The sequence below is a fragment of the Anguilla anguilla genome, chromosome 9 (genome assembly GCF_013347855.1).
Source record: "Anguilla anguilla isolate fAngAng1 chromosome 9, fAngAng1.pri, whole genome shotgun sequence".
Classification (NCBI taxonomy): domain Eukaryota; kingdom Metazoa; phylum Chordata; class Actinopteri; order Anguilliformes; family Anguillidae; genus Anguilla; species Anguilla anguilla.
The window spans coordinates 46002608-46120960 of NC_049209.1; the positions used below are offsets into that span (position 1 = coordinate 46002608).

The following is a 118353-nucleotide window of genomic DNA, read 5'->3' on the forward strand; positions in this document are numbered from 1 at the left end:
TGAAAAATCCAGTCTTCGAGGGCCACAGTATCTTCAGGATTTTGTCCTTTGCTATCACTTGCTAATATTGGGCTTGGAGACAAATTAAGCACACAAATTAAAATCATCAACTATGTATGACACTTTCATTATTTTAGAAACACAAAACTTCTCACAGTCACTCATAAGAGACTCCTGAGTTGCTTGTCCATTTAAGGCTGCTTGAGTGGTATAGCGATGCATGGTTTGTCCTGAGCAGTCATAATGTCTGAACAAATGCCAGTGAGTGATTTCTAAAAATATCATACATTTTTGCATGTTTTAACATTCTGCATCCATACACATTCCTTGTTTGAAAAACTTGATTCTGTTGTCATTGGTGTTTGGTTGCATATTACATGTTGCGTTTTATAAATTAGGCATTTTTGTAAATATCCACGCGATTTGCTATTTTAATGTGAAATTATAAAGGGCTCTCCCAACATGTGTCATTATACTGCTGAATATGTCCAAGCCATTGTCTGCCTGCTTTGACCTTCTCACACACCTGAATGCAAGTTTATATCGGTCTTTTTAAATATTGACCAAAAGATGGTGCCATATAACAACAAAATAGCCTATTGATGTTTTGTGAAGAACAATGGAGTAGTGATTTGAAAAACAAAAAACCTGTGAGCACAAACAGAGAAGTTACACTTAAAATAGCAGACCTACCCTTTTACATCACATATTTTACTTACCTTGCTGTCAGCTAATGAACATAAAATTTTCAGTGTTAAGTTGTTTCTATCAAATGGATCTGTTTGATGTATATGAATCAAAGAGAGATGAAATGTACTTAATCAGAATAAAATGTACTTTATTAGAATTGATTTAACACTGTGTTTTAAAACCAAGCATCTTGGTGTCTGTTTTTGTCAAACAGATTCACTGTGAAATTGCAGTGAAACATGTTACTTAACTAGTGATTTTCTTTACAAATGATTCTTAATATAGTCTGTAGGATTTTACAGCTGTCTAAAGGGTTAAAACAACAACAATCCAAGCATTAGAAATTTTATTTTCTAACCATTTAATTGCTGTTTGATCTGTACTGGCCACTTTCGCTGTCTGATGTCAGATGCATTTACATTCTCTGAATAGACCCATCTCCATGTGTGTGGCAGATTCACTTTTCATGCCACTCTGTCCTACCTCCAAATCTGAGTGACTCAGTGGTGTTTCTAAAGAGCCTGCTGACTCTGGTGCGTATCAGCTTCATTCTGAGTCCATACACAATGGGGTTGAACAGAGGGGGAACCACCAGGAACTCTACAGCCATGAAGTTGCGCAAACTGAGAGGAAGGACTTTAGAGTTGTGTCTGCTGTACATGTGGTCAAAGAGTGTTGCGGCAAGAACACTAGCCAAGGTTACTAGGTGTGGCACGCAGGTCTCCATAAACTTGACCCTCCCCTCACTAGATCGCAGACAAACACTTACTATATGCCCGTAGGTATACAGTGTGAGTAATACATGTAAGACATGCACAGAAACAATGACTATCCCCCACATACTATTGAGGGTGGTCGGGACACATGACAGTTTCATTATGAACCCACTGTCACAGTACAGTTTGTCAATGTGAGACCTGCACAGGGGAAGCCTCTGTATTAAAATAATACTGACCAGTGCCTCAGTCATTGGAAGAAGCCAAGCATATAGCAACAGTCCTCTTACCATTAGGGGGGTCATGATTGTGTGGAATTCTAATGGCCTGCAAATTGCCACATACCTGTCATATGACATCACAGTTAACAGCGGTATCTCACACATGACAAAAGTGTAGATTACAAAAATCTGTGCCACACAGCCGCTGTACGAGATGACATGAACATCCGAAAGAATGTCCAGTAGGATTTTGGGGTAGAACCCAGCAGTGCCCCATAGTCCATTAATGCACAAATTGCACAGGAAGATATACATGGGCTCATGCAAGTCCCTCTCCAAGTATATTATCACGATCAGGGTTACATTTAGTATGATAATCAGTAGGTAAATAAAGAGAGTCAAGGAAAAGTAAATGTATCTGTATGTTCTTGCTTCTTGCAATCCTGAGAGTGTCAATACATCAGATGAGTTCTCCATTTTTCCTCCTGTTGTCACACTTCTTTTTGAAAAATGCTCTGAAATTAGAAAATATTAATGTAAGACATTAATTCAAAATATGAAACCAAGTACATTGTAAATCACAACATGCACTTGCAAACTATATTTCTGTATAATCGCTTTTTTTCAGGCAGCATTTCCAGCAGTGAAAACTAACATTTGTTTTGGCATGTAATTAAAAAAAATTTCAAATACTGAAGTGAAATTTCTGTTCACCTGGAAAATTAACCCATACTGTAGATGCTTGGAGAGGATATTTCCAGAATTCGCCTCTGACATAGGTCAACTGTCCTAAGTGTGTGAGTGTTACTACTGATGATCGTCAAAGTTTTGTATTTTCAAAAGTGGGCAGCAAAAAATAAATAGGCAAAATCTTTTCTTTTTAAATACATACTTTCTGGCAAATTTCAGAATTTCTTTCATATATCTGCATCTTTGACTATTGGGGAAGTGCAATTTAATGAAAGAACTACGCATAAAAAGACCTATAACTTCTAGCCAGATCATTCAAGACTGATGTAAACACCCTCAAATGAAAGCACACTGTCTGCATTTTATGGTCATATTCAATTCTTTTATTTTAAATCCAATGTGTGGGAGTACAGAGCCAAAACATGAAAAATGAGCCACTGTCCTAATACTTTCACATTTAAATGTTTATGGCCAATAGGTTGCATTGAATGATTTAAAAAATATATATATTTATCAAAAAATGGATCTGGACGATGGCAGCCAGCTAGCCACATACGGATGGTCCCCTTTTAAAATAAACAGTAACTAATGAATGTCATCTATTATTAATCGATTTTGGATTAAAGCAATTGAGTATTTGAGGCAAATGTCAACTAGCTACCAACAATACAAAAATCTGCTTCCCGTAGATTTATAGTGAGCTAGTAAAATCAGCTATCTGCTCTGCTGGCTTATCAAGTTACACTTAGAAACACAATAAAGCATCAAAGGCAATAGCTTGCACTAATTTGGAAATATTCTCATTTTCTCAAGCAAACATTTTTTCTTTTCACAATTAGAAAATTGTTTCAGCAAATGCTTAGTATGATTAGATGAGTTAAATACACAAGTTATTTATTTTCTGCATAAACTCTAGGTAAATATCAATTGAAAAAACCCCTGAAAATACACTTCTCTGCACATATTGTAATGTACAGCAATGAATAGTTAGCATGGTTCAAAAATAATTAACTGTATACATATGAGTAATTTCATACTTAATACATAATGTTACCTTTTCAAAAGACCCAGCCATTCACAATCTGTTCTCTGGAAGTGAACACCAGCACCAACCACAGCAAAGTTTTATTCTTTTCCGTGAGGGGAGAATAATCATGGGATTAAAAAAAAAAGAAAAACACTCTACAGAGCCACACACTGTTAGGTGCCTAATGAGCTTCAACTGCTTCAGAGATTATACTGGTCCTACAGTTTACATTTAAAACAAACATTCCCTACTGGTTTCATGGGTTGTTTCTCAGCTCTGAAGTATAGATATTAATGATAGGAAACAATGGAGAACCACCGCACATTCCTAATTAGGATTGTCAAATTTTAGACAAATCATTCTATATTTCAGATTAAGCATTCTGGTGACTGATGCTTGAATGGAACAGTTGAATGATCATTGTAACATAGTCCCTTTATGGAAAGCTTCTGCTTTAAAAATTACATACCAGTAAACACATTGAGGGCAAATTTATACCATAGTTTATTTACAGTTGAGATGAAGAACTTTGCTTAAGTTCCTGACCAAAAGCAGTAGCCAGCCTAAGACTTTAACTGGCCACTTATGGAAACTAGCAACTGAGTTACATGTTCAGTTCTCTAATCAATATACAAAATGGTCCCACGGGCTTTATATAGTTATTTGGGATTATTAGGACAGGTGGCAAAATACTGGTTTTATGTTTTCGTTGAATTAAAATCCCTTGCAGAATCCCTTATTCAGAGTGTCCTCCAAAAAGGAATATCTAAGTGTTGGTCTACTAAATTGTATTATTGTCATATCAGCAAGAAGGGACAGAAGGCTCATTTTTAAACAAGTTTAGTTAGCTGAACAAACCAACAATTCATTTTAGGGACTAAGAGCCACTACACAGCTGACATATCTTCACCCAGCTATGTCTATAAAATTGCTGCCTCAAAAGCAAATACAAGAACAGACAAATAAGACAGTTAAAAAGGGCCAGGGGAGACAGTCACGTAACGGGTAAGGAGGACTCAAACGCAGAGTAAAAATGACACAAACTCAAAAAGGGAAAATTAAGACTTTACTTACACGACAAGGAACAAAAAAAAAAAAAAAAAAAACAGGAAATCAAAAAGGCCACGCAGGGCACTTCCAAAAAAACAAAACGGAAAACTCAAAATTCAAAACACACAGCAGAACACGGGCAGGACAGAAAATACGCAGGAACGAACAGGCAGAAACACACAGGCGGAAACACAGTCAGAAACACACAAGCAGGTCAAAACACGGGCAGGCAGAAACACACATAAAATGCATTCAGAAACACACAAGCAGGTCAAAACACGGGCAGGCAGAAACACACAAGCAGGTCAAAACACGAGCAGGCAGAAACACATATGAAACGCATTCAGAAACACAAGGAGCCAGCACCCGAGTCAGGGAGACAAAGGACTTAAATAGACTCAAAACCAACAAGGCACAGGAGGGCACCATTAACAATCAAACCAATACAGGGTGGGAACAAGGAAACACAAGCAGAAACAATAATTAAATAATTGAAAGCAATAATACAATTAACGAACAGGGGAACGAGCAGGACACAAAACAGAAGTGCCGACATCTGGCGGCCCAACAGGGGAAAACAAAAACAGAAACACAGAACCATGACAGAGACATGGTGCAATCTGAAGAGATGTGCTGCCATATGACACAGCCAATGGGCTGTATCATGATATGCAATGTTTCTGCTCTGGGTGGCAGTGTAGTACAATGGTAGGGGAACTGAGCTTGTAATAGTGCGTTTGCAGTTTATTTACTTGGCAGGGCTCTGTTGTTAAACTTTGAACAAAGAATTAAGCTGGTGTTGCTTCTGTAAATAATCAACTCTGTAAATTTCATTTCGTATGCCAAATAAAATGTGAGAAGCTCTGTGACAGTGTGTCTGCTACTGTAACTGTTTGACATTTAAGCTAAATCTGCAGTTTTATTTAAACATCTGCTTCAGGTGAAGGCATAAGCAGGAGGTTTATAACATTTTTTCAGTAAAATATTTAGTCATTCCTCCATTCGTCAGTCCTACCATACATGCTGTAAGCCTGCTGCTGCCTCATAACAAAAAACCCACAAAATATCTTTCACAGAAACAAACTATTTTAATGTCACATGGTCCATTTTGTATATTCTTATTTAGGAATCCCTGTAAATGTTTGTGTCCAAGAAATTTTAGGTCACATCCAACACACTGAGTGACCAAAAGCAGGGATTGAAAAACACTTTGAGGGCCACAGTATCTTCAGGATTTTGTCCTTTGCTATCACTGGCTAATATTGGCCTTGGAGACAAATTAAGCACACAAATTAAAATCATCAACTATGTATGACACTTTCATTATATTAGAAACACAAAATGTCTCACAGTCACTCATAAGAGACTCCTGAGTTGCTTGTCCATTTAAGGCTGCTTGAGTGGTATAGTAATGCATGGTTTGTCCTGAGCAGTCATAATGTCTGAACAAATGCCAGTGAGTGATTTCTAAAAATATCATACATTTTTGCATGTTTTAACATTCTGCATCCGTACACATTCCTTGTTTGAAAAACACAATTCTGTTGTCGGTGTTTGGTTGCTTATTGCATGTTGCGTTTTATAAATTAGGAATTTTTGGAAATATCCACGCAATTTGCTATTTTAATGTGAAATTATAAAGGGCTCTCCCAACATGTGTCATTATACTGCTGAATATGTCCAAGCCATTGTCTGCCTGCTTTGACCTTCTCACACACCTGTATGCAAGTTTATATCGGTCTTTTTAAATATTGACCAAAAGATGGCGCCATATAATAACAAAATAGCCTATTGATGTTTTGTGAAGAACAATGGAGTAGTGATTTTAAAAACAAAAAAAGTGTGAGCACACACAGATAAGATAAACTTTAAATAGCAGACCTACCCTTTTACATCACATATTTTACTTACCTTGCTGTCACCTAATGAACATAATAAAATTTTCAGTGTTAAGTTATTTCTATCAAATGGATCTGTTTGATGTATATGAATCAAAAAGAGATTAAATGTACTTGATCAGAATAAAATGTACTTTATTAGAATTGATTTAACACTGTGTTTTAAAACCAAGCATCTTGGTGACTGTTTTTGTCACACAGATTCACTGTGAAATTGCAGTGAAACATGTTACTTAACTAGTGATTTTCTTTACAAATGATTCTTTATATAGTCTGTAAGATTTTACAGCTGTCTAAAGGGTTAAAACAACAATAATCCAAGCATTAGAAATTTTATTTTCTAACCATTTAATTGCTGTTTGATCTGTACTGGCCACTTTCACTGTCTGATGTCAGATGTATTTACATTCTCTGAATAGGCCCAACCCCGTGTGTGGCAGATTCACTTTTCTTGCCACTCTGTCTTACCTCCTAATCAGTGTTCCTCAGTGGTGTTTCTAAAGAGCTTGCTGACTCTGGTGCGTATCTGCTTCATTCTGAGTCCATACACAATGGGGTTGAACAGAGGGGGAACCACCAGGAACTCTACAGCCATGAAGTTGCGCAAACTGAGAGGAAGGACTTTAGAGTTGTGTCTGCTGTACATGTTGTCAAAGAGTGTTGCGGCAAGAAAACTGGCCATGGTTACTAGGTGTGGCACGCAGGTCTCCATAAACTTGACCCTCCCCTCACTAGATCGCAGACAAACTCTTACTATATGCACGTAAGTGTACAGTATCAGTAATACATGTAAGACATGCACAGACAGAATGACTATCGCCCACATACTGTTGAGGGTGGTGGGGACACACGAGAGTTTCATTATGAACCCATTGTCACAGTACAGCTTGTCAATGTGAGACCTGCACAGAGGAAGCCTCAGTGTTAAATAAACAGCAACCAGTGCCTCAGTCATTGGAAGAAGCCAGGCATATAGTAACAGTCTTCTTACCATTAGAGGGGTCATAATTGCGTGAAATTCTAATGGCTTGCAAATTGCCACATACCTGTCATATGACATCACAGCTAACAACGGTATTTCCCACATGACAAAAGTGTAGATTACAAATGTCTGTGCCAAACAAGCACTGAACGTAATGACATGAACGTCCGACAGAATGTCCAGTAGGATTTTGGGGTAGAACCCAGCAGTGCCCCATAGTCCATTAATGCACAAATTGCACAGGAAGATATACATGGGCTCATGCAAGTCCCTCTCCAAGCAGATTATCAAGATCAGGGTTAAGTTAAATACGATAATCAGTAGGTAAATAAAGAGAGTCAAGGAAAAGTAAATGTATCTGTATGTTCTTGCTTCTTGCAATCCAGAGAGTGTCAAAACAGCAGATGAGTTCTCCATTTTTCTTCCAGTTATCTCACACTTCTTGTTGAAAAATGCTCTGAAAGTAGAAAATATTAATTAAAAATTAATGCAAAACATGAAACCAAGGAAATTGTAAAGCACAACATACGCTTGCCAACTATATTTCTGTATAATTAATTTTTTTTCAGGCAGCATCTCCAACAGTAAAAATGAACATTCATTCTTGCATATAATTTAAAATTTATAATTTACTGTTGGACAATTACCTTTTAATTTCAAATGCAGAAGTGACATTTTTGAACACCTGGAAAATTAAACCATAGGTGTTATCTCCAGAATCTGCCACCGACAAAGTTCTACTGTCCTAAGTGCCAAAATGTAAAACACACTTCCCTGTAAGTAGCATATGGTACAGCAATTATTACTTAGCATGCTTCTAAGAAGTAATTTAAAGATATACACATACCTAATTTTCTACTTAATAAATGTTACCTTTTCAAAAGACCCAGCCATTCACAATCTGTACAGCAAGTGAACACCATCGCCAACTGCACCGAAGTTATATTCTTCACCGTAAGGGGAGAATAATCATGGGATTCAAAAAAAAAAAAAAAAAAAAGAACTCTACAGAGACACGCACTGTTATTTGTCTAATGAGCTGTCTAATTGCTTCAAAGATTATACTGGTAAAACCATTAAAACCATTTCTAACTGGTTTCATGTGCAGTTCTTCACAGCTCTGAAGTAGTGGTATTAATAATATGAAACAGAACAGTAGGAGCACCTCACATTCCTAATCTGGCTTTTGCCAAAATTTTACATCATTCTACAATTCAGATTAAGCAGTCTGTTGACTAATACATAAAGGAAACAGTTTAATGAGCATTGTAGTCTGCATTAAAAATCACATAGGCTTAAGGGCCTGACCAACTGTGGCCAACCTTGAACTTGAACATGTTCAATTCTATAATTTTTATTTAAAAAAATTTCCCATGGGCAATATATAATTATTTAGGATCATTAGGACAGGTGAGAAAATGTTGATTTTCTAGTTTTATTGAATTAAAATCCCTTTGTAGACTCCCTCATTCAAAGTGTCCTCCAAAAAAGAGAATGTCAGTGTTGCTCTGAGAAGTTTTATTATTATAATCATTTTATTATTATTTACACTCTAACTTCATAGTCCTAATTTAATGACTCATAATTCACGGATTATACTGAATGCAATGGTTAGCGTGGCTGCAGCGGGATTGTCGGATATGCCTTGTCTTTATTTGTATTTGTTTTGGGAAACTACGTTGTGTTGTTTCCTGTATCATATTATAGCTAGATAGTTCCTCTCCGTGCTCAGAACCATTCGGCCCTGCAGTGGAAAAGGGGCTATAATGTCCAGTTCCTTCACGGATTCAGTCCTCAAAGACAGGTCCAGTTCCTCCACGGATTCGGTCCCCACTTTAAGTCCACCCTCAGAGAGCAAAGCACGCCCCGCTTAAGCGGATCACTGCTGTCGTTGGCTAATGGCTACTACAGACGACAGAGCCCAATCGTGAAAATGATTGATAAAGAGGAGTAACTGCAGCTTCAGCGAATGGCAAGCTCCCAATTTGACTTACTGAGAGCTGAATGAAAGGAACAAGTCTGTGAATAGTGTCAGTTCCTTTTGTTCACCAAAAAGATTTGTTCTGAAGGCACGAATTGTTCACGAACGACACACCACGCTACTAGTATACAAGGTAGGCCATAAAACGTCAGATTGAATTACTGCAGTTGACTACTGTTAGGCTACTGTTAACCAAAACACTATGTAGCCAGCTATATAGCCACGTTTGTTTCATTCATATAGCTGGCTGGCTACGCAGCTTCATTAAACCAACAGCATGGCTGGCTAACCTGCTTACTTCAGCTCAGTTCAGTTAAAATGAAATATGAAACTAGTGTTTCCTTTACGCTCTTTGCTAGCGTTATGGAGTGTAGCTAGCTAGCCGGCACTGGCATGTGGCATCAATAACGGACTGAACGGCTGACTAGTCACCTACTTAACTACTTACTATCTAGCTATTCTATTTGGATGTTTACAACAGCACACTAGCTAGAAACCTTCTGTGCTGTTAACTTAGCTATAATTAAAGCTAAAAATACCAAACAATAGCTAGCTGGCCAGTGACCTTAACTAAAGTTAAAAGTTAACTTTACAGTAAACCATTTGTACAAACCTATCCAGATATGTTGCCCCATGAATGTACTGGATGTTTGTGGGTCACTTAGTAAGTTTAGCCGAATAAGTACAACAGTATAATTTATTTTACAATGTTAAATAAAAAATAATATCTGATTATACATAATAAAAATAATACACAATTTTCTAAATATAATAATAATAATAATAATAATAATAATAATAATAATAACCAACCAATATTGTTTGTTGTAACTTGGCCTCAATTTGATATCAATTCTTTTAACAGTAGACCTAGATTTTGCAAGTTTTCATTAATGTCTTATAGACAGTGCTTTGCATGATGGGGGAGTAACTTTTTTGCACGCTGAAAACATGTTTTTGTTGAGAATTTTTTTTTGGTGTGCACTCCGTGCAATGGCTGATTGATTGTCTTAACAATAGTAAACCAAACTGTACAGAAAGGAAACAACAAAGCAAACGCCCATGCCCTCAAGAAGGGCCGCGGTGGTGGTTGATAAAGGACTTTCCGGAAGCTTCACGGTGGCAGTTGGTGAGAGGCCCAGCAGTGGTGCGTGGGGAGGATTTTCTGGAAGCTTCGCGTTGGCAGTTGGTGAGAGGCCCTCTGGGAGGCCCAGCAGTGGTGGGCGGGGAGGACTTTAGAGACCTGCTAAGCTTTGACAAAATGACTGGAGACCAGGGAAATTGGGTTTGGCTGTGGCTGGGCCCTTCTGCTTCTTGGTCTGAGAGTTAGACCTTTCACAGAACTCAGCAATTAAGCAATGGCTGACAGCTGTGATTATTTGGCAACGAGCCACAGCTTCCCCCATGCGTGTGAGTGCAGCTCACAGAGAATCTTTGTGTATTCCTTACATCAGGAAATGTGTGCAATTTTTTGATGGCAGAATGCCAAATCTAAATCCTTGCAAATCACATTCAGTTAAACATGGCATTCAGCTAAGTACATGCTAATAAACAAATTGGTTTTCATTAAAAAAACAAAAATTATTCAGCTTTGTACAGAAAAAGTGAAATTATAATTAGAATCAAATTAGCCAGCTTTGTTGAGTTAGCTGGACAACATGGCTCTAAAAGTATTATTAGATTATAAAGCTTGGTAGGATGTGCTGAGTTACAGAATGGAATACGCAGTAAAATGTCCAATGCCTGCAATGGTAGGCAGGGAAGGCCAAGACACCAGGAGCAGTTGGGGACCTCTGGAGACCCAGGAACCTGGGGTCCTCCTCTTCTAGGTCTGAGAGTTAGGCCTTTTACAGAACTCAACAATTAGACAGTGGGTAGCAGGCTGTGATTAATGGCCGTGCTGTCACCATTTCTGCGAGTGGGGCTGACGCTGCCCAGGGTCCTGCAGGTCTGTGAATGCTGAAGGTACATTACATTACAGGCATTTAGCGACTTTAATTAACACAGGTTTTACGTAGCATTTACATCACATCCATTTATACAGAAGCATTGCGCAGAAGCAATTCCAGTAATGTCCTACCTGGGATTCGAACCTGTGACCTTTAGGTTACAAGACCAGCTCCTTCACCATTACACTACACTGCCGCCGGTACATGACAAGATAAACGTGGTGGAGAAGCTCCAGTACCACCCTTCCTTGAGCTACAACAGTGAAACGCAACTAGAAGAGAGTAAACATACAAACATCATATACAAACAGATTGTACAGTGTACAATACATTATCTCTTTCTTCTATGCAGTCTACAGTCTTTAATTTTTGGTTCCTTACATTTCTTAAAAACTCTTTTACGTACCTCGGTCAGTTTCAGCCCGTATATAATGGGATTTAAAAGAGGAGGAATTATTAGAAACTCCAGCTGCAGGAAGTCACGTAAACTTTGTGGGAAATCCCTTGATCCATAGCGACTGAACAATGTGTCAAAAAGAATAGCCACCGTAAAGTTTATTAATGAAAGTAAATGTGGTAAACAGGTCTTCATAAATATTTTCTTGTTTTCCTGTGATTTTATGCATGCATTGATCAATTTCATATAAGAAAACAAAATAAAAACAGCATGAGCTATTAATGAAAGTATTAAAATATATCCAAACACATTATTAATTGTAGTTGGTACACAAGACAGTTTCACAACTGACCAGTTGTCACAGTAGGATTTATCAATGTGGGACCCACACAATTCCAACCTCCTTGTTAACGTAATTGCAGTGATCACAGTAGTCAAGGTAAACAACCACGAAGATAAAATTAATCTGCCAGTATTTGTTGGTGTCATTATGGCGTGATAGTTCAATGGTTTGCATATTGCAACAAACCTGTCATACGCCATTATCATTAAAGTTGCAAATTCACACATTACATAACCATAGATTACAAATATTTGCAGTACACAACCATTGTATGAGATAAGATAATTGTCATTAATCAAATCAGACAGGAATTTAGGGTAGAAACCAGCTGTCCCATACAAACCATTGAAGCACAGGTTACACAGGAAGATGTACATGGGCTCATGCAGTGCTCTCTCTAGAATAATTGTCACAATCAGAGTCAGATTAAATAAAATAATTAAAAAATAGACAAATAAAATAAAAACAAAGTATATATATTTGTTTGCTTTTGATTCCTTAAGGCTAGAAAGTGTGAAAATCATATTGATAGAAATGTTGTCCATACGGTGAATAAAACCTGTGGGGGAAAAGCAGTTTTTTAAAAAAGAAAACATTTTTTGCGCCTATTCTGTCATTAAAAGTGGCATAAAATAAACAGTTGACTACATTTTATTTGCATCTTAGCAGATAGGGATCTATGAAATCATATTTCACAAGATGATGGATACTCAAAGAACAAATTTCTGCAGTTTCTCTTTTTAATTTTTACTGAAGTGCCTAAACCCTCAAACCCTCTTAATTTGGAGGCATCACTTTGGTCTGTTATAAATAGAGTTATAAATACAGCAGCACGTAGAATGTTTGAACAGACAATCAGAAGTTGCATTGAACTGTTAATAGTCCAAACAAATAGATCTGTCCTTACCTGTTTCGCCTGTAGAGAGAAATCCTGAAGTCCAAAGCAAACTGCTGATCACAGTTGGAGTTTTATCTCTTTTCTGTGTGATGTAATATGCCACGTTCCATTTTCTCTCCTATGATAATTCAAACCCTGGGAATAAATTAACGCTACAAATTTTCCGGAGGTTTCTTACAGTCCTAAATAACTTTTCATTAAGTCAGATTTTTTTGCCAGCTAACAGTGTCATGGCCGTATGCCCTGTTAATTGCCTTCTAATTTAGACTAATTGAACAACTGATTCTAAAATAGTGACTGGAAGATGTTATATTACTTCAAGCAGCAGTCAAATAAAGTATCCACTTGTGTTTTTGGAATTGTTGGAACCCTCCTGTTTGTCCCCAAGCCATGTGTTATAATGGACTGTCTAACATGAGAGAAAGGTCTGGCAAAGGTGTGTGTCTGTGTGTGTGTGTATATATGAGAATGTGAAGAAAAAGAAAACCAAATTATGGTCAAAGCAGCTTCCACAAACCAAGCTAACACTGCTGCCCATGTTATATACATCACAGCTAGCAGTTCTTGGACAAGGCATTTTACGGTCATCTAAGCTAAGCCAACAAAAAAATTTATAGAAACTATAAATTTATAAAATTTACTAACTTGAACAACATCAGCAACAATAAAGATATTTACAAGTGTACAAAATAGAAAAATGTATAGTTTATTCAACTTTAAAAGATAACAGCAAACGTTTATTTATGCACATGAATGGCAGCACTGTGTGACTTTTTTGAATAACAAATACAAGCAGACAAGCAAAGACTGGGCAGAAATGCATACAGACACAGATTGCCAGTGCATCATAGTAAAAACATAACTTAACTTAACATAACATAACATAACATAATGACGAGAACAGGCCATTCGGCCCTACATGCTCGCCATTGTAATGACCGAATACAGTTGATTTAAGGTGAAAATCCTGCATAGTATGCCTTTAAACACTAGTGATTTGTGAATAAGGCCTTAATTATGCTGAATGTAAGTACGTGCTTTCCAGTGGAGGTAAGCAGTGTAGGCAGACAGTTTTCCCAAACTCTATGCGTACATAGCCACCTCCGATTTGCATGGAGGGGCAAAATCAATAACCACATGGGGGCAGAGTGTCTACAACAGACAGTGGGAAACAAGAAAAATAAATTCAATCCAATTCACCGCGTTGTACTTGCAATTCCGTATGATGTTAGATGAAATACACGTGCTTTGAACTGAGCATCGTTCTATTTAACTTGCACATGCGCAGCCACCCTCCACTCATTTTGTCTATGCAGTCCACTGGGTGAGCTGTGGTTGAGCTGGAGGCTGTCATCGCAGCCACCCGGCTGACCAGAGGAGGCACCATTTCCTGATGCGGCTGCAGAAGCCATACAAAATGAAGCCTAGACTCAGTTTAAAAGAGAGCCACCAATTCACATGCTAAAAGACTTTATTACAGTGCAACTTTTTATTTCACAATGCCTCAAATTACCGTAATATTCTGTCCTAAAGAAATACAATACTGTAATTTATAATATAGGCACTGTTATGTACAAAGGAAATCTTTGTAATGGTGTTGATCAGAATAACTCAGTTATCCATAAATGGATACTATGCATAAGTTATGAATGAATGGATACTATAAAAAATCTTCTATAAAATCTTCCTGTAGTGTAATGTTATCCCCCTCCGTGCTACTGCAGTCATACACAGATGTGATTTAATTAAATATCTAGCTCTATTGCATTTGAAAAAATACAGGCATGATTCTTGTGCATAAATCAGTAAAATAATGTAATCTAATATCTTTATTTACATAAAGGGTTTTCTTGAATCACAGGGGCACCAATTAGTGAGTTTTATTTCAAGTGAATAATAAATTAGGGGGAATCTACCGGCAGTGTGCTTTAGTATTTTGTGCATACGAGTGCTTTATTTGAATATTTTTATTTTTGGCTACTTTACTCTACTTTTACTTCACTGAAACTTTAAAGAAAATATGTAGCACAATTTTCACCATGATAGTTTCCCTGAGTATCATCGTATATTCCATACTTTGGGAAATCTGTGCAATCCTTCCAAATAAGAGCACAATCGACTGCCAAGTAAGTGTACTCAAAGATAGCTCAACACCATGATTACTGTAATTGCCCACTGGCCTGATTTAAAATAAATGTTTGGATGGGTCTGTAATACCAGGGATTATCCATCTAACTTGTAGGAGCATGTTGAGATAACCATGCTTTCTTTTTATGAATTATCTAAGTTTTCACAGCAAGCTGCTTAATTGTTAGCTATTGCGTTGGGAGGGCCAAGACACCTGGTTAGCTTTGGCAGGCAGTGGCTGGGGATTGTGAGATTGTACTGTGTACCGCACATTATCTTTTTTTGGTATGCAGAGAATCTTTAATTTTAGGTTCCTTATATTGTCTAAAAACTCTTTTACGTATCTCGGTCAGTTTCAGCCCATATATAATGGGATTTGAAAGAGGAGTAATTATTACAAATTCCAGCTGCAGGAAGTCACGTAAACCTTTTGGGAAATTCCTAGACTCATATCGACTGAACATTACGTCAAAAAGAATAGCTATTGTAAAGTTGATTAACGAAAGCAAATGTGGCACACATGTCTGCATAAATTTGTTCTTATTCTCTTTTGATTTTCTGCATGCATTGATCAACCTTATGTAAGAATACACAACAAATAGTCCCTGTGCTATTGCTGAAAGGATCACAAAAAACCCATAAACATTATTAATTATTGTTGTTGGTGCACAAGTCAACTTCACAATTGACCAGTTGTCACAGTAGAGTTTATCAATGTGGGATCCACATAATTGCATTCTGCTTGTTAACATAATCCCACCAAATACAGTTAGAAAAGGAAACGACCATGAAAACAAGATCAATCTCCCAATAGTCTGAGACGTCATTTTCATGTGGTACTCCAACGGTTTGCATATTGCTACAAACCTGTCATAGGCCATCATCATTAATGTTGAATACTCACACATTCCATAACTGTAGATTATAAATATTTGTAGCAGACAGCCATTGTATGAGATGAAATTAACGTCATTAATTAAATCTGACAGGAATTTAGGGTAGAAACCAGCTGACCCATACAGTCCATTAAAGCACAGGTTACACAGGAAGATGTACATGGGCTCATGCAGTGCTCTCTCTAGAATAATTGTCACAATCACAATCAAATTAAATAAAATAATTGACAAATAAGCAATTAAAATTAAAACAAAGTATGTGTATTTGTTTGCTTTTAATTCTTTAAAGCCAGAAAGGGTGAACACCATATTGAGAGATATGTTGTCCATATGGTGAATAAAACCTGTGGAGGAAAAGCAGTTGTTGATATAAAGTTTTCTTCAGCATTCTCTTTCCTCAACATTAGCTCAAAATAAGAAGTTGAACATGTTTCTATGTCATTTTAATGACATTTTTAGATTATTTTTCCAGATAAGCACATCCATCCATGATCTATACCCGCTTATCCTGGTCAGGGTCGCGGGGGGCGCTGGAGCCTATCCCAGCATGCATTGGGCGAGAGGCAGGAATACACCCTGGACAGGCCGCCAATCTATCACAGGGCACACACACACACCATTCACTCACACACTCATACCTATGGGCAATTTAGAGTCTCCAATGAGCCTACCTGCACGTCTTTGGACTGTGGGAGGAAACCGGAGTACCTGGAGGAAACCCACACGGACACGGGGAGAACATGCAAACTCCGTACAGAAAGGCCCCAAGCCGAGATTCGAACTGATGACTGATGATGAGATGAGATTCGAACTGATGAGCACATCATTCGCAAAATGTTCACAATAATAAAGTGTAACTTAAATCGACAGTTGTTTCTCTCAGCATAATAGTTTCCTTTAATTATTAATTTATCATCCGCCAATAAAAATATGTTCGATTTCAAAAACGAACAACAAACCTAGAAGAGACTGGGACTGCAATTTTCTTTATGAATGATTCCTCTATTACCTGTTTGTCTGTTGAGAGATGAAGATGTCCCAGGTATTATCCTGAAGTCCAAAGCAGACGTCTGATCACAGGACTGCTTAGCTGCAGTTTTATCTATTTTTTGCATGATGTAATACACCATGTTCCATTCTCTGTCCTGTGACAATATGAACACTGGGAATTAACTACAGTAATAGTGCTGCACTGCTAATTATCCAGAGATTCCAAAGAGTTATTGATCACTTTTTACTAAGTTTTATTATTATTATTATTATTTTTTGCCTGTGGCAAAAATAAATGAGCCACAGGCAAAATTTATTGAAAATTTGACATCTAATTTAGACCGACTGAACAACAGATCTGAAAATAAAGAAAAGAAGTCATTGGAAAATATATTGTTTCAAGCACCAGAAAAATAAAGAATCTGCTTATCATTTTAGAATTGTTAGGACCCTCCCTTTAGACCCCAAGGTGTGTGGTGTTATGGCCTGACGGTGAAGCAGTCCTGAACAACTGCCATTTAACAACACGGAGGGTGACCAGAACAGTGGAAGCAGAGGACAGTGACGATAACCCAGGAGGCAAAGCGTGAAGTAGGAAGTGGTCTTCTCCTGGTGTGGGGAGATGTACAGAGGGGTGAAAAACCTGAATAAACCTGTGGAGAAACATAATGAATGCAGATGCAGGTGATTTGACTGTTGATGACATGCATACAGCCCCACGTCCTTCTCTGGCATCCTGTGTGTGTGGTATAGCCTATAGGGTTGGAGGGAGATGCCAGTATTCGTATTTGTATCTGTATTTGTTCAGCAAACAAAATTATTTGCATTTGGATAAAACTGAAGTGTTTCTCCCCTGTCTGTGTTAGGCTCTGGATAACACAGCTGCAAATCTGCTCAATAGCAGCTAAGGGCTAAGGACATTTGATACTAGTCACCCTTATAATGGCATATGGTTATGATGCACTAACCCTGTCTTTTTTAAAATTTGGCCTAGGCATTCATACCTGTTCAGAAGGAGCTCAAGGCCCAAAACACGAGATTCCTCACCACACTCTGAAATTGTAGTAACGGAAAACGATTCCTGAAAAAAGATCTCAGTGGAACGCCGCAAGTTTGAATACAGAGTTTATTTAGAAACGGTGTTGGGAGAACTCAAAGAGCACCATCAAAGAAAAGAAGGGTGCAGTGTGTGCTTTCTCATGGGAGCATGGGAGTTCACAACATATGCTATATATTCATACAACAGCTTCTAATGTTTTCATAATCACATGAATTTGAACACACCCTCTTCTTGCGGCTGAACTACATTTCTATTGGCTGGTTTAATGCCGGGGGGGGGGGGGGCGGCGGTGGTGCAGTGGGTAGCACTGTCGCCTCACAGCAAGAAGTTTGAATCCCGGCCTGGGCCTTTCTGTGTGGAGATTTCTCTGTTCTGTCCGTGTGGGTTTCCTCAGCTTGCTCCGCTTTCCTCCCAGTCATGACATGCATGGTAGGCCAATTGGAGATTTCCCACAGGTTACAGTGTGTGAGCCCTGGGATGGATTGGTGGCCTGTCCAGGGTGCAACAGGCCTGTCCTGCCTCTCACCCAATGCACACTGGGGTAAGCTCCAGCACCCCCCCGCAACCCTGCCCAGGATAAGCGGGTATAGATAATGGATAGATGATTTGTACAATAAGAAATCACATAGGGTTCCCATATTGAGGATACATTGAACCATATTTTTTACAGTACTTTGCAGATATCCAAGCAATGCCTTTCTATCCAAATTATTTTACAAATATAAGGGTAAAATATGAATCACATGGAGACTACAAATTCACATTCACAAATTCACATAAAGCAGTGAGTTTCTCCTTTTCATTTAGAGTCTGTCACTTTCACATTTATAAACACTCTGAGGGCTCTTTTACGAACCTCCGTCAGTTTTAATCCATAAATAATAGGATTGAGAACAGGTGGGATTACCAGAAATTCTAAGGTCAGGATGTTGTATAGATCCTGTGAGAAATCTCTTGATCCATATCGACTGTACATTGTATCAAAAAGTAAAGCAAATGTGAAATTAACTAAGGAAAGTAAATGTGGCACACAGGTTTGCTTAAACTTGTTTTTGCTCTCTGCACATTTTCTACAACTAGAAATCAATGTGCAATAGGAATAAATTATGAAAAGTACCATCAAGACATAAATTACGGTACAAATGAGTCCATAACTTTTATGAGTGTCAGTGGATTTACATGACAGCTTCATTATAAGCAAGTTGTCGCAATAAAATTTATCAATGTGGGATCCACATAATGACATAGTATTTGTAATCAGTAGAGCTCCACCATAAGAGAAAGCAGGGAAAATCCAGGAAAATAGAAGCAATTTTACAATAAGGGTATTTGTCATGATTGAGTGATAGTTTAAAGGCCTGCATATAGCAATGTACCTGTCATAAGCCATGACCGTTAATGTTGCAAGTTCACACAAAGCAGAGGAATAAATCACAAAAGCTTGCAAGAAGCATGCACTGTATGAAATCTCAAAAGAATCTGAAAATAAATCAAATAGGAATTTAGGGTAGAAACCAGCTGTTCCATACAATCCGTTAATACATAGATTACACAGAAAGATATACATGGGTTTATGGAGAGTTTTTTCTAGGAGGATAATAACTATCAGCATAAAATTTACTATGATAATCAAAACGTAGAGAATAAGCGATAAAGCAAAAAAAATATGTTTAAGAGCCACCGAAGCTTTGGGTTTTGAGAGAGAAAACATTTTGTAATAGGATATATTTTCCATCAGTTTCTTTCAAAAGCTGAAGAGAAAAACTATATAAATAATTGCATTCTTTCTTAAAATTACGTATTTAAAGATGTGCAAATCATGCTTTGTAAATGTTTTTACTCCTTAATTTGCAGAATGGTAAAAAGTACAGAACAGATTCTCAGTGCTTATGGGGCCAATAGCCTCATAGTTTTAAATATAAGGATTTTTTTTTTGTCTTCAAATGCTGTCCTTTTGTCATTGAGTGTTTTCAATGTCACAAGTCCGGTTATCTGTGTTGTTACCTGTTCCTACAGTACGTGGGCTGTGATTCCATGCTGGAAGAAAAGCAGCTCTGTCCTGCACTCCAGAAGTCACACTGAACGACTGCTTACTATCTGTGGGTTTTAATACGCTACCCAGTCATTAACTGTGATATCCCTGAAGACCACAGGACAACTAAAGTGCAATTAACGACATCAGCTGGTCCCCAGGGATTTATGCCATTTTTTTCATTGTTTGGATTCAAGTAGAATTTCTTTCATATTTGACACAAGGTTAAAGGGGTATGCAATGCTAAACAAGTGCCAATAACACCAAAATCCAAAATCAAAATGAGTGCCATGGCCACAGACAAAGCAGTGATGATAATTGTTGTGTTTATATTATGTACGCAGGCGCAACGATTCATTTGACAGATGTCTTTACCAAAGGTGATGCACCGATATTTTGAACGTTTAAATGCAGGTTAAGGTAAACAGACGGTCAATGAAACAAACAACATCCAAATGGCTAGGCCTGTAGCTTGCTTAATCCTACACATTGCAACACAAAAGACCAAAAAGAACACAAAAAAAGGCAAGGTTTCGTATCTCAGCTCACATGGTTGCAGCTATACTTATCAATTATCGAAAAGCAGCTAAACTTATCAGTTATCACTGTCCTCATTATTAATTGTTGTATCAGAGGAGGTTTAGAAACCCTCGAAATATAACAGCTACAACCAAAAACTGCACAACGTTTAACGATACCAGCTAGCTAATACCAACATAACAATAAAATCCACTTGTTTCAGCCTTGACACTTGCTCTCTTTATACTCTCAAAAGCTGCAGGGGACAATGTGCAGTCAATACCCCCTTCCCCAATCTACAACACCAAGATTATGCAAAATGCATTATCCCTGACATTGCTATAATGTGGGGATCATAACAAAAAACAAAAAAGAAAAACAATAACCATCCATCCATCCATTATCTATACCCGCTTATTCCTGGTCAGGGTCGTGGGGGGTGCTGGAGCCTCTCCCAGGGTGCATTGGGCAAGAGCTATTATCAATTTCTTATCAATAGTATCTTCTCAACACACCCTCACCGTACTTATAGTTTTGGCCCATTTCACCAGCCCTTTTCGGATAAGATTGGGGACCCCTGCCATAAAGCCTCACCAATTTATTTGTGGGCCCACTGTGGCCCCCCATAAAAAATAAAAATAAAGACCCCTAGAGGGGTGTGAGGGTGTGTGTGGTCAAAACACCTCGAGCTAGGGAAAATGTAGTTATCAGAGGGGCAGATTACTGTTTTGGAGTACAGCAAAGCAGAGCACTAGAAGGATGTTTTCACCGAGGCTCTGGATTCCATTCCTGCTTTGTTAGCTTTAGTCTGGGCGTGTGGAAAGGGGGCGTGGTCAGCTGTTTGGTGGTGTGGCTTTGTATTTATGCATGGTACAGTGGAATTTTATCAGATTTAAGTAGTCAGAAAATTCTTCCACCAGGATCCTGACCTTAACACCGAGGCAACCCAGCAATGATACCAGTTCTTGACACGGGGGGATCATGAGAAAAAAATTTAATTAGTGGAAGATGTTGCAGTGGTAACATATTCTCATATAGTTCTTACAATTTAACTTTAAACCAATTATTGTAAAATAAACAAATGTGGTATATTTTATATCCTTAAAAGAAAGGTATGGTAAACTTATAATTGAAAACAGAGGGCATGGAATCCATGAAGTACTGTGTATGCCATGTTGTCATCTACATTCCATCTCTCACAGATCAGTCATGCCAATGCAGTTCATGCAGGCAAAGTGGCCAACTGTAAATATGCTGTGAATCTGACATGTGAAACATACATCCATTATATAATTCAATTCTGAAGTCAAAGTTAATTCTTTTAATCCAAGGTTCAATAAATTTGACCTTCAAATAGTTTTTAAATTTAATTTGTTCAGCAATTGCATATATAAAACAGGTTGACAACCATGATCAGCTTGTTTCTCCCTTCTCTGTGTTAGACTCTTGATAACACAGCTAAGGACTAAGGACATTTGAAACCAGCCACTCCAATAATGGCATGTACTTATGAAGCACTGGCCCTTTCCTTTTTAAACCTCAGCCTAGGCATTCATACCTGTCCAGAAGGAGCTCAGGGCCCTAAACACAAGATTCCTCATCAGACTCTGAAATCGTAGTGAAGGAAAACAATTTCCTTAAAATGATATCAGTTCTACTCCTCGAGTTATGGTATATTTAGATGAAAGCGTCTGCCAAGTAAATGCAATGCAATGTAATGTATATTTAAAAATAGCGTTGGGAGAACTCACAGAGCACCATCAAAGCAGTTTCTCAGGGAAGGTTTAATAGGGTTGTGTCCTGTCACATAAGCATTCATTTAGCATATAAGTCCTTATGTAAGACTTTTATTGATTATGTTCAAACAACAGCTACTAACAGTGTCATAATCATAAGATTGTGATTACATTCTCTTGCTGTGGCTGAACTCTTATTACATTTCTCTGGCTTCGTTTAATACCCTTTACCTTTTTATGACAAGCAACAGGTGCCTATAGCTATGCTGAGCTGAGGGACACAGAACACACTCGCTATATGAAGACAAAATGTTTTCTAGGTTTTGCAGGTAGCTTACATATATTCCATCAACAGGTCCCCTCACTCTTATTATTACTGTACCGGATGTTGTTTTTGTGTCTTCTGACTGAAAATAATAAAAATATTATTTAAAAAAAACACCTTGGCACCTTCAGCTGGCAGCTGCTGCTTGAGTTTATATGGGTCAGAGTTCATCCCGTTCCCCAACTTTGAGCAAGGATCTGGGCCGGAAACACGACTCTCCCTGCATAAACAGTATCAAGTGGTATTTTTCTTTAGAGGAAGGACATTATGCCCGATGAGAAATTAAGAACGAATCCACATAAACAGGTAAACGCAACACCCCTGCACTGAAATTCTTCCACAACAGTACTATATAGATCATGGAGCAGGATAAAGTCTTGCGTAGCTGAAGTTGCATTACTAAAATGCCAACATTATGTTCCCTTCACCTGTGAAATTACACTGTATGTCAGTAGTGCATGGGCAATAAATCAAGTGCCTTAACCAATGTACTGAAACCACAGCAAGGTTCCCATCAGGTGTTTTATATTGAACAGAGCGCACAATGAACAATAGTATTACAGTACTTTACAGATTACTTTACAAGCAATGCGTTTCTGTCCAAGTTATTTCACAAATGTCACACAGGGTGAAATACAAATCAAATGCAGACTACGAATTCACATTAGGCACATAAAGCGATGAGTTACTCCTTTTTATTTACGCAAGTCTCACTTTCACATTTATAAACACTCTGAGGGCTCTTTTACGAACCTCCGTCAGTTTTAATCCATAAATAATAGGATTGAGAACAGGTGGGATTACCAGAAATTCTAAGGTCAGGAAGTTGTATAGATCCTGTGAGAAATCTCTTGATCCATATCGACTGTACATTGTATCAAAAAGTAAAGCAAATGTGAAATTAACTAAGGAAAGCAAATGTGGCACACAGGTTTGCATAAATTTGCTTTTGCCCTCTGCGCTCTTCATACAACTAGAAATCAACTTGAAGTAGGAAAAAATTATGAAAAGTACCATCAAAAAATACATTATGATAATTGTGGTTCCATAAATATTATTATTGATAGTAGGTTTACATGACAGCTTCACGATAGACCAGTTATCACAATAAAGTTTATCAATGTGGGATCTACATATTGGCATACTATTTGTCATCAATAGTGCTCCAACCATAGATAAAACAGGGAAAAGCCAAGAAAATAGCAGCAATTTTACAATAAGTGTATTTGTCATGATCGAGTGATAGTTTAAAGGCCTGCATATAGCAATATATCTGTCGTAAGCCATAACCGTTAATGTTGCAAATTCACACATAGTAAAGGAATAAATCACAAAAGCTTGCAAAGTACATAAACTGTATGAAATCTCAAAAGAATCAGAAAATAAATCACATAGGAATTTAGGGTAGAATCCAGCTGTTCCATACAGTCCGTTAATACATAGATTACACAGAAAGATATACATGGGTTCATGGAGAGTTTTTTCTAGGAGGATAATAACTATCAGTGTCAAATTGAATGTAATGATCAAAAGATAGAGAATAAGCGAGACAGCAAAATAAATATGTTTAACAGACGCTGAAGTTTTTGGTTTCGAGAGAGTGAATATTGTGTAATAGGATATATTTTCCATAGATTATCTGGTTTCTTTCAAAAGCTAAACAGAAAACAGTATAAATAATTACATTCACATGAGCGAAACTTCTTTCTTGAAATTATGTGTTACAGGTCCATGATGGGCAAATCATGATGAGCAAATGTTCTCTCCCAAATTTTGTCTCCCAAATTTGCAGAATGGTGAAAAAGTACAGATGCTCTGTGCTTATGGGGCCAATAGCCTCATAGTTTTAAAGATAAGGATTTTTTTTGTCTTCAAATGCTGTCCTTTTGTCATTGAGTGTTTTCAATGTCACAGGTCCGGTTATCTGTGTTGTTACCTGTTCCTACAGTACGTGGGCTGTGATTCCATGCTGGAAGAAAAGCAGCTCTGTCCTGCACTCCAGAAGTCACACTGAACGACTGCTTACAGTTTGTGGGTTTTAATATGCTATCCAGTCATTAACTATGATGTCCCTGAAGACCAAAGGACCTCTGAAGTAAGGTTAATGACCTCTTCTAGTCCCCAGACATTAAACCATTTTTGTTGGATTCAACAGTTTGGCTTCGGATAATCAAGCATGAGACATGCTGAAAGGCTCTCCTCTAATACGACTAAAAAATAAAATTTGCTAGTTACCATTAGCCCAATGTTTGTCTTCGTCAAACATGGAAGAATAAATAATAGGTTGTACAAATGTAAATAACACACCAAGGAGGCCCCGTGCTTCCTCAAAAGACAACCTTAAAAGCACTGGGCATGCTCCAAGTAATCGCAGTTCACCAATCAAAGTGCAGCACTTAAGTAACATGAAGGAAGCAGTCTTGTGCTGTCCAAATGTCATCCTACTGTAAAATATGGCAGTGGATCTTTGTTATGGGATTGTTTGGCATGCACAGAAGCTTAGGTGTTTGTTAAGGTCAGTTCAATTCAGTTTTACAGTGTATAGTTTTAAAGTAATCAGCAATCTCACCAGCAATCTCAACATATGAAAACATGGATTCATAACTATAATAATTGATATTCGCTCATATTCCCTGATATATCTTATACATTTTCATATACATATATGCTATGTCCATATTCCTCAGCATGTAATATTCCTTATATGTAGTATTTCAATTTACGTATTTTTGTAATCAATGGACAATGAACTTATCATGAAAATATTATTTTTCTTCTTATTTTTCTTCCTGGTTCACTGTTCTGAGCAACTGTAAGTCTTTTGCATGGTCTCAGAATTCTTCTGCGGAGCTCAGTAAGTTTTAATCCATAAATAATAGGGTTGAAAAGGGGTGGGATTATTAACAATTCCAAAGACATGAAATCGCGTAGACTCTGTGGGGTATCCTTTGATCCATATCGACTGTACATTGTGTCAAAAAGCACAGATATTGAAAAAATTGTTATGGTAAGTAAATGTGGTACACAGGTCTGCATGAACTTCAGCTTGTCTTCTCTAGAATTTCTACATGCAGTGATCAATTTCTTATATGAATAAAGGATAAAAATGGCATGTGCCATGAATGAAAGTATTACAATGAATCCAATTGCATTATTCAGTGTGGTAGGAAAACAAGAAAGCCGCACAATAGACCAGTTGTCACAGTACAGTTTGTCTATGTGAGACCCACATAAAGGCAACACTCTTGTCAAAGCGATCATAAGAACGGAACAAAACAAAGGATGCAGCCAGCAAAATATTAGCAACGTAACAACAGCCTGGGTCGTCATTATAGAGTGATATTCTAATGGCCGACATATGGCTACAGTCCTGTCATATGCCATCGCTGTCAGTGTGGTAAAATCACACATAACGCTGGAATAAATCACAAATACTTGAAGTAGACATCCACTATATGGAATGTCACGTGAGTCACTGATTATGTCAAGCAGGAATTTTGGATAGAAACCTGAGGTTCCATATATTCCATTGATACACAAATTGCACAGGAAAATGTACATGGGCTCGTGAAGTGTCTTTTCATGAAGAACAGTGATAGCAAGACTAAGATTGAAAAATAACACCATAAAATATGCCAGAAGAGCCAGTGAAAAATATATATATTTGCTTTCCTTTGTTAAATTAAGTCCAGAAAGAGTGAATGTAGTGATGTTTGATGAAAAAGCCATTGCATGCAGTCTGTCACAAGTTGAGCCTGAAAAAAAAAAAAAAAAAAAAAAAAACGATTTCAGCTTATCCAAAGGCAAGGTGTCTGTCCCATTTCTGGGATTATGAAAGTTAGCAAATATTAACAATACATGGCAAATAGTGGTGTGACAAATTACTTGTGTGAAGTGCAAACCCCATATATGCCAAACAATTTATCTATAAATCCTAAATGCCATTAAATTCTTCTATTAAAACATTTTAGCCACAGTTTATACTGTATCATTGCATCAAGATACGTATGGGCCATAAAGATCCAAGAACATGAAAACTAGTCTATATACAGTATGTGGCTTTCTTTGGTAGAATTTAAACATCTACAAACTCTACTGACACTCTCGGTCAGAGAGCCTCTTTAATCCTCTCTACTTGTTCAACACTAACAAGTTTTCAAGAGAAGTACCTTTTTTCTTGCAATTATATGTGTCCTTTTCTTCTTTTCCTGACTCTTGCTGACTGACTTCGGGCTACTGCTGAAAAGGTCTCTCTCTCGCAGTGTAAGGCGGGACTTAGAGTTTTAAAGTATCGTTATTCACGCTGAACGCTACTGAATGATAGCGCAACTTGAAATACATCTCCCATGACGCAGGCGATTGTCCATCTGAGAAGACAAATCATGTTGAAGTTGAGTCCTGAAGATTTAACATTAATAATGTTAAACCAAACAACTTGTTGCATGCTTGCAATATAGGAATATTCTGAGTACAGTTTTAAATGCAAATGCGACAATATTATGGCACAGTACAGCCCTGCAATTAATATAGCCTGGTAATGTTCATAGAGAGTGCAAAATTATTTCCTGGATGGAATTGATTTTCCCATTTGTAGAAATGTTTTTCAAATTTGAAATAGCTTGAAAATTTGGAAATGTAGTACACCACAAACAAAACTTTTTAAATAAAGCTTAGAAACTTCACAACATTCTCATGGAAACACAGTACAACTCAACAACATAGATATTGCTTTACCTTCCACGTGCTCTTCATGTGTCAATACTGTGTAAGCAGACTATTTCTGACTGTTGAACATTCATATTTAAGCTTTGAAACAATGGGAGGAGCTTGTCTGCTTTCAAGGTATCATGTGATTTATTACCATATTCCACAACTGCTGTGGTAATAGGTTCCTTGGCACATTCCTAGCAACCAGTGTGTTGTGTGAGACCCCGTTGAGGATTAAGTAGTAATATCTGTGAATAACAGGGTTAAAAAATCAGCCTAATATTTATCCTTTAGACAATTCAGACATTGTATTCTTATGTGAGTAAATAAAATAACAAATGTGTATGTCCGGGTGGCACAGTGGTGCAGCGGGTAGCACTGTTGCCTCACAACAAGAATGTTGTGGTTTGAATATTGGCTGAGGGCCCTTCTGTGTGGAGTTTGTATGTTCTCCCCCGTGTCTGCGTGGGTTTCCTCGCACAGTCCAAAGACATGCAGGAAGGCCAATTGGAGACTCTAAATTGCCTATAGGTGTGAGTGTGTGAGTGCGATAGACTGGCAGCCTGTCCAGGATGTATTCCTGCCTCTCACCCAATGCATGCTGGGATAGGCTCCCCCACGACCCTGCTCAGGATAAGCAGGTATAGATAATGGGTGGATGTGTATGTCCTCATTTTTTTAGCTTATGCTTCACAAATTAACTCAATTTTATAATTACTCCAAGGTAGAAAAAGTGTTATGAATATGTTTATGAAATGACAAATTCTAACACAAATTAAATTAAAAAAATAAAAATAAATAAATTAATTAATTAATTTCTACTAATTGGAGGTTTCGAATCCCCGGTTCCATCTACTTCCCTCCCTTGCAGGACGCCCCCACCTTCCTGTTCACGGAGAGACACCACACACATACGAGTTACCCCAACCCACCAATCTTAGGCAAGACAACTGCAGGAATTCCCCACACTCATGCGCAGTCACACTGCACACACTGATCTGCACGCTGGTTCCCCCCGCCTTATCTCGTTTTGGGGTGGGGGGTGGGGGTTCTCTGTCCCTCTCAGTCATCTAGGGCAGTCTGGGAAGGCTCCCAGGCATGCACGCTCAAGAGCAATGATTAATTTGCCGGATGCCTTAATCTAATGCATGCACAGATATTTTGAACATTGGAATGCACTATACTGTAAGTACAAACACATGAGTATGACCTCTGACCTCAAGTCTCCAGGAACTACATCATGCCACTGCTCCACAATCAATGTGAATGGATAAAGCATTTGCACCCACACGCAAGGGCCATGCAGCAGGGTAGCACAATAAGATTACGCACAATTTGTTTTTGCTGGCGTGAAAGTAGTCTTGTATATACGCTTCTCTGCATTCTCAAGAGGTTTCAGATAATCAAGCATGAGGCCAGCTAAAATACTTCCCTGTAATACTACTGAAAAATAAAATTTGCTTGTTATCATAAACCATATTTTTGTGTTTGTCAAACATGGAAGAATAAATAATAGGTTGTGTAAATAACACACCATGTGCTTCCTTAAAAGACATCCTTATAACCACTGGCCATGTTCCAAGAAGTTGCATTTCACCACTCATAGTACAGCACTTAAGCGACATGAAGGAAGCAGTCTTGTGCTGTACAAATATCATCCTCGTGTAAAACATGGCGGTGGATCATTGATGTTATGGGATTGTTTGGCATGTGCAAATCCTGGGGTATTTGTTAAGGTCAGTTGAATGAAGTACTGGACCATGAAATTTTGGCCAAAAACAAACTGACCATGAAATTACTGTTTTGCAATGGCCAGCTCAGTCTCCAGACTTGAACTTGATCGCAAATTATATTTATAATCCCCCTTTTGATCACTAACGTCATAAAATTCTAGACAAGACCATTCAGCAATGTTACCCTTGGGTGCAGAAAGTGTTGAAAACATTTTACAAAATACATTTTATCTAGTAAAAACTATGAATATACTGCTTTGATCTCAAGTTTATTAATTGATTGTCAATATAAAGAGTATCTACCCGTGACTATTAATGATAATGAACTTTACTCCATTTGAAATTTCCCAGTATATTTGTATGAAATCCATACTATCAATATTATGTCATTCTTGAATAATTTTTTAATGTATATAGCCACTCTCATTCATACAGTTGCATGCTTGTATTTCAGAATGTATTTTAAAAATGTGCTGTTTTACAGTATATAGTTTTCCAAGTAATCAGTAATCTCACCAGCAATCTCGACATATGAAAACATTGATTCATAACTATAATAATTGATATTCGCTCATATTCCCTGACATATCTTATACATTTTCACATGGTATGACCATATTCCTTAGCATATAATATTGCTCAGCATGTAATATATCAATTTATGCATATTTGTAATCAATGAACAAATGAACTTATCATGAAAATATTATTTTTCTTCTTATTCTTCTTCTGGGTTCACTGTTCTGAGCAGCTGTAAGTCTTTTGCATGGTCTCGGGATTCTTCTGCGAAGCTCGGTAAGTTTTAATCCATAAATAATAGGGTTGAAAAGGGGTGGGATTATTAACAATTCCAAAGACATGAAATCGCGTAGACTCTGTGGGGTATCCTTTGATCCATATCGACTGTACATTGTGTCAAAAAGCACAGATATTGAAAAATTTATTATGGTAACTAAATGTGGTACACAGGTCTGCATAAACTTCAGCTTGTCCTCTTTAGAATTTCTACATGCCGTGATCAATTTCTTATATGAATAAAGGATAAAAATGGCATGTGCCATGAATGAAAGTACTGAAAGGAATCCAATCACTTGATGTAGTGTGGTGACAGGAACACAAGAAAGCCGCACAATAGACCAGTTGTCACAGTACAGTTTGTCTATGTGAGACCCACATAAAGACAACAAACTTGTCAAAGTGATCATAAGAACGGAACAAAACAAAGGATGCAGCCAGCAAAATATTAGCAACGTAACAACAGCCTGGGTCGTCATTATAGAGTGATATTCTAATGGCTGACATATGGCCACAGTCCTGTCATATGCCATCGCTGTCAGTGTGGTAAAATCACACATAACGCTGGAATAAATCACAAATACTTGAAGTAGACATCCACTATATGGAATGTCACGTGAGTCACTGATTATGTCAAGCAGGAATTTTGGGTAGAAACCTGAGGTTCCATATATTCCATTGATACACAAATTGCACAGGAAAATGTACATGGGCTCGTGAAGTGTCTTTTCATGAAGAACAGTGATAGCAAGACTAAGATTGAAAAATAACACCATAAAATATGCCAAAAGAGCCAGTGAAAAATATATATATTTGCTTTCCTTTGTTAAAATAAGTCCAGAAAGAGTGAATGTAGTGATGTTTGATGAAAAAGCCATTGCATGCAGTCTGTCACAAGTTGAGCCTGAAAAAAAAAAAAAAAACCGATTTCAGCTTATCCAAAGGCAAGATGTCTGTCCCATTTCTGGGATTATGAAAGTTAGCAAATATTAACAATACATGGCAAATAGTGGTGTGACAAATTACTTGTGTGAAGTGCAAACAACATATATGCCTAACAATTTATCTATAAATCCTAAATGCCATTAAATTCTTCTATTAAAACATTTTAGCCACAGTTTATACTGTATCATTGCATCAAGATACGTATGGGCCATCAAGATCAAAGAACATGAAAACTAGTCTATATACAGTATGTGGCTTTCTTTGGTAGAATTTAAACATATACAAACTCTGCTGACACTCTCGGGCAGAGAGCCTCTTTAATCCTCTCTACTTGTTCAACACTAACAAGTTTTCAAGAGAAGGAGCTTTTTTCTTGCAATTATATGTGTCCTTTTCTTCTTTTCCTGACTCTTGCTGACTGACTTCGGGCTACTGCTGAAAAGATCTCTCTCTCGCAGTGTAAGGCGGGACTTAGAGTTTTAAAGTATCGTTATTCACGCCGAACGCTACTGAATGATAGCGCAACTTGAAATACATCTCCCATGATGCAGGCAATTGTCCATCTGAGAAGACAAAGCATGTTGAAGTTGAGTCCTGTAGATTTAACATTAGTAATGTTAAACCAAACAACTTGTTGCATGCGTGCAATATAGGAATATTCTGAGTACAGTTTTAAATGCAAATGCGACAATATTATGGCACAGTACAGCCCTGCAATTAATATAGCCTGGTAATGCTCATAGAGAGTGCAAAATTATTTCCTGGATGGAATTGATTTTCCCATTTGTAGAAATGTTTTTCAAATTTGAAATAGCTTGAAAATTTGGAAATGTAGTACACCACAAACAAAACTTTTTAAATTAAGCTTAGAAACTTCACAAAATTCTCATGGAAACACAGTACAACTCAACAACATAGATATTGCTTTACCTTCCACATGCTCTTCATGTGTCAATACTGTGTAAGCAGACTATTTCTGACTTTTGAACATTCATATTTAAGCTTTAAAACAATGGGAGGAGCTTGTCTGCTTTCAAGGTATCATGTGATTTATTACCATATTCCACAACTGCTGTGGTAATAGGTTCCTTGGCACATTCCTAGCGGCCAGTGTGTTGTGTGAGACCCCGTTGAGGATTAAGTAGTAATATCTGTGAATAACAGGGTTAAAAAATCAGCCTAATATTTATCCTTTAGACAATTCAGACATTGTATTTGTATGTGAGTAAATAAAATAACAAATGTGTATGTCTGGGTGGCACAGTGGTGCAGTGGGTAGCACTGTTGCCTCACAACAAGAATGTTGTGGGTTTGAATATTGGCTTAGGGCCCTTCTGTGTGGAGTTTGTATGTTCTCCCCCGTGTCTGCGTGGGTTTCCTCCCACAGTCCAAAGACATGCAGGAAGGCCAATTGGAGACTCTAAATTGCCTATAGGTGTGAGTGTGTGAGTGCGATAGATTGGCAGCCTGTCCAGGATGTATTCCTGCCTCTCACCCAATGCATGCTGGGATAGGCTCCCCCACGACCCTGCTCAGGATAAGCAGGTATAGATAATGGGTGGATGTGTATGTCCTCATTTTTTTAGCTTATGCTTCACAAATTAACTCAATTTTATAATTACTCCAAGGTAGAAAAAGTGTTATGAAAATGTTTATGAAATGACAAATTCTAACACAAATTAAAATTTTTTAAAATCAATTAATTAATTAATTTCTACTAAATGGAGGTTTCGAATCCCCGGTTCCATCTACTTCCCTCCCTTGCAGGACGCCCCCACCTTCCTGTTCACGGAGAGACACCACACATACGAGTTACCCCAACCCACCAATCTTAGGCAAGACAACTGCAGGAATTCCCCACACTCATGCGCAGTCACACTGCACACACTGATCTGCACGCTGGTTCCCCCCGCCTTATCTCGTTTTGGGGTGGGGGGTGGGGGTTCTCTGTCCCTCTCAGTCATCTAGGGCAGTCTGGGAAGGCTCCCAGGCATGCACGCTCAAGAGCAATGATTAATTTGCCGGATGCCTTAATCTAATGCATGCACAGATATTTTGAACATTGGAATGCACTATACTGTAAGTACAAACACATGAGTATGACCTCTGACCTCAAGTCTCCAGGAACTACATCATGCCACTGCTCCACAATCAATGTGAATGGATAAAGCATTTGCACCCACACGCAAGGGCCATGCAGCAGGGTAGCACAATAAGATTACGCACAATTTGTTTTTGCTGGCGCGAAAGTAGTCTTGTATATACGCTTCTCTGCATTCTCAAGAGGTTTCAGATAATCAAGCATGAGGCCAGCTAAAATACTTCCCTGTAATACTACTGAAAAATAAAATTAGGTTGTTATCATAAACCATATTTTTGTGTTTGTCAAACATGGAAGAATAAATAATAGGTTGTGTAAATAACACACCATGTGCTTCCTTAAAAGACATCCTTATAACCACTGGCCATGTTCCAAGAAGTTGCATTTCACCACTCATAGTACAGCACTTGAGTGACATGAAGGAAGCAGTCTTGTGCTGTACAAACATCATCCTCGTGTAAAACATGGCGGTGGATCATTGATGTTATGGGATTGTTTGGCATGTGCAAATCCTGGGGTATTTGTTAAGGTCAGTTGAATGAAGTACTGGACCATGAAATTTTGGCCAAAAACAAACTGACCATGAAATTACTGTTTTGCAATGGCCAGCTCAGTCTCCAGACTTGAACTTGATCGCAAATTATATTTATAATCCCCCTTTTGATCACTAACGTCATAAAATTCTAGACAAGACCATTCAGCAATGTTACCCTTGGGTGCAGAAAGTGTTGAAAACATTTTACAAAAGACATTTTATCTAGTAAAAACTATGAATATACTGCTTTGATCTCAAGTTTATTAATTGATTGTCAATATAAAGAGTATCTACTCGTGACTATTAATGATAATGAACTTTACTCCATTTGAAATTTCCCAGTATATTTGTATGAAATCCATACTATCAATATTATGTCATTCATGAACAAGTTTGTAATGTATATAGCCACTCTCATTCATACAGTTGCATGCTTGTATTTCAGGATGTATTTTTAAAATGTGCTGTTTTACAGTATATAGTTTTCCAAGTAATCAGTAATCTCACCAGCAATCTCGACATATGAAAACATTGATTCATAACTATAATAATTGATATTTGCTCATATTCCCTGACATATCTTATACATTTTCACATGGTATGACCATATTCCTTAGCATATAATATTGCTCAGCATGTAATGTATCAATTTATGCATATCTGCAATCAATGAACAAATGAACTTATGATGAAAATATTATTTTTCTTCTTATTCTTCTTCTGGGTTCACTGTTCTGAGCAGCTGTAAGTCTTTTGCATGGTCTCGGGATTCTTCTGCGAAGCTCAGTAAGTTTTAATCCATAAATAATAGGGTTGAAAAGGGGTGGGATTATTAACAATTCCAAAGACATGAAATCGCGTAGACTCTGTGGGGTATCCTTTGATCCATATCGACTGTACATTGTGTCAAAAAGCACAGATATTGAAAAAATTGTTATGGTAACTAAATGTGGTACACAGGTCTGCATAAACTTCAGCTTGTCCTCTTTAGAATTTCTACATGCCGTGATCAATTTCTTATATGAATAAAGGATAAAAATGGCATGTGCCATGAATGAAAGTACTACAAGGAATCCAAGCACTTGATGTAGTGTGCTGGCAGGAACACAAGAAAGCCGCACAATAGACCAGTTGTCACAGTACAGTTTGTCTATGTGAGACCCACATAAAGACAACAAACTTGTCAAAGTGATCATAAGAACTGAACAAAACAAAGGATGCAGCCAGCAAAATATTAGCAACGTAACAACAGCCTGGGTCGTCATTATAGAGTGATATTCTAATGGCTGACATATGGCCACAGTCCTGTCATATGCCATTGCTGTCAGTGTGGTAAAATCACACATAACGCTGGAATAAATCACAAATACTTGAAGTAGACATCCACTATATGGAATGTCACGTGAGTCACTGATTATGTCAAGCAGGAATTTTGGGTAGAAACCTGAGGTTCCATATATTCCATTGATACACAAATTACACAGGAAAATGTACATGGGCTCATGAAGTGTCTTTTCATGGATAACAGTAATAGCAAGACTAAGATTGAAAAATAACACCATAAAATATGCCAGAAGAGCCATTGAAAAAAATATGTATTTGCTATCCTTCGTTAAATTAAGTCCAGAAAGAGTAAATGTAGTGATGTTTGATGAAAAAGCCATTGTGTACAGTCTGTCCCAAGTCGAGCCTGCAAAAACATGAAAACAATTTCAGCTTATCCAAAGGCAAGATGTCTGTCCCATTTCTTGGATTATGAAAGTTAGCAAATATTAACAATACATGGCAAATAGTGGTGTGATAAATTACTTGTGTGAAGTGCAAACAACATATGTGCCAAACAATTTATCTACAAGCCACAGTTTATACTGTATCATTGCATCAAGATACCTATGGGCAATCAAGATCCAAGCGTATAGGCTATTTAGTGTATGTGGCCCTCTTTGGTAGAATTTAAACATCCGCAACCTCTGCTGACAACTCTTCAATCCTCTGCACTTGTTCAACATTAACAATTTTTCAAGCAAAGTATCATTTTTTTCTGGAAATTATATCTGTCCCTCAATGAACAAATAAATTAAAAGACCATTTTAGGCCAATAATCCTTTTGAGCTGATGCATTTTAACAATCATTATGATCATAGTGTAAAGATTCATTCAATTCATTCAAATGTTCAATTACAAAAAATAATGAACTTAATGTCAAAACGTATCTCGGCTGAAACTATTTTTTTTAAAAAGATGGCCATTTTTTCAGTTTGATACAATAAAAAAGGGACAATATCAGTTAGTCTACACCGGGTAGACACTAAATTTTCTTGTCTCTTGCTCACTGACTTCGGGCTACTGCTGAAAAGGTCTCTCTCTCGCAGTGTAAGGCGGGAATTAGAGTTTTAAAGTATCGTTATTCCCGCCTAACGCTACTGAATGATAGCGCCACTTGAAATACATCTCCCATGATGCAGGAAATTGTCCATCTGAGAAGACAAAGCATGTTGAAGTTGAGTCCTGTAGATTTAACATTAGTAATGTTAAACCAAACAACTTGTTGCATGCGTGCAATATAGGAATATTCTGAGTACAGTTTTAAATGCAAATGCGACAATTTTATGGCACAGTACAGCCCTGCAATTAATATAGCCTGGTAATGCTCATAGAGAGTGCAAAATTATTTCCTGGATGGAATTGATTTTCCCATTTGTAGAAATGTTTTTCAAATTTGAAATAGCTTGAAAATTTGGAAATGTAGTACACCACAAACAAAACTTTTTAAATTAAGCTTAGAAACTTCACAAAATTCTCATGGAAACACAGTACAACTCAACAACATAGATATTGCTTTACCTTCCACATGCTCTTCATGTGTCAATACTGTGTAAGCAGACTATTTCTGACTGTTGAACATTCATATTTAAGCTTTAAAACAATGGGAGGAGCTTGTCTGCTTTCAAGGTATCATGTGATTTATTACCATATTCCACAACTGCTGTGGTAATAGGTTCCTTGGCACATTCCTAGCGGCCATTGTGTTGTGTGAGACCCCGTTGAGGATTAAGTAGTAATATCTGTGAATAACAGGGTTAAAAAATCAGCCTAATATTTATCCTTTAGACAATTCAGACATTGTATTTGTATGTGAGTAAATAAAATAACAAATGTGTATGTCTGGGTGGCACAGTGGTGCAGTGGGTAGCACTGTTGCCTCACAACAAGAATGTTGTGGGTTTGAATATTGGCTGAGGGCCCTTCTGTGTGGAGTTTGTATATTCTCCCCCGTGTCTGCGTGGGTTTCCTCGCACAGTCCAAAGACATGCAGGAAGGCCAATTGGAGACTCTAAATTGCCTATAGGTGTGAGTGTGTGAGTGCGATAGATTGGCAGCCTGTCCAGGATGTATTCCTGCCTCTCACCCAATGCATGCTGGGATAGGCTCCCCCACGACCCTGCTCAGGATAAGCAGGTATAGATAATGGGTGGATGTGTATGTCCTCATTTTTTTAGCTTATGCTTCACAAATTAACTCAATTTTATAATTACTCCAAGGTAGAAAAAGTGTTATGAATATGTTTATGAAATGACAAATTCTAACACAAATTTAAATTTTTTAAAATTAATTAATTAATTAATTTCTACTAAATGAAGGTTTCGAATCCCCGGTTCCATCTACTTCCCTCCCTTGCAGGACGCCCCCACCTTCCTGTTCACGGAGAGACACCACACATGTACGAGTTACCCCAACCCACCAATCTTAGGCAAGACAACTGCAGGAATTCCCCACACTCATGCTCAGTCACACTGCACACACTGATCTGCACACTGGTTCCCCCCGCCTTATCTTGTTTTGGGGTGGGGGGTGGGGGTTCTCTGTCCCTCTCAGTCATCTAGGGCAGTCTGGGAAGGCTCCCAGGCATGCACGCTCAAGAGCAATGATTAATTTGCCGGATGCCTTAATCTAATGCATGCACAGATATTTTGAACATTGGAATGCACTATACTGTAAGTACAAACACATGAGTATGACCTCTGACCTCAAGCCTCCAGGAACTACATCATGCCTCTGCTCCACAATCAATGTGAATGGATAAAGCATTTGCACCCACACGCAAGGGCCATGCAGCAGGGTAGCACAATAAGATTACGCACAATTTGTTTTTGCTGGCGTGAAAGTAGTCTCGTATATACGCTTCTCTGCATTCTCAAGAGGTTTCAGATAATCAAGCATGAGGCCAGCTAAAATACTTCCCTGTAATACTACTGAAAAATAAAATTTGCTTGTTATCATAAACCATATTTTTGTGTTTGTTAAACATGGAAGAATAAATAATAGGTTGTGTAAATAACACACCATGTGCTTCCTTAAAAGACATCCTTATAACCACTGGCCATGTTCCAAGAAGTTGCATTTCACCACTCATAGTACAGCACTTAAGCGACATGAAGGAAGCAGTCTTGTGCTGTACAAACATCATCCTCGTGTAAAATATGGCGGTGGATCATTGATGTTATGGGATTGTTTGGCATGTGCAAATCCTGGGGTATTTGTTAAGGTCAGTTGAATGAAGTACTGGACCATGAAATTTTGGCCAAAAACAAACTGACCATGAAATTACTGTTTTGCAATGGCCAGCTCAGTCTCCAGACTTGAACTTGATCGCAAATTATATTTATAATCCCCCTTTTGATCACTAACATCATAAAATTCTAGACAAGACCATTCAGCAATGTTACCCTTGGGTGCAGAAAGTGTTGAAAACATTTTACAAAAGACATTTTTTCTAGTAAAAACTATGAATATACTGCTTTGATCTCAAGTTTATTAATTGATTGTCAATATAAAGAGTATCTACCCGTGACTATTAATGATAATGAACTTTACTCCATTTGAAATTTACCAGTATATTTGTATGAAATCCATACTATCAATATTATGTCATTCATGAATAAGTTTGTAATGTACATAGCCACTCTCATTCATACAGTTGCATGCTTGTATTTCAGAATGTATTTTTAAAATGTGCTGTTTTACAGTATATAGTTTTCCAAGTAATCAGTAATCTCACCAGCAATCTCGACATATGAAAACATTGATTCATAACTATAATAATTGATATTTGCTCATATTCCCTGACATATCTTATACATTTTCACATGGTATGACCATATTCCTTAGCATATAGTATTGCTCAGCATGTAATGTATCAATTTATGCATATCTGCAATCAATGAACAAATGAACTTATGATGAAAATATTATTTTTCTTCTTATTCTTCTTCTGGGTTCACTGTTCTGAGCAGCTGTAAGTCTTTTGTATGGTCTCGGGATTCTTCTGCGAAGCTCAGTAAGTTTTAATCCATAAATAATAGGGTTGAAAAGGGGTGGGATTATTAACAATTCCAAAGACATGAAATCGCGTAGACTCTGTGGGGTATCCTTTGATCCATATCGACTGTACATTGTGTCAAAAAGCACAGATATTGAAAAAATTGTTATGGTAACTAAATGTGGTACACAGGTCTGCATAAACTTCAGCTTGTCCTCTTTAGAATTTCTACATGCCGTGATCAATTTCTTATATGAATAAAGGATAAAAATGGCATGTGCCATGAATGAAAGTACTACAAGGAATCCAAGCACTTGATGTAGTGTGGTGGCAGGAACACAAGAAAGCCGCACAATAGACCAATTGTCACAGTACAGTTTGTCTATGTGAGACCCACATAAAGACAACAAACTTGTCAAAGTGATCATAAGAACTGAACAAAACAAAGGATGCAGCCAGCAAAATATTAGCAACGTAACAACAGCCTGGGTCGTCATTATAGAGTGATATTCTAATGGCTGACATATGGCCACAGTCCTGTCATATGCCATTGCTGTCAGTGTGGTAAAATCACACGTAACGCTGGAATAAATCACAAATACTTGAAGTAGACATCCACTATATGGAATGTCACGTGAGTCACTGATTATGTCAAGCAGGAATTTTGGGTAGAAACCTGAGGTTCCATATATTCCATTGATACACAAATTACACAGGAAAATGTACATGGGCTCATGAAGTGTCTTTTCATGGATAACAGTAATAGCAAGACTAAGATTTAAAAATAACACCATAAAATATGCCAGAAGAGCCATTGAAAAAAATATGTATTTGCTATCCTTCGTTAAATTAAGTCCAGAAAGAGTAAATGTAGTGATGTTTGATGAAAAAGCCATTGTGTACAGTCCGTCCCAAGTTGAGCCTGCAAAAACATGAAAACAATTTCAGCTTATCCAAAGGCAAGATGTCTGTCCCATTTCTGGGATTATGAAAGTTAGCAAATATTAACAATACATGGCAAATAGTGGTGTGATAAATTACTTGTGTGAAGTGCAAACAACATATGTGCCAAACAATTTATCTACAAGCCACAGTTTATACTGTATCATTGCATCAAGATACCTATGGGCAATCAAGATCCAAGCGTATAGGCTATTTAGTGTATGTGGCCCTCTTTGGTAGAATTTAAACATCCGCAACCTCTGCTGACAACTCTTCAATCCTCTGCACTTGTTCAACATTAACAATTTTTCAAGCAAAGTATCATTTTTTTCTGTAAATTATATCTGTCCCTCAATGAACAAATAAATTAAAAGACCATTTTAGGCCAATAATCCTTTCGAGCTGGTGCATTTTAACAATCATTATGATCATAGTGTAAAGATTCATTCAATTCATTCAAATGTTCAATTACAAAAAATAATGAACTTAATGTCAAAACGTATCTCGGCTGAAACTATTTTTTTTTTTAAAAGATGGCCATTTTTTCAGTTTGATACAATAAAAAAGGGACAATATCAGTTAGTCTACACCGGGTAGACACTAAATTTTCTTGTCTCTTGCTCACTGACTTCGGGCTACTGCTGAAAAGGTCTCTCTCTCGCAGTGTAAGGCGGGAATTAGAGTTTTAAAGTATCGTTATTCCCGCTACTGAATGATAGCGCCACTTGAAATACATCTCCCATGATGCAGGCAATTGTCCATCTGAGAAGACAAAGCATGCTGAAGTTGAGTCCTGTAGATTTAACATTAGTAATGTTAAACCAAACAACTTGTTGCATGCGTGCAATATAGGAATATTCTGAGTACAGTTTTAAATGCAAATGCGACAATATTATGGCACAGTACAGCCCTGCAATTAATATAGCCTGGTAATGCTCATAGAGAGTGCAAAATTATTTCCTGGATGGAACTGATTTCCCATTTGTACAAATGTTTTTCAGATTTGAAATAGCTTGAAAATTTGGAAATGTAGTACACCACAAACAAAACTTTTTAAATTAAGCCTAGAAACTTCACAACATTCTCATAGAAACACAGTACAACTCAACAACATAGATATTTCTTTACCTTCCACATGCTCTTCATGTGTCAATACTGTGTAAGCAGACTATTTCTGACTGTTGATATTTCATATTTAAGCTTTGAAACAGTGGGAGGAGCTTATCTGTTTTCAAGGTATCATGTGATTTATTACCATATTCCACAACTGCTGTGGCAATAGGTTCTTAGGCACATTCCTGGCAGCCAGTGTGTTGTCTGAGACCCCGTTGAGGGTTAGGTAGTGATATCTTTGAATAACGTGGTTAAAAAAATACGCCTAATATTTTGCCTTTAGACAATTTGGACTTTGGATTTGGAGGGGGGGGGGGGTCTGCTCTGTCCCTCTCAGTAATCTAGGGCAGCCTGGGAAAGCTTGCACGCATGGATGCTCAACACCACTTTCACACCAGAAATACACACGAATAACACAAAGAAACGTAGGATTGGCCCGCCGTGCCATCCCAAAGTAAAGCTAAATCAAAACAGAACCCCTGCCTCCAAAGATCTTGTCACTTCTCGCCAAGGCTCTTCCAAGCAACCTCCCAGCCATGCTGAGGACTTGAACACCACCCCTCGCCCCCCCCTTAGACAGGCGCCACTTGGAGCTACCCTAGTTCTGGACCATCTCACCCCATGATGCCATCACTGTTGTTTCCGCTGACTGGTCCCGTACTGGCACTGCCCACTCCTACCTAGAAGAACAAGTCAGTGACTACATGCAGATAGGGGTACATGTCACTGAGACACCCCCGAGTGAGGTTGTCCACGGCCACCACCTCCAACAGGTAGAAGGTGGAAAAGGGGGGGACAAGGGAGGCCCTTACCTCCAGGCTGGTCTTAACCGCCATGCATTGGTCACAATCCGCCCTCTACTTCCACACATCTGCACCCATCTCTGCCCAGTAAATCTCTGCTGCCACATGCCATGTGCTTCCATCCAGGTCACCAACACCTACCACGTCAGACCATTCTCGACCGGATCTTGCACCTGACGGTAAAGGACCCTCCTTTGAATCCAGAATCTCTCCCACTCTCTCCAACACCGACCCTCCTCTGCTGGTGCTCCGCTACGGTCCACTCCTCACACCACAGCTGACCAACCAAAGTCCTCAGGTGGACATCCTACTACTGCAGAAACTCACAGTCCCTACTCGCCTTTGGCTACCGTGTCATCTTCCCCATGAAACCCCATTCTCCTGCAACCCCATCCTCCTCTGGCAAACATGTCAACAGGTCAGCAATGGCACTGTGATCCCCTGGCTGATACGTAACCTCCACATCATAGCTCGCTAGCTGGGACACCCCCCGCTGCTCCTGAGCCCTCAGCCATTCTGTAGTTATAGGTATCAGGGGGTTGTGGTCCGTAAAGCCTCATAAATAATCAGATAAGCCTTGAACATAATCTTGTGCATAAACTGGCTGACATACTGGTCACCTGTCGGCGCCCTGAGCCGACCAGAGGAGGATGGGTTTCCCCCTTGAGCCTGGTTCCTTCCAAGGTTTCTCCCCATCTGCCACAGGGAGTTTTTCCTTGCCACTGTTGCCTTAGGCTTGCTCCTGTGGGGGTTTAGGCTAGGGTTGTCTGTACAGCGTATTGCGACAACTGTTGTAAAATACGCTATACAAATAAAATTTGATTGATTGATTGATTGAAGCTCTCAGTCATGGCCCACTTCAGCACCAGCAGCTCAAGCTTGAAGGTGCTGTTCCGGACCTTCTGCTCTTCTGGGTGCAGGCTCTGGCTGGCATAGACCATTGCCTTCTCTCACCTTTCCTGGACCTGCAGCGGACTCTTCTTACTGGCATGGAGGGGAAGACAGAAATCTGCACAAGCACTGAGGCAGTGAGCAGGGCTGCCTTCAACTCCTTGAAGGCCCAAAGACATGCAGATGTCTACCTCACCTTCTTCACTTGAACAGCATAGGTGGCAATTTAGCTAGTTACAGATAAGCTATATAATGACACCTAGCATACCGCGTTGCCATAATTTAAACCGTGTGCTAAATACATCAGCTAACTAAACCTTTCTAGATACGTCAGCTGCTCAGTTACATTACATTTGTTTGGTGTTGTGGAACCAAGTTGGGACCGGTGAAGTAACACACTGATCAGCACTTTCATATTGAAAAGGTTTTATTATGATGCGCAAAGGGAGACTCGCAATGGTGCCTCGACATGTGAAGGTTTAAGTATGTTGGTCAGAGGTGTGGTAATTGCCAAGCGTGAACGTTCCCAGGAAGGAATATACATTGCACCAAGACTTCCCGGGACGCCCATTTGGCCTGCTGCCAGTGACACTCCTTTGATCTACGGCTATTGTATATCCTTACAAAAAATGATTGAACTCTCTGTGTGGCCATCTGTCTCTAACAGTGGGAAGCAGTTGTAGAGTGTGTGTGTGTGTGAATGCGTATTGAGAATGAAGTTAAAACCCAAACTTAATCAGACTAAAAAATCAATGAGGGTTATAATAGATCTAACCTTAATTGTTCAAAACATCGCTTGCCATCGCTGAAAAGCTGAACCGATGTTAACTCGAGTCTTGTCTCTTGCTCAGTTCAATCCCTTTTCGATCATAATCTTTTCTTCGACAGTCTTTTTTAAATTGTTTTTCAAAAATCAGCATACACTGTCGCAGTCAAAGGCGAAACTGGTCATTTTGGCGGATTTTTCTCTGCCATTCTTGTTTTGTTTTCTTGGCAACTAGCTAGCGATAGTACTATTTCTGCGTTATCCTTGCTCTGATAACGCTGTAGACTTGCAACATGATTGACAAGCTGAGAGCTGTCATACTTGGCCTCCTTGGAGAGAGCTGTCCTGATTGGTTGTTAAGATTCAGGCATGGTGAAATTTAGACTGGCTGATTTCAGAGCCTGGGACGGTCAGGGAGACCAGATTTTTTTCTTAGAGCTTATAATTTAATGATGTCAGAACTGTCAGAATGTGAAGGAAATTTTACCAAACATGAACAAAGGTGTTCTAAAAAAAACTTGCATACAGCACCTTTAAACAAGGAAAGTGTTTCAGGGAAAGTGTTAGCTATGTGAAACACAATATATGTATAAGGCTACCACTATTATTTTACAGTACTTTAAGGCTGTAAATACATGCAACACTAGTATCTAAGGCAATAATAATAATGTTTGTGTGAGCTTGACATGTGGACTGTAGTATGAAAAGAAGCAGGGGCTTAACATAATGTTTCAGAAGATAATTTGTCTTCTCCCTCTCTCTTATAACTTACTAGGCATTTTTTATTTATTTGGGGCACTATGGACAGACTTTCAGTATGTTTTATGTTATTACTCTGTGGCCTCTCTTCGCAAATGAGGAAAAAAACACGTAAAACTCTAGGGCACACAAGTACCTCCCATAGTTTTGAAGCCTATATATTAACCGTGAGCGGTCAGAAATATTGTGCTCATACAGAACTGAGGGACATGTGAAAGGTAATTCAATACTGCTTCCGTTGTTTAGGACGGTGCTCTTAGGAGATCAAGTTACGTTTCTTCACTGGTCTTGGAATGCAGTTTGTCAGGTTGCTCATATAACTGGGGTGGATGCACTCATATATTGCAGGTGCTCTGGATAAGAATTTCTTCTAAATGGAAGTAATGTAATTAAGTCCATAAGCCAAACGTCATAATATACCTCATATATATATATACATATATACGTCACAAAATAGTAACGGTAGTACAAAACTTAGTTCAGAGATATTTCACTTCGGTATAACATAAGTAATTCTGTGGAGCCTAACACATTGTACTTACATAGCATTTGCCTCCCCTGCTGGCCGTCAACGTTAACAGAATCGCTTTTCCTCACAGTTGTCAGGCTCCCTATTCATTCATTTTCGGGACAACCGGACAGTGAACTTCGGCAGAGCTATCAGGGACTGTGAGAACACACGTCGCTGTTTAGGCTCAAATTTTCGCTGTCAGAAATGGACTTGCGTCCGTAGCAACGGTAACCGGAAACAAAGTATCCCTACATTCGGTTTTGGTCGCCATCTTGTGAAATAGGCCTATGTTCACAAACTGCAAAATGTATAATAAGACTCGGACATCTCGTTTCAAGTTATAACAATAGAATTCAGTGATTCGGCACCCAGCCCCCTCGATCACAACCGCGATGCCCACAAATGCCCCCCAGTTCACACATCTATTCCAACTGTTTTGGTTCTTTTGACAGTTTGTATTTGCAATATAAATATCGACAGTTAGCTGAGCTGAGGTTACCTGAAGCTAACGGCTCAAACAGACAACAACATAAACATAAACAACATAAACACATCGTTGAAACAATTTTATCCGTTGATATGAACACTGTATGCATTTTATTTATGAGACAATGGACTCTTTGATTGAATTAAAATTTGAGTACTCTTTCTTTTTTATGTTTTCTTGTTTTATTTATTTTGTGCTAATGTCATAGAGTAGACAGGGATGCATGCAATATCTTTTTAACGTAAGTATTGCAATTATAGGGACAGGGGATATAGGGATTTGTGGGAAGATCCTCCCTTTCCAGTGCCGGTGCCACATTGTTTTCCAAAATTTAGCCTGTTTTATTTTGTATACTTGACCGCAAGGTTATTATCATTAATGAAAACTGCAATTAAAACAAAATCAATGCATCATACTTTTAGTGAAACCTTTAGTGAAAGAAATTGCATATGTATACATAAATCATTCCAAAAAATATGTTAAATATTTGTGTTTATCTATCTTGTGCCCTTTTCTCACTGGTTTCAGCACTGATTTTCATGATGCTTAACATATTAAATTATTATCTTGTTGGAATAGGATGAAGTTAATAAATGAATATGAAATTTAAAAAGCCTAATAAAGTGTTAAAAGTGTTAAAAGCAATGATTAAGACTACCACAGAGCACAGGACTGAGCCTCTTGAGTACTGACTAAAGGGACTTAATTATACCATTCTCATTACGGAAGCCATTAATGGCCTTTAGTTTATTATTGCATCATATCACCAGAGAATGAGGAGTGTTATCTGGGGCAAATTTGTGGGCAGTTTCTGAGTGGCCTAATGACCGAGACAAACATGTTTATTGCTACAAACGGACATCACACAAGGGACACTGCTGCACTGGGGCTTGTGTCTCTACAAAGGCACCTGCCAATTGTAAGTTAGGAAACTTACATGGCTTTAACCTTTTGAAGAATAGGTTTTTGGACTGTGTTTTTTAAATTAAATTTTCCCCCCAAAATTCTAAGTCAGTGTTATAGAACTATGAGTGTGTGAGTGAGTGGTGTGTGTGCCCTGCAATAGATCGACGGCCTGTCCCGGGTTTATTCCTTCCTCTCGCCCAATGCATGCTGGGATAGGCTCCAGCACCCTCCATGACCCTACCCAGGATAAGCGAGTATATATAACGAATGAATGGATGTTCTAGAACTCCATTGCTTTCAATTACCAGTAGTGATTGTTACATCAGCATTACCATATTCAGTTAACATTCCAATTACATATTTGTGATCTTACACCTTAAAGAGTTAATAGTACACAGTGCCCTCCAAAATGATACACACTCTTTATAGAGATGAGCAAAAAAGGCAACAACGCAAGTAATGAGTTGTAGTAGGGGAGAGCGAGGCAAAATTTAACACAGACATATTAGGTAGATGCGGTGAGCTTGAACAACGTATTTCAGGTTAAGCAAGCAGTCTAACTGCTGGTCCCCTCTCCAATGAAGGGCGGGAGAGTTAAATATTTATTTCTGGCCATATTGCCTGTCTGTTTCAGTTATATGCAAGTGAATTTTTTTCCCGGAAGTGCTTTTCAGCTACCATATTGTGTGTGTATGTCAAGGAATCCAAATGTATGTAATTGTAAACAGTCGTTTAGTGACTAACAAATCACATAGTTTAGATATAACTTACTAGCTTGCTGGGATTGCTAGCCAGGCACTCCACTTGCAAGGTTAAACTGAATGGGGTTGTTAGCCTGTTGTCAGTAGGCTATTAATTAACCATGAGTGGATTTGTTCAACTCAGACTGGATCTTCGTACATTTATTTGACTCAAATTTAACTTTAGGCAACATGGTGACATGACACAGACTGATAAAGCCATTTGGACAGACGTTAGACGGGAACCGGAGATTGATTTTCACCGACATAGGTAGGCCACGAAAAACATATAAATTGTCAGCAAGGTGAGGATTAATTGAAATATGCTAAATTTTCCAAACCCAGCAGTCTAAACCGTTAACACCCTTGTTTGACATCTGTCACTACCAAACAGAAGTGCATCAACAGTTAAAACACCCCTTATCTAACATGCAAAATATACAAATTTGATTTAATTCGGTAATTATTATCAAAGACATCAATTAATTAAATTGCCGAATTTGTTGATAGGCAGAGCAAAAAAATTTCTGTACTCAAAAGGGCACGTTTGCTGTCTCAGGGCAGGGGGGCATATGTTTAAACACATGTTGGTGTGCATCTGTTCACCTGCCTACCTCCTATGGCTTCCTGTTTCACTGAGGTATAAACATGTGGTAACACAAATGTAAAATGCCATCCACTGTGATGGACTGACAAACTGCCCAGGGTGTATTCCTGCCTCTCGCCTGATACCTGCTAGAATGTGATACTGAAATATAGCTCAGTATTTGTATTGTTCATTTTAGACATTTTAGTCTTTTTTGTTCATCTGTAACACCAGCGTAGTATACATTTTAGCAACAGAATACAGAGAGAATACAGAATAGAAAATTTCTTGCATCATCATCATCTTCAAACATAGCAAAATGTGCCTAGTTTGCCATAAATAACAAATAACTTGGGAGCCTAAAAGCAATGTTTATAAACCTTTATTCAGTGTCTGTTACGCAACGCTGTTAGGAAAGATCCTGCTTTTTAAAGCTTTTCTTATTTTTGTCATCCTGAGTCCATACATGATTGGGTTGAGAAGTTGAGGACATGTCAAAAAGTACACCGTAAAACCATTACGAACGTCTTGGGGAATATATTTCATGTCAAATCGATTTTGGACAATTTCATAAAAGCAGGAAACTGCAAAGTTCAGGAGTGATATTACTTGGGGAACGCATGTGTTTAAAGCTTTGGTCCGAGCTTCCTTGGGTGATTTATAACAGATTCTTAGAATTTTTGCATAGGAATATAAAATGAGGATCAAAGGGAGAGCTATACTCAGGAATGTGGTGAAAAGACCATAAATGTTGTTTACAATTGTGTCTATGCAAGAAAGTTTGACCAAAGAATAGTTGCCACAACACAATTTGTCTATGAAATTCCCACACAACGGTAACCTTAATTGAATGGACAGAGTAATTGTAAATTTGAAAAATGAAAAGACCCAAATGAACACAACTAATGAGGATACTTTGCAAGAACTCATCCTGCTGCTGTAATGTAGTGGATGACAGATGGACAAATACCTGTCATAAGCCATAACAGCAAAATTACACAATTCTATAGATCCATATGTGTGCAAGCAAAACACCTGCAAAACACAAAAAGCTCTGGAAATTTCATGAGTGTCTGATAAAATATGTAATAATAGCATAGGAAACAAGGCAGTGCTTCCATACAATTCATTGATAAATAAATTGCCTATAATCACATACATGGGTTCATGTAGGCTCCTATCCACAAATATCAAGGAAATAAGAGTAACGTTTGCAAAAATAATTGTGAGATTCAGAAGAAGCACAAAGCTGAAATAAAAATATTTCATTTTTCCAAGATCCCCATAGGCTGCCAAAACGAAGAAGGTGACCTCAGATGAGTTCTCCATGGTCTTCAGTGTTCAAACACAGTCAGTTCTGTGTGAGGGAAGCATATAGTTTATACGTTTTTGGAAAACAAAAAAAAAATCGATGTTACAGAGCAGCATTGTGTGTTTGCATGTGCATGTGTGAGTGCAAGGCATGTTCAGGCATGTAAGAACTGAGCTTTGTGTTTGATTACTTAGTATATATCTAGAAAGAAGGAAATATGAAGTTATCAAGCACAAGCAGTCTGCATTTCATTTTTGTTGTCATAAAGGAGGTATTTTAAGGGGGCCAGGGAGTAGTGCCATGGAGATGAATTGGCTTATTTACTCACACACACCAATTTCACCCCAATTCAGCAGATATGCGTTGGTGCTAGACTGCGCACCTATGCACCATACTGTACATCAGGTCCTGTAATTGGATGTGCTGTGTGTTAAGTGTCAGTGGTTTAGGGATTTAACCCTTGTACATGACAATCTCAGGTGATGGAACATAATATTGGTCTGAGGCGACCTGGTTCCACCTGTGGTAGATTCCGGATAGTCTTGCTGCTACCCATGGCAGCACTCAGAGGTTGTAAGATTTTCCACACACAGAAGTTTTAAGACTTGACCTACCATAGAACGTGGACTGTTAGGACTTGTACCAGACGAGAGTTTTGTGTCAATGAGATGCAAATTTACATACCACAGTGTCCAGGATGTTGTCAAACTTCAGAAGAAATACATTGGCTTACCTGGGTCCTTTAACAGCTAAGCTGGGATCACAGTTTCTTGTGGGGCGGCAGACATTCTGGTTACAAAAAGAAAAGTTTAGACACGGTTTAAATCACAATTGTTTACTGCATCACAGCATCAATAGCTTGATCGCAAGCTAAATACCGGAAAACGGACATGCACAAACACAACCTTTAGCAGGACTAAGTCAATGCAACATAAAATAATTGAAACGTAAAATTCCTAACACAACACAAGACATACCAGCTCAGCATGGTGAATTGTTCTGATAAAAAAAAATCAGGTAATTTTGTACAGAAATGACTGTGGCTGGCAGGAGACTGTTAACAGGTCTCCACAAATGTTTTTGTTGGGTTCCCTTAAATACCATTCTGGGAGAACCTCCCACTTTCATCTTCTGCTTTCCCAAATAAGGTCTGGCCAGAATGACACTGTAACTTTTTAACACCCTTCCACCACCCAGATACCCCTCTCCTGCAGGGACAGAGTTGCTGTGTTGTATAGAGCAGTTACCTACACCTCCAGGCACTGGAGCAGAACTCATTAAATTAAATAATCAACTCGACCAGATATACCCCATGATATCATTCCAAATATACAAACATACATTTATATATATATATATATATATATATATATATATATATGGAATGATATCATGGGGTATATCTGGTCGAGCTGATTATTTAATTTAATGATTATTTAATTCAATTATTTTAAGTGCCCTCTAACAATATCTTAGCTTTTTTATAGCCCTGTAGCAACTAATAATGTAATAAACTACCAATAGTGTAATAACTCCCAATAATGTAATCCATTTCAAATTTTTTATGTAATAAAAACTAATAATGTAATAAGTAGTAGTAGTGTACTTTATTGATCCCCTTTATTGATTGGCATGAGGGGGACCTACCCAATATTAGGTAGCTGGTTTTAATGTTGTGGCTGATCGGTGTATATATATATAGACAGGCGACAGATTAAAGGAAAAACCTGAATAAATGAGTGAGGATACATAACGAATGCAGATGCTTCTATACTGGTGTACTACTGCATATACAATTAAGCAATTAATATCCTATCACGCTCTGTGGCATGTATAAAAATGCTGACCAGGCCCAGTTACCTCAAGACAGCTTCAATGCACCTTGGCATGGATTCTATGAGTCTCTGGAACTCTACTGGTGGATGGAAGACCATTCTTCCAAAAGATATTCCCTCATTTGATGGTTTGGTGATGGTGGAGGAGAGCGCTGTTTAACACGTTGGTTCAAAATCTCCCAAAGATGTTCAATTGGGTTGAGCTCTGCTGACTGTGAAGGCCATAGCATGTGATTAACATCATTTTCATACTCATCAAACCTTTCAGTGACCCCTCGTGCTCTGTGGATGGGGGCATTGTCATCCTGGAAGAGACCACTCCCATACCGAAATACACGTTTCACTCAGAGTAACTTTGTATTGATTTGTAGTGACCCTTCCCTCTAAGAGGACAGGTGAACCCAAACCATGCCAAGAAAATCCCCCCCACAGCATAACAAACCCACCAGACCCTCTCATTGTAGGTGTCAAGCATCCAGGCCTGTACCGCTATCTTGGTGTATGCCACACATGCAAACGCCCACTTGTGTGAGAATATGGTGAAGGATGACTCATCTGACCATTCATCTGACCAAATTTATTAAAAATAAAAAACTAATATATCACATTTACATAAGTATTCAGACCCTTTGCTATGACACTCAAAATTGAGCTTAGGTGCATCCTGTTTCCATTGATTATACTTGAGATGTTTCTAGAACTTGATTGGAGCCCACTGTGGAAAATTCAATTAATTGGACATGATTTGAAAAGGCACACACCTGTCTATATAAGGTCCCACAGTTGACAGTGCACGTCAGAGCAAAAACCAAGCCATGAAGTCGAAGGAATGGTCCATAGGCCTCAGAGACAGGATTGTGTCGAGGTACAGATCTGGGGAAGGGTACAAAAACATTTCTGCAGCATTGAATGTCCTGAAGAACACAGTGGCCTCCATCATTCTTAAATGGAAGAAGCTTGGAACCACCAGGACTTTTACTAGAGCTGGCTACCCAGCCAAACTGAAGAACTGGGGGAGAAGGGCCTTGGTCAGGGAGGTGGCCAAGAAACGGATGGCCACTCTGATAGAGATCCAGTTTAAAAAAATTATGCACTTTCAAAAATTTATAAAAACCTGTTTTCACTTTGTCATTATGGGGTATTGTGTGTAGATTGAGAATATGTGTTAAGAATTTGTATTGCTCCATCCCTATGTGTTAAAAATATGTATTGCTCCATCCCTATGTGTTAAGAACTTGCTTTGCTGCTGGATCTGGTTTGTGTGTACCCTTCTAGGGGGGTTTGGCTGCTGGCCTCCCGGCCTTATCCATGCGGGCTGCGTGGTTGGCGGGAGAGCTCCAGAACAGAGCCATACCGCCAAACATAACTGTATTGCCTTTATTGTCAATAAAGTTCGACTTTGATGACAGTGGTCCTGACAGAACTCATTATACTCTACAGCCGATGAGTCCCTAGTGTTCTCCTTGCAAAGGGAGGCTCTGAACAGGGACTGAAACAGGGGTGTGAATATTTATGGCACTTATTATTTTGTGGAATAAATGCATAATTTAAAAAAAGTATTATTTTGCTTGATTCCATTAAATCATAATTCAAATTGCATATTTTCCACATGTGAGGACTGAAATATAGCTTGGTATTTGTATTAGTCATTTTAGACATTTTATTCTTTATAGGTCATTTTTATCAAGAGTATTATACACACTGGCATAAATTTGAATGCACTTCAGGAATAAATTGATAAGCCTGCCCTCTGTTTTCCAAGAAAACCCTCCCTATTATGTACTTCTAGTATTGGGACTTAAGTCCCCAAACAATAAATAAATATTAAGTAAATGAACAATGAATCATCAAAAAATAGATGACATGAGTAAGAATATATCTCTCTATACTCGATTTGTTCCTATTCTGAAAAAAAAAACCAAAGCAAAACAATGTACTGACCACACAGAGAAGTTGCATCATAAATCTTGAAACATGGGAAAATGTGTCTAGTTTGTTTCAAATAACATATGACTTGGAAGCCTGAAAAATAATGTTTATAAACCTTTATTTTGTTTCAATTACTCAGTGCTGTTAGGAAAGAACCTTTTTTTAAAAGCTTTCCTTATTTTTGTCAGCCTGACTCCATACATGACTGGATTAAGAATTTGAGGACAAGCAAATAAGTACACCATACAAACGTTACGAATAAGTTGGGGAACATATGTCAAGTCAAACTGGGTTTCCACCATTTCAAAAAAACCAGAAACCGAGAAGTACAGGAGTGATATTACTTGGGGACTGCAAGTGTTTAAAGCTTTGACCTGAGCCTCTTTGGGTGATTTATAAGAGATTCTTACAATGTTTACATAGGAAAATAAAATGGGGATCAAAGGGACAGCAACACTCAAAACTAAACTGAAAACTCCTAAAATGTTATTTAGAAATATGTTTTGGCAAGAAAGTCTGACCAAAGCATAGTTGGCACAATACAGTTTGTCTATGATATTCCCACACAATGGTAACTGTAATCGTAAGGACATAGGAATTACAAATTTGAAGAATGAAAAAGACCATGTGAACACAATTAATGAGTACATTTTGCAAGAATTCATCCTGCTGCTGTAATGTAATGGATGGCAGATGGACAAATACCTGTCATAAGCCATAACAGCTAAATTATACATTTCTGTTGTCCCATATGCGTGCAAGAAAAAACTCTGCACGTTACAGTAAGCTATGGCAATTTCATGAGTGTCTGCTAAAATATGTAATAACAGCACAGAAAAGAAGGTAGTGCTTCCATGCAATTCATTCATAAATAAACTACACAGAAACACGTACATGGGCTCATGTAGGCTCCTATCTACATATATCAAAGAGATAAGCATAATGTTTGCTAAACAAATTGTGATATACAAAAGAAGTAAACAGCTAAAATACAAATATTTAATTTGTCCATGATCCCCATAAGCTGCCAAAATGAAGAAAGTGACTTCAGTTGTGTTCCCCATCGTCTTCAGTGCTCAATCACAGTGTGTTCTGTAGGAGGGAGCCGTGCACAGTAATTTATACATTTTTGGAAAACACAGGAATAATATTGAATTTACGGAACATTATTTTGTGTGTGTGTGTGTGTGTCGCATGTGTGCATGCAAGGCACTTGCAGATGTGTAAGAACTGAGCTTTGTGTCCGATTACTTACTACAAATATCTAGAAAGAAGAAAATATGAAGCTATCATACGGAAACACAGTTCACATATAATGTGTATTTTCATAAAGGAATTATTTGGGGGGGGGGGGGGGGGGGGGTGAGGTGTGTGTGCAGGGAAGCCCTTAGTCCAAGCACATCATAATCACAAGTCATGGGACATGACACTGGCCTTTACCTTGGAGGTCTGGGGACTTGGATCCAGATGGTCTTGACACTTGTTGCAACCTAAGTTTGTGCTCAGTGGTTGTCGGACTTGTTGCAAGGCATCGCAGAACCCAGAAGTCTTAAAATTTGTACCTGCCATGGAGCACAATTTCTTAGCACTTGTAGCGGACCAGAGTTGTGCCACGAGACGTCATTTACACACCACAGTGTCCGGGACACCGTCACACTTCTGAACATATGCAGTTCCTCTATTGGGTTCTTTCACAGCTAAGCTAGGACCACAGTTTCTCATGGGGCTGCTGACATTCTGGATTCAAAAAGAGCGGTTTAGACACAGATAAATCACACTGATTTACTGAATTGAAGCACCGATAGATTGACAGCTAGCACTGTAAAGGAAAACGGGCATGCGCAAACACAACATTAAGCAAGAATTAAATCAATGCAACGTGCTATGTAAATAAGTCAGTGCAAAACAAATCTAATTCCTAATATAGCACAAAACATACCAGGTGAGCATCCGGAATGGTTCTGATGAAAAATAAACAGGTATTTCTGCACAGAGATGACATGGTTGCCAGGAGACTTAAGCAGTTCTCCTTAAATGCTTCCTTTAAATACCATCTTGCAAGAACCTCCCACTTCCACTCATTGGGCAATTTTCTGTTTGCTCAAATGACGTCTGGTGAGAATGACGCTGCAACACCCTTCCACCACCCAGATTCTCCCCTCCTACTGGGGCAGCGTTGAAGTGTTGTATATTGCAATTATTGAGCGGGGGGGGAGGAGGGGGTTCTCTTGGTAAAATCCTTCTTACATTACATTATGTCCTGTTGCCATTCCATTTTAAATTCATACCGCTAGTTCCGTGATAGGGGATGAATAACATAATTACTAAAATAACGTTATTTACCATAGAAAACATTGGATCGTGTGGCCCCCCCTCGTGGTCGTGTGGCCCCCCCTAGCGGTTGTGGCCCTAAACAACCGCATAGAGCATTTATGCCATGGGCTGGCCCTGCTTTGAGGCACCGGAAAGATGGCAGAACTGATGACATGGAATAAGAGACTATGACCAAACTTACCCCATGATTTCATGTCATTCCACATCTTAATCCATACATATCCTCAGCATATACAATATGTGTACTTATAAATTGATAATCAAGTGAATTGCATTAACAATGTACTTTTACTTATTAAATGAAAATGGAAACATCATAATTTTAAATTAAATGGTCACCCAAAGCATGGGGATTCAAGTCTGAAGCCTGACTCAATTAAGAATCTGAAATGCGTGTAACAGTGTTAGAACACTGGCCTAAATAAAAATGTCTTTGTTAGAGAAGTCCTCTGAGTTAGCTAGCATGTTACTGTATTATACTTTTTGCACCACTTATTGTTAACAGTTGAGGTCCATGATTACTATAAATATACAGTGGTTTAGGGTTTTATTTGACGCATTTGCCTCTACGCCAGAGGTGCAGCTAGCCAGAGGGAAGGATGTGTGGGGTTCTGACAGTAGGGGACAACAGAGTGTAATTTTTTCCTCACAAGGTCAATTTCCATCACTCTGCATTGAGAAATTGTAGTTGACATCACACCGTGATGCAGTTTGGGGTGACTCGCTATCTTAAGAGGAATGATTAGCTCTGATATAGCATGATATAGCATTGGTATTGGTAAAAATAAAGCCCCAGCTAATATTGGGCTGGTATCAGCTAGCATACTTTAGGATAGTGAATCTGCCATTCAGATATTTTATGGATTTGGTAAATTTTTGTCACATTATAACAGTCTATGTAAAACCTGTGTAAGACCTTAAATAGGGAGGTCAAACCCGTTTTGGAGATTTTTCAGAAAACACATTTTGGCAGTTCATTTTTCATGTATAATGTCATAAATGCTACAGTATAATCAAATAACAACATACAAATTGCTAGTTTGACAACATTGACAGACTCTCCCCACATCCTAAGTAAAACTAAAATGGATGACATTAGCCAATAGACTTTTCTCAAAACGATCTCACTATTGTTAAGCTTCACAGTCTGACCACAACGTTCTATGAATTATGAGGAATAGGGAATTAAAATGTGAAAACTTGTTCCTGGTTATGGTTATACACTTTGTACATCGCTCTGGATAAGAGCGTCTGCCAAATGCCTGTAATGTAATGTAATGAAAACGAAAACAGTTTACATGTTGGATCTTTAATCTGATTGGTTATTGCACCATGTTCCCTGTCTTTCCGGTCACTCTGTCCCTATGTTTTCTACATTTGATTGCTCTGTGAGATGGTTGTTTGGCCTCAGCTGGCAGCTTCATTGAACAGTACTCTCCAAACATCAGTTTCATCTGCAACACAGAAGAGATGACTCCGGGATACTGGCCTTATGAAGGTCCTGAAGAACACAGTGGCCTCCGTCATTCTTAAATGGAAGAAGTTTGGAACCACCAGGACTTCTACTAAAGCTGGCTACCCAGCCAAACTGAAGAACTGGGGGAGAAGGGCCTTGGTCAGGGAGGTGGCCAAGAAATGGATGGCCACTCTGACAGAGCTCCAGTTTAAAAAAATTATACATTTTCAAAAATTTCTAAAAACCAATTTTAATCAATTTTAGAATAAGGCTGTAATGTAATAAAATGTGGAAAAAGTGAAGGGGTCTGAATACTTTCCGAAGGCGGTGTATGTACACAGGAGCATCGTAGTGGGGGGGAAAAGTGGGACTGACTACCCAAAGCCCGAATGGGGGGAGGGCTCTTGAAGGGCCTGGAATGATACATGAGAGACATGGATCAAGACAGGAAGGGGGCCCACAGAGATTGCTTATTTATAGGGCCCAGAAGGGCCCAGCTACACCCCTGTATATGTATATATGTGTATATATATATATATATATATATATATTACATTACATTACATTCATTTGGCAGACGCTTTTATCCAAAGCGACGTACAAAAAAGTGCATTTTCATGATCGTAGACAACTGCTGAACACGGGTTCAGTAAGGTACAATATATATATATATATATGGGATGCGACAAGGTAGCACAGAGATTGAACTCAATAGCCATTTAGACACACGACTTGAACTCCATTGCAAATTTGTGGCCCAAATTCAAGGGGGCAGTCCACAAGTGTAGACCTGAAGCATCTTGACATCTTGAAAGATTCCGTACAGAGAGACAAAACTCCCTCTCCAAGTGTTCAACAATATGGAGCATTGCGTAGTTCTGGCAGGCCACGAGAGTCAAGCGCTCCGGCTGAATCAGCTGATGGCTCAGCTGAGTGATGTTCGCCTATCACAGTACATTCACTAACGGGGCGGTCTACTTAAACAGCCTCCCTCTACTCATGCGGCTGCTCCTCCTGCATGCAAGCTGCTGAATGTTGCTTCGTAAATCCCCTCCACCACCCCAGCTCCATCCCTATGTGTTAAGAATTTGTATTGCTCCATTCCTATGTGTTAAGAATTTGTATTGCTCCATCCCTATGTGTTAAGAATTTGTATTGCTCCATCCCTATGTGTTAAGAACTTGCTTTGCTGCTGGATCTGTTCTGTGTGTACCCCTCTAGGGGGGTTTGGCTGCTGGCCTCCCGGCCTTATCCACACGGGCTGCGTGGTTGGCGGGAGAGCTCCAGAACAGAGCCATACCGCCAAACATAGCTGTATTGCCTTTATTGTCAATAAAGTTCTACTTTGATGACAGTGGTCCTGACAGAACTCATTATACTCTACAGCCGATGAGTCCCTAGTGTTCTCCTTGCAAACGGAGGCTGTGAACAGGGACTGAAACAGGGGTGTGAATATTTATGGCACTTATTATTTTGTGGAATAAATGCATAATTTAAAAAAAGTATTATTTTGCTTGATTCCATTAAATCATAATTCAAATTGCATATTTTCCACATGTGAGGACTGAAATATAGCTTGGTATTTGTATTAGTCATTTTAGACATTTTATTCTTTATAGGTCATTTTTATCAAGAGTATTATACACACTGGCATACATTTGAATGCACTTCAGGAATAAATTGATAAGCCTGCCCTCTGTTTTCCAAGAAAACCCTCCCTATTATGTATTTCTAATATTGGGACTTAAGTCTCCAAACAAAAATAAATATTAAGTAAATAAACAATGAATCATCAAAAAATAGATGACATGAGTAAGAATATATCTCTCTATACTCGATTTGTTCCTGTTCTGAAAAAAAAAACCAAAGCAAAACAATGTACTGACCACACAGAGAAGTTCTTGCATCATCGATCTTGAAACATGGGAAAATGTGTCTAGTTTGTTTCAAATAACATATGACTTGGAAGCCTGAAAAATAATGTTTATAAACCTTTATTTTGTTTCAATTACTCAGTGCTGTTAGGAAAGAACCTTTTTTTAAAAGCTTTCCTTATTTTTGTCAGCCTGACTCCATACATGACTGGATTAAGAATTTGAGGACAAGCAAATAAGCACACCACAAAAACGTTACGAATAAGTTGGGGAACATATGTCAAGTCAAACTGGGTTTCCACCATTTCAAAGAAAGCAGAAACCGAGAAGTACAGAAATGATATTACTTGGGGAGTGCAAGTGTTTAAAGCTTTGACCTGAGCCTCTTTGGGTGATTTATAAGAGATTCTTACAATGTTTACATAGGAAAATAAAATGGGGATCAAAGGGACAGCAACACTCAAAACTAAACTGAAAACTCCATAAATGTTATTTAGAGATATTTTTTGGCAAGAAAGTCTGACCAAAGAATAGTTGGCACAATACAGTTTGTCTATGATATTCCCACACAATGATAACTGTAATTGTAAGGACATAGGAATTACAAATTTGAAGAATGAAAAAGACCATGTGAACACAATTAATGAGTACATTTTGCAAGAATTCATCCTGCTGCTGTAATGTAATGGATGGCAGATGGACAAATACCTGTCATAAGCCATAACAGCTAAATTATACATTTCTGTTGTCCCATATGCGTGCAAGAAAAAACTCTGCACGTTACAGTAAGCTCTGGCAATTTCATGAGTGTCTGCTAAAATATGTAGTAACAGCACAGAAAAGAAGGTAGTGCTTCCATGCAATTCATTCATAAATAAACTACACAGAAACACGTACATGGGCTCATGTAGGCTCCTATCTACATATATCAAAGAGATAAGAATAATGTTTGCAAAAAGAATTGTGATATACAAAAGAAGTATACAGCAAAAATAAAAATATTTCATTTTTCCAAGATCCCCATAGGCTGCCAAAATGAAGTAAGTGACTTCAGATGTGTTCCCCATCGTCTTCAGTGCTCAATCACAGTGTGTTCTGTAGGAGGGAGCCGTGCACAGTAATTTATACATTTTTGGAAAACACAGGAATAATATTGAATTTACGGAACATTATTTTGTGTGTGTGTTTGTGTGTGTAGCATGTGTGCATGCAAGGCACTTGCAGATGTGTAAGAACTGAGCTTTGTGTCCGATTACTTACTACAAATATCTGGAAAGAAGAAAATATGAAGCTATCATACAGAAACACAGTTCACATATAATGTGTATTTTCATAAAGGAATTATTTGGGGGGTGGGGGGGTGAGGTGTGTGTGCAGGGAAGCCCTTAGTCCAAGCACATCATAATCACAAGTCATGGGACATGACACTGGCCTTTACCTTGGAGGTCTGGGGACTTGGATCCAGATGGTCTTGACACTTGTTGCAACCTAAGTTTGTGCTCAGTGGTTGTCGGACTTGTTGCAAGGCATCGCAGAACCCAGAAGTCTTAAAATTTGTACCTGCCATGGAGCACAATTTCTTAGCACTTGTAGCGGACCAGAGTTGTGCCACGAGACGTCATTTACACACCACAGTGTCCGGGACACCGTCACACTTCTGAACATATGCAGTTCCTCTATTGGGTTCTTTCACAGCTAAGCTAGGACCACAGTTTCTCATGGGGCTGCTGACATTCTGGATTCAAAAAGAGCGGTTTAGACACAGATAAATCACACTGATTTACTGAATTGAAGCACCGATAGATTGACAGCTAGCACTGTAAAGGAAAACGGGCATGCGCAAACACAACATTAAGCAAGAATTAAATCAATGCAACGTGCTATGTAAATAAGTCAGTGCAAAACAAATCTAATTCCTAATATAGCACAAAACATACCAGGTGAGCATCCGGAATGGTTCTGATGAAAAATAAACAGGTATTTCTGCACAGAGATGACATGGTTGCCAGGAGACTTAAGCAGTTCTCCCCAAATGCTTCCTTTAAATACCATCTTGCAAGAACCTCCCACTTCCACTCATTGGGCAATTTTCTGTTTGCTCAAATGACGTCTGGTGAGAATGACGCTGCAACACCCTTCCACCACCCAGATTCTCCCCTCCTACTGGGGCAGCGTTGAAGTGTTGTATATTGCAATTATTGAGCGGGGGGGAGGAGGGGGTTCTCTTGGTAAAATCCTTCTTACATTACATTATGTCCTGTTGCCATTCCATTTTAAATTCATACCGCTAGTTCCGTGATAGGGGATGAATAACATAATTACTAAAATAACGTTATTTACCATAGAAAACATTGGATCGTGTGGCCCCCCCTCATGGTCGTGTGGCCCCCCCTAGCGGTTGTGGCCCTAAACAACCGCATAGAGCATTTATGCCATGGGCTGGCCCTGCTTTGAGGCACCGGAAAGATGGCAGAACTGATGACATGGAATAAGAGACTATGACCAAACTTACCCCATGATTTCATGTCGTTCCACATCTTAATCCATACATATCCTCAGCATATACAATATGTGTACTTATAAATTGATAATCAAGTGAATTGCATTAACAATGTACTTTTACTTATTAAATGAAAATGGAAACATCATAATTTTAAATTAAATGGTCACCCAAAGCATGGGGATTCAAGTCTGAAGCCTGACTCAATTAAGAATCTGAAATGCGTGTAACAGTGTTAGAACACTGGCCTAAATAAAAATGTCTTTGTTAGAGAAGTCCTCTGAGTTAGCTAGCATGTTACTGTATTATACTTTTTGCACCACTTATTGTTAACAGTTGAGGTCCATGATTACTATAAATATACAGTGGTTTAGGGTTTTATTTGACACATTTGCCTCTACGCCAGAGGTGCAGCTAGCCAGAGGGAAGGACGTGTGGGGTTCTGACAGTAGGGGACAACAGAGTGTAATTTTTTCCTCACAAGGTCAATTTCCATCACTCTGCATTGAGAAATTGTAGTTGACATCACACCGTGATGCAGTTTGGGGTGACTCGCTATCTTAAGAGGAATGATTAGCTCTGATATAGCATGATATAGCATTGGTATTGGTAAAAAATAAAGCCCCAGCTAATATTGGGCTGGTATCAGCTAGCATACTTTAGGATAGTGAATCTGCCATTCAGATATTTTATGGATTTGGTAAATTTTTGTCACATTATAACAGTCTATGTAAAACCTGTGTAAGACCTTAAATAGGGAGGTCAAACCCGTTTTGGAGATTTTTCAGAAAACACATTTTGGCAGTTCATTTTTCATGTATAATGTCATAAATGCTACAGTATAATCAAATAACAACATACAAATTGCTAGTTTGACAACATTGACAGACTCTCCCCACATCCTAAGTAAAACTAAAATGGATGACATTAGCCAATAGACTTTTCTCAAAACGATCTCACTATTGTTAAGCTTCACAGTCTGACCACAATGTTCTATGAATTATGAGGAATAGGGAATTAAAATGTGAAAACTTGTTCCTGGTTATGGTTATACACTTTGTACATCGCTCTGGATAAGAGCGTCTGCCAAATGCCTGTAATGTAATGTAATGAAAACGAAAACAGTTTACATGTTGGATCTTTAATCTGATTGGTTATTGCACCATGTTCCCTGTCTTTCCGGTCACTCTGTCCCTATGTTTTCTACATTTGATTGCTCTGTGAGATGGTTGTTTGGCCTCAGCTGGCAGCTTCATTGAACAGTACTCTCCAAACATCAGTTTCATCTGCAACACAGAAGAGATGACTCCGGGATACTGGCCTTATGAAGTTCCTGAAGAACACAGTGGCCTCCGTCATTCTTAAATGGAAGAAGTTTGGAACCACCAGGACTTTTACTAAAGCTGGCTACCCAGCCAAACTGAAGAACTGGGGGAGAAGGGCCTTGGTCAGGGAGGTGGCCAAGAAATGGATGGCCACTCTGACAGAGCTCCAGTTAAAAAAAATTATACATTTTCAAAAATTTCTAAAAACCAATTTTAATCAATTTTAGAATAAGGCTGTAATGTAATAAAATGTGGAAAAAGTGAAGGGGTCTGAATACTTTCCGAAGGCGGTGTATGTACACAGGAGCATCGTAGTGGGGGGAAAAGTGGGACTGACTACCCAGAGCCCGAATGGGGGGAGGGCTCTTGAAGGGCCTGGAATGATGCATGAGAGACATGGATCAAGACAGGAAGGGGGCCCACAGAGATTGCTTATTTATAGGGCCCAGAAGGGCCCAGCTACACCCCTGTATATGTATATATGTGTATATATATATTACATTACATTACATTCATTTGGCAGACGCTTTTATCCAAAGCGACGTACAAAAAAGTGCATTTTCATGATCGTAGACAACTGCTGAACACGGGTTCAGTAAGGTACAATATATATATATATATATATGGGATGCGACAAGGTAGCACAGAGATTGAACTCAATAGCCATTTAGACACACGACTTGAACTCCATTGCAAATTTGTGGCCTAAATTCAAGGGGGCAGTCCACAAGTGTAGACCTGAAGCATCTTGACATCTTGAAAGATTCCGTACAGAGAAATGGACAAAACTCCCTCTCCAAGTGTTCAACAATATGGAGCATCGCGTAGTTCTGGCAGGCCACGAGAGTCAAGCGCTCCGGCTGAATCAGCTGATGGCTCAGCTGAGTGATGTTCGCCTATCACAGTACATTCACTAACAGGGCGGTCTACTTAAACAGCCTCCCTCTACTCATGCGGCTGCTCCTCCTGCATGCAAGCTGCTGAATGTTGCTTCGTAAATCCCCTCCACCACCCCAGCTCCATCCCTATGTGTTAAGAATTTGTATTGCTCCATTCCTATGTGTTAAGAATTTGTATTGCTCCATCCCTATGTGTTAAAAATATGTATTGCTCCATCCCTATGTGCTAAGAACTTGCTTTGCTGCTGGATCTGTTCTGTGTGTACCCTTCTAGGGGGGTTTGGCTGCTGGCCTCCCGGCCTTATCCATGCGGGCTGCGTGGTTGGCGGGAGAGCTCCAGAACAGAGCCATACCGCCAAACATAACTGTATTGCCTTTATTGTCAATAAAGTTCTACTTTGATGACAGTGGTCCTGACAGAACTCATTATACTCTACAGTAGATGAGTCCCTAGTATTCTTCTTGCAAAGGGAGGATGTGAACAGGGACTGAAACAGGGGTGTGAATATTTATGGCACTTATTATTTTGTGGAATAAATGCATAATTTAAAAAAAGTATTATTTTGCTTGATTCCATTAAATCATAATTCAAATAGCATATTTTCCACATGTGAGGACTTAAATATAGCTTGGTATTTGTATGAGTCATTTTAGACATTTTATTCTTTATAGGTCATTTTTATCAAGAGTATTATACACACTGGCATAAATTTGAATGCACTTCAGGAATAAATTGATAAGCCTGCCCTCTGTTTTCCAAGAAAACCCTCCCTATTATGTACTTATAATATTGGGACTTAAGTCTCCAAACAATAAATAAATATTAAGTAAATAAACAATGAATCATCAAAAAATAGATGACATGAGTAAGAATATATCTCTCTATACTCGATTTGTTCCTATTCTGAAAAAAAAAACCAAAGCAAAACAATGTACTGACCACACAGAGAAGTTCTTGAATCATCGATCTTGAAACATGGGAAAATGTGTCTAGTTTGTTTCAAATAACATATGACTTGGAAGCCTGAAAAATAATGTTTATAAACCTTTATTTTGTTTCAATTACTCAGTGCTGTTAGGAAAGAACCTTTTTTTAAAAGCTTTCCTTATTTTTGTCAGCCTGACTCCATACATGACTGGATTAAGAATTTGAGGACAAGCAAATAAGCACACCACAAAAACGTTACGAATAAGTTGGAGAACATATGTCAATTCAAACTGGGTTTCTGCTATTTCAAAGAAAGCAGAAACCGAGAGGTACAGGAGTGATATTACTTGGGGAGTGCAAGTGTTTAAAGCTTTGACCTGAGCCTCTTTGGGTGATTTATAACAGATTCTTACAATGTTTACATAGGAAAATAAAATGGGGATCAAAGGGACAGCAACACTCAAAACTAAACTTAAAACTCCTAAAATGTTATTTAGAGATATGTTTTGGCAAGAAAGTCTGACCAAAGCATAGTTGGCACAATACAGATTGTCTATGATATTCCCACACAATGGTAACTGTAATTGTAAGGACATAGGAATTACAAATTTGAAGAATGAAAAAGACCATGTGAACACAATTAGTGAGTACATTTTGCAAGAATTCATCCTGCTGCTGTAATGTAATGGATGGCAGATGGACAAATACCTGTCATAAGCCATAACAGCTAAATTATACATTTCTGCTGTCCCATATGCGTGCAAGAAAAAACTCTGCACGTTACAGTAAGCTCTGGCAATTTCATGAGTGTCTGCTAAAATATGTAGTAACAGCACAGAAAAGAAGGTAGTGCTTCCATGCAATTCATTCATAAATAAACTACACAGAAACACGTACATGGGCTCATGTAGGCTCCTATCTACATATATCAAAGAGATAAGAATAATGTTTGCAAAAAGAATTGTGATATACAAAAGAAGTATACAGCAAAAATAAAAATATTTCATTTTTCCAAGATCCCCATAGGCTGCCAAAATGAAGTAAGTGACTTCAGATGTGTTCCCCATCGTCTTCAGTGCTCAATCACAGTGTGTTCTGTAGGAGGGAGCCGTGCACAGTAATTTATACATTTTTGGAAAACACAGGAATAATATTGAATTTACGGAACATTATTTTGTGTGTGTGTTTGTGTGTGTCGCATGTGTGCATGCAAGGCACTTGCAGATGTGTAAGAACTGAGCTTTGTGTCCGATTACTTACTACAAATATCTAGAAAGAAGAAAATATGAAGCTATCATACAGAAACACAGTTCACATATAATGTGTATTTTCATAAAGGAATTATTTGGGGGGGGGGGGGGGGGTGAGGTGTGTGTGCAGGGAAGCCCTCATAATCATAATCACAAGTCATGGGACATGACACTGGCCTATACCTTGGAGGTCTGGGGACTTGGATCCAGATGGTCTTGACACTTGTTGCAACCTAAGTTTGTGCTCAGTGGTTGTCGGACTTGTTGCAAGGCATCGCAGAACCCAGAAGTCTTAAAATCTGTACCTGCCATGGAGCACAATTTCTTAGCACTTGTAGCGGACCAGAGCTGTGCCACGAGACGTCATTTACACACCACAGTGTCCGGGACACCGTCACACTTCTGAACATATGCAGTTCCTCTATTGGGTTCTTTCACAGCTAAGCTAGGACCACAGTTTCTCATGGGGCTGCTGACATTCTGGATTCAAAAAGAGCGGTTTAGACACGGATAAATCACACTGATTTACTGAATTTAAGCACCGATAGATTGACAGCTAGCACTGTAAAGGAAAACGGGCATGCGCAAACACAACATTAAGCAAGCATTAAATCAATGCAACGTGCTATGTAAATAAGTCAGTGCAAAACAAATCTAATTCCTAATATAGCACAAAACATACCAGGTGAGCATCCGGAATGGTTCTGATGAAAAATAAACAGGTATTTCTGCACAGAGATAACATGGTTGCCAGGAGACTTAAGCAGTTCTCCCCAAATGCTTCCTTTAAATACCATCTTGCAAGAACCTCCCACTTCCACTCATTGGGCAATTTTCTGTTTGCTCAAATGACGTCTGGTGAGAATGACGCTGCAACACCCTTCCACCACCCAGATTTCCCCCTCCTACTGGGGCAGCGTTGAAGTGTTGTATATTGCAATTATTGTGCCGGGGGGGGGGTTGCAGGGGGTTCTCTTGGTAAAATCCTTCTTACATTACATTGTTATGAAATGTCCTGTTGCCATTCCATTTTAAATTTATACCGCTAGTTCCGTGATAGGGGATGAATAACATAATTACTAAAAAAACGTTATTTACCATAGAAAACATTGGATCGTGTGGCCCCCCCTCGTGGTCGTGTGGCCCCCCCCCTAGCGCTTGTGGCCCTAAACAACCGCATAGAGCATTTATGCCATGGGCTGGCCCTGCTTTGAGGCACCGGAAAGATGGCAGAACTGATGACATGGAATAAGAGACTATGACCAAACTTACCCCATGATTTCATGCCGTTCCACATCTTAATCCATACATATCCTCAGCATATACAATATGTGTACTTATAAATTGATAATCAAGTGAATTGCATTAACAATGTACTTTTACTTATTAAATGAAAATGGAAACATCATAATTTAAAATTAAATGGTCACCCAAAGCATGGGGATTCAAGTCTGAAGCCTGACTCAATTAAGAATCTGAAATGCGTGTAACAGTGTAAGAACACTGGCCTAAATAAAAATGTCTTTGTTAGAGAAGTCCTCTGAGTTAGCTAGCATGTTACTGTATTATACTTTTTGCACCACTTATTGTTAACAGTTGAGGTCCATGATTACTATAAATATACAGTGGTTTATGGTTTTATTTGACGCATTTGCCTCTACGCCAGAGGTGCAGCTAGCCAGAGGGAAGTACTTGTGGGGTTCTGACAGTAGGGAACAACAGAGTGTAATTTTTTCATCACGAGGTCAATTTCCATCACTCTGCATTGAGAAATTGTAGTTGACATCACACCGTGATGCAGTTTGGGGTGACTCGCTATCTTAAGAAGAATGATTAGCTCTGATATAGTATGATATAGCATTGGTATTTGGTAAAAAATAAAGCCCCAGCTAATATTGGGCTGGTATCAGCTAGCATACTTTAGGATATTGAATCTGCCATTCAGATATTTTATGGATTTGGTAAATTTTTTGTCACATTATAACAGTCTATGTAAAACCTGTGTAAGACCTTAAATAGGGAGATTTTTCAGAAAACACATTTTGGCAGTTCATTTTTCATGTATTATGTCATAAATGCTAAAGCATAATCAAATAACAACATACAAATTGCTAGTTTGACAACATTGACAGACTCTCCCCACATTCTAAGTAAAACTAAAATGGATGACATTAGCCAATAGACTTTTCTCAAAACTATCTCACTATTGTTAAGCTTCACAGTCTGACCACAACGTTCTATGAATTATGAGGAATGGGGAATTAAAATTTGAAAACTTGTTCCTGGTTATGGTTATACACTTTGTACATCGCTCTGGATAAGAGCGTCTGCCAAATGCCTGTAATGTAATGTAATGAAAACGAAAACAGTTTACATGTTGGATCTTTAATCTGATTGGTTATTGCACCATGTTCCCTGTCTTTTCTGTCCCTATGTTTTCTACATTTGATTGCTCTGTGAGATGGTTGTTTGGCCTCAGCAGGCAGCTTCATTGAACAGTACTCTCCAAACATCAGTTTCATCTGCAACACAGAAGAGATGACTCCGGGACACTGGCCTTATAGGCAAAGTTTCAAGGATGAAGCCACTGCTTAAACTGGCAAACAATGCTAAAATGAACAAAAGAATACAAAGATTGGACAGTAGATGGCTGGCAAAGTTTTCGGTCTTCTTTCAAAACAGCAGTGCACACCTTTGTAAGAAATTTTAAGTTTCTAGCCAATCTTGTGCATGGAATAGCCTTCATGTCTCAAAACAACTATTGACTGATGAGTTTCTAGAGAAAGTTTATTTTTGGCCATTTTTTTGAGCCAAAATTGAACTTTGGAAATTCCAGTATACTAGATAGTATAGCAACTGAAAGAAATAATTTTTTAAAGCTTTATTAAACAGCACAATTGTTTTCAGTTGCGCTTAATATAATGGGAGTACTTTCTCTAGTACCAGATTAGCACATTAGCATGAATACCTAAGAATAAGGATGAGTTAACACTCACACATACACACACACACACACATAGATATATATATATATACACACACACACACACTGTATGACCAAAAGTATCAGGACACCACTTAGTCTGGGGTTGTTTTTCATGGTTTGGGCTAGGCTCCTTAGTTCTAGTGAAGGCAAATCTTAATGCTACAGCATACAATCATATTCTAAATGATTCTGTGCTTCCCCAACAGTTTGGGAAAGGACCTTTCCTGTTTCAGCCTGAAAATGCCCCTGGACACATGGCAAGGTCTATATAAAAATTTTTAAGTTTTGTTGAGAACGGTGCAGAAGAACTTAACTAGCCTGCACAGAACCCTGACCTCAACCCCATCCAACATCTTTTGGATCAATCTGAAGACCAACTGTGAGTCAGACCTAATCGCTCATTCAGTGCTCGACCTCACAAATAGTCTTCTGGCTGAATGTAAGCAAATGTTCGTATATTTAGTATATATTTAGTATAAAGCCTTCCCAGAAGAGTGGAGGTTGTTATAGCAGCAAAAGGTGGACCAAGAGCATATTAATGCCCATAATTTAAAATGAGATGTTGGATGTCAGGTGTGCACATGCTTTTGGCCATGTGGCGTATATATACAGTACAGGCCAATGGTATTTGGCCAACTGTAGTTGTAGTTAAAGCCAAAAGAGGAAAGTCATGTCTAAGATTATTCTTAAGTAAAACTCATCTTTTTGTGTTATTGAGAGTTGAAATTGAAGGAAACAGTTTGTACTTTGGTTTGTTATTCAATAAATGTTCTTATATTAACTGAATTTTTCTCTACCTAAGTTAAAAAAAAAAAAAAAAAACACAGGTGGCCTAATACTTTTGGCCTGTTAAATACAGTACTGTGCAAAAGGCACCTGTAAAAAAAATGCTGTACAGCTAAGATGCTTTCAAAAATAATGAAATGAAAGGTTATAAATATCGAAAAAATAACATAAAGAGCAGTAAATAGTTAAAAACAAAATAAAATCAATGCTTGGTGTGACCACCCTTCGCTTTTAAAACTACATCAATTCTCTTAGGTACACTGTCCGGCAGTTTTATAAGAAAATCGGCTGGTATGTTGTTCCAAACATTTGGAGAACTTGCCACAATTCTTCTACAGATTTTGGCTGTTTTGCTTGCTTCTGGCTCTCCGGGTAATCCCAGAGACCCTTGATCAAGTTTTTATCCGAAAAGTAGTCTATTACTTAAAATATTACTTTATTTAACAAAATACAAAAATGTACCTGTAAAATTTCATTTTTTTGAAAATTCATGTTTGGAAATATCTAATTTGCTCTTTTCTACTGACACACTAATGCAGAAAACAAAAAATAAACATCTAAGACAAAATATATACTATATATTATATTTAAAAATCTAAGACTTTTGCACAGTACTGTATATATATATATATATATATATATATATATATATATATGTGTGTGTGTGTGTGTAGAGAAGAGGTGTGCACAATAAAAAACTGCACTCAGTGGCCAGCTAAGCTAGACACCGGACTTGAACCCAATCGAAAATTAAAAAATTAAAGAGGGCAGTCCACAAGTGTAGACCTGAAACAACTTGAAAGATTCTGTACAGAGAAATGGATAGTATCTTCAACAACATATTCAGACCCCTGTTTTCAGGTGCTTGTTTTGTTAAATAAATGCATAATTTGAGAACAGCATTATTTTGTTTGATTCCATTGAACCATAATTAAAGTAGAATATTTCCAATGTTTGAGGACTGAAATATAGCTGAGTATTTCCATTTGTCATTTTCAACACTGTAGTCTCTCTTGTTCATCTTTATCAAGAGCACTGTATAGACTTTGGCAACAATTCGAATGCGCTTCAAGAATGAATTGATACATCTGAACCGTTTTGAAATCCCTATTGTGTGCTTCTAATGTGCTGGTATTTCAGCCCACAAAAACGTTATGACACAAGTAAGAACACATATCTCCACATTTGCTTTGTTACTTTTTCGAAAAACAGAGTTCTTGCATCATCAAACGTTGCAAAATGTGCCTGCTTTGTCACAAAAAAAACAAATGACTTGAAAGCCTAAAAACAAGGTTTATAAACCTATACTTAGTGACAATTACACAGCGCTGTTAGGAAAGAACCTGTTTTTAAAAGCTTCCCTTATTCTTGCCAGCCTGACTCCATACATGATCGAATTAAGAAGTTGAGGACATGTTAGTAAGCACACCGAAAAAACATGAGAGGCTTGGGGATTATGTATCATATCAAATCTTCTTTGGGCAGTTTGTAAGATACCAGACACTGCGAAGTACAGGATTGATAATACTTGGGGAACGCACGTGTTTAAAGCTTTGACCTGAGCTTCTCTGGGTGATTTACGACAGATTCTTAGAATGTTTGCATAGGAATACAAAATGGGGATCAAAGGGACAGTAACCGTCAAAACTGAAGCAAAAAGTCCATAAATATTGTTTAGCAATGTGTCCACGCAGGAAAGTTGGACCAAAAAATAGTTACCACAAAAAATATTATCTATGATATTCCCACACAATGGTAAACGTAGTTGCAAAGACAGAATAACTGTAAAGTTGATGAATGAAAACAGCCAGATGAACACAACTAATGAGGATACTTTGCAAGAAGTCATCCTGCTGCTGTAATGTAGTGGATGACAGATGGACAGATACCTGTCATAAGCCATAACAGCTAAATTACAGAATTCTATAGATCCATATGTATGCAAGCAAAAAATCTGCAAAACACAAAAAGTTCTGGAAATTTCATGAGTGTCTGCTAATATATGTAATGATAGAACAGGAAACAAGGCAGTGCTTCCATACAATTCATTCAAAAACAAATTACACAGAAACACATACATGGGTTCATGTAGGCTCCTATCCACAAATATCAATGAAATAATAGTAATGTTTGTCAAAATAATTGTGAGATTCAGAAGGAGCACAACGCAGAAATAAAAATATTTCCTTTTTCCGAGATCCCCATAGGCTGCCAAAATGAAGAAAGTGACCTCAGATGAGTTCTCCATGGTCTTCAGTGCTCAATCACATTGTTCTGTGGGAGAAAGCCATGTAGCTTATACATTTTTGGAGAGCATATCCGAATAAAATCAAAGTTACAAAACATTATTGTGTGTGTGTGTGTGTGTGTGTTTGTGTGTGTTTGTGTGTGCATGTGCATGCATGTGTGTGTGTGTTTGGCTTCTTTACTCATGCACACATATTTCACCCCAATTTATCAGATATGCCCTGGCGCTAAGCTGCATGCCCCACGCACCAGACATCAGGTCCTGCACTGGTACGTGCTTTGGGATTAGTGTCAGTGGTCTTGGGACTTAGCCCCAGTACATGACAATCTCAGGTCATGGGACGTAATACTGGTCTGAAAGTCACCGGTCTGGAGACTTGGGTCCACCTGTGGTAATTTCTGGATGGTCTTGAGACTTGCTGGCACCTATGGCTGCACTCTGACAAAGGTAGTAGGAGTTGCCTCACGCAGAAGTTTTAAGACTTGTACATGCCACGGAACTCTGACTGTTAGGATTTATACCTAGGAGGCGTTTTGTGTCACCAAGCTGTAACTTTACATACCACAGTGTCCGGGAAACCATCCTCTCTTTAGAACACTGGCTCTCCTGGGCTCTTTCACAGCTAACCCCAGTTTGAGGGCAGCAGACATTCTGGATTCAAAAAGACAGGTTTAGACATGGTTTAGGCATGGTGCAAATCACAATGATTTACAACATCAAAGCATCAATACTATTGGTTGACATCCTGCAAAGTAAAGGACAATGGGTATGCAGAGACACAACAACATTAAGCAAGCTTAAATCAATGCAACGTAAAATAAATCTAATTCCTAATGTAACACAAAACATACCAGCTCAGCATGATGAATTGTTCTGATGAAAAAATGATCAGGTAGTTCTGTCTCTCTGTGACAGACAGGAGACTGTTAAACAGCTCTCCGCAAATTTTTGCTTCCCTTAAATACCATCCAGAGAGAACCTCCCACTTCCACACAGTCTTCTATTTGCCCAAATAAGGTCTGGTGAGAATGACACTGTAACACCCTTCCACCAACCAGATGCCCAGCTATGAAGTTGCCCCGACAAAAGATTAGTCACCGTTCTAAATTAATGACCATCAACAGTCTGACTCGGACAATGATGATTTTTGATGGTTGCTAGTAAACCAGTTGTAACGATATCTTATTTTCAACAGAGTTGATAATCTCCAAGTCTCACTTAAGAAATATGTCCATTGGAAACTCAAGCATAGTCAGCTTGACTATATTTATAGTTAAGCCTCTGTTTTGAATATATTTCAATAGCTGGCTAGCTAGCTATATGTGATAACAAACATTCTATGAGACCTTCCTTCAAATCTGAAAGGCTACATTTGAGTCAGTACATCAAATTGCAAATTACACAGCATGTAAAACATATAGGCTATGTAGCCTACATTTTTTGGTGTAACCAGCTGAAGTTCCAGAGGTTTTTATTTTATTTTAATTTTGTTTATTTTCCTATTAATGTATTTATTTAACTTATTCTCAATTCATATTATTATTACTTTTCTTGACTGCAATTTCTTGTTTGTTGGTCCTGCAATGGGCCACCTTTATTATATTTTCAACTCTGATTTGATCCATATTTTATATTAGTATATTTCTATTTCTCCTAGATTTGTTGTTGTTGACTGTGGAGGGGTGGTGTGTTTAGGGGGCCATCTGCAGGCGGAGAGGGAGCAGTTTAGCTGGCCTGCAACTGCAGCTGAGGCGATTACAGCGATTGGTAATGCTTAATCTGTTCTGCCTGCAGTGAGACTGAGGCTCAGGAATGACACGCATGTGGGCATCTAATCCTGTCACCTGCTGTATGTGTGTGTTGTTTGTTTGTTTGCATGTTTGTTTATTTGAAGCGCACAATAAAGCCCACGTCCGCCCCAGAATTGCGGACTGTGTGGTTTGCGGGGAGAGGAACTTCAGAACCTGTTACATTGACATAAAGACTTGCAGTTAAGTCCAACATCATTTAGTTGCTTAATGTCAATTGCAATTAAGTCTATTTTAATTACAATGATCTGTTCATATTACATAATTAAGGACATCTGTTCATATTATATAATTAAGGACAACGTCGTTTCTAAGGACAAGTAAAGTAAAATAGCTTGCTAGGCTGCATCCATTGAGTTTTGTTTAGAGAAATACCCCATATGCGAATTTATTTTTAACAAATGAAGAGAATATGCTCTCATAGCACTGTTTAAAAAGTTCATGTTGTCATCAAGGTTGTCATTAACGTCATTATAAATATCCCTGTGACATTATTTTTCACAAATCTAAACACTTCTTTTGCCGAGCATATATCATTTCCTGTTTGTCTTGCTTCTGCTCGCACTAGACATTAACTAGACTGTCAGCTTTAATTTGAGGGTATTTTCTTCCATATTGGATGAACTGTTTAGAAATTACAGCTGGCAAGTGTTTGTCACGCTGGCAAGTGTTTGTCTAAGACGTTTGGGTGAGGGACAGTGGTAGGGCTCTCACCTGTTATATATATGAGATGCAATAAAGCATGTGGGATGTAATGCAGCAGCTGTACAGAGAAATGTACTAAACTCTCAATATGCTCAACAATCTCATTATACACTACAGAAGATGAGTCACTAGTGTTCTCCTTCCAAAGCGAGGCTATGAACACTGACTGAAACAGGGGTGTGAATATTTGTGGCACTTATTATTTTGTGAAATAAATGCATAATTTGAGAACAGTATTATTTTGGTTGATTCCATTGAATCGTAATTAATGTTGAATATTTTCCATGTGTGAGAGGACTGAAATATGCTACAGTATTTGCATTGTTCATTTTAGCCTTTTTATTCTCTATTGTACATCTTTATTGAGAGCACTGTATAGTCTTTGGCAACAAATCGAATGCACATAAGGAATAAATTGATAAGCCTGCCACCTTTTTTTCCCCAAGGAAAACCCTCCCTATTGTGTACTTCTAGTACTGGGACTTAAGCCCCCAACCAATAAATATTAAGTAAAAAAAACAAAAAAAAAACAATGAACCATCAAAAAATGAGCAAAAATATATTAATAAGAATATATGTCTCCCCATTCGTTTTGTTCCTTTACAAAACAATGTAGGCTGCCTATAGACCATATAGAAAAGTTCTTGCATCATAAATCTCGAAACGTGGCAAAATGTACTGTTAGTTTCAAATATCAAACTTTGAAGCCTGAAAACAATGTTTATGAACCTTTATTTAGTGACATTTACACAGTGCTGTTAGGAAAGAACCTTTTTTTTAAAGCTTTCCTTATTTTTGTCAGCCTGACTCCATACATGACTGGATTAAGAAGTTGAGGACATGTAAATAAGTACACCACAAAAATGTTACGAATAAGTTGGGGAATATGTGCCAAGTCAAACTGGGTTTCCACAATTTCAAAGAAACCAGAAACTGAGAAGTTCAGGAGTGATATTACTTGGGGAATGCAAGTGTTTAAAGCTTTGACCCGAGCCTCTTTGGGTGACTTATAACAGATTCTTACAATGTTTGCATAGGAAAATAAAATGGGGATCAAAGGGACAGCAACACTCAAAACTAAACTGAAAACTCCATAAATGTTATCTAGAGTTGTGTCTATGCAAGAAAGTCTAACCAAAGAATAGTTGGCACAATACAATTTGTGAATGATATTCCCACACAATGGTAGTTGTAATTGTAAAGACAAAGGAATTAAAAATTTTATGAATGCAAAAGACCATGTGAACACAATTAGTGAGTACATTTTGCAAGAATTCATCCTGCTGCTGTAATGTAATGGATGGCAGATGGACAAATACCTGTCATAAGCCATAACAGCTAAATTATAAATTTCTGTTGTTCCATATGTGTGCAAGCAAAAATTCTGCAAATTACAATTAGCTCTGGAAATTTCATGGGTGTCTGCTAAAATATGTAATAATAACACAGGAAAAAAGGTGGTGCTTCCATACAATTCATTCATAAATAAACTACACAGAAACACATACATGGGCTCGTGTAGACTCCTATCCAGGAATATCAATGAAATAAGAATAATGTTTGCAATCACAATTGTGAGATATAGAAGAAGTAAACAGCAAAAATAAAAATATTTCATTTTTCCAAGATCCCCATAGGCTGCCAAAATGAGGAAAGTGACCTCAGATGTGTTCTCCATGGTCTTCAATGCTCAATCACAGTGTGTTCTGTGGGAGTGAGCCATGTGTTTGATACATTTCTGGAAAACACATTAGAATAAAATCAAAGTTACAGAGCATTAGTGTGTGTGTGTGTGTGCGCGTGTAAGTGTGTGTGAAATTAATGTAATTGGCTTATTTACTCATGCACACCAATTTCATCCCAAGTTAGCAGATATGCCTTGGTGCTAGGCTGCACACCCACACACCCGGCATCAGGTCCTGCACTGGTACATGCTTTTGGATTGCCCCAGTACATGACAATCTCAGGTGATGGGACATAATACTGGTCTGAAACTCAGAGGTCTGTGGATGTGGGTCCACTTATGGTAGATTCCGGATGGACTTGAGACTTGCTGCTACCCATGGCTGCACTCAGAGGTTGTGGGAGTTGCCACACACAGACGATTACGAAACAAGAATTTTGTACCACCAAGATGCAGCTTTACATACCTAAGTGTCCGGCATGCCATCACACTTCAGAACATATACATAGGCTCTCCTGGGTCCTTTCACAGCAAAGCTGGGAACACAATTTCTTGTGGAGCAGCAGACATTCTGCATTAAAAAGAGAGGTTTAGACATGGTGCAAATGACAATGATTTACTGCATCTAAGCATCAATAGCTTGATAGCAACCAAAGTAAAGGAAAACTGGCATGTGCAAACAGAACATTAAGCAAGCCTCAATCAATGCAACATAAAACAAATCTCATTTCTAAAATAACACAGAACATACCAGCTCAGAATGGTGAATTGTTCTGATAAAAAAAAAAATCATCAGGTAATTCTGTACAAAAATGACTGTGACTGACTGTTGAGCTTCCCTTAAATACCATTTTGGGAGAACCTCCCACTTCCACGCAACCTTCTGCTTTCCCAAATAAGGTCTGGCCAGAATGATACTGTAATTTTTTAACACCCTTTTCTCACCCAGGCACCCCCCTCCTACTGGGATAGAGTAGCTGTGTTGCATAAGGCCCTGGAGAGATAGCAGAACTAATTACATTAAATAAGAAACCTTGTACAACCAGATGTACCCCATCAATTCCTGCCTAACATACATATATACATACATATACATGTATGTATATATACAGTTGCAAGAAAAAGTTTTTGAACCCTTTGGAATTACCTGGATTTCTGAATTAATAACCCATTCATTGTGGTCTGATCTTCATTTAAGTCACAATAATAGACAAGCATATTCAGCTTAAACTAACAATGCACAATAAATTGCTCTTTACATGTCTTTATTGATGTTACAACCCATGACTGAGCTGCGTTACCATTACCAGGTGTACGCTATTGGACGTAACATGAAGCCACCCCAAAAGAAGGGCCAGTTAAGCACATAGTCATATATAAAATGCTATTATACAGCAAAGCAGGGAGTAAGATCCATTTGTCCTAAAGTAGTTCTAGCATATATACAGGTTCAGTGCAGGTTGCAAGACCTCACCGGGCAGGTAAATATATCCCATGCTAGATAGTCCTCTTGTTTAAAAGTATGTCCTCCAGTTCCTTACAGATTTTTTGAGTTAGAAACTGGGGTAATCTCTGGCTATCCTTACAATCTGCTCTCGTATATAACTTTCTATAAGTAAAAGTAACACAAAGGCTACTATTAGCGACTTTACACGTTACAGAAAAGTTTGTAAGCGAAGATGCTGATGGTGGTAGTCAAGTTGAGCAGATTGCAGACAATGTGGACTGTAGGCAGTAGGCAACTCCAAACCGTAGGCTAAGACTCGGACCCAGACTCCAACTAACTTAAAAAGATGCACATCATCAATGTATGGTCCGGCATCTCTCTAATAAAGCTGCTCCGCGACGGCCTTGGCTTCATCACAACAGGCATCCTTTAGACTTGTTGCCAAGCGATGGGCGTGCGTCGTCTCTCAGGCGCATCTTTGGATCCGCATCTCTGCGACAGGACCGTGACGTCATTATGTCTGTTTGTCGGGGAGACAGCCGCAACAGTGGCAGCAACAAAGCACGAAGCACAAAAAACAATCGAACACATAGTCTAAACATCCACAGATCAGGCTGGAAAAAGTTTATGAACCCTTGTATGCAGTAACTGGTAGGACATCGCTCGCTTCCTGGTCTTGCTGAGAGATGCTTGAAGATTGGTTGCTCACCAATGCCTATGTGGTTGGCTCCAGTATAGGTCTTTTAGCCACCCATTCATTGCAAGTCAGTGGTACCAATACGGTGAAATACGACATCATTTTTTTCCCACAGGAACACGTAGTTGCAATAGGTGTTTTTAATGTCTCCCCATGTGCCAATTTGTTAGGTTATTGTGACATTTCGACAATATTTTAATATTTTGCGGAAAATCAGGTACACTGCTAAGTCAGTCTGTGGGCTATATTTTAACGATCTAAGCGCGCGGTCGAAAGCGCATGGGGGTAGTGCATTTAGGGTGTGTCCAAATCCACTTTTGCTAGTTTAACGGCGGATAATCTAAGCCCAAAGTAAGGCGCATGGTACAAAGGGGTTGTACTTAGTCTCTTAATTAATCATAGGTGTGTTTTGGGCGTAACATGAAATAAGCCAATCAGAGTCTCATCTCCCATTCCCTTTAAAAGCCAGGTGCGCTTGCACCTTGGCGGATTGCTATTATAATGACGGATATTATGGATAAATGGATATAAATGGATGTAAATATTATGACTAACCATTATGACATGTATTTTTTTTTAAATATCGCACGTTGCGCACCTGCCTATGTAGGCACATAGTGCTATCTTAAAGGAGTAACATGGTGGTAGATTGTGACACTTGCCAGTTGTCTTTAGGCAACAACAAAACAAATGTGCATAATTTTTTTATTATTATTCGTTTAAATGTATTTTAAAACGTATTTTTCTAAGCCTAAATTTCCCACTATAAAAGTTCACCCGAACTGTCTGGGTTTGGTAATGAGAACTGTCAGTTAGCTATGATTGCTACCTCCTGCTACCTAATGTTTGCAATCATAATTGTGAGATATAGAAGAAGTAAACAGCAAAAATAAAAATATTTAATTTTTCCAAGATCCACATAGCCTGCCAAAATGAAGAAAGTGACCTGGGATGAATTCTCCATGGTCTTCAGTGCTCACAGTGTGTTCTGTGGGAAGCAGCCAAGTAGTTTAAACATTTTAGGAAAACAAATAAGAAATAAAATTGGATTCACAGATCATTATTATGTGCAAAGTATATTTACAGACGTGTAAGGATTGAGTTTTTTTGTTTGATTACTTATTGTATACATCCAGAAAGAAGAAAATATGACGTTATTATACACAAGCAGTTCATAAATAATTTGTGTTGTCATAATGGAATCCTTTAAGGGGGGAGGGGACAGGGGAGCCCTAGGCCTTAGCACATAACAATCTCAGGACACAGGACATGATACTGGTCTGAAACTTTGAGTTCTGGGGACTTGGATCCTGAAAGCAGTTGCTTCCAAACAGGTGTACCGCATGATACAATTAATCAATTAGCATCCTATCATGCTCTGTGGCATGTATAAAAATACTGAGCAGGCCTAGTTGACCTCGATTTTGGATCAAAATGGCAAGAGGAGAAGATCTAAGCGAATTTGAAAGAGGGTTCATTATTGGGACACGGATTGTAGGAGCTTCAGTCACAAAGACTGCTCAGCTGGCTAGTGTTTCAATAGGAACAGTGATTAAAGTGACATCTGCATTTAAATCTATGGGAAAGACATCAGTAAATAGGGTCAGAAATTGTGGTCGAAAGCGCACATCCAATCACCTTGATGCTTGTGCATTAGTGCGATATGTAAGAACAAACAGGCAACTCTTCCTGAGAATGTCAGGATGTAGATTAGTGACTGAGAATGTCAATGCAGGATGTGATCAGACTGTGTCAGCAGGAACAGTCCGTACACAATTACACAGAGAGGGTTATTTTTTTAGGGTTGCAGTGCATAAACCGCTTCTTACAAAGACAAATGCACAATTGGGAGTGCAGTGGTGTAAAAACCATAGGCACTGGTCTATAGAGGTGTGGAATAAAGCGATATGGTCAGATGACATCCTTCACCATATTCTTGACAAAGGGCGAGTGCATGTGTGGCGCGGTACTGGTCTGAACGCTCGACCCCTACAGTGAGGGGGTCTGGTGGGTCTGTTATGCTGTGAGGGGCACTTTTCTGACATGGTTTGGGTCGACTTGTCCCCTTAGAGGGAAGGATCACTGCAAATCAATGCAAAGTTATTCTGAGTAATCACCTTTATCCTATGATGAAACATTTCTATCCTGATGGGAGTGGTCTCCTCCAAGATGACAATGCCCCCATCCACAGGGTGTGATAGGTCACTGAATGGTTGGAATGATGTGAATCTCATGCTGTGGCCTTCGCAGTTCCCAGATCTGAACCCAGTTGAACATCTTTTGGACCGACGTCCACCACCATCATCAAAACACCAAATGGGGGAATATCTTTTGGAAAAATTGTGTTCCAGCCCTGCAGTAGTGTTCCAGAGACTAGTAGAATCTATGCCAAGGCACATTGAAGCTGTTCTGGTGGCTCGTGGTGGCCCAGCACTTTACTAAGAGACTTTAAGACACAAAAGGAAGGAGAGGTATGCTCAATAAAACACTAGTGGGATGTAACAATGTAACAACATAGCACAGAGACTGTACTCAATGGCCATCTAGATATGGGACTTGAACTCAGTTGAAAATGTGTGGTCTGAATTAAAGAGGGCAGTCCATAAGTGTAGACCAGAAGCATCTTGAATGATTCTGTACAGAGAAATGAGCAAAACTCCCCCTAAATATGTTCAGCAATCTCATTATACACGACAAAAGATGACTCCGTTGTGTTTTCTTTGCAAAGAGCAGTGCAAACACTTTATCAACAATTTGAATGCACTTCAAGAGTATATCAATACACCTGCTCACTTTTTTCCAAGGAAAACCCTCCCTACTGAATACTTTTAAGGCGGGAATTTCAGCCCCCAAACAATAAATAAATAATAATAAATAATAAAATACAAAAAATCATCAAAATATATGACATAAGTAAGAATATATCTCTCCATTGTTGCTTTGTTTATTTATTGAAAAACTAAACAAATTAATGCACATGCCATATTGAGAAGTCTTTATCATTATAAACATTGCAAAATAAGCCTAGCTTGTCATGAATACGAAATGGCTTAAAAACCATGTTTATGACCCTTTGTTTAGGGGCAGTTGCAGAGCTCTGTTAGGAAAGAACCTGTTTTTAAGAGATTTTCTTATTTTTGTCATCCTGAGTCCATACATGATTGGGTTGAGAAGTTGAGGACATGTCAAGAAGTACATCGTAAAACCATTCCGAACGTCTTTGGGAATGTATGTCATGTCAAATCGATTTTGGACAATTTCATAAAAGCAGGAAACCGCAAAGTTCAGGAGTGATATTACTTGGGGAACGCATGTGTTTAAAGCTTTGGTCCGAGCTTCCTTGGGTGATTTTAAACAGATTCTTACAATATTTGCATAGGAATATAAAATGGGGATCAAAGGGACAGCTAACACAAGAACCGTAGCGAAAAGTCCATAAATGTTGTTTAGCATTGTGTCTATGCAGGAAAGTCTGACCAAAGAATAGTTGCCACAACACAATTTGTCTATGATATTCCCACACAATGGTAACCGAATTTGTAATGACAGAATAACTGTAAAGTTGATGAATGAAAATACCCAGATGAACACAACTAATGAGCATACTTTGCAAGACGTCATTCTAATGCTGTAATGTAGTGGATGACAGATGGCCAAATACCTGTCATAGGCCATAACAGCAAAATTACACAATTCTGTTGATCCATATGTGTACAAGCAAAAAACCTGCAAAAGGCAAAAAGCTCTGGAAATTTCATGAGTGTCTGATAAAATATGCAATAATAACACAGGAAACAAGGAAGCGTTTCCATACAATTCATTAAAAAATAAATTACACAGAAACACATACATGGGTTCATGTAGGCTCCTATCCACAAATATCAACAAAATCAGTGTAAGGTTTGCAAAGATAATTGTGAGATTCAGAAGAAGCACAAAGCTGAAATAAAAATATTTCCTTTCTCCAAGATCCCCATAGGCTGCCAAAATGAAGAAAGTTACCTCAGTTGAGTTCTTCATGGTCTTCAGTGTTCAATCAGTGTGTTCTGTGGTAGGAAGCATGAACACACTTTATTAGAAAAAAATCAAAGTTATGGAGCAATTGTGTGTGTGTGTGTGTTTCCGAATGGTCTTGAGACTTGCTGCTACCCATGCCTGCACTCAGAGGTTGTCGGAATAGCCTAACACAGATGTTTTAAGAATTGGACTTGCTGTATAACTGTTAGGATTTGTAGCAGACCAGCAGAGTTTTTATGTCACTGAGACGCAGCTTTACATACCGCAGTGTCCAGGATTCTGTCAAACCTCAGATCAAATGCGCTGGTTCTCCTGGGCTGTTTCACAGCTAAGCTGGGAAGACAATGTCTTGTGTGGCAGCAGACATTCTGAGTTCAAAAAGAGGAGTTTAGACATTGTGTTAATCACAATGATTGACTGCATCCAAGCACAAATGACTTGGTAGCTAGCAAAGTAAAGGAAAACGGGCATGCACAAACACAACATTAAGCAAGCCGAAGTCAATGCAACTTAAAATAAATCAGATTCCTATCGCAACACAAAACATACCAGCTCAGCATTGTTAATTGTTGTTGTAAAAAAATAAACAGGTACCTCTGTGCAGAATTCACTGTGACTGACAGGAGATTGTTGTCCACAGTTGTCCACAAATGTTTTGTTGCTCTTCCCTTAAATACCATCCTGGGAGAACCTCCCACTTCCACACAATCATCTGTTTGCCCAATAAGATCAGGTCAGAATGACATTGTAATAGCATTCTACCACCCAGACCCCCCCCCCCCCCCCCCCCCCACCTAACACTCCAGGTACAGAACAGATAGCCCAACTTAAAAATCAATCACAACATAATCCTGTATTTCACAGGAGAGATAGCCCAACCTTAATATGCGACTTTGTAGGACCAGATGTACCCCATGATTTTATGTTCTATATACAGATAGCACAATAATGTTTTGGACAAAGACATTTTTTTGCTTGGTTTGGCTCTGCTCTCCACGATCTTTGATTGGTAATAAAATAATTCTCATGTGATTAAAGTGCAGATTCTCAGCTTTTTTAAATGCATTTTGGTTTCACACAGTGGAAATTACAGAACTTTTCATACATAGCCTCTCCTTTTCAGGGCACCATAATGTTTGGGACAAATGGCTTCACAGCTGTTTTTGATTACTCTGATGTGTTCAGTTGTTTCCTTAGTGAAAGAATAAGGGAGCTTTCAGTATCTAATGTTGATTCCAGGTTTTTGATTTCCTGTGTGAATGTGTTATTAGCATTTGGCTGAAAGGAACAGCGAAAGGGGCAAACGCCTCCCCCCCCCCACCCCTCCCATCTGTGATATGTGATAGTGGGGGTGTTATGGCTTGGGCATGTTTGGCTGCCACAGGTACACGGCTCACTTGTCTTCATTGATGATGTAACTGCTGATAGCAGTAGGTGAATACATTTTGAAGTGTACAGAAGAATCTTATCTGCTCAAGTCCATCCAAATGCCTCCAAACTCATTGGACAGTGCTTCATATCCTACAGCAAGGCAACGATCCCTAACTGCTAAAGCAGCAAATAGTTTTCCAAGAAAATAAAAAAGGAAAATTCTTTACTGGCTAAGACATTCCCTTGATCAGAATCCAATTGAACATGTGTTTCATACACTGAAGAGAAAACTTAAGGCACCTAGCCCCCGAAACATGGAGGACCTGAAGGTGGCTGCAGTACCTGGCTGGCAGAGCATCACCAGAGAAGATACTCAGCACCTGTTGATGTCTACGGGTCGCAGACTTGCGGCCAGCTAGATGGTTGTAGAAGCTAGTAATATAGCATCCTACAAACAGTAAATGTGTGCTTCATTTATCACTGTTACGTGATTTTTTTCTTCTCATGCTTTCGATAGCTGATAGACAACTCTGTAGAATCTGTCTGAACTCAAAACCAACTGGTACATTCATAACAAGCAAGAACACACTAATTAGCTCAGCAGTAACAAACAACTTTGCAGACCATGGAAGACCACTGTAATGGATGAACGGACTGCACCTAAACTGGAGGGATACTGCTGCACATGGGCCAGTGCATGTCTAAGGGTAGCACTGGATTATTTACACTAGATCTTGGGGGGGCAGGGAGGCCAGATTGCCCGGATGGAAGCTATCAAGGCTACCAATAATAGTGTGAACACCAATGAAATGTTTTTGAAGCAAAATTTTAGTAAGGACTCGAGACGGCAGGGGGCGAGGGAACGGGAGAGGATGCGTAGAAGAGGATCTGAAATGCCTTTTTTAAATGCTAGAAGTATAACCACAACCGTTTGGAACTTGAGGCTGCTGTGAATAGTGGGCGCTATGACATAGTTGGGATTACAGAGACATGGCTTGGGGAGGAGGATGGGGATGAATATAGAGGGGTACAAACTCATTAGGAAGGATAGATCCAGTAAGAGAGGTGGTGGTGTAAGAAAATCTGAATGTTCAAGAAATTCCAGAAATTGACCAACTCATACCTAGTTAAGATATTTGGATTAAGCTCATAGGGGAACTTGAAAAGGGCCTTACTATAGGCGTGTGTTACTGGCTACCAGCTTCAGACAAAAGTGTATTCAATGCTCTTTGGAATATACCTAAAACAGGCTTTTCAGGAAGGTGAGACTATTATTATGGGTGACTTCAGTTAGTCTGCTATTAATTGGGAATTGATGACAGGACAATCTTTTTTGTTCCAGTCGATTACATCATCACAAATGCATCATGCCCACTAAGGATACGTCTCCGCATATTTATTGGATATTTTTGAGTCATACAAACGAAAAAAAACCCATGACCCCATGAAAGGCTGTGATGGTAACTTCAAAAATTATTTGTTGCAGTGTTACTTTGTTGTGTAATGTTTCTTTCAAATGATTATTTATTTTATTATTTAGTTTTTACTTCTGGTTTTACTTCTTTAATGATATATTCTTTATTATATTTTAACATTTTAATGTTTCTTAAATATTTTATCTTGTACTTGTGCTTACTATGCATTCATCATGTTTTAAATTATTTGTTGTAGTGGTATTTTTTTAAAGTTGTTTACATAACAGAACATGCCTACTAATATTATGTGATGCCTTTGATGTTGCTGGTTCATTGGCAGAGACTAAGGTTTCATGCTTTCGTGAAACATATGGTTGGAAGAAAATCAGCATTTTAAATGTGTTTATTGATCAATCTACCTGCTGTTGCTGTTACCACCATCAGTTTGCAATTCAGCATACCACAAACAGTAAAGAAATTGTTCTTACAGCCCTGTACAGCATGAATTATCTAAAAATGACAGCAAAAATTAAATTATATTGTTAGAGTACGTGGATAATAAATGACCATGTAGCACAGAGGATGTACACAATGGCCATCTCGACTGAAGACTTCAAACCAATTAAAAATTTGTTGTCAGAATTGAAGAGGGCAGTCCATAAGCTTAGAACTGAAGAATCTTAAAAGAATATGCACAAAATAATGACCAAAGGTCCCCCAATACCACCAATATTCACCAATATCATTATACACTATAGTAGACAGCTCAGATTTGTTCTCCATGCAAAGAGCAGGAGCAAAAATGACTGAAAACAGGGGTGTGAACATTTATGGTACTTACACTTTTGTGAAATATCTGCATGCATAAGTTCAGAAAAATGTTACTTTGTTAGATTCCATTGAGTCATCAATTAACATAGAATATTTTCCACATTCATGAACTGAAATATAGACATTTGGTGTTTGGCAAAAATCCAAACACACTTTAGGAATCAAATGATACCCATGCCCCTTATGCCCCAAAAAATGTTAAAAAGAAAAGTGAATTACAAACCTACCACAACTCCTACAAAAATGAATGAATCAAGCAATAATAAATACCTCCTAGTTTTTTTTTGTTCCATTAAAAAAGTAAATCAGTGTACAGACCATATACAGATGTTTTTGCATCATCCATCTTGACACATTTTTGTGCCTATTGTTTCATGAATAACAAACGGCCCAGAAGCGTAGAATGCTCATAAATCTTTATTTTGCGTTAGCTGAAAAAACCTGTTTTTCAAAGCGGTCCTTATTTTTGTAAGCCTTACTCCATACATGATTGGGTTAAAGAGCTGAGGACATGCCAAAAGATACACCGTCAAAGCATTCCGAGTGAATTGGGGAACGTGTGTCATGTCAAATCGGCTTTGCACAACTTCAAAGGTAGCAGAAACAGCAAAGTTCACAAGTAATATTACTTGGGGAACGCATGTATTCAAAGCTTTGCCCTGAGTCTCTTTGGCTGATTTATAACAGATTATTAAAATGTTTGCATAGGAATATAATATGAGGATAAAAGGGAGGACTACACTCAGAAATGTATTGAAAAGTCCATAGATGTTGTTTATCGTTGTGTCTATGCAAGAAAGTTTCACCAAATAATAGTTGGCACAACACACTTTTTGGATGATATTCCCACACAATGGTAACCGTAATTGTAAGGACAGAGTAATTACATATCCGATGAATGAAGAAACCCAGATGAACACAACTAATGAGCATACTTTGCAAGAAGTCATCCTACTGCTGTAATGTAATGGATGACAGATGGACAAATACCTGTCATAAGCCATAATAGCAAAATTACACAATTCTATTGATGCATATGTGTGCAAGCCAAAACACTGTAAAACACAAAAAGCTCTGGAAATTTCATGAGTGTTGAATCATAGTGTCTGATAAAATATGTAATAATAGCATGGGAAACAAGGCAGTGCTTCCATACAATTCATTGATAAATAAATTTCCCATGAACATATACATGGGTTCATGTAGGCTCCTATCCACAAATATCAATGAAATAAGAGTTACGTTTGTCAAAATAATTGTGAGATTCAAAAAAAGCACTAAGCTGAAATAAAAATATTTAATTTTTCCAAGATCCCCATAGGCTGCCAAAATGAAGAAGGTGACCTCAGTTGAGTTCCCCATGGTCTTCAGTGTTCAAACAGTCTGTTCTGTGGGAGGGAGCCATGTAGTTTATACAATTTTAATAAAACATAATAAAATTGTGGGTGTGCGTGTGTGGTGTGTGTGCGTGCATGTGTGTAGGTGAGGCATTTTCAGACGCGTAAGTTTTGTGTTGGATTACTTAGTATATCTAGAAAGAAGACAATATGAATTCATTCACAAGCACAGTTTTCATATCAATTCACTTAAAAAATATTTTAAGAGGTCCAGGAAGACGTTCCATGGTAGTTCATCTGATTGGCTTATTTACTTATGCACACCAGTTTCACCCCCAATTTAGCACTTAAGCTTTGGTGCTAGGCTGCACATCAGGTTCTGTAATTGTTTGTAGATTGTTTGCTCTAGCACATGACAATCTCAGGTTGTGGGATATAATTCTGGTCTGGTGATTTGGATCCACCTGTGATAGATTCCGTATGGTCTTGAGGATTACTGCAACTCACGGCTGTGCTCAGGGGTTATCGGAATTGCCACACACAGAAGTTTTAAAACTTGTACCTGCCGTAGAACTCAGACTGTTAGGACTTGTAGTAGACTACAGTTTTGTGTCAATGAGATGCAAATTTACATACCGCTCTGTCCCGGATGTTGTCAAACTTCAGAAAAATACATTGGCTTTCGTGGGTTCTTTCACAGCGAAGTCGGGAAGGAAATTTCTTGTGGGGCAGAAGACGTTTTGGATTCAAAAAGAGGAGTTTAGACATTTTGTAAATCACAAATATTTACTGCATCCAAGCACCAATAGCTTGATAGCTAGCAAAGTAAAGGAAAACAACATTAAGCAAGCGTAAGTCAATGCAACTTAAAATAAATCTAATTCCTAACACAACACAAAAAATACCATACCAGCAATACAAAACATACCAACAGCACTGTTATTTGATGTAATAAAAATAAACAGGTAATTCTGTACAGAAATTACTGTGACTGACAGGAGACTGTTAAGCAGTTCTCCACAAATTTTTTGTTGCGCCTCCCTTAAATACAATCCTGGGAGAACCTCCCACTTCCACACATCTTCTCTTTGCCCAATAAGGTCAGGTCAGAATAACATTGTAACACCCTTCTACCACCCAGGTAACCCCCTCCTGCAGGGACAGAGTAGCTGTGTGGTATATGGCAGTTACCTACCCCTCCAGGCACTGGAAAGACAGGACAGCTTATCTAAGTAACTTTGTGTGACCAATTGTGCCCTGTGATTTCATGCCATATATACAGTGGTTTAGGGTTTCAGTTGACGTATTTACCTCTGCCATAGAGGTTGTGCCTGCCAGAAGGACATGCTTGCAGGGTTCTAACAGTAGGGGGCAGGAGAGTGTAATTTTCCACCTAAGGACATTATTTGGCATTGTACTTGACGTCACACTGCGTAGCATTTCGGGGTGATTCGCTATCTTAAGATGAATGCTTAGCTTTGTGATTTGAAGATGAGGTTAGCATTTTGGGAAAATGAAGCCCCAGCTAATATTGGGCTGGTATCAGCACAGCCGCCAATCAAATATATTTACAGATCCGGCAATTCTCTCGCCATAACAGTTTGCAATGTAAAAACTGTGCAAGACCTAAATATGGAGGTCAAACCCGTTTTGGCAATTTTCCAGAAAACATCATTTGACAGTTTATTTTTCACAATGTAATAAATGCTACACAAAAAACAACATAAATAGCTAACTTAATTTTTTTTTTTTTAAATGAGCCCTCTTCCTGTATTTTTTAACAGGCTCACTTTAATGGGTCATTTAACTCTAATATAAAAGTTTGAGTATAAAATGCTATTATATCATTTCAAAAGTGCACTGACAGTTCAATGCCTTACTTTGTTTTACTTCAGAAGTCAGAAGTCAGAAGTCAGAAATGAGTTTCTTTATGATCATTTGTGCTTGCCCCAAAATCAATGGGGTCATTGTTAAGAATTCTAACCTCATTGAAGGAATTATTACACATTACTGGAAAAAACTTCCTGTGAAATTTTTACATTTTATTTGGTTATTATTTATTCGTATTTTCGTATATTTAGGTGTCCTTAAATGTTAAAATGTCTGCATCCTGAGGGACATAATATATATATATATATAGTTCTACAGCAATTTCAGAGGAATTCCAGCCTTATTGGCCAACCTGTTGAGTTATAAGCATTTAAACATATTTGGTTTCTATGGCACCCCCTATGGGCAAACATGCACCAAAACATGCATACTTCTTTGGAATCATAGACTGTACTTATGTACCAAATATGTGAGGAACGGACATGGCGTTCATGAGTAACAGCTGTTTAAGTAAAACATGGCCACACCCATGATCATTGATGGCATGTGGTGGCCATAATGTTTTGAAAAGTCAACATTTTTTGATAATTATTGAGGTCAGACTCCAGAGATTCTTTCAAGTGTAATTTGGTGATGATAAGTCAAATGGCCCCAACAATCCAAGTGCACTTCAGGAAATTGGTGCCCCATGCCCTCTTTTTTCCCCTAAATCCATCATTTCTAATACTGGGATTTACGCCCCCCCCCCAAAAAAAAAGAAAAAAAAGCTAAAAGTACCACGACTCTTTTTTAATTACTTTTATACTGAAGCAATATTAAATATATCCCTGCTTGTTTTGCTCCATTAAAAAATGTATGTACAAGTACAGGTTTCTGGGTATAAAAGGTAAATGTTATGAGGAAAGGCTTAAGATACTTGGACTTTTCAAGCTTAGTAAAAGGAGACTTAGGGGAGATTTGATTGAGGCGTTTAAATTTATTAAAGGGATTAACAATGTGAACTACAGGAAATTATTCAAGCTGAGTTCGGCTAGTAGAACGAGGGGGCGTAAATGGAAACTGGCAAAGGGTAAATTTCACACAGACATTAGGAAATATTGACACAGAGAGTGGTCAATGTGTGGAATAGCTTGCCTGGACATGTAGTGGAGGCAGAAACACTGGGGGTATTCTATGTTAGATGGTTATGTTAGATGTTTTTGCATCATCCATCTTGACACATTGCAAAATGTGCCTAGTTTGTCACGAATAACCAATGGCTTGAAGGCGTAAAAACAACGTTTATAAATCTTTATTTTGTGTTAGCTGCACAGCTGTTAGGAAACAGCCTGTTTTTCAAAGCTGTCCTTATTTTTGTCAGCCTGACTCCATACATGATCGGATTAAGAAGTTGAGGACACGCCAAAAGATACACCGTCAAAGCGTTACGAGTGAATTGGGGAACATGCGTCATGTCAAATCGGTTTTGGACAACTTCAAAGGCACCAGAAACGGCAAAGTTCACAAGTAATATTACTTGGGGAACGCATGTATTTAAAGCTTTGACCTGGGCTTCCTTGGGAGATTTAAAACAGACTCTTAGAATCTTTGCATAGGAATATAAAATGGGGATCAAAGGGACAGCTACACTCAGAAATGTACCAAAAAGCCCATAAATATTGTTTACAGTTGTGTCTATGCAAGACAGTTTTACCACAGAATAATTGTCACAGCACACTTTATGGATGATATTCCCACACAATGGTAACCGTAGTTGAATGGACAGAGTTACTGTAAATCTGATAAATGAAAAAACCCAGATAAATACAACTAATGAGTATACTTTGCAATAACTCATTCTACTGCTGTAATGCAGTGGATGACAGATGGCCAAATACCTGTCATAAGCCATAACCGCAAAATTACACAACTCGATTAATCCATATGTGTGCAAGCAAAAAACCTGCAGAACACAAAAAGCTCTGGAAATTTTATGAGTGTCTGATAAGGTATGCAATAATAGCATGGGAAACAGGGCAGTGCTTCCATACAATTCATTGATAAATAAATTGCCTATGAACACATACATGGGTTCATGTAGGCTCCTATCCACAAATATCAACGAAATAAGGGTAATGTTTGCAAAAATAATTGTGAGATTCAGAAGAAGCACAAAGCTGAAATAAAAATATTTCATTTTTCCAAGATCCCCATAGGCTGCCAAAATGAAGAAGGTGACCTCAGATGAGTTCTCCATGGTCTTCAGTGTTGAAACACAGTCAGTTCTGTGTGAGGGAAGCATACAGTTTGTACAATTTAAATAAAACAGAATGAAATGGTATGTGTGTGTGTTCTTGTGTGTGTGTGCGCATGTGTGTGGGTGAGTGCAAGTCTATATAACTTACTATATAACTTGAAAGAAGAAAATGTTGTTCACAAGCACCATTTTCATACCATTTCAGTGGTTTTCATGAAATTATTTTCAGGGGTCTAGCAAGAAGTTCCATAGAAGTTCATCTGATTGGCTTATTTACTTACGCACCCCAGTTTCACCCCATTTTAGAACATATGGTTTGGTGCTAGGTTGTACATCTGTGCACCGGACATCAGGTTGTGTAATTGTTTGTGCTTTGAGCTGAGCGTCCGCGGCCTTTGGACTTTACCTTAGCAAAGACAATCTCATGTCATTGGACATAATACTAGTCTGAAACTCAGAGGCCTGGGACTTGGGTCCACCTGTTATGGATTCCGGATGGTCTTGAGACTTACTGCAACTTACGTCTATACTCAGATGTTGCCTGAGTTGCCTCGCACAGAAGTTTTAAGACTTGAACCTGCCGCAGAACTCAGATTGTTAGGTCTTCTAGCAGACCAGTGTTTTTTTGTCACCAAGATGCTGTTTTACATACTGCAGTGTCCAGGATGCTGTTGCACTTCAGAACAAATGCGCTGGCTCTCCTGGGTCCCTTCGCAGCTAAGCTGGGATCACAGTTTCTTGATGGTGCAGCAGCATTCTGAATTCAAAAGAGATTATTAGACATGGTGCAAATAACAATGATTTGCTGCATCTAAGCATTGATACTGTTGGTTGACAGCCTGCAAAGTAAAGGACGATGGGCATGCACATGCACAACATTAAGCAAGCCTAAATCAATGCAACATTAAAAAAATCTAATTCCTAACACAACACAAAACAGCTTAGCACGGTTAATTGTTCTGATAAAAAAAGCTGGTAATTCTGTACAAAAATGACTGTGACTACCAAGAGAGTGTTAAGCAAATCTCTTCAAATGTTTAGTTGGGCTTCCCTTAAATACCATCCTGGGAGAACCTCCCACTTTCCACACAATTCACTTTTGCCCAAATAATGTTTTATCAGAATGACACTGTAATGTAACGCCTTGTACCACCCAAATACACCCCTACAACAGGGGTAGTATAGCTGTGTGGTAGCAATGGTGCCAATTACAAATATCATATCCGGCAACACAATAATGCATTCTCTCCGAATGTTTTCTCCTCCCGAATTTGGCCAATATTATTTGGATTATTAGTACCCTTAACACTAGAGAGGCCAGAGCAATGCTATGGAGCTTTGGGGACTAAAATTTATCCAATGCCTAAATGCTATATCCTCCTCCTTCTACAAATATTTCCTAAATATTTGGGTGTTAAATAACTGCGTTTTTAAAAAAGACGACTCAGTAAAGAAATACAGGCAGACTGTGACATTTTCTTCACAAAGCACCCCACCTGACGATAGACAACAGATACTTTTACCCAGGTGTGAATGTGTCCCTGTCTACACCGCCCACTATTCAGAAATTAAACAAATATGAATTTCAATTAAACGCTATCTAAACTCATTTTGCATGTACAACAACACAAAATTTGACTGCAATCGTGCGTTGATGTTGATAAAACCTTTAGTGTTGGGATGAATAATTGTGGACGCAGTAGTTATAGAAATGACTTCGTAGAGATAATGCCACCACATATTTTCCGGTTTTCACTGAAACTGAGACCGAAACCTTCCACTAAACTGAGTAGTGCAGCTACATATTCACTGTGCGAAATATAACCGATTTGTGTGTGCGTGTGGTCCCAGCTAACCACCAAAGCTATGCGTTCTCAGTGGATTTGATAAGAGGAGAGGGCATAGGCTAGGTAAAGGCATTCTCTAAGCCGAAGAGAGAGAGAAATGTGGTGAATGACTGAAGAAATAACTTTTTAAAAAGATTGCGCTTTGGGCCGTCTGGGTAGTGTAGAGGCACTCGCCTACCACCGCAGAGACAAGGGGTTCAAACCCCGGCAGCGATACTTCTGGCTTGGTCAGACGTTCCTACGAAAACAATTGCCAGTGTTCGCAGGTGGGAAGCCGGTGAGGGTATGAGTCTTGATCGTTGCATTAGCGACTCTTACTGGTTGGTTGGGGCGCCTGTTCAGCGGGGAGGGGATCTGGGGGAGATAGTGTGAACCTCCAAGCGTGTTATGCTCCCCCAGTGAAACTCCTCGCCGTCAGGTGAAAAGAAGTGGTTGGTGACTCTACAAGTATTGGAGGAGGCACGTGGTAGTCTATACCCTCCCCAGACTGACAGAGGATAGCGCATCGACCAGGACTGTGTGATACACACGGGGAAATGGTATATTGACTAAATTGGGGAGAAAATGGCAACAACAAAAAAAAAGATTGCACTTCGTATTTCTTTGACAACTTTTCTACTTTGTGTTTTGTTATGCACATTTTAGCGCTTTTCTCAGTGTTCCTGTAATAAACTGTGCCTCGACGCATAGCCCCTTAGCCTATATAACAAAATCACTATAATTTCGTAATCTTTATGAAATTAGTTCGCTGCTGAAATCGTGGCTGGAGCCGAAATGCTGGAGCACTGGGTCATGTGACTTTAAAATACCTGCCTCAGCACTACGGTGCCCCCATCCACACAGTGGGGTCTGCTAGTGTGCTGAGTTTGGTGTGGAAGAACGTGGCCCGCTTACACAGAGCCCTGACCTCAGCCCCATTGAACACCTTTGGGATGCATCGGAACGCCGACTTCGAGCCAGTCCTTATCGCCCAGCATCAGTGCCCAACCTCACTAATGCTTTTTGTGGCTGAATGGAAGCGAATCCCTGCTGTTATAGCAGCAAAGGGGGGGACCAACTCCATATTAATGCCCATGGTTTTGGAATGCAATGTTCAACAAACACATATGGTTGTGATGTTTTGGTGTCCACATACGTTTGGCCATATAGTCTATGTTGAGGAAAATCGACCCCAATCTAAAGAACCTACATTACAAAATGTGGGGGAAAAATTTTCTATGCCATGGAAAATTGATCTCAATCCCAAAAACCTCCCTTACCATACATGGGCCATTTTTATATGCCATTGAAAATTGACCCCAATTCCTGTATTACAATATGTGAGTCATTTTTCCTCAAGGGGATCACTTTTCTACAGTGAACTAATCTAGGCTATAGAAAATAATCCAAGAGGTGTGCTCTGAAGTCCATGAGTTTGGAAAACAGGAAATATTTCACCTTACAATGTTAATTAGTTCATTTAAGAGCATGCATCATATGGGAAAATGTTGGAAAAATTGACAAAATTGTCCAATTGTAATTCAATGATCCAAAAGGCCTTAATTCTGGTTAGGAAGCAGAAAGTGGGCAGGTCCTTGAGGTGCTGGCTATTGGCCAACAGCGCTGGTTAATATGCAGGAATACCCTGCCTGACCACCTGGCGTTTTTTTCTCTCATTCCCTTAATGCTGTAAATTAATGCATTATTGCCATGCGATGAGTTGTCTCAAACACCATACTGTATGTCAAAAATTCCTATATATTTTAAATGTTTTCATAACTTTTCTTCTCCCGACAGTGAACATAAAATTGCACAAGATCAAAAAAATTCCTACAACCTAAATAAAGTATCTTCACAAGAATGCAGTACCTAGTGCATGGGTCATTTGTATTAACCTACCACTTTTATTATTTATCCTGGTGCTCTATCTATGGTTAAACTGAAAAACTATATGACTTGCAAACCTAGATAATGTGTATACTGGCTTTTGTATGTAGGAAATCATGGGTCATATAAAAGGGTCATATTTCCAAGCTTTTTGACATTATCACTCTTACTGTCACTGAGCATGTGAATTTCTTTACCTGGTATTGCAGTTCAGGTGCAGTCATTTCAGTCAGTTAATAACATTTCATACATTACCACAACCTGGCCCAAAAATCATGCTCAGGGCACCACGTAGCCTTGTCTAAGGCGTTTGATGTGAAGATGTGTTTAGGGGCACATGTCACGTAGGTCACCAGCTTGTCGTGCTGGCAAAACTGCGGATCGTCATGGCGGTTGTTTGCCTCGATGCATGAGGCGATCAGGGACAGGCCTATGATGAGCCCCCTGAGGCAAGTGCTGCCTTATGCTGCAGATGAGACTTCCTTGTCATCTGCAGATGGCCTTTGACGAGGCCTGGGGTACAGGGGAAGTTCTCCAGGGGGAGTAGCCCTCCCCAGTCACAGGACCGCTCATGTCTGCCCTGAGCAGGGCAGGTCCCTCGACACGGGGCCCAGCCGCATGGAAGTCCAGCAGCAAAAAAAAAAAAAACCCAGACGTCCGCAAAACAACTATTCCTCTGAGATGTGACTTGTGCTTCCTCACCGACATCGAACACTAGATCGAGTAATTTAGAATGTTTTAAAACTTTAAAGTGAACTCTTTTGCCTATATTTTCATAACCTTTCTTCTCCTAAGGCTGAACATTGCACACAATCAGTGCCCCCCCCTTCTTTCTTACTTTACTCACATTAGAATGAGTATGCTTTCGCTGTCGAAATCAAGAGACTGATTTTGATGATTATCAGCATTTTATTCACATCTTCAGTGGCTCTCAGAGAACACACTGACACGTATAGTGTTATGTAAGAGAAGATGAACATATGTTGAATGCACACTACGACTCAATGGCGTCAGGGCCATTGTAAGCTGCTCTTGTTCTTGTTCCTCCCTTGGTTCCTGTGATTTATTCTTGAAACTAGAAGACCGCATCCTTTTAAAATAATTTTTATTTTAGATTTACTTGGAGTTGTTACTGATGGATTACTAAGTAAAGAAAGAACGGCACTCACAAAATGTTCAATTCAACATTTGTGAATGTTAACCATTCATGCATTTAACATTTACGAAGGCAATGGCCATTCTTTAATTTTGCGGCCTTCTTCCACCACTGTCCTGCGCTCTCTTTAAAAGCTGATTTTATGTGTTTTGCTATAGTTTGCAAACAGGATGGTGACCTGTATAGATATGCTACATATCATAAAACGTGTGCTAAAAATAAAAACAAACTAAGGGGCTACTCTAGGAAGGTACTAGGTACCATACTATTTTAGCTTTCTGCATGGTCCCGCATGAACACACACACACACACACACACGCACACGCACACACACACACACACACACACTGAAATGTCACAATATAATGATGACAGTTTTTGTTCTGTTGATTATTTTTTATTTTGTGAATGTCTGGATCTTAATAGATGTTTATAAGATGATGCCGATATTTGAAGATAGTTATCTCTAGGCCCTGATGCTGAATGCATTAGCCTTGCACAATGCACTGTACCTATTGAGAAATGATGCTTAAACTTCTGCAATGCACATTCAGTCATGGAGCTTAGAAAATATTAAATGCAAACAGTGCCGTCTTCTGGTGAAACTGTCACCCAGTGCAGACATCATCAAAATGCAAACCTAAGAACCATAAAAGATTGATTAACAAAAATGAACAAAAAATGTTTAACAAGGTAGAACTGTCATTGCAAATTATATCTACTGTATATACAGTAAATAGAAATGAATGTTTTGCTGATTTATTGCCATCAGACAGTATTTGGTTGATAATATAGTCATAAAAATAAAATAAAAAGCCTGACCCCAGGAAAGGCTGTGACAGTAACTTCAAAAATTCATTTTTGTAATGTTACACGGCAGTGACAGTTGTAAGTTGTAAGCATATTAGCATATTGTTATGTGATGCCTTTGATGTTGCCAGTTCTGTGAGATGGCCGTTTGTTTCCCTGTTGCTATGGGAACAGTTCTCTGCCGTACATAATTTACAAAACATTGGCTGAGAAAAAAAGGTTTAATGCTTTTGTGAAACATATGGTTGAGAAAAGTATAACTGAAATGTAGATATTTATTAATCTAGCTGCTGTTGGACAATCAGTTATTCTGCATATCACAAATTGTCAAGAACAGATCTCTCATTCAGTGCTCTCCAGCATGAATTATGTAAAAAATTCTTGCAAATATAAAAAATTATATTCTTAGAGTAAATTAAAAAAATAAACAATCATGTAGCACAGAGATAATAACTGTAATTTCAAACACTTAAAATAACCGATACACTTATGCATACAAACAGCTTAATCGCCTTCATCATTTTGACATCTGTGGTTGCCTTCAATCCCAGAGAGTAAAACACAGACAAGATAACAACGTTTTATGAAAGGTCATTAGTCCACTGTATTTTTGTATCCCCTGGAAAGCAATTTAATGCCACGTTCTGATGGGACCAAGTAATCGGGAACAAACAAATGGAGCCCCCTGTGGACGCGCTTAGAGGACTGAACGGCCAAGTTAGGACGCTCGATTAGAGAGAGGTTTTAATGACCTCCCACTGGACAGCAGTGTGGCTGGGTGTGTAATTCAGTCACCTCCCTTATGCAATGTCTGCACAAAATGTGGTAAGCAAAGGTACCGCTGAGGTCACTAGAAGGTGATTCGAGCTAATGGCTTTGGTACACGGAAAGCAAGCAGCAGAAAATCAGAGGACAAAAAAAACACCTTTGTCTGGAATACCATCTCCCCCTACATTCTGATCTACTGAATATTTTTTTTTTTACATAGTTATGATCATCACGCTGCTATGGTGCCTTTCGAAGTTGCCCAAAATCAATCCCACTGAACTTAATTTTGAAATGATTTGTGGTCATATACTGTAATTGGAGGGCTGTTTCACCCTGAAACATCGCACCAGTACGAGTACTATTTCACACAACTTTTCTGCCATTACTTTGATTATGTAAATGGAAATGTTACGGTAGATTTTTTGTAATCACTCACCTAGTCCTGAATGGCCATCAGTGCTTATAAAGCCACTGACCCTTAAAATATACTACCTGTCAGGGAATATGAGCTCCTGTAACTTTCATCACTGTAGAAACAAGCTAGTATGTATTAATTAGCCAGTTGAAAAAAAATAAAAAATAAATAAAAGACTCATTTAACTTAACTGTGTGGAATCATTGCTGCATACACTCATAGAATATTGGTAAAACAGTAGCATAAACTATATCCACACCTAAATATCCTGCTTGGAAATGCACAGATAATGCGTTGCATGCATATATTTTTCCCAGAGTTAACCAATGATATCAGGAAGATATTTTAAGGCTGAGATGAGTGACGAAAAGTTAGCAATGGTAAATATGGGAACGAGAAAAGGGAAATAAAATAATGGTTATTCGTTATTCTGAATGAAACATGTCTTTTAATGAATTTTGACATGCTCACAGATACTAAATAACAGTGCAAGACGATCACTCCAAGGATCAACAGTTCATTGGAACCCAGGTAGCGGAAGTGTAGTATAATGGCTAAGGAGTTGGTCTTGTAACCTAAAGGTTGCAGGTTCGATTCCCCGGTAGGACACTCATTGTACCCTTAAGCAAGGTACTTAACCTGCATTGCTCCAGTGTATATCCAGCTGTATCATTGGATACAATGTAAGTTGCTCTGGATAAGAGCATCTGCTAAATGCCTGTAATGTCATGTTCGCATGTGCTACACACCTGTAGAACTGTAAGGCACTAATACTCTCCATATTTTCGCCCTTTCAAGAATAGTTTTTTGGAACGTTTTTAGAAAATTCAAAGTCAGAGCAAAGTCAGAACTCGTTGCTTTCAATTATCAGTAGTGATTGTCACATCAGAATTTACACGGTTCTAAACAACTGGGATGATTGCAGCTGTGTTGGACATTTAAAAAAAAAAGAAAATACATCTGACTTGCCTATGCCTAGGCTTGATTTTAAACAATCATAAAAAATAAGAACATTTTATTTAGTTCTTACATTTTGACCCTATTATACACCAGTATTGCTTTACACTGCTAATAACTATAATATTCAGTTAAGACCGATTCGGGTACAGAATTGTGTCCACAGTGTCACTAAAAACAACACTCCCTCCAGTACTCCCTAGCAGTACCACACAGCAAAATTTGGGAAAATTGCACACATCCCTTCACTGTAGTGTGATCGCAATCTGACAACATGGCCGCGTGGTATCAGCACACCTCTGTTGAAAATGAATGACTTCCAGATCCAAGTGTGTCACCTTTAAGGCCTGAAAAAGAGCCTTTATTACAGTGTAATGGTTGTTTGTGCTTGCGCGAGTATGCGCTAAAGTATGAGCACACTCTATCTTGGAAAAAAGTGTATTTGCAAAGAAGATTTTAAGATTTCAATAGTAGACCTAGAATAAAGTAATTTCAGATAAGAAGGCGAGAAGACACTGTCAAATCCTTAGAACTTTACAGGATCTACACTGACTAAACAACTTTACAAAAAAAAGAAAGAAAAAAAAACAGTAGACTATGCTAATGACTTATTCCACATCACCTGTCGTCATGGTCATGTGCTCAGAACCACTAAAGACTTGTGGTGCCCATGTGTTATAAAGTCATCGAGAAAGGGCTTGGATGCAAGCGCAGTGGTCATGCTTCAGAGCTTCAGAGACGTCCACAACATCACAAAACAGGAGCAATCAGGTTATCCTCTCTTCTTGTCTTTGTTTGTAAATTGGAATGGTTTTTCGTTCTTCCTATCAATATATATTAACTTCAATTTTATCTGATTTTAACTGCCCTTTTCCTCTTTCAGAGATAGCTTAAAACCTCAAGGAAAGGAAATTAATCTATTTATGTTTTAAAAAATAGATTGTTTATGTAATATATCTAGTTAGTTATCAAAACTGTCATAATGTTTGCAAATCCTTTTACTAAGAAATTGGGATGTGTGGACATCTTCCAGTCTGTCAGCTGATATCAAATTACTGCATCTGTAATTTTATCTACTGCTTTACCATTGAGAAACTGTGATTATCATTTATGCCAGATTTCACAGTATCCCTGTCCAATAATTGCTTTGTGTTTACTATTAAACATTGTGCGGTTCACAGTTTTAATAGCTGCTTTTATTGAGTAACCAGGGTGACGGTGTTACTTTTTAACTCTTTGCAAATCTCTCAAAATAATATAATTATTAAATTAATCTAAAAATTAGTTTTCACTATTAAAATTGCTGTACCTTTAAATGATTGTTGAAACCTTCTGTGACCTATGTCTTTTGCATAGTGCTTGCTTCCAAATTCAAAACAATTTCTAAATGTTGGTATTTTAAATGTATTATGATAGCCAGCCAGTCAATTCTAACACTAATTCTGGTGTAAATTGCTCAGGCCAGACTGATGAACCAAAGAGGAACCTAAGGGGGAACTATGAAGTGAAATCACTGTCTAGATATGGATATATGCAAAAAAACAAACAAACAAAAAAAAAAAAACACTTAAATGGATGGTAATGATATTGCATATAGCACACAAAAATGAAAGGCATACCCATATACAGATAGGTGGTTAGCGTTTACAGCATTTGATGTATGATTACAGTAACCTATTGCTAGGGTTTTCAGCACACAAAGCATAAAAGCACAAGCATTTGCCCTCTTTTCTCCTCAGCATTTCTGAAGCGAGAAGGCTACAAAGCCATGGACAAGACATCAGTGACGTCGTTCGTAATGCTTCCGTACATTCAGCTGGAAGAGTCGAGACTCATAAACTTCTTCGTGTTCCTCTTGTTGTACGTCCTGATCCTCGCTGTCAGTCTGGTTCTCATTGCGTCATTTATGTCAACCGGACGTTACACGAACCCATGTACTTTCACGTGTGTAACCTGGCAGCCAACGGAATATTCGGCAGCACTGGTTTGTTGCCTGCGTTTTGACTCTCTTGATGTCCCAGACTCATGAAATATCTCTTTCTTTCTGCGTGACCCAGGTTTTCTGTTTGCACTCGTACGCCACCGTCGAATTTACCATTTTGGCCGTGATGGGCTATGACAGGTACGTGGCCATCTGCTGCCCGCTGCATTATCACAGCGTCATGTCCGTTTCAAGGATCAGTAAGCTGATTGCGTTTTCCTGGATCTACCCTTGCGCTTTTTTCCTCATGTACCTCTCGCTGACCCTGCGGCTGACGTTTTGCGGGAGGTTCATAGAGAAAGTGTACTGCGTCAACTTTGAACTGGCGAAGGTAGCCTGCTCCGGCAGGTCCCTGATTAACATCGTCGGGCTGGCGTCGATAATCGTGTTCATTCTGCCCCAGCTGTTCATGATAATGTTTTCCTACGCGCAGATACTGCGAATATGTGTTCAGTCGTCCAAAGAATCACAGCTCAAAGCGCTTCAGACGTGGCCCACACTTGCTGTCTGTTGTAATCTATTCTGTAGGGTCCTTTTTTGAGATAATTCAAAGCCGGTTCAACATGAGCATGTGCCCTCTGGAACACGAATCTTCATGTCGCTTTATTTCATATTATTTCCACCCCTGTTAAACCGGTCATTTACGGTCTGACCCTTCAGTCCATCCGAAGTCGTCTTTTCAGGACGTGCAGGACAAAATGCTAGCACCAACTCCAAAACAGGTCATAGAGAAGTAGATATATCACACTTCACAGAAAGATATATTGTAGTACATACCCTTCAGAAACATTTTTCTTTTGTACTGTAGGATCTATGTGTACATCCTCAAAACTGGTGACATAAAAGAACCTGGAATGAATGACCATGGGATTAGTTGAAATTTTGTGTGTGTGTTATAAAGCCCTATGTGTGTTTGGATGTCATGTAATAAGCATGTAAGGGTTTTGTATTTCATTTTTACAAGTCTTGTAGGTTTAACTTTGACATAACTGTAACATTTCTGTTGCTTGTTTAATGTGGTCTATCATTATTGGGGTGGTCTTGTTAGTTTAACCTTGTTAAATCTATAATAGGGTAGTTGACAAATTGTAAAACATGACTGCACTCGTGTAAAAGTAAACTAAATTAAAGCATTTAAATGAGTGTGTTCTTTACTTAATACCAAGGAGGGATAATATGGAGGATCATAAGTTCCATATAGTATGTTGCTGCTATTTATGTTGTGCATGTTCAAAGTGAATACATTTTTATTACATCTACGCATATATAACCGTGTCTGAAGCAGTAACATACTGCTTCAACATTTATGCAGAATTAACGTAGTATGCATAACGATTCCTCCCCACTGAAAGCTAGATTTAATTGCCCATTCATAGAGATTGATGCCATGATTTGTAAAAACCACAAATACAAATATTAAGAACAAGGTGATGTAGTGTGTGTGTACATATATATACAGTATATATATATATATATGTATATATATGCACTACATTGCCTAAAGTATGTAGACACCTGACATGAAACATCTCATCCAAAATTATGGGCTTTAATATGGAGTTGGTTCGCCCTGCTGCTATAACAACCTCCACTCTTCAGGGAAAACTTTATACTAGATGTTGGAGCATTCCTGCATGGATTTGCGTCCATTCAGCCAGAAGAGCATTAGTCAGGTCGGGCACTGATTGGGTGCTCAGGCTGGCTCGCAGTTGGCTTTCCAATTGATCTCTGTCAGTCAAGTACTTCCACACTGTTCTCGACAAAACCATTTCTTCATGGACCTCGCTGTGTGCCCTGGGGCACCTTCTGCTTCAAACAGAAAATGGCCTTTCCCAAAAAGTTGGAAGCACAGTATCGTCCTGAATATCATTGCATTACGATTTGCCTTCGCTGGAACTAAGGGCCTAGCCCAAATCACGAAAAAACAGCCACACCAAGGGATGTGCAGATACTTTTGTTTCAATGTTACTTTTGGTCATATAGTGTATATTGTGATGCAGGGCTGGGGTGACCACCATATCATGTGATTAACAGACAAAAGTGGGTAATTGACTTGTTGCTTATTAAATACTTGAACTGAAAATAACAGAAAACCTTTTATATAATAAGTAACGATGTCACGGCAGACACCAGATAGGCACACCGACAGCAGCAGCAGCCATTGTCCTTTTGACTCTGTCCAAAGTGACAATCACTCAATTTGTGATAAATGTGTCAGTCCCAGTAAAGCGAGGGTGGCTAAAAGAGACCGACTAGGTCAGTGTAAATCACCAAAAACTTACAGCACATCGGGTTGGCCTATTCTGAGCTGCACTCCATCGTCAGGGGCGTGCACCTTAGATAATAGCTAAGCTACCATTAGCTAGTAAGGCCCAGGGCCTCAGTTTTCCCATCCTGACTGTATGACAACAAAACAACGCAATCATTCTGTGAGACGCTCAGTGGCTTCAGATATATAAGCCTAACTCTTTTTTCTATCCATATTTCATACAGCTTTAGTGCCTATTTTACTTTTTTTACACTAGACCAAAGGTATTAGGCTACTTGTGATTTTAAAAAACTTAAGGTCGATAAGATTTCACTCAATATTTAGTCACGTGATTTGTAATCTGTCCAACAAAAATTAACAAAACTGAAATAATATTTTTAAAAAGCCAGATTTTAGACAAAAAGCATGAGGAATTATCTGTGTGACTTCTAGAAATCTTTCCAATGTTGCACAAAAAAAGATTGCTTCTCTTATCAGAAGTCTCCAAAGAACTGAGTAATTAATACATGACAAATAATAACAGGCCTGGTTGATGTTGGAGGCGCCTGGTTTATGCATCTGGTTATTTGGTTAAGAAGAAAGGACAAAGCTTAGTTTAATATTATAATCCAGACTCCAGGGTTAGAAAGTTCAGACATTCATGTGCCAGGTGCCTCCTAGGTGTGACTGATGTAGGGAAACATCTTAGATGAGGGTTTGGTAACAATAGACCAGGAGTGCTGGAGATATTTATGTTATTTGCTTCTTCTAAATGCCCAACTATATTTTTGTACATTAATAAACTAAATGGATGCAGAGAACGATATGCTTGAGGTACTCTATGTTTGACAATAAATGCTAAGAGAATTCAACTTTCAATGTTGCTTTTAATGTTACACAAAAATATTTCCAGGACAACTAATTACTTTCAATTTTACAAGGCAATTTTCTTATTTGCTCCCTTCAGAGTTAATTTCATCATTTGCGATGTGATTGGAGTGTGGCCCAAGCATGTGATCTGGCCAAATATGGAAATCCATTCCAAGATAAATAGAAGATTGAAATAATGTAGAGGCCCTTGGTCCAGGCAGCATTCACAGTTGAAGCAACAGTATCTGAAGGGTAAGAAATACAAATTTCATATTGAGCTTTAGTGTTTAGTGTAGTTTAATGATCCTGCATGTTGTGCCAGATTTGTCAATGATCCAATAAACAGTGATCTTCACTTGCTTTCTCCTTGCATAATTTCAGTAATTGAGATTATGCAAGGAGTAATGAGTGGCATGAGTTTATATTGTGAGTAAGTACAACTCTTTTTTTGTATTCTGTAGGGAGCCAAGGAAGAGAATGGAAAATAGATCTGTGGTAAAATCAATCAGATTGACTGGCTTTTACGAAATGGAAGACCTGAAATACCTATATTTTTTCACTTTCTTTTTTTGTACATCACCATTCTTACCATGAACTTTGTCTTATTGGTGTGATTTATGTTGAAAAAGCTCTACATGAACCGATGTACTTATTTTTGTGTAATTTGGCATTTAATGGATTATTTGGGAGCACTGCTTTGTTACCGCCCCTCTTGGCTGCTTTGATGTCAAAAACTCACGAGGTATCGCTATCTTGCTGTCAAGCACAGATCTATTGCTTGCACACATATGCAATAACTGAATTTACTATTTTAGCAGTGATGGGCTATGACAGGTATGTTGCTATTTGTCACCCCCTGCAGTACCACAGCATCATGTCTGTTTCCAAAGTGTGTAAGTGTATTGCTTTCTCTTGGCTTTTTCCATTTATTGCATTTGCTATGTTTTTTGCTCTAACTTTGCGACTCATATTTTGTGAAAACGTAATAGACAAAGTGTACTGTATTAACTATTCTCTTGTCAAGCTCTCCTGTGAAGACACATCCATTGTGAACATTATTGGATTGTTATCAGTTGTCGTGTATACCTTTCCTCAGATCGCAATGATAATTTACTCATACATACACATTCTAAAGGTCTGTTTACACTCCTCCAAGGAATCACAAATCAAGCACTGAGAACATGCAGCCCCCACTTAACTGCGCTGTTAAACTATTCTGTGGGGTGCTTCTTTGAAATATGTCAAAATAGATTCAAGATGGATTATGTGCCTTATGAAACCCGTACATTCATGTCCCTGTACTTTCTGATATTTCCTCCCCTGCTAAACCCTGCAATCTATGGGATCAGCATTCAAGCCATACGAGTTCGGATTTATAAAGTGTTCCGCTGTACAGTTCTGGTAACGCCTAATACACAGCAGGTAGCAGTGAAATGATTCTCTGACTCGCCATTGTTTTCAGCATCACGTTCAAAGCTGGAGGAAGGTCCCAGCTGAACTTTTTTGAGAAACCCTTGTCTCACGTTGCTTCAAACTGGAACATCGTATTGTGGGTATATGGGTTGGCCCCTGTTTTCAACACACCAATAACATTTATCAATTGCCTTTGCCGGCTTAAGCAATGATGTCCATTGTTGATTTTCTATGTGATCATACCCTGAGCACATTTTGTGTGATGAACATTTTCTGTGTAGGGAAGTTTGTAGGGCAGCAAGATTAAGTTCAGAGACTGCATAGTCAGTGGTTTTGCATTTGAGTCTTTTCAGGCAATGTCTAATGACCTGTATGTTTAGTCACTTAAAAAGGTTGTGCCTTTCTGACTCTTTCCGAGGTCTTCCCAGCATCTAATACACAAAGGGATCCCACTGTTGTCTGTAGCAGTGTGCCTATCTGATCAACCACCATGGTGTGTACAATTTACACATTTTCTTCTCCCCTGACATTTTAGCACTACACCTCCCTTCTCCAGAGCCACTGTTCCAGAATTTCCAAGCAGACACCCTCTACAATTTAGCATGCCAAATAAAAGCTGGGGACACATTCAAATTTAATTCTTCAATCACTTTGAAGCACTGCTTATCTCACAACAGACTCATGTTGATGTGTTTGACTGCAGTGTGTGTGCTTTTGTATTTGTTTTATTTATTTTATTTTTTGTTCTTCTTTATATTCATTCTCCAAGGATGGCATCTAAATGTTTGTCTTGTGTATTTTGTAATGATACCCTAAAAATGAGGTTGTACATCTGTCCTGAAATATATAAACACTCTGCAAAAGATTCCAAAGGATGTACACTCAGAAAAGCATACAGTACACATAGAAAACATGTAGATTAAACCAGCTGCTTAGGAAGAACGTGAGCCAGTGAGATCACATGATCCTTCATTAGGTCACAGTGATGCAGTGGCAATCAAAGGTAACAATGCAAGCAGAAATATCAACAATGCAGTGGGAAAAATGGGTTTGATATATGTGACAATTTATGGGTGGCAGTATAGTGTAATGGGCAACAAGTAACCTAAAGGTTTGATTTCCAAGTATGACACTGCTGTTGTACCCTTGAGCAAGGGACTTAAACTGAATTGCTTCAGTATATGTCCAGCTATATAAATGAATACTATGTAAAATAAAAATAAATTAATATAAAGCTATGTAGGTTTCTCTGAATAAGCGTGTTTACTAAAGGCCAGAAATGTGATGAGTGATTGCTGGAAAAATTGCACAGAAAGGTCCAAACATGTAAGTGCTGTAAGTACCAGGAGACAATGCTAAACAGTTTTACGAACAATGGACACAACACTCAATTGTTTCATTCGTCTTATTGAATTATTGTAATCCCATAGTGATTGAACCTGACATAAGAAATGTGATTTAGATTCTCGTTTCAAGAGAGCAATGTCTTGTCATATCATATTTTCATTTCACGGAAATGCATCACTTACTAATCTTTTTTTTTTTACCACTTGGCTTATCAATGCAAAACATATATTGTGCAACTTATGTTTGCCTGGCGACAGCAAGCACCTTCTACCTTGGATGACATGGGCTTGTATAGATGGACATTATATCAAATAAAAAAATAAATAAAAAGCTGTCTAAATTGCTCTGGATAAGCGTGTTTACTAAATGCCAATTATTTGATGAGTGAATGCAGAAAAAAGGGAAGGAAAATATGTAAGTGCTCTCAGTGCTTGGAGACAATGCTAAATTCTAATGAGCAATGGACAGAAGACTCAATTGCTTAATGTCTTACTGAATTATGATAATCCCATAGTGAATGGGCCTGAGATAAGAAATGTGATTCAGCCAAGGTCCGAGCATTGACCCTAGGTGCCCACCGCATATGATATTAACTCTTTGAGAGGCAGATTCACCAACAGACACAACATAATCACAGTAATAAAATCAACGTTATCAAATACGACTGAAAACAGTTTCAGGGCCATGCCAGAAAGACCAACCCACTTATCCAGTCTGTCAATTAAGATATTATTACCAACTGTATCAAAGGCGGAGTACCAAAATGCAAAGTTTTTTAGCATCAAAAGAGAATAAATAAGGGTATAAATCAAGTGTGCTTCTGAGAGTAAATTCTCAGTACATCCTATTAGAAAACCTGAATAGGGCCCAGGTGGCCTATTACCAGGCAGATTTGTAAGTTTGGGGGGCTTTGGGCTAAGTGCTGGTGCTAATCACTAGCTCTGAGACGCACCTTGCAGGCAGAGGCGTAGGACCACATGTGTGGGTCATGGGAATGGATAAACATGCAGGCACAGATGTTGAATCAAAAGCCTGCAGCCCAGCTTCTGTCCTATTGATGTATCAGGTTCTGACCACACTAAGACTAGCAGCTAAGTTGTTTGAGAGGAAAATAGCACAGTTCCTGTGGTCTCTCTTCAGTAGGCCAGGCTTTCTCCATAAATCAGACCAATTATCAACAAACTGTATACTAAATGAGCACTATTTTGACAGCCAGTTATTTAGCAACTATTATTTAGCCTACTGTAGGCCTCATCACTCAAAGAAACTGGAAACAGTCCAGAGCATATTAATTCCTGACACTCTTTTTAACCACAGCACAAACCAATACAAAGTTATTTTTTGTAACCTCCGATTGCCAAAATCAGACGACGTTGGTGCTGATGAGTATTTCCGTTTACTTTTTATTTAACTTTGATCTTACACTTAAAATCTAGTACTTATATTCTCCATGAACAGTTTGGCGTGAAGGTATCGCTTCATAGTTAAGGGTTACATTTGACTGAATCCTAGCGTTTGTGTCCCTTCAGAGTTAATTTCATAATTTGCGATGTTATTGGAGTGTGGCCCAAGCATGTGATCAGGCCAAATATGGAAATCCATTCCAAGATAAATAGAAGGTTGAGATAATGTAGAGGGCCCTTGGTCCAAGAAGCCCTTCTCAGTTAAAGCAACAGTATCTGAAAGGTGAGAAACAAATAATTTGAAATTGAGTTTAATTGTTATGCAGTGTTTAATATCCTGCTCTCTTTAGTTTAATGATCCTACATGTTGTGCCAGACTTGTCAATGATCCAATAATCACTGATTCTTCACTTGCTTTCTCCTTGCACAAAGTCAGCAATTGATGCAAGCAAATGACTGTTACGAGTTTATACTGTGTGAAGTTACAACCATTCTTGTGTACTGTGTTCTGCAGAAAGCCAAGGCAGAGAATGGAGAACGCATCGATGGTGAAATCAATCAGATTGACTGCCTTTTACGGAATGGAAGACCTGAAACACCTTTATTTCATCACTTTCTTTTTTTTGTACATCATAATTCTTGCCATGAACATTGTTCTGATTGGTGTGATTTGTGTTGACAGAGCTCTGCATGAGCCGATGTATGTATTTTTATGCAACCTGGCGTTTAATGGATTATACGGGAGCACTGCTTTGTTACCGCCCTTCTTGGGTACTTTGGTCTCAGAAACCTACGAAGTGTCTCTGTCCTGCTGCCAGGCTCAGATCTATTGCATACAAACATATGCAATAACTGAATTGACTATTTTAGCAGTGATGGGCTATGACAGGTATGTTGCTATATGTCACCGTCTGCAGTACCACAGCATCATGTCTGTTTCAAAGGTGTGTAAGTGCATTGTGGTCTCCTGGCTTTATCCACTTCTTGGCTTTACTATAGTTTTTGGCTTAACGTTGCGACTCATATTTTGCAAAAACGTAATAGACAAGGTGTACTGTATCAATTATTCCCTCATCAAGCTCTCCTGTGAAGACGCATCCATTGTGAACATTTCTGGACTGGTGTCAGTTATTGCTTACACTGTTCCGCAGATCGCAATGATAATTTACTCTTACACACAGATTCTAAAGGTCTGTTTACACTCCTCCAAAGAATCACAAATCAAAGCACTGAGAACATGTAGCCCCCACTTAGCGGCAGTGTTAATCTATTCTATTGGACTATTTTTTGAAGTATGTCAAAATAGATTAAACATGGGTAATGTGCCTTACGGAACCCGTCTATTCATGTCCCTGTACTATCTGATATTTCCTCCCTTGCTAAACCCTGCAATCTATGGGATCAGCATTAAAGCCATACGAGTTCGGATTTATAAAGTGTTCCGCTGTAAAATTCTGGTAACACCTAAAACACAGCAGGTAGCAGTGAAATAATTCTCTAACTCCTCATTGTTTTGAGTGTCATGTTCAAAGCTGGAGGGCTGGAGACCCATGTCTCATGTTGCTTCAAGCTGGAACATCGTATTGTGGGTATATGGGTTGGCTGCTGTTTTCAACACACCAGTAATGATGTATTTAGCAATAGTCTTTGTCAGTTTATGCAATGATGTCCATTGTTGTTTTGCTATGTTGATCACACCCTGAGCACATTCTCTGTGTAGGGAACTTGTAGGCCAACACATACTCATCCCAACTTGTCAAATATTGCAGCCTGGGCAAGGGCTCTTCTCGTCACTATTCGACATGTTGGATAGATTTCGGCGTCTTCAGTTGACGAGTTGGGGGATGGGGATGGGGGGAAAAATGTATTCAAATTTAAGGCTACTACAGACTGGAGCGATTCACCACCTACTCTGAAATCACATAATGCATGTAAAAAGCCTCTTGTCACTTACCTTACAACAGACGCATGTAGATGTCTTTGGTTGTGGTATTGGTATGTGTGCTTTTGCGTTTATTTCTTTTATTTTTTTGTTTTTCTTAATATTAAATCTTGTCATGTCCAAGAACAATATAGAAATGTTTTTTTCTTGTGTATTTTGTCATGATGCCTTCAAAATGAAGTTATATATCTATCCTGAAATGATTTCAACAGATATACACTCAGGAAAGCATGCACATTTAGATTAAACTGGGTACTTAGCAAGAACATGAGCTGGTAAGATCACACAATCCTTCATTAGGTCACAGTGATGCAGTGGCAATCAAAATCACAAATGTTAACACTACAGAGGGAAAAGCTTTGAGTTACGTGACAATTAATTGGTGGCAGCGTGTATAATGTGCAGGGAACTGGACATTTAACCTAAAGGTTTCAGGTTTGATTCCCAGAAATGACATTGCTGTTGTACCCTTGAGCAAGGTACTTAACCTGAATTGCTTCAGTGTATATCCAGCTGTATAAATGGATACTATGTAAAATAAAAATAAATTAATGAAAAGCTATGTAGGATGCTCTGAATAAGCGTGTTTACTGAAGGCCAGCAATGTGATGAGCAATTGCTGTAAAATCGCACAGAAAGGAAAACATGTAAGTGCTCTAAGTACTAGGAGACAGTGCTAAACTCTTTCACAAGCAATGGACACACGACTCAATTGTTTAATTCGTCTTATTGAATCATTGTAATCCCATAGCGATTGAACCTGACACAAGAAATGTGATTTAGATTCTCATTTCAAGAAAGCAATGTCTTGTCAAGTGTCATATCATATTTTTGTTTCACGGAAATGCATCGCTTACTAATTGCCATCTTTTTTGACCACTTGGCATACCAACCAAGAACATACATTGTGCAATTATTCTTTCAGAATGCACTTATGCCAGTGCTGTATGGCTGTGGTTACTTCTTATGGTTGCCTGGCGACAGCAAGCACCTTCTACCTTGGATGACATGGGCTTGTATTTACCACAGATGCGCCACCAGTTTCCGGTTACCCTTTCCCTCGTCTCATTCTCAGCTGATACGGCACCAGCGAGTTATGCTTCCTCTCAGTCTCTAAAACCTCCTCATCCATACATTTGGGTTCAAACATGCCACCCTCAGCATTAGTTGAAAAATTAATTAAAAATTGGATTGGTCAGCTAGTCTCTGTCAACTGTCAACTTTGTTTACAAAGATGATGCTATGGGCTGTTGCCAAGAAACTGCTGGCATGATCCGCTGTCGTGCAATCGGGAGTAGCAACTCGGTCGACCAGTTCCCGGATGTCCATTCCTTTTACATGAAGCAGAATTTGTCGGGCAGCTGGGCAACTGAGCTAAAACGTTTCCAGAGAAAAGTTTATCTTTTCATGGGCATTGCTCCGCAGAAGCCAGTCAAGGTTCCACGATTCCTATTTTTCCAACCGATGCGACGCGGGTTCACCCATTGCAATTGAGGAGCAGCGTGTATCCCAGGACTGTCGCATCTCCCTCCCAGGGGTGTCACGCTGGCGTGCGACGGTGACGTCTACGGGCTGCAGACCTCGAATGCAAAGGATTTGCAGCCAAGTACTAGACAGGATGACTTTATTCCATGACTATGTTCATTTGTCCAATTACTTTTGGTCCCCTTAAATGGGGAGGACTATGTTTCAAAAGGGCTGTGATTCCTACAAAGATCATGCGATGTGGATGTAATTACCCTGAAATTAATGTATATATGAATAATTAAAAAGCAAAAATGTATATATGTTAGTTAAAAAAAACAAAAAAACTTTTTCTCGGTGGATTTCATCAAAGTTCATTTTTATGTTTCAATGTAATGAATAACTCAGTGGCTGGTTACTTAGATAGGGTTTCTCAAACTTGGTTTATTGCTGAATTATTTAAAAAATAAAAAACCCTAAAATGTTTTACTATTTTTCCACATAAATTACCCATAAAATAGAAATGACACAATATATCAGAAAAGCTCATAAATTCCCAGCTATTTGGTGAAGAAACACATTAAGCATGTTACAGAACTCAAATCATGCGATGTGGATGTAATTACCCTGAAATTAAAGCTGACAGTCAGGGCTATAACATCATTTTCATTCTTTTATTTTACCTTCATTGTGCTGGAGTACAGAACCAAAACAATAAAAGTGGCACTGTTCCAATGCTTTTGCATTTAACTGTATATAGTGCATTACTCACACTCCAAGTGCTTTACAGTGATGAAGGGGAAACTCTCCTCGGTCACCACTAATGTTTGACACCCACCTGGGTGGTGCACGGCAGCCATGTTTGTGTCAGAATGCTCACCACACATCAACTGAGTTGGAGTGGGGGAGAATGGTTTTTGGCCACTTAAACTGGGAGACGATTAGGTTGCTTAAAATTGATGTCACGTAAGTCTGGTACAGTATGCCTGACCGAACAGTCCCTGGATTTAAATTTTGCCACACCGTGTTTCCAAAGAACTGGCAGGACAGTCCTTTAAAAACCACACACACTGTACTTGGAATCCCAGAATTAAAAAAATGCAGATACCAAGGGAAGGGCTAATGATTCCAATATTCAATTGGAAGAATCATAACCAGACTGCTTTCATACTCTCTGCCATCAGATTGGTTCTTGCAAATATTTCTACATTTAATTTGTCTATGCAAAAAAAAAAAAAATCCTCTTGGTAAACATCACCAGGATGCGTGCAGCGTGGGTTGGATTATAGCAAAACCACGTGAACAGGAATAACTTTGGGAATTCAACATTCATTAAAGCCTTGGATAACACACAGGGCTTCAGTTGAGACAGGGCTTCTGAACAGAAACTTGCAGCAGCAACATTTGAAAGGGAGACACCAGCAGTGTGGTACTGTATTAACAGCTTTCTACTCTATATAATGCAATATAAATGTAGCTTATCTGTATATGAGCTGTATATTACTATGGACTGTGGGCTGTACAGTACATGGCTATTACCCGACAGAGCTTTATTGTAATGGGTGCCACCTGGGGTTAATTTGGAGACGTTTAGCTAATGTTTGCAGCACTTTTTTGCCTATAGGGTGTACCATAGACAAAGGCTTGTGGGAAGGTTCATCAAAGGGGTGCAGTGCTCCTTGGGTAGGTGCAGGTGGCACAGCTGTGATGTAAGAGGAATAATGGGCAATTCTAAATTGGGGAAAAAAGGAGGTGAATTAAAAAAAAAAAAATTATTTATTTTTATTTTTTAAGTGCTGAACATCCTGCAAAAGTTAATTATTCCCAAAAGGCATGTGAAAAGTATATTTCTATACCAGCATGTTTTTTGTAAACGATTAAGGGAAGATACCAATAGGGAGATACCAATAGGGAAAAAAATTCTTTCCTTCAAACAAAATGACATTTTATATTTGAATGTGGATGCAGATGCAAGTATTTTTGTATTATGACTTTTAGGAACATATTCATATGAATAATTTAAAAGCAAAAATGTATATATTAGTTAAAAACTAAAAAAAAAAAACTTTTTTCTTGGTGGATTTAATCAAAGTTCATTTTTATGTTATAACTCAGTGGCTGGTTACTTAGATAGGGTTTCTCAAACTTGTGGTTTATTGCTGAATTATTTAAAAAATAAAAAAACCCTAAAATGTTTTAGATTCTTACTATTTTTCCACATAAATTACCCCATAAAATATAAATGACACAATATATCAGAAAAGCTCATAAATTCCCAGCTATTTGGTGAAGAAACACGTTAAGCATGTTACATTTATTAGCTATATCTATAAGTTAATTTAAAAAAATAAAATAAATGTTTGTACAGGAAATATGTAATTTAGAGAAAATGGTCATTATAATTTTTTTTTAATGAGAAAAAAATGAATGAGTGTGATATTCATTAATTTATTTTCTGTAAATACAATTTGAAATATCTACAGTAGTTTTATAAGCTAAATATAATAATGTCTCAAAACTGAACTAGCCACGATCGCTCTTTTTACAGTACCTGTGATGTCACCCCTTAAAACTGTCAAATTTGAGAACGTCACTACAATTTGTGAATGAAATGCATATATATGAAAACTGGGGTTAAGGTAATTCATACTGACATTGAAAGGAATGCCGTGGTGTATGTATAATTTCACAACTTCTTTGCGCAGGAGAATCAGTAAAGAATGGAAAATGCATCCTCGGTGACATCAGTGATACTGACTGCCTTTTATGAAATGGAAGACCTGAAATACTTCTACTTTGCTATTTTCCTTCTTGTGTACTTTGCCATCATTGCTGAAAATGTCATTCTTATTGTGGTCATTTATGTTCATAGAGCTCTGCATGAACCGATGTATGTCTTTGTCTGTAATTTGGCGCTTAATGAATTGTATGGGAGCACGGCTTTGCTGCCCCCCATTATGAGTAACTTAGTGTCAGAAACTCATGAAGTATCTCTGCCATGCTGTCAAGCACAGACCTATTGCTTGCACACATATGCAATAACTGAATTTACCATTTTAGCAGTGATGGGCTACGACAGGTACGTTGCCATATGTCACCCCCTGCAGTATCACAGCATCATGTCTGTCTCAAATGTTTATAAGTGTGTTGTATTATCCTGGCTACTTCCCATTATTGCATTCGGAATGTTTTTTGTTCAAACTCTGAACTTGATAGTTTGTGGGAAAATAATGGAGAGGGTCTATTGCTCCAACTATTCCCTGGTTAAGCTCTCCTGCACAGATACAACCATTTCAAACATCCTTGGATTGTTTTCACTCTTTGTGTACACTCTTCCACAGATTATTATTATACTTTACTCATACGTGCATATTCTTAGGGTCTGCTTTCACTCTAAAGAATCACGAATGAAAGCACTGAAAACGTGTAGTCCACACCTGTTGGCCATCTTGAACTATTCTATCGGCTGTTTCTTTGAAATGAGCCAAAGCAGGCTGAACATGAGTCATGTGCACTACGGAGCTCGTATTTTCATGTCCCTGTACTTTCTGATCTTTCCTCCCATACTAAATCCTGCCATGTATGGGATGAGCATTCAAGCCGTGAGAGTTCGGATTTTTAAACTGGTCAAAATCGAAAAAAGCGAAAATAGCTCCAGTTTCACATGAGGTAAAGATCTAATCACTATTGAGCCCTCCACATTTTAAACTTTATTTTAAAAACAAGTTGCTATTTCATTTTTGTATTTACATTCGTTTTGTTTGCATTGCAAGCTGCTCTGGACTAGAATGTATATTAAATTATGCTGCTGTAATATTTTGAATTTCAGGATATTTAGGAACACTTTAACTTCATGATTTATTTAATTTTATGGTTTTGCATATTACTTTTAGACATTAGAGGATAAGAATTGACTGTTTGGCTATTGTCAATTGTTGCTTGTTATGGATTTTTTTTTATTTAGAATGTTTTTATCATTGATTTTAACATTGTATAGTACTGGATGAACTGAACCTTTTCGATCATTACGAATTATGTGGCCCATGGATGGTTTTGACCCTACAAGACTGCATAGAACATTTATGCCAGCGGCAGGTTCTGAGAGTGTTCCTGTTGTGCTTCAGATGTGGAGCGGTGGATTATCAATGACAGAAAATAAAAACATTTTTAAAAACGAATGCAAGTTGCTTGGAATCTAAAAGTGAGGTTTAACTTTTAAATTATTTTTACGACATACCCAATGCATTTTACAGTACGAGAATCTAGAAAAATCTGTTCTTGTGAGTGCTTAATAAATTAGTCCATTACTTCGTTGGTTGAACCTTATACTCTCGATAACATATAACAGACCTCCAGCTACAAACTACAAAGTTGTCATTCAATGACGGGTATAGATATGGAAGCAAAAGGCTCAGTTCACTATACGCTAATTGCAAATTGCAGCTGGTCATGAAACCATTTATGTACAAAAATACAATTTTGGCAAAGAACACAAATACAGCAAGACACCATACAGCACATCAGATTCCTAACAGTTGAAGAGTGGAAAGTGAATCAGCACAGAACAGGGGAATTTGATCTCTTATGTAATGGAGAGGCCTTCCTGGTGACATTTTTTACTGGCCCAGTCGCTGTATAGAGAGACCAGACAACAGGCTGCTTTCATACATCTGATTGGTTCACACGAGTGTTTATTTCCAGCCCGTGCTAATAAACCCTCCCGGTGTCTGTCATCAGGAGGCAACATGATTGGAATATCAAAAACCACATGAACAGGTGGACTCTGGGAATTAAAATCAACATGAATTAAAGCTTCGGCCAATGAGAAGGCTGTCAGTTGAAACAGCACAGTTGAAAGAGCGCTTCTCAACCGTAACTTTTCGAAACAAGATTTGAAAAGAGAGCATACAACAGTGCGGTAGAGTATTAATATGAATTTTGCATGTGTTAAATTATTTTAATGTCTGAAATGAATGTAATATATGTTACAGTACATGGCCTACTAAATTTATTTTGTGATTTGTGCGCATTGGAAATACGTAACTGTTTTCAAATGAAATTGGCTTTGGTTATATTCTGTGTATATTTTTAATGTTCCCACCTTGACTCAGTTGGATTGAAATTCTCAGTGGTTTTTCTAGTGTCCATATATTGATCTCATTATTGCAGTCAAGATACAATATGTTGTGTACTTGAAGTACAAATCTTTTGAATCACAATATATTATATATATATATATATATATATATATATATATACTGTATATATATTCTATAATGTATATATATATAATATACTGTATTATATATATATATATATATATATATATACCGTATATATATATATATATATATATATATATATATGCAGTGCCCTCCATAATGTGAAATCATACAAATTAGAAATTGTGGAGGCCAAATTAATAAAACTGACTTTGTCCCAAACATTATGGAGGGCACTGCATATATATATATATATATATAATATATACAGTATACATATATAATATATATATATATATATATATATATATATATACTGTATATATATATATATATATATATTGTATATATATATATATATATATTGTATATATATACATATATATATATATATATATATATATTATATATATAGTGTATATATATATATATATATTATATTAATTATATGCAGTGCCCTCCATAATGTTTGGGACAAAGTCAGTTTTTATTAATTTGGCCTCCACAATTTCTAATTTGTAATTAAACAAATTGCACATTCTCAGCTTTTGTTGAAGGATATTTTTATACGTTTTGGCTTCACCATGTAGAAATTACAGCACTTTGTATATATAGCACCGATTTCAGGGCACCATAATGTTTGGGATATATTAATGTTATGTAAATGAAAGTAGTCATATATAGTACTTTGTCACCTGTTGTGACCACATTATAATAACATTGCTACACAGCAGGTGTGAGATATATACAGTGAGCTCTATATGTCTGAAACAAAGATATGTTTTTTCTTGGTTTGGCTCTTTACTGCAAAACTTAAGATTTGAAATTAAACAATTCCCACGTGGTTAGTGCAGATTCTCATCTTTTATTAAAAGGTATTTTTTTGGTTTCACCCTTCTTATACAAAGCTCCCCACACCCTCCCACCTCCACTTAAGGGTTACCATATAATTTGTGATGAATAGATTCACAGTGGTTTCTGATTAATCTCATTCATTCAATGGCTTCCTCAGTACAGGTATAAGGGAGGTTTCACAGTCCAAGCTTTTTATTGCCGTTGGAGTCTGGTGATTTTCGATATGAGCCAGAGTTGTGCCTGTGAAAATCAAGGAAGCCATTATGAGGCTAAGAAATAAGAAAAAACTGTCAGAGACAAAGGCCAAACCTTAGGCTTAACAAAATCAACTGCTTGGAACATCATTAGGAAGACAAAGACCACTGAGCTCAGTAATTGCAGTAATTGCAAATTCCCAAGATACAAAGCACCCCCCTCATCTGTGAAACATGGTAGCGGGGTTATCATGGCTTTGGAGTGTATGGCTGCCACAGATACTTGTCTTAATTGAAGATGTAACTGCTGATGTCAGCAGCAGAATCAATTCTGAAGTGTACAGAAGCATCTTAAGCATCTGCTCAAGTTCAAACAAATGCCTCCAAACTCATTCTCCTATGGCAGGCCAATGATGCCAAACATACTGTACTGCTATACAGAATCAAAGGAATTTTTCAAAGCCAAAAACTGTAAGATTCTTGACTGGCCAAGTCATCCACCTGATCTGAATCCAATTGAACACGTGTTGCATAAGCTAAAGAGAAAACTTAAAGCAACAAGCTCCAGAAACAAGCAGGAGCTGATGATGAAGAGGCTGGTCAGAGCATCACCAGAGAAGATGCCCAGATTTCGATGGGTCACAGACTACAAGCAGCCATTGCACGCAAATTATATGCATGTGATAATACGTCCAAAACATTATGGTGCCCTGGTGGGGGTCATGTATAACAAGCACTGTCATTTGGTGGAACCAAAGTGTTTAAAAATAAATAGCTTAAATAAAAACGTACACAGTGTATTTTAACCATGTGCATTTTTTTAAATTACAAATCTAAAATTCTGGTGTATAGAGCCAAATAAAAAATTTTTTAGAAGTCTTCATCCCAAACATTATGGAGCTCACTGTAATTATAACTTGTTGCGGTGGAAGAAACATATCACAAATGAATGCACTTCTTTATACTGCGCTACTGCTCACACATTCACTTGTCACTAATATTGGCATCTATGCAGATACTGCTAGCCACGTAGTGAGCTAACTCATGCAAAGACAACCTATTGCTATCTAGCTTCAGCTGTTAAACCAGTTGAAACTGGCTGCAAACGTGGCAGCCTATAGCTAAGTTAATTACTAGTTACATGCATTGACTGGTGTCACGTGCATGTGAAGCAATTGTTGCAGATGATATTGAGTACAAACAATTCACTATTAGTGATTAGTGACCAAAGTATCAGCAATACCAATCAGTGCTGGGTAATAGTAGTCAGGTGTGCTGAAGGTTGCAGACAATTACCTGGATCCTTTGTCCTGGTTTATGTGGAGACAAGTACATCTTAGTATGTGTTAATAGACTGGAATATTAGTTTTTTCTGGTTTAATATTCTC

At 38.4% G+C, this 118353-nt stretch overlaps 20 protein-coding genes and 2 pseudogenes across 29 annotated transcripts; 3 read left to right on the top strand and 19 right to left on the bottom strand.

Annotated features, from left to right (window-relative positions):
- Window positions 1-868: 868 nt before the first annotated feature.
- Window positions 869-3418, bottom strand: LOC118236540 (olfactory receptor 151-like). Its single transcript, XM_035435009.1, has 2 exons — window positions 3372-3418; window positions 869-2142 (listed from the first exon to the last, which is right to left on the bottom strand). The coding sequence occupies exon 2, from the start codon at window positions 2102-2104 to the stop codon at window positions 1148-1150; it is 957 nt and encodes a 318-aa protein (XP_035290900.1). The 5' UTR covers window positions 2105-2142; window positions 3372-3418; the 3' UTR covers window positions 869-1147.
- A 2992-nt stretch (window positions 3419-6410) lies between these two features.
- On the bottom strand, window positions 6411-8189 carry LOC118236427 (olfactory receptor 6N1-like). Of its 3 annotated transcripts, none has more exons than XM_035434803.1 (2): window positions 8148-8189; window positions 6411-7731 (listed from the first exon to the last, which is right to left on the bottom strand). In XM_035434803.1, the coding sequence occupies exon 2, from the start codon at window positions 7689-7691 to the stop codon at window positions 6768-6770; it is 924 nt and encodes a 307-aa protein (XP_035290694.1). In that variant the 5' UTR covers window positions 7692-7731; window positions 8148-8189; the 3' UTR covers window positions 6411-6767. The 3 variants fall into 3 exon arrangements, with proteins under 3 accessions (XP_035290694.1, XP_035290695.1, XP_035290696.1); XM_035434804.1 differs by having other exon boundaries at window positions 8122-8176; XM_035434805.1 differs by lacking the exon at window positions 8148-8189 and adding an exon at window positions 7922-7957.
- Window positions 8190-10081: 1892 nt separating this feature from the next.
- On the bottom strand, window positions 10082-12870 carry LOC118235413 (olfactory receptor 2G3-like). The gene is made up of 3 exons (XM_035432679.1): window positions 12852-12870; window positions 11611-12503; window positions 10082-11476 (listed from the first exon to the last, which is right to left on the bottom strand). Exons 2-3 carry the CDS (start codon window positions 12487-12489, stop codon window positions 11363-11365), a joined length of 993 nt encoding a protein of 330 aa, XP_035288570.1. The 5' UTR covers window positions 12490-12503; window positions 12852-12870; the 3' UTR covers window positions 10082-11362.
- A 2365-nt stretch (window positions 12871-15235) lies between these two features.
- On the bottom strand, window positions 15236-16919 carry LOC118235414 (olfactory receptor 142-like). Of its 2 annotated transcripts, none has more exons than XM_035432681.1 (2): window positions 16875-16919; window positions 15236-16209 (listed from the first exon to the last, which is right to left on the bottom strand). In XM_035432681.1, the coding sequence occupies exon 2, from the start codon at window positions 16193-16195 to the stop codon at window positions 15242-15244; it is 954 nt and encodes a 317-aa protein (XP_035288572.1). In that variant the 5' UTR covers window positions 16196-16209; window positions 16875-16919; the 3' UTR covers window positions 15236-15241. The 2 variants fall into 2 exon arrangements, with proteins under 2 accessions (XP_035288572.1, XP_035288571.1); XM_035432680.1 differs by lacking the exon at window positions 16875-16919 and adding an exon at window positions 16537-16566.
- Window positions 16920-18454: 1535 nt separating this feature from the next.
- Window positions 18455-20002, bottom strand: LOC118236405 (olfactory receptor 1496-like). The gene has a single exon (XM_035434759.1). It carries the CDS (start codon window positions 19648-19650, stop codon window positions 18715-18717), a length of 936 nt encoding a protein of 311 aa, XP_035290650.1. The 5' UTR covers window positions 19651-20002; the 3' UTR covers window positions 18455-18714.
- A 2907-nt stretch (window positions 20003-22909) lies between these two features.
- On the bottom strand, window positions 22910-24288 carry LOC118235424 (putative olfactory receptor 52P1). Its single transcript, XM_035432728.1, has one exon. It carries the CDS (start codon window positions 24157-24159, stop codon window positions 23227-23229), a length of 933 nt encoding a protein of 310 aa, XP_035288619.1. The 5' UTR covers window positions 24160-24288; the 3' UTR covers window positions 22910-23226.
- Window positions 24289-24754: 466 nt separating this feature from the next.
- LOC118235423 (olfactory receptor 142-like) lies at window positions 24755-27293 on the bottom strand. The gene is made up of 3 exons (XM_035432727.1): window positions 27262-27293; window positions 26697-26894; window positions 24755-26282 (listed from the first exon to the last, which is right to left on the bottom strand). The coding sequence occupies exon 3, from the start codon at window positions 26254-26256 to the stop codon at window positions 25282-25284; it is 975 nt and encodes a 324-aa protein (XP_035288618.1). The 5' UTR covers window positions 26257-26282; window positions 26697-26894; window positions 27262-27293; the 3' UTR covers window positions 24755-25281.
- Window positions 27294-29225: 1932 nt separating this feature from the next.
- LOC118236300 (olfactory receptor 142-like) lies at window positions 29226-31668 on the bottom strand. Of its 2 annotated transcripts, none has more exons than XM_035434551.1 (2): window positions 31638-31658; window positions 29226-30666 (listed from the first exon to the last, which is right to left on the bottom strand). In XM_035434551.1, exon 2 carries the CDS (start codon window positions 30638-30640, stop codon window positions 29663-29665), a length of 978 nt encoding a protein of 325 aa, XP_035290442.1. In that variant the 5' UTR covers window positions 30641-30666; window positions 31638-31658; the 3' UTR covers window positions 29226-29662. The 2 variants fall into 2 exon arrangements, 1 of the variants encoding a protein (XP_035290442.1); XR_004767013.1 differs by lacking the exon at window positions 29226-30666 and adding an exon at window positions 30919-31270 and having other exon boundaries at window positions 31638-31668.
- Window positions 31669-33644: 1976 nt separating this feature from the next.
- On the bottom strand, window positions 33645-36217 carry LOC118236277 (olfactory receptor 4E1-like). Of its 2 annotated transcripts, none has more exons than XM_035434495.1 (2): window positions 36188-36205; window positions 33645-35033 (listed from the first exon to the last, which is right to left on the bottom strand). In XM_035434495.1, the coding sequence occupies exon 2, from the start codon at window positions 35005-35007 to the stop codon at window positions 34027-34029; it is 981 nt and encodes a 326-aa protein (XP_035290386.1). In that variant the 5' UTR covers window positions 35008-35033; window positions 36188-36205; the 3' UTR covers window positions 33645-34026. The 2 variants fall into 2 exon arrangements, 1 of the variants encoding a protein (XP_035290386.1); XR_004767009.1 differs by lacking the exon at window positions 33645-35033 and adding an exon at window positions 35547-35820 and having other exon boundaries at window positions 36188-36217.
- A 1927-nt stretch (window positions 36218-38144) lies between these two features.
- LOC118235447 (olfactory receptor 4E1-like) lies at window positions 38145-44513 on the bottom strand. 4 transcript variants are annotated; one of them, XM_035432839.1, is made up of 3 exons: window positions 41531-42151; window positions 41337-41398; window positions 38145-39585 (listed from the first exon to the last, which is right to left on the bottom strand). In XM_035432839.1, the coding sequence occupies exons 2-3, from the start codon at window positions 41347-41349 to the stop codon at window positions 38579-38581; spliced, it is 1020 nt and encodes a 339-aa protein (XP_035288730.1). In that variant the 5' UTR covers window positions 41350-41398; window positions 41531-42151; the 3' UTR covers window positions 38145-38578. The 4 variants fall into 4 exon arrangements, 3 of the variants coding, with proteins under 3 accessions (XP_035288730.1, XP_035288731.1, XP_035288732.1); XM_035432840.1 differs by lacking the exons at window positions 41337-41398; window positions 41531-42151 and adding an exon at window positions 44480-44498; XM_035432841.1 differs by lacking the exons at window positions 41337-41398; window positions 41531-42151 and adding an exon at window positions 40734-41280.
- A 3049-nt stretch (window positions 44514-47562) lies between these two features.
- Window positions 47563-49269, bottom strand: LOC118236629 (olfactory receptor 2K2-like). Its single transcript, XM_035435146.1, has 2 exons — window positions 49213-49269; window positions 47563-48524 (listed from the first exon to the last, which is right to left on the bottom strand). Exon 2 carries the CDS (start codon window positions 48494-48496, stop codon window positions 47564-47566), a length of 933 nt encoding a protein of 310 aa, XP_035291037.1. The 5' UTR covers window positions 48497-48524; window positions 49213-49269; the 3' UTR covers window position 47563.
- Window positions 49270-52305: 3036 nt separating this feature from the next.
- On the bottom strand, window positions 52306-54260 carry LOC118236433 (olfactory receptor 1030-like). The gene is made up of 3 exons (XM_035434813.1): window positions 54183-54260; window positions 53684-53805; window positions 52306-53335 (listed from the first exon to the last, which is right to left on the bottom strand). Exon 3 carries the CDS (start codon window positions 53305-53307, stop codon window positions 52375-52377), a length of 933 nt encoding a protein of 310 aa, XP_035290704.1. The 5' UTR covers window positions 53308-53335; window positions 53684-53805; window positions 54183-54260; the 3' UTR covers window positions 52306-52374.
- A 3712-nt stretch (window positions 54261-57972) lies between these two features.
- On the bottom strand, window positions 57973-59922 carry LOC118236390 (olfactory receptor 1030-like). Its single transcript, XM_035434724.1, has 3 exons — window positions 59845-59922; window positions 59346-59467; window positions 57973-59002 (listed from the first exon to the last, which is right to left on the bottom strand). The coding sequence occupies exon 3, from the start codon at window positions 58972-58974 to the stop codon at window positions 58042-58044; it is 933 nt and encodes a 310-aa protein (XP_035290615.1). The 5' UTR covers window positions 58975-59002; window positions 59346-59467; window positions 59845-59922; the 3' UTR covers window positions 57973-58041.
- Window positions 59923-63624: 3702 nt separating this feature from the next.
- Window positions 63625-65559, bottom strand: LOC118236429 (olfactory receptor 4D1-like). Its single transcript, XM_035434809.1, has 3 exons — window positions 65492-65559; window positions 64993-65114; window positions 63625-64654 (listed from the first exon to the last, which is right to left on the bottom strand). The coding sequence occupies exon 3, from the start codon at window positions 64624-64626 to the stop codon at window positions 63694-63696; it is 933 nt and encodes a 310-aa protein (XP_035290700.1). The 5' UTR covers window positions 64627-64654; window positions 64993-65114; window positions 65492-65559; the 3' UTR covers window positions 63625-63693.
- Window positions 65560-69304: 3745 nt separating this feature from the next.
- Window positions 69305-71761, bottom strand: LOC118236441 (olfactory receptor 51L1-like). 2 transcript variants are annotated; one of them, XM_035434824.1, is made up of 3 exons: window positions 71681-71761; window positions 71194-71480; window positions 69305-70855 (listed from the first exon to the last, which is right to left on the bottom strand). In XM_035434824.1, the coding sequence occupies exon 3, from the start codon at window positions 70827-70829 to the stop codon at window positions 69900-69902; it is 930 nt and encodes a 309-aa protein (XP_035290715.1). In that variant the 5' UTR covers window positions 70830-70855; window positions 71194-71480; window positions 71681-71761; the 3' UTR covers window positions 69305-69899. The 2 variants fall into 2 exon arrangements, with proteins under 2 accessions (XP_035290715.1, XP_035290716.1); XM_035434825.1 differs by lacking the exon at window positions 71681-71761 and having other exon boundaries at window positions 71392-71458.
- Window positions 71762-74039: 2278 nt separating this feature from the next.
- On the bottom strand, window positions 74040-75831 carry LOC118236514 (olfactory receptor 142-like). The gene is made up of 3 exons (XM_035434963.1): window positions 75778-75831; window positions 75493-75597; window positions 74040-75080 (listed from the first exon to the last, which is right to left on the bottom strand). Exon 3 carries the CDS (start codon window positions 75018-75020, stop codon window positions 74088-74090), a length of 933 nt encoding a protein of 310 aa, XP_035290854.1. The 5' UTR covers window positions 75021-75080; window positions 75493-75597; window positions 75778-75831; the 3' UTR covers window positions 74040-74087.
- Window positions 75832-80109: 4278 nt separating this feature from the next.
- LOC118236554 (olfactory receptor 2K2-like) lies at window positions 80110-81855 on the bottom strand. Its single transcript, XM_035435035.1, has 3 exons — window positions 81782-81855; window positions 81451-81555; window positions 80110-81216 (listed from the first exon to the last, which is right to left on the bottom strand). Exon 3 carries the CDS (start codon window positions 81188-81190, stop codon window positions 80234-80236), a length of 957 nt encoding a protein of 318 aa, XP_035290926.1. The 5' UTR covers window positions 81191-81216; window positions 81451-81555; window positions 81782-81855; the 3' UTR covers window positions 80110-80233.
- A 3356-nt stretch (window positions 81856-85211) lies between these two features.
- LOC118236571 lies at window positions 85212-87029 on the bottom strand (annotated as a pseudogene).
- Window positions 87030-89138: 2109 nt separating this feature from the next.
- On the bottom strand, window positions 89139-90930 carry LOC118236720 (olfactory receptor 142-like). Its single transcript, XM_035435302.1, has 2 exons — window positions 90860-90930; window positions 89139-90235 (listed from the first exon to the last, which is right to left on the bottom strand). The coding sequence occupies exon 2, from the start codon at window positions 90205-90207 to the stop codon at window positions 89263-89265; it is 945 nt and encodes a 314-aa protein (XP_035291193.1). The 5' UTR covers window positions 90208-90235; window positions 90860-90930; the 3' UTR covers window positions 89139-89262.
- Window positions 90931-103342: 12412 nt separating this feature from the next.
- Window positions 103343-106195, top strand: LOC118236366 (annotated as a pseudogene).
- Window positions 106196-107833: 1638 nt separating this feature from the next.
- On the top strand, window positions 107834-109246 carry LOC118236715 (olfactory receptor 52Z1-like). The gene has a single exon (XM_035435294.1). The coding sequence runs from the start codon at window positions 107834-107836 to the stop codon at window positions 108779-108781; it is 948 nt and encodes a 315-aa protein (XP_035291185.1). The 3' UTR covers window positions 108782-109246.
- A 2826-nt stretch (window positions 109247-112072) lies between these two features.
- LOC118236320 (olfactory receptor 142-like) lies at window positions 112073-115786 on the top strand. Its single transcript, XM_035434587.1, has 2 exons — window positions 112073-112123; window positions 113400-115786. The coding sequence occupies exon 2, from the start codon at window positions 113415-113417 to the stop codon at window positions 114360-114362; it is 948 nt and encodes a 315-aa protein (XP_035290478.1). The 5' UTR covers window positions 112073-112123; window positions 113400-113414; the 3' UTR covers window positions 114363-115786.
- Window positions 115787-118353: the final 2567 nt, after the last annotated feature.

Bases quoted from the DNA above. Each gene is read 5' to 3' on its own strand.
- LOC118236540 (XM_035435009.1), bottom strand. From the start codon at position 2,104: ATGGAGAACTCATCTGATGTATTGACACTCTCAGGATTGCAAGAAGCA.
- LOC118236427 (XM_035434803.1), bottom strand. From the start codon at position 7,691: ATGGAGAACTCATCTGCTGTTTTGACACTCTCTGGATTGCAAGAAGCA.
- LOC118235413 (XM_035432679.1), bottom strand. From the start codon at position 12,489: ATGGACAACATTTCTATCAATATGATTTTCACACTTTCTAGCCTTAAG. The intron at 11,477-11,610 runs GTACGTAAAAGA...ACTCTCTTCTAG, and splicing joins ACGGGCTGAAACTGACCGAG to TTGCGTTTCACTGTTGTAGC.
- LOC118235414 (XM_035432681.1), bottom strand. From the start codon at position 16,195: ATGGACAACATATCTCTCAATATGGTGTTCACCCTTTCTGGCTTTAAA.
- LOC118236405 (XM_035434759.1), bottom strand. From the start codon at position 19,650: ATGGAAAATATATCCTATTACAAAATGTTTTCTCTCTCAAAACCCAAA.
- LOC118235424 (XM_035432728.1), bottom strand. From the start codon at position 24,159: ATGGAAAATATATCCTATTACACAATATTCACTCTCTCGAAACCAAAA.
- LOC118235423 (XM_035432727.1), bottom strand. From the start codon at position 26,256: ATGGCTTTTTCATCAAACATCACTACATTCACTCTTTCTGGACTTAAT.
- LOC118236300 (XM_035434551.1), bottom strand. From the start codon at position 30,640: ATGGCTTTTTCATCAAACATCACTACATTCACTCTTTCTGGACTTATT.
- LOC118236277 (XM_035434495.1), bottom strand. From the start codon at position 35,007: ATGGCTTTTTCATCAAACATCACTACATTTACTCTTTCTGGACTTAAT.
- LOC118236629 (XM_035435146.1), bottom strand. From the start codon at position 48,496: ATGGAGAACTCATCTGAGGTCACCTTCTTCGTTTTGGCAGCCTATGGG.
- LOC118236433 (XM_035434813.1), bottom strand. From the start codon at position 53,307: ATGGGGAACACAACTGAAGTCACTTTCTTCATTTTGGCAGCTTATGGG.
- LOC118236390 (XM_035434724.1), bottom strand. From the start codon at position 58,974: ATGGGGAACACATCTGAAGTCACTTACTTCATTTTGGCAGCCTATGGG.
- LOC118236429 (XM_035434809.1), bottom strand. From the start codon at position 64,626: ATGGGGAACACATCTGAAGTCACTTACTTCATTTTGGCAGCCTATGGG.
- LOC118236441 (XM_035434824.1), bottom strand. From the start codon at position 70,829: ATGGAGAACTCATCTGAGGTCACTTTCTTCATTTTGGCAGCCTATGGG.
- LOC118236514 (XM_035434963.1), bottom strand. From the start codon at position 75,020: ATGGAGAACACATCTGAGGTCACTTTCCTCATTTTGGCAGCCTATGGG.
- LOC118236554 (XM_035435035.1), bottom strand. From the start codon at position 81,190: ATGAAGAACTCAACTGAGGTAACTTTCTTCATTTTGGCAGCCTATGGG.
- LOC118236720 (XM_035435302.1), bottom strand. From the start codon at position 90,207: ATGGAGAACTCATCTGAGGTCACCTTCTTCATTTTGGCAGCCTATGGG.
- LOC118236715 (XM_035435294.1), top strand. From the start codon at position 107,834: ATGGTGAAATCAATCAGATTGACTGCCTTTTACGGAATGGAAGACCTG.
- LOC118236320 (XM_035434587.1), top strand. From the start codon at position 113,415: ATGGAAAATGCATCCTCGGTGACATCAGTGATACTGACTGCCTTTTAT.